A 144179-nucleotide genomic window follows, 5' to 3' on the forward strand; every position below is an offset into this window, starting at 1 on the left:
TCCCCAGTTTCCACCACTTTGTAGGTTGTGAACATTTTCTTATCTGCACAGATATGGCGGATTGCTCTAGTATCCACCCACCACTCCTTAGGATTGCCCACCAAATTTGCCTTAGAGACTACTACAGCAAGGTTGACGTCTGCCACTCCATCGGAAAGATAAAAATCCTCGGCTATGTTGGCTTGTGCTAGCTTTTAGCTTGAACTCCCTCTGTCCTTGCGAACTTGACAATCCTTAACGCTATGTCCATCTTTTCCGCACACAAAACACTTGCCTTTGAACCTCTTATTGAACCTCTTGTTGAACCCATTGTTAATCCCTTTGCTGATCTTGCTAGTGGATCCTTGTATGGGACCATTGCCATCATGCTTCCGCTTTTTGTTGACCCTTGTCCATGTTCCACAACATTTGTTTTAGCCTGCATGACATGGTTTCTTGACTTCTTGTTGGAACCAGGGTTGTCCTCCTCAATTTTGAGTCGCATTATTAGTTCATCTAATTTCATCTCTTTACGCATATGCTTTATATAATTCTTGAATTCTTTCTAGGATGGTGGCAATTTTCCAATGATTGCCGCTACTTGGAAAGATTCATTAAGAACCATCTCTTCCGCATGCATGTCATGAAGAATTAATTGGAGATCTTGAACCTGGCTAATAGCCGTCTTGGAATCTATCATTTTAAAATCCAGAAAATGGCCGACAACAAATTTTTTTGTATTATGATCTAGAGATTCTCACAGTTCTTTTGCAGTGCTTTTGACACTACACACATTGTACAGTGTATTGTCCAACCCATTGAGGATATAATTCCGACACAAAAAATCACCATGTTTCCATGCATCGATTGCGGCAACCACTTGCTAGTCAGTTTCTCCCTCATTCAGTGCCGGGGTTTTTCCATGAGTGAAGCGAGCCAAATTCAATATCGTAAGATAAAACATCATCTTTTGTTGCCATATTTTAAAATCATTTCCATTGAATTTTTCAGGCTTCTCCTCATGATTTACTGATACTGTCGGAGTCATCATTGACACAATAGGTGTGGGGGTTGGAGTAAGAACAGTCTTAGTACTGTTTGTTTCAGTATTTGTATTTTTAACGAAATAATAATGCACCAGTCACAAATTTATACAGAATATAATTTACACACAAAAAATACATAATAATATTTTGTAACAAAATTCCAATGATAAACAGTATATGACTACTATGTTATCAAAGAAATTATTAAACAGTATATTACTGTTATATAAGAAATTAAGCAATATATGACTACTATTTAATTTCCCAAAACAAAATATTCGCTTGTCTAACACACAAATAAAATAAAATAAAATAAAAAATAGAAATCTACTTTAAGATTGTTATGCTGTAGTGGTTCTGTGTATGTGTAAAAAAATGTATAAATGAAAAAAACAACAAAATAAAAATAATTAATTCAAAAAATAATTATATAAATTAAATTCTGAATCAAATGCTTACATAAATTATAAGTCAAGGCTTGTGTTGGACACAATCTCCTTAAAGTAGATTTCACACTCGTTTCGATGCTTCGAGATTTAACTGCGTCTACTTCCCAGTATGCAACGACTAACACTTGATTTGCAGCACTACAAAACCAAGTCTGGCGAATCAAAAACCTATGTTGTAACTCTTTCTTTCTTTTTATTAGAAACTAAATGATAGATAGATGCAGGAGTACAAAGACGAGTAGAAGAAGAAAGACGAAATGGTCAGGGAAAATTGAATCAAATGAATTGCTGGATGGCAAGCTATTTATAGCAGAATATGTGGCTTTTCAGAACAGGTTTCAACAGATAGAATCTTGTTCAAAACAGTAACAGGTCTGGTGTCAACAGGTAGAAACCTGTTTTGGTGGAATTCAACAAGTATAAACCTGATCAGGTGGAGGAAAAAATCTAGGCCAATTTATTTTGAATTTTGAAACCAAAATTAAAAAATAAATAAATAAAATACAAAAGTTTTTGGCCCATAAAGATAAGTATTGGGCCGAACAAGCCCAACCCAATCTCAGCCTTGCCTGCCCGATCGGGCGGATGGCAACGGCGGAGCGCGTATGTGTTTTTGTTTTGGGTCCAATGGGTCTAGCCCACTTTACCTAAAACCTTACCCTTCCACAAACTTGGGTACTCCTTGGGATCCATCCAAAGTATCCCAAGATAGAGTTTATATACCCATATAAATCCTTAGCCTTTCCAATGTGGGACAAGCACATTTCACAAATGTGTAGGAAACCCACCTAAAGCCATTTCCACGAATCCGGAAATGCTCGTTGAATTCTCATTCATCCGGAAATGGCTTTGAACAATCAAATATACGATATTATTCACTACGCGGTATTAAACATGAACCCAATTAGAAACGTTAAAAATAACGCTTGAGTCTTACCTTAATTAATGATCAAAGTTAACAAAAAATAAGGTTTTACAAAGCCATTTTCCAACATAGCAAAAGTGTGATCCCAATAAAGTGTGATCCCAATGAGCTTTATGGTTCAGAGAAATGAAAATTGGGTAAAAATTCTTCACCATATTTGTATAGTGATAAAAGAACAGATAGATATTTTTTATTGCATAAACTCCTTTAAAATAAATTTATCATGTATCAAGAACAACCAAATTTATGTTTAACCTTTTTATTGTAAAAGGTAAATTATAAATACACCCTTGAGATTTGATTAAAATACGAATCGCCTTATGTGGTTCTAGAAATTACATTCTACGCCTGAGGTTTCTAATTTCAAAACAAATCCCCATTTTTATTTAAATCATCAAGTCAATTAACAGTTTTTAATGATGTTAGAAATACGCTTCAATTATTATATAGGAGAGTAATTATAAATTTCATTTTTTTAGTTAATTCTATTAAATAAAAAATTCTAACAAGTGGGTATTTATAATTTTTCAAATTATATGGGATAATCTGTACTTTAAGTAAATTTCAGAAGGTGTATTTATAATTTACCCTATTGTGAAATATATCCATGAGATTTTTTTGCAGAGTTAAATGTAAACAATTAGAAGATCATAAAAGAAACAAATAAACAAGCATAATATTCTTTCTCGAACATGATTGATGATGACTGAAACTTAGAGAAATAATATGCATCATACCTATTTTTTTGATGTATATTATATATTTTTGTGACAAATGTTATATAATTTTCTAATAGAATTGTGATGGTTTGTGATTCAGAAATGAAAATACTTCATCTATGAACCACAAGTATCATAATTTTACCAAAAAATTACATAAAATTTATCATATAAATACATAATATATATGAAACACAATGTATATAGTGCACACCCTTCCTGAAACCTTATTCACTACATTTGCATTTCTTCTATTTCTGATCTAGAATTTTAATAGTTTTGTTTTATGGTGTCACCCATGTAAATGAACACATCCAATCGAAACAAATATAGACAAGAAGAGAGTAAGACATGGATTAAAATGTGCCCACCCAGATTTCTTTTTAATTGTCTTTGTTCTTGAAAATAAAATCTCTTTGATACGAACTAATCCAACTATTTCATAAAATTCTCATCAAAATCTTTTTAAATATTCTCATCTTATTCCAAATTTCCCTTTTCATCAAATTTGATAAAAAAAAAAAAGAAAAAATTCTTTTTCAATACTTCATCTTTTTTAATTTTTGTCAAATTCAAATTTTCAATGAAGGGTTTAATGAGTTTTAAATTTGATGAAAAAAATCATTCTCGCTTGATTTGATGAACATTTAATGAAAGGATTAGAGATGATTTTTTAATATATTTCATCAAATTTAAATTTGATAAAATAAAAGAAGGAGAATTGAAGATGCTCTTATACGAGTAATTTTGTTTCGTGTACTAGGCAAGTAAATGTTATGTGATACAATTCTCTTCTTTGATTGCTTTGATAGTTGGTTAATTACATTTATATTGGATATATATTTTTTTAATGATCGGGTGTTTGGGTCAACTTACACGCACCTCGATTAATTTCGAGATCCATGCAACGCACCCCCAAAGTGCCCGTGGACGTGGCCTTAAGGAGCGGATTGCTCCCAATGGTAGTTGAACCTAAAATCTAGAAGGAGCACACCTCTAGGCCCCAGTTGCACTCAATGGGCCAACACGATGGGCAAGGTACTTGTGATTGGTTTAGGGGCTCACTGATGAGGTGGTGCATGGAAATATAGATATTTTATATAAACACAGTAAATTTTACTCATTTTTTTTTAAGGGTGGTCAGGCCATAGAGTCTGGATCCTCCTCAGTCACTCTCTCCAGTGACTCCTATGAAGGCTGACCGCAAGGAGATGGGTGGCTTAGATTTGCTTCTTTAAAAAAAAAAAAATCCAAAACACACACTTCCACTCTCTATTACTCTCTAACACACTAACTCACTCTCTTTCCATCCCTCTCTCACTAATACACTCATAGCTCTCTCTCTCTCTCTCTCAAATAAAAAATTAAAAAAACTATTTAAATCTTTTTCATTTTATTTTAAGAATATATATATAATTTTTAATATAAAATTTTAATTTTTATAAAATTAATATCATTGAAAACATACTTTTAAAATGCGATTAATATTAAATATATTTAATAAAAATTTAAAATAAATAAAAATTAATTACTACATTTAGTTATGTATTCATATTATTATTTTTTAAATATAAAAATTATTTTAATGAAAATAAACACACAAAAATTATAGATTTTTGAAATTCTCAAAAACAATTTTCATTACAAAAAAAATCATATAAAAATGACTTTTAATTAGTTTTATTAACCAAGTGAATTTATAATTTTTTTAAAGGAAATAAAAAAAAACACACACACACACAAATCCAATCTGTGCGTAGGTGCAAACCAAATCTGTTTTTATTTTCTTTAAAAAAAAGTTATAAATTCGTTTGGTTAATAAAATTAAATTAAAAGTCATTATTTTTATATGATTTTTTTTATAATGAATATTATTTTTGAGAATTTCAAAAAATATGATTTTTGTGTGTTTATTTTCATCAAATTAATTTTTATATTTAAAAAATAATAATTTGAAAACGTAATTAAACATAGTAATTACTTTTTATTTATTTTAAATTTTTATTAAATATATTTAGTGTTAGTCACATTTTAAAGGTTTATTTTTAGCGCTATTAATTTTATAAAAATTAAAATTTTATATTAAAAATTATATATATTATTAAAATAAAATGAAAAAGATTAAAATAGTTTTTTAATTTTTTATTAGAAATGTGTGTGTGTGTGTGTGTGGAGAGAGAGAGAGAGAGAGAGAGAGAGAGAGAGAGAGAGAGAGAGAGAGAGAGAGAGAAAGAGACAGTACTGTGAATGTGTGCGTTTGTTAGTGAGAGAGACGGAGAGAGAGAGAGAGAGAGAGAGAGAGAGAGAGAGAGAGAGAGAGGGAGTGGAATTCAATGTGAGTGTGTGTTTTGGAATTTTTTGTTTAAAGAAACAAATCTGAGCCTTGTTGGTAACTTGACCCTATTTAGGTCGTCATTTGCAGAGGCCACTAGAGAGAGTGACTTGAGAGGATCTGGACTCTGGCCCATAGATCCATTCTGTAGACTTTTAAGGACATAGATGCAAGGGCCCTTTTGTTTGGGTCAATAAGGATGCACCTTTCAATTTGTTTGGATCCACACGTGTTATCTGTTGAAATCAAACCCATTTTTCTCTATCTCATCCATCCATGTATGTTATAGTACTCCTCTCTCTCTCTCTCTCTCTCTCTCTCTCTTTTTTTCTCTCTCTCTCTCAAACCTACCTAAAAAACCCTAGATTGAATCCTTCTCTCTCTCTCTTCCTCTTATTCCTCATTTTTCTCTCTCATCTTGCAGCAATAGTCTTCAGTGCTTGACACCACTAGCCAAATCCTTTGCATAGACCTCTACTACTTAATCATCTTGGTAATCCGCGATGGCGACGGGCGTACTCTCTCCAAATTCTTGGCTTTCGTAGCTGTGAATGCATCGAAATCATCATTGAGCCTTTGTTGAGACTTTTCGTCTGTATCTACCAAGGATAGATTGATGGTGCCCCAATCGGGGCCTTAGAGGACAGAAATAGGGTGAATGTGGGAGAGGATCACGGCGTCGGTACGGGATAGTTCTAGGCTACCCATTTTACGGCGTAGGGACACCAAACTAGTTTCTAGAGATGGATACTTAATCCTAACTTTGAAACTAAAGAGAGAAAGAAAAAATTGTAGAGAGAAAGGGAGAGATGAGAGTTGTGGGAGATAAAGAGAGGGCAAAGATAAAGAAGAAGAGGAAGGAGAAAGTGGATCTAGAGAGAAGTAAAAATTCAACAAATAAGGAAAATAAGCTTGGCGAATTGCAATAGATAGGAAAAAAATAAGCTTAGTGAATTTCAACAGATAGATTAAAAATATTAAAATAATTTGGACAGATATAAAAAAGTAGGGCATATACATTAAAAGAATTTCAACAGATACAATTTCAACATATAGAATTTCGAAAGATAGATTTTTTGAACAGATAGGTTATATATAAAAATTTCAACAGATAGATGTTAATGAACTTTTGACCAACAAATTTTCTTATCACTAAACAAGATTTTTCTTTGGATTTAATGCCTTATATTCTCTTTAGATTGGATTTATCACAAATTTTCTCTTTTTTAAATAGAATTTCACAGTCAATATAAATATTGTTTAATATATTTCAATATAAGAACTCGAAAAATACTAATTTTATTAAAAATCAATATATATCAAAACTATTGAAATTTTAAAAATAAAAATTTACTTTTGTCAATAAGTTATAAGTTGTACACTTCTGTCCTTAGCGTGCGAAACATCAAAATGATATCTCGTGTCCATGAAATTTTGTTGATGAGGGGCATGTGGCCGAAACACCCTATTCAAAAATCTTTCTAAGATCCTATCATAAATTGGTAGATCTAAAGTTATATTTACATTTATAAATGAAATTATCTTTTGTTAAGAAAATGATCATTCCATAAGAAAGTCTAAGAAATTAATATTCCATTATATTCCATCTCATTCTAATGAACCAAATAGAGTATTAGAACATTTAATTCGTACGCTAAGTGCTAGATTGTAATTTACAGAGATAATAAATTTGAGATATAAAATGAAGTTCAACAAAGAATTGAATACTTGAGAAATTTAAGATAAAGATTTTAAAAAAAATTATGAGAGATTTTAATGACACAATCTATCTATCCATGGAAATGTAATTTACATAGGATTATGCATTTAAGTCTTTACAGAATATAAAATAGAAAAATGATCCATCCTTACAAAAATCTCTCACAAAAGAACCCTTTCATAGACTCTAAGCTATAAGAGCTTAGCGCTACAAAGTAAGTGAATAGACTCTTATCGGTTAGAGTCTATGAAGGGGTGCTTTTGTGGAGATGTAGCACGACTCTTTAAAATAAGGGTTTGGACTGTCTCCAATTGAAATCGAACTGAATTGTCTAATTCGGTCCATTGGGCCCACTTTTAAGTTCCGTTTGATGATCTGAATCATTTACATTTTAGGGTTAGTTGAGTGTATCATCCATGCAAAAAATCAAATCGATTGGGTAACAAAAGCCACATGTTTGGATCGATTTTATATGAACCTTTTATTTTCTCACTGTTCATTTAAAAAAAAAATATGATTTGAACATGTGGTTGCCCTTATCTAATCGAATTGATTTTTTGTAAGGATGATGTAATTGACGAACTCTAAATTGTGAATGGTTTGGATTATTGAAATGGGGCCCAAATTAGGCCCAATGGACTGGACAACTCCTCTCTAGTTCGATTTGTGACTAGAGAGAAGCCAGTCCTTTGAAATAATTTCATATATAGATAAATTATTTAGTTAAAAATTATTAAATATATTTATTTAAGTTATATTTTTAATAGCACAAAATACTAAGATTATTGACACTTAGGCCTTGTTTGGGAACATGCTATTTTAGTAACTTTTTGACTTTTTGGCTAAAATATGAGGTAAAAAAAACTAGTATGTTAGGGGTGACTTTTTGACTTTTTACGAAAAGATATGCAAAAAGTAGAGAGAAAAGGGAATAGTTGACTTTTTGGTATAAGTTATAAGCTTTTTGATTTTTTTTAAGTAACTTTTTGACTTTTAGGCTAAAACAGCTACTTGCCAAACGAGGCCTTATTATCAAAGTTGCAACATATTTTATAAAATAATGATATATAGATATACAAATAAATAATTTAATTAAAATTTACAGATCAGTGGAGTTTTAGCAGATTGGGCGGTATTTTACACAGTCCTAGCAACAGTGATGGATGGTATCTGAGGGTTATAATTAAAATTAGGATTGTAATGAGTTGAATCAAATTGAATTTATACTTTAATCTCAATTGGGGATTTATTTTAAATTATTAAACTCTATTCATTTTGGACCCAACTGATTGAACCGTGACCCGTTAGTAACCATATAATATTGTTTTGGTTTTATTATTATTTGATTACCATAAAAGAGTTGTGAATATTTATGGTGTGTACCATTAAACGAAATATATTTTGTGGTGAGAAAATATTGTATTTACTTTGTCATTAAAGATGTTGAAATGTACTTTTAGTTGATATATATATATATATAGGTGTATATGTATAGATAGATATTTGTTTAAAAAAAAAGAAAAAAAGAAGAAGAAGAGAAAAACAGCACAGCAGCAGCCACGTGGGCTTTTTCCCACCTTATCCATTGCATTACCTTCTCATTTTCTTTATTATTGAGCAGTTGTGCGCTCTCCCTCATATCTCTCGGTTCTCTCCCTCTCACTCTCTCGGTTATCTCACTCTCTCTGATTTTTTTTTCTTTGGTTACTTTTATTATATAAAATCGTTGATTCATCAAAACCTGTTAGGTTTTAGACTCTAGTTCCATAGATCAAATTGTAGAGGGTTTCGAGGGCTCCGATTTAATTTGAACGAATCGCATTTTTGTCGCCGTAAATTTTTATTTTCTTGGAAGCTCTTGGATTGAGGTAGGGATTTTTCCTACACTTCTTTATGCATTTTTACTTGATTATATGAAGCTTAGAGTTGTATATAATTTAATTAGAATTTTTGGAAAATTTGTGATTTATTTGCTTAAAAGAGAAATTTTGAGAAAAATAAAGAGTTGATGCCCAAATTGCAAAAGTGTAAACTTGGAATATGGTTGTAAGGTTATGAAAGAGCTATGTTTTAAATTTGAACAAAAACGGACTTCGATTCAATCGGTTTTGAAATTTTTACCGGTTTGCAACCAAAAGAGCATTTTTAAAGAAAACAAAGGAATTATGTTTAACTTTTGGGGCTTTTGATCAAATAGGATGTCATAGTTGAATAATGCTTGGAGAATGAGTTTGGAAAGAAAATGATGTTTTCTTGGGCATTAACGGTATTATTTTGTTTAATGTATCTGTTGGAATAAAACCGACACGATTAGAAACAAACCTTGTGAGGTTACTGGACGTGATTGTGATAAGAAAACTAGTGTAGTTGTTCATATTTGATGAGATGTGGAATAGATTGTATTTATCGAAATTTTAAGAATTTAATTGTTTAAATATCTGTTTAGAAATATTTGTTTTGGGCTATCAGTGGAGGATAGCCATGATTGTTGTAGAAATGCATGAGATTTAGGTAAATTGAACCACATTCCTCATTTGTTGCATTGGACATTGCATTACATTCATTTCATTGGAAATGTATCTGTTTTTGAGAAATGTTAGGAAACATATTTGTTTGCAAAAAAATGAATACTTGGTGAATCTGGGTAGGGGGTATAGAACCGCGCGGTTAGGTGTTGAGCCTTCCAATTTACTGGTAAAAATGACAGTGGTAGTGCATTAGGGCCCACTTGCAGACACTCACTTAGAGATTCACAGAGCCTGTATTCATGTAACAGATATGATTTAAAATGGAAATAGTTTTATATTTGTTGTTGCATCTCAGCATTGCATGCTTTATAAAAAGAGAGATAAACTGTTTTATCATGAGCATACTCCTCTTTAGTCTTGTCATGGTCCATATGATGTGTAGTATATCTCTACTGGGCTGTGGCTCACCCTATAAGGGAAACCATTTCAGGTACAGGTGCTATGCCTCCGTCAAGGCACTGACTTGGGAGGACTCAGAGCTGAGGCTTCATTTTTGTTTTATGGTTATTTGTTGAATGTAAGCCCAGGGCTGTATTTGCGTTGAGTTGAAACTCCACTTTGTGTAACCAAGAATGTTCTTGGATAAATTTGTAAGCCTGTAGGGCACTTATTATCTGTTTGGCTTCCATTTCATACTTGTTGTAAGATGCATGCTTGGGATTGGAACTGAGGCATTGATATGCGAATAGCATGTATTTGGCATTTGGGATTAAATGGAAATGGATGCATGAAATAGTTAGGTAGATATATGTGTTTGTCTATCAGGTGGGTTTGTTGTATAAATAGATATACCCTGCTCAATATTTTGGGGTGTTACAAGGATTGAGCTTTAAAATTGATGAAGATAAGGTATATTTGATAATATTTAAAAAAATTATTAGTAAGATTTGAGGGGAGGGGGGGGGGGAATTTCAATTTGTGTTTGGTGTGAACTTAGTAGTAAGTAGTGTGTAATGAGATATTCTGAGTGGTATATATAAATAAAGGTTGCTCACATATAATCTGCTAGTAAATCAAATTTTCTTGACAAATTTACTTTAACATTTCGTACTTGATAATTGTCATGCATCTACTTTACTGTCATCATCTCAGGGCAAGAAAACCCAGGCCTTGAACAATTAGGTTAGGATTCAATAGGACCAAGAAAAATTGTTTTCTTTTTTTGAGTAAGTAGTTTATTTTTTGCTATCATTTTATGGATTGAGATCCTTTACCTCATGTGTTGAGTTCGTGGATAAACATTTTTTTCTTTTTCTTTTTCTTTTTAAATTAGTCCACCAAAAGGAAGATTAAACTATTTGGTTATTTTCCAATGGGTTTTTTTTATTCCTTCCAATTGTAAAAATTAATTTCATATAAGATAAATTCTTTTCATGGAAACAATTACACCTGAGATGAATATCTGACAAAAACATAATCTATGGATGGATGAAACATTTTTTTTATCAATAATGACCCGGACCCCCTTTTCTCCCCCCCACCCCCTTACCCCCTCTCAACATGATTGGCCAGTTTTTCTTTTTCCTTCTCCTCCAATCACCACCCGCCAATTGTGTGTGGGGACGGTGGAGGTGGTGATTGGAGGGGGTCTCAATCATGACCCTTTTTTTATTTATTTTTATTTATTGATTTATTAAGTGATTGATTGGCTGGTTTTTTTTTGGAACTTTAAGTTCTTATAAAACCATTTCTTCATCACATCGGTTTCATTATTTTATTGGGTTGGGACCCAAAAAGAGTGAGAACCATGCCTCCTCAGTCTTTAGGTCATTTTTTTGAAGATCTAGGTTTCACTATTTTGGATTTGCTGTTGTTTTATTTCTAGATAGGACAAATTACGATAATAGTCCCTCTACTTTGGTCTTAATAATTTCAATTGATTGAATTTTTATCATGATTTTGTCTCAATTTGATCCAATTGATTACAACTTTTAACATTTTTTTAGGAAAAATATATACATAAGTGACATGTGTTTTATTTTAGGGCAAATTACAACAGTAGTCCCTGTAGTTTACCTTTTTTCATTTTGGTCCCTGTTGTTTTAATTTGATCAATTTTGCTTCTTTATTTTTACAGATTGTGTCATAGTAGTCTATTAAATAACAACGGTTAAATTTGATGAATGAAAAATCAAATAATGTTTCAATTTGGTTCTGTAGTTTACAGGATATGTCAATTTAGTCCCTGTTGTTTTAACTTTCCTATAAACTATAGGGACCAAATTGGCACATCCTGTAAACTACAGGGACTCAATTGAAACATCATTTGATTTTCCATCTATCAAACTTAACCGCTGTTATTTATTGGACTAAATGACACAATCCGTAAAATTAAGGGGCAAAATTGATCAAATTGAAACAACAGAGACCAAAATGAAAAAAAGAGTAAACTGTAGGGACTATTTGCATAATTTACCCTTTATCGAAAATTATAAATTTACTCAACTGAGTGAGTTAACATCAACCAATTAAATATTAATTTTTTGTAAAAACATTAACAGAATTATCAATTGGATCAAATTAATACAAAATCTAAAATTAATTGTTAAAATTGAGTTAACTAAAAGTGTAGAGACCAAATGACACGAGATAAAATATAGGACCATCGGTGTAATTTGTCCTTCAAAATGTTTCTAATGCTTGGAAACAAGAGTAAATGCTTTTATATCATCTTCCTTTTTTTAATTTTTATATTTTTGGCAATAAAATAGGTTTACTTGGAACTCTGAAAATTTTGATGGCACGAGTGGATTCCGAAAAAAAATAAATTAAGGTAAGACTTGCTTGTCAATATTCTATGTGAATTTTACTTATTCAATTAGATTCAATTTTTTATTTTTTATATTTTATATTTGCGTTGTGTTTGGATAATTTGGATAGAAATTTGGATGGCAAAAGGAAAAGGGAAATGTCAAAAAATTTAACTTATATTGTATTCACATTTTTCGTTACTTTTTCTCTTACCTTTGCCAAATTCCTACTAAAATTCATGATCTAAACAAAACTAGTTTTCTTTTTAATTGTTCAATCAATAGCTTCTCTATTCTTGTGACAATGCTGCATATTTTTCATAGTAATTTGGTGAAATAATATATATATATATATATTTGAAAAATTACAAATTGTTTTGATTCATCGTGTAACTCAGGTATTGGGTTGGTTGGTATTTTGTTATTATGCTTTTTTGTGGTTAAAACTTGGTTCTTACATGTTATGGATTGAAAATTGTAGACACCCCATTTTTGACCGACCTTAAGACTCAGATGTCACTGATTGAGCGCTTGGTGATGTTGCATAATGTGCTCGTTCAGAAGTTTCAGAGTTGCGGCCGTGAGCCCTGCCTCCGGACTTCCGAACCCTCTTTTGTACTTTGCCTCGGTTTGCGAACCAGGCTCGGTTTTCTTTGTTTCTTTTCCTGAGGGGAGAGAGAGGTCAAGTAGACCATCTCTCAATGTCCGCAGGCTACATTTCGTGGCCGTAGGCCATTTTGCCCATTTCGGAGTCCGGTTTCCGGTTTTTCGGGACCGTTGGCCGTGTGCCTCGGTTCGGGACCGCCTAACCACCTCCGTTTGTTCTGATTTTTGGCATACATCTTATTTAATCCCTTTCAAGGGACACTGGGGTCTGAGAAACCCACTTCGTGGCCGAATGCCACTTTCGGTGCTTAACAGCCCATTTTCGGGACCTCGAACTGCGCGTTTTGGTCCCCGAGCATTCGTTTTGCAACGGTTTTCGTTCATTTTTGGCAGGTACCTCTGTTTTATCACCGGAGAGGTCACTGAAGGGTGGGAGGCCAGCAATTGTTGTAGCAACCAGTTATACATCCTCCGACGCCCTCCGGCGCCCGTTTTTCACACTTCCGGGCTAATGTTGAACACCTTGGGCCCATTTTCTTGAACTTTGAACCACATATTTGTGATGTACACACATGGGAGGACCCTAAAAAGAGGTGGCCGGCCATTAATGTTACTTGACCCTTTTGACCCCCTCCTTCCAGGCTAATGTTGAACCCCTTGGACCCATTTTCTTGAACTTTGAACCACATATTTGTGATGTACACACATGAGAGGACCCTAAAAGTTGGTGGCCGGCCAGTAATTCCACTTGACCCTTTTGAACCCCTCTTTCCGGGCTAATGTTGAACCCCTTGGACCCACTTTCTTGGACTTTTAACCACAGGGTTGTGTTGTACACACATAGGAGGACACCATCAATTGGTGGCCGGCCAGAAAATCTGATTGACCCTTTTGACCCCTAGCCGGCCGGCTAGGGGGTGTGGCCGGCCGGCCACCTACAGCAAAAGTACCAGGCCGGCCGAGCTCCTTGCACTGTTCCCTTTACAGCTGTGGGGCTTTATCCCCCAGAAAAGATCTTTATCCGAGGGATATTTTGTGGGGGAAAGTTGCTCTCCTTTTCCCCCACCTTTGTACCCCCTTTTTGGCCTTTATAACAAGCAAGCTATATCACATGTTGGGGTTAGAAAAATTCTTCTTCAAGCTTCCATACACAACTCCATCTTTATCCCTCTCATTTCCTTGAAAATCTCTAAGTCCCTAATCACCATTTCTTCTACACCACCAAGCTCTACCACCACCACCTCATTTCCAGAAACAAGGAAGGTTTCTCAAAGGCTAAAGGAGCTGCAAATTGATCCAAGAAGCAACAAAAGCTTTGATCTTCGAGGGTGAGTAACACTTCTCCTCTTTGATCCTTTTTCTTGATCCATTTGTAAGCCTTTTATGCTTTTTGTTTCAAGCTCCGACCCTAACTGAAAAGGGCCCTCTTTTGAGCTCATCTTCACTTTTCATTAAGGGCTCAACCCTGTTTGAGCCCTCCATGATGCACTTGCTTCATTGATCCTCTTATATGTCATAATCTTGCATGCTATTTTTGGCCCATGAGAAATCTGTTTTTGAGCATTTTGTAAACTGATATTAGGCTTATTTTGAGCCCCTATTCAACATTGAAGAAGGGCTCAACACCATTTGGGACTTCTATGTTGTACCTACCTTTATACTCCTCTTTTCTTTCCCATTCTTGCATACAATGGCAGCCTACCATGCTTTTGTTTTTGGCCATTTTACAGTTCTGAAAAAGTTCTTATTTTGGTCCATTCTTCATATTTCATTTAGGTCCTTTCATGGTTTGGGGCCTCCATATGCCACTTCATGTTATATCTCTCTTTTATTCCCCATTCTTGCATGTTTAGTTAGCCTACCATGTTTTTGTTTTTGGCCATTTTACAGTTCTGAAAAAGTGCTTATTTTGGCCCATTCTACATGTTTTATTAAGGGTCTTTGGCTGTTTGGCGAATATTTTGCATACCTCATGTTATAGCCACTTTTGAGCCTCATTTTGCATCACATTTCTATCATGTTTGTATACTGATTTGAGGTTTGCCATATACTGTAAATATTCATATTTTTGGTCCCTATTCAATGTTGTAGAAGGAAATTTTTCAGTTTGGGTTTTTCTTATATCACTTGCTTCATTACCCCTCTCTTGGCCCCTATTCTTGCATGCCATTTTTGCCATACCTATGCTTGCTGTTTGGCCATGTTTATAACTGCGAAAGTGCCTTTTTTGGGACTGTCTAGCTTCTGTCTTTGCATTGCATGTCCATGTTGTGCATGTTTGGCATAGCTATAGGCCATTTCGGGTGCCTAAATTCGCATTTCGGGACAATTCCATGCATTTCATGTTATTTCGCCTCATTTCGGGACTGTTTTCCCCCATATTTTAGTGCTGAAATTCCATTAGAATGATTGCTATCCATTCCATGTCATTACATCGCATTTTGCCATTGCCTCGGTTTGCATGCCCGTGTGCACGCATTTCGAGGCACTTCATTTTTATCCGCCGGCATCCTATGTGAGTGTGGCTGAGGCTCACTCATGTTGGTATAAGCCCATATCATGTTTTCATGTCATCACATCGCATTTTGCCATTGCCTCGGTTTGCGTGCCCGTGTGCACGCATTTCGAGGCACTTCGTTTTTATCCGACGGCATCCTATGTGAGTGTGGCTGAGGCTCACTCATGTTGGTATAAGCCCATATCACATTTTCATGTCATTCGCATTGTGTATGCCTTTGCCTCGGTTTGCGTGCCCGTGTGCACGCATTTCGAGGCACTTCATTTTTATCCGTCGGCATCTTATGTGAGTGTGGCTGAGGCTCACTCATGTTGGTATAAGCCCATATCATGTTTTCATGTCATTACATCACATTCTGCCATTGCCTCGGTTTGCGTGCCCGTGTGCACGCATTTCGAGGCATATCATTTTCATTGCATTCTGCCATTGCCTCAGTTTGCATGCCCGTGTGCACGCATTTCGAGGCATATCATTTTCATTGCATTCTGCCATTTTCTCGATTTGCGTGCCCGTGTGCACGCATTTCGAGGCATCTCATTTTCATAGCATAGTGCATACTAGGTTGTATCTTAGATCACATTCTGCCATTTTCTCGGTTTGCGTGCCCGTGTGCACGCATTTCGAGGCATCTCATTTTCATAGCATTGTGTATGTTAGGATTATATCTTAGTTGCATTTCATGCATATCATGCATATTGCATCGTGTCCGGAATAGGAGTTAGCCCGGGCACGGGAAACGAGGTACATTTCGTACTCCGAGTGACGGAATGTGTCTCAATTCCCCAGTCACCGACACTCCGGATTATCCATGATGGAGTTAGGTTTTAGCTGTAGTTTCATGTGCATTCATCCTATATTGAGTTGTGCATTTCGACTCCTCGGCCATCATGCCTCGGTATGCGTGATTGGTGGCACGAGGATCGAGGCATGCATACATTTGTGAAAATACATTGCTATGCCCCTTTCCTGCTCTCTGTTGCAGCAAAACGAAGAATCAGCAACGTTTTGGGGCTTGGCACGCATTTCAAGAACAGGTGTAAACAGAGGCTAATTGGGGCATTCCGGTGGATTTCCGAGCAAGACAACCCGGACATGTATCATCCATTAGAAGCAAGGCAGTCCCTGGCTTGCATGCCAGTTTTACAACTTTCTTAGTTAATTTGTTAATTAATTAGGAATTTGTACATTATTCGGACTGTAATATTTTGGACTGTAATATTCTTTTATTCGGGACTGTATTATTTATTTGGACCCTCTGCGCGAGGGCACAACTGTAATAAGTGTGCGTGAGTGTGATGTATGTCTTCCAACCCCACGTCTTTCTCCCTTTTATTTATCCGCTTATGATGGTTAGATTAGGGCATATTTAAATTAGCATACAGTATGACAGCATGTTTGCATTCATTCATCTGTATTGCATGCACCGGGCTCGGCGCATCATACTAACTGCATCGTACTTTCAATTCCAAATTGAATACATGTTAGTTGTAGCATTCCATACGCCATGTTTAGAATAGCCGAGCCTGCTATAGTTGCATCTTTGCATGTGTTGCATTAGGCATTTCTGTATAATTAGGATCATGCATGATTTCTAATGAATTCCTATTTTGGCTTGGAGTACTCGGTAAGCTTTATGTTTTAGCATCCTTGCATGCGTGTGAGTGACTGCCATGAATAGCATGCTTACCATGAGGCTATGTGCTTATCTGATATAACTGCCTGAATGCCTGTGGGTGAAGGTTGGGTTACTTAAATTGGAATAAATCATCAAATGTTTTGAAGCCTACTTGCGGGTAGCAAACCATTTTCAAAAACAAACATGAAATGTTTCGTTCCAATTCAGGCGACCAGTCTATATTTGTATGCTGTGCGCATCACATAGTAACCTAGGCTAATAACCGGAATAAGAACTCACAATGTTTTCAAAAATTGATATCATGGTTAGTAGAGGCCGGTCTATGACCGGGCGAGCGGGGGTGCTCACGAAGTGACCTTCCCTAATCGTACCCAAGTTCTTGAGCCGAGGCAACTTTGGTGATGATGGACACGTGGCCTTTTGGCACCGAGTCAAGGTTTCCTAAATTTCCCAAAATAAAATATTTAGGTGGCGACTCTATATCTGGCAAAGCAGTCCATGTTTGGCACTTCTTTCAAAAAATCTGTTTTCTTAAAACGATTTGCCGGATTTGGACTCTTTGGTTCAGACTTAGAACCGTGACTAACGAAAGTCGAGTCCGAGCTGTAGCGAGGTCTCCCGCGGGCTTGTCTACAAAAATCTTTACCAAAAAGTATCTACATAGTAATTACAAATTACAATCTGTCGTGCCTGGATTTTTTGACCAGCTTTTTTTTTTTTGGAAAGGAGTCTTGAAAATATGTAGCTAAGTGTGTCAAATTGAAATGGAATTGATACCATGGGATTCGGCTGTGTTAGGTCCACCTAAATATGAGGAAGTGCAATGTTTCAAAAGAAGGAAAGGAACTTTCAATCTTCACCTAACCAAACAAAATCAAACCAAACCAAATTGAGCCTTTTGTTCCAATTTGGTGGGGTCTATTATAGAATGTGTTTTTCCTTGTTTCCCTCTACAAAGAGCTATATGCTCAATTATTTGATTGTTCACTCGAAAGAGTTTATATTTTCATCTAAATGAAACTAATTTCATGATGTCATATTCTTTGGTGTTTTTTAGATTTCACCGAGTGTGTTTATACTGTAAGGGCTTGTCTGATTGAGTAGATTATAGCATAGAATTGAGATTGTTAATTTATGAGACTCACATTTCATTGTTTGGTTGAAATTTTTGTTATACAGATTAGATTTCGATGCACATTCTATCAAAAAAAAATTGGTGAATTTTTTAAGAGTGGTACTATTAGCACCCCATGAATTATTTTGGATCACTCATTTCTTTGGGCCCCTACTTACAAATTTTGAAACCGTCAAAATTTCTTCCCCTCCCCAAATAATACCAAAATTATCCTTGTGAAAATATTTTACCCATTGAATGCAAACCCCCCCACACCCCAAAAAAACCCTCTTCCAAAAAAACCCAACAAAATCCATCAAGAAAAAGAAGAGCCAATGTGATTACTGTCTCTGCTACCTCATTCACCACTGTCACAGTTGGTATGTTCTCTCTCTCTCTCTCTCTATATATATATATATATACACACATAATTTCTTAGTTTTCTCGTAATAATTTCTTTTCTTGCAGGAAAATTAATTATAATAATTGGTTTGGTTGGTTTTGTGGGTAGATAATATAAAATTGTGAGTTCAGCAGAGAACTACACAACAATATTATCAAAGTTACGCAATGAAGGAATAACTTTTCAACCTCATAATGGATTTGGGCTACTTTCGATAACTTCTGCAAGTGTTAAAATTTTTGGCAATTCAATGTATTAAAAAAATTCCATGTTCAAGCCTGTATTCTCGAACTTGAAAAAATGAGAACTTCTGCAAGCGTTAACAATTTTAACCGTTCGATGTATTGAGAAATTTTCATGCTCGAACCTGCATTCCAAAACATTACTTATTTGTTTGGGAATGCCTTCCCGAACAAATAAACAATGTTTGGGCCTGTGGCCCTGAATTTTGGTTATATGTTCGGGAGTTTAGTCTCGAAAAAATGATGAATAGATTTTATTATTTTTGCCCATTTTTTTTCAAGAAACTTACCATTACAAGGCCAATCTCCTATGAGTTAAAAACAATATCAAAGCTATGAACCTCCTCTAAGATTTTATTGTTGTGCTCCTCTCGTCTTATAGAGTTGTGGTTACCAGAAAAACTTTCACTTATTGTCATTGCCGAAGAAGTGTAGGTACTCAAATGGTTGCCACTATTACCACCAAAATATTGCCGCAAAAAAGGTTTTCAAGGTTTTGAGGGTGGATAGGTTTTGAGGGTGGGACTTACGGAAGATGGATGGGTGGTGATGGAGGTGAGTGCTCTCATGAAGCTTAATTCATGATGTAGTGGGTGTGTAAGTTTAATTGTAAGATGGGGTGTCCCAAATTAATGATGTCCTTTATAGTAATTTTATTTGAGGTTATTATTGTAATAAAAGAAAGTTAAAAATTGGGGGTCCAAAGTAATTTATGGGGTGCTAATAGTAGCACTCTTTTTTAATCCTACAACTAATAATGCAAAGGGTAAATTACACTTCCCCCCCCCCCCCCCCCCCCGCGAAAGTTTCACCCATTTCCCACTTTGGCCCTTTAAGTTTAATTTTTCTCACTTTGGCCCTTTAAGTTTAATTTTTCCCACTTTGGCTCTTCATGTTTGCAATCCATCTCACGTTGGCCCTTCATATTTACAATCCTTTCCACTTTATTCCTAAACGTTCCATCCAAAAAACTAACAGAATCTACTACATTACTAACACATCAACTCCATGTGTGATATAAAAAAATTCACTAAAGATGCAAAAAATAAAAAACAAAAAACAAAAAAATTGGAATTTTTTTTAATCTTTAGTGAACCTTTTTTTTTTTCAAATTTATTCATAAACATTATTATATTATAGATGTATCTAGATTAGATGCAGCTAAAAAAAAAAATGCAGCTAAAAAAAAATTAACTAAAAAAAAGAAAAAAGTTTACTAAAGACAAATAAATAAATAAAAATATACTAACTCAAATACTTGTATTGTGAATTCTGAAATGAAAAATTTACTATCGTTTTTTTCGTCTTTAGTGAATTTTTTTCTTTTTTTTTTTAGTTAAATTTGTTGTTATTTTTTAGCTGCATCTAATCTAGATGCATCTATAATGTAATAATGTTTATGAATAAATTTGAAAAAAAAAGTTCACCAAAGACTAAAAAAATTCCAATTTTTTTTGTTTTTTATTTTTTATTTTTTGCATCTTTAGTGAATTTTTTACATCACATATGGAGCTGATGCGTTAGTGATGTGACAAATTTTGTTACTTTTTTGGATAGAAGTTAGTCTAGGAGTAAAGTGGGAAGGATTGCAAACATGAAGGGCTAAAGTGAGAAAAATCAAACTTAAAGGGCCAAAGTTGGAAGGATTGCAAACATGAAGGATCAAAGTGGGAAGGATTGTAAACATAAAAAGCCAAAGTGGAAAAAATCAAACTGAAAAGGCCAAAGTGAGAAATGGGTGAAACTTTAGGAGGGCAAAGTACAATTTATCCTAGTGCAAAACAAACATATAATTGAGAGATTATATATTTCCACATTCATTGCAGTTATGAGAGTAGAAAGAGAAGAGAAAAAAGAACTCTTGTATTCAATCTATATTAATGAATAGGTACATACTCCTTTATATAGGAGAGAAGATAAGTATATACAGAGAATATACTATAACGGATAGATACAAATAATATCCTAATATATCTTAATATACTAGATATACTATATTAACACCCCCTTTTAAGCTCAAGGTGGTAATGCAGATATCAAGTTGAGCTTGGAAAGTAAATTAGAAAATCATCCTGGAGGATGAGCCTTGGTGAAGATGTCAGCTATCTGACCGGCAGAGGCAACAAAGATAAGACGAACAGTGCCATTAGTAACGTGTTGCCAGATGAAGTGACAATCAATCTCAATATGCTTGGTGCGATCATGGAAGACATCATTATGTGCAATCTGAATAGCACTCTGATTGTCACAATAGAAGGTAGTGGTAGCAGGATGGGGAATTCCCATATCAGTAAGAAGCCAATGAAGGCACACAAGCTCTTGAGTAGTATTTGCAAGAACACGATACTCAGCTTCAGTACTAGAACGAGCAACAAGAGTTTACTTCTTGCTACGCCAAGCAATGAGAGAATCACCTAAGAAGAAGCAGAACCCTATAGTAGAGCGGTGGTTAGTAGGATCCCTGACCTGATCTGCATCAAAAAATGCATGTAACTTTAGAGAAAAGTGTGCTGAGTAGTGAAGACCATGGAACATAGTGCCTTTTAGATAGCGCAAAATGCGAACTAGAGCATCATAGTACGGAGAGCAAGAAGCACCCATGAACTCATTGACAATGTGAATAGCATAGGCAATGTCTGGACGAGTAGCTGTGAGATAGATAAGACTGCCAACTAGTTGACAATATAAAGTAGCATCAGATAATAAGTGACCATCAAGAGGTGTGAGATGAGTTTGAGGATCAACTAGAGTAGTAGTAGTCTGGCAATCGGTAAGACCAGCACAAGCCAAGAGATTAGAGATATACTTGGCTTTTGTTAGAAAGTAACCAGAAGGATCATGAGAAATTTCCAAGCCGAGAAAATAGCTAAGCAAACCTAAATCTTTCATCTCAAACTGGTGACTGAGGAACTGTTTGAGACTACAAATACCCACTGTGTCATTGCCAGTGATGATCATATCATCCACATAAAGAAGAAGAAGAATAATGCCATGCTTTGTCTGACGTATAAACAAGGCAGAATCATAGGCACTGGAGGAGAAGCCAAAGTCAAGAATGGTAGAACTGAACTTGGTAAACCAGGCACAAAGAGCTTGTTTCAAACCATATTAAGCACGGTGAAATTTGCAAACTTTGATGGATGGAACAGAGAAACTAGGCAGAGGCTGCATATAAACTTCCTCAGTGAGATCACCATTGAGAAAGGCGTTTTTGACATCCATCTGTTAAAGACTTCAGTGGCGAGCAACAACAACTGCTAATAAGCTGCGAACTGAAGTAAGACGAGCAACAAGAACAAATGTTTCCTCATAGTCAATCCCATACTCTTGAGTGAATCCCTGGGCAACAAGACGAGCTTTGTAACATTCAATGGAACCCTCATAATGAGTTTTGATCTTATAAACCCATTTACAACTAATAGCAACCTTGCCAGGAGGAAAATCAACCACGTCCCAGATATGAGTTTTATCCAAAGCCTGCAATTCATTAGTTATAGCTTGCTGCCAAAGAGGGTTAGAACAAGCCTCACGATAAGAAGTAGGTTTACGAGCAGAAAAAGCAGTGGAACCAACAATATAATCACGAGAAGAACAGAAGGTTATTTTACCCGAGTCGAATGACGATCTGTTAGAGGAGATGGTGGTGGGGATGGAGAAACCTCCACATGAGGTAATAGAGGAGGCATAGGACCATCGTCAGATACAGAAACCTCATGATTGACGGTAGGCATAGGCAGTTGTGGCGTTGGACCGGAATCTGCATCGAATTCGGGTGATAGCAAGTTTATAGAAAGATCAGTAAAAAATAGGGAATGAGTGGACTGTGGTAGATGAAACTTAGACAAAGTAGAGAACATTTTGTGTTCCCAGAAAACCACATGACGAGAAATACAAAGACACTTGGAGACTGGATCCCAACAACGACACCCTTTATGTTCTATACCATACCTTAGAAAACAACAAAGACGAGAATGAGGTTCTAGTTTAGTGTGTTCATGAGGTTGAAGGAGAACAAAACAAGCAGAGCCAAAAACTTTACAAGTGGTGTATGTAGAAAGAGAACCATACAGACGTTCATAAGGAGAGAGATTGCCTATGAGAGGAGTAGGCACACGATTTATGGTCTATACAACAGTGAGAACAACTTCTTCCCAAAACTTTTCAGGACATGAAGAGGAGATGAGAAGGGCCCAAGTAGTGTCTAGAATATGACGATGCTTTCTTTTAGCGCGACCATTTTGTTGGGACGTGCCTGCACAAGAATGATGAGATTGGGTACCATGTGCCCAAAGAAAGGAAAGAAAATCAAAATCCAAGTATTCCATAGCGTTATTAGAATGAAAGATTTTAATAGTTTGAGAAAACTGAGTATGGACCATGGCAAAGAAATCATAATAAATTTGTTTAAGTTCAGACCGATTTTTGAGAAGAAATATCCAAGTATAACGAGAAAAATCATCAACAAAAATCACAAAATATCTAGACCCCTCAATGGTCAGGGTGGGGGGGTGTGACAACCCTGTTCTGTATTATACTGTTAATTCATTAATTATATGAGTGTTAATGTGTTTGATATGAAATTTGATGTTAATGTTGTGTTCATGTGATTTTTGAATGCCTATCTGTTGATTGTAGACATATCTGTTACAATTTTTGCTATAATTCGAAATTGAGGGTTGTAAAGGCGTTAGAAATCAAAATTGACTAATTTGTTGTGATTAGCATAATTTTTAGAGCCTATGGTGAAATCTAATTAAAAATTGTTTCGGATCAAATTAATTAGATTAAATTGAATTAAATTAAGCAAGGTTGATTAGTCTTAATCATGCTTAATTAGCTTAAGCTAATCACCAACTATATATATGTTAAGTTAGTGCCAGGCTCATAATATTGAGCTCATCTTCACCATTTTGCTAAGATTAAGCTATATAGAGCGAGAAATCTTCATCTTAGTGAGATAGAAGCTCAATCTTGAGATATTGGCTTGGAGGATTGAAGATTTTGGAAGCTAGGCTCAAGAAATTGCTAAACCTAGCCTCATTGAAGATAGTAGGTAAGAGTTTGAACCTCAATTTGTGAGTTAAGTCATAAATTGTGGATTTAAGAAGATAACAAGATTAAATGTGTGAATTGAACAAAGATTGTAAGAATTGAGATCAAATTGTACATGCATGAAAGTATTTTCTTTGATTCTTCAAGTTTTGAGCATGAACTTTGATAATCATGTTGAATTGGGAGTTGTCACTTACATGCATTCATATTTTCTAAGTCTTAAATGAACTCATGAATTAGAAGAGTTTCATACTCTTGAACATGATCCTTGTCATCCATGTTGAATTTAGAAGATGAATATGTAGAATTTTATCATTTTGGGTTTGAAATCTATGATTCATGATGAAATTGGAAGTTATATTGCACATGTAAGATTGTTTCATAAGTCTTGGAAGCTTAATTTTATGTTTGGAAAGTCATGAAAAGAGTTTTGACTTTATCCTGACATGAATGAAGATTTGAGTTCAATTTTGGTAAATTCATGAGGTTTTGAGCAAATGATTTATGGATGATCTTGTATTTGAGTTTTCCAAAATGTTTTTATGATTATCAAAGTGTTTTCATGAGTTTGGAATGGCCATGTGTAGACACCTCATTTTTGACCGTCCTCAAGACTTGGACGTCACCGTGGGAACACTCGGTGATCATCCGTGCTTGTGTTCGTCTCGAGTTCCCGGAGGTCTCGGCTGCGCGCCTCGCCTTAGGATCTCTCGACTCGACTTTTCGGTGTCTGGTTTTGCACCAAACACTTGTGTTTTTGCCTTGAAAGACAGGGAATAGCTTGTTGGCCATTCCCACACCCCACTGGTGGTCCCCTCACATCACTGGCCGGTCGGCACTATATTTTGCCGACCGGCACTTTGTTTTGGCCGGTGACCTTTTTTTGCTGGCCGGTGTGACCCTTTTGCACCCTTCAGACCTGGTGCATGCCAGCTGTGCCAGATGGAATGCACCAACACTCCTCCCCGTGCATGAAGTGGCTGTTTTGAGCCTTTGCACCCCTTTTCCTTTTAGAAGGTTGAACCCTTTGGCCAAGCTTCTTGGGAAGCTTGGCCAGCCGTCCTAGCTTCCTCAAGAAGCCTTGACTCCTTTGCCCCCTTTGCCCCTTTCACTTAGCTTCTTTGAGAAGCTTAAACCATTTCCCTTTGCCTATATAAGGACCCCTCTTCTCCCTTTGTCAAGGGTTGGTGGTTTTGAAAGAAAAACCAGAGCTTATACACCCCCTCTCTCTATATTTTACTCTCTCTCCTCCCTTATGTGTGTTTTGTGGCCTAAAAGTGCATTTTTACCTTAGTTTTGCACTAAGACACACACTATTACACCTTGCTTTGACCTTGAAGGGCTTTGAGGGTTTGTTTTTGAGTTTTTGGACTGATTTTGGTCAGAAAAGAGTGGCTGGACCAACTGTTCTTGAAGTATTCTTCAAGGGTGAGTTTCTTGCTTTATTTTCCCCAATCTTGCATTGGCTTTTGACCTATCTTGCATATTGATTTGAGCTTTGTGTATAACTAAAAAAAGTCTTATATTCTCATGCTTAAGAATTTTCATTAAGGGTGTTTTGGCATTGGGGGTCGAAATCCCCCTCTTAGGTCTCTTTTGGCCCCTTTTGGTGTCTTTTTCTTTAAGCCTTATTTGCTTTGTTGTATTAGCCTTCTCACCACTGAAATCCAGTGGATTTTCAGTGGTGAAGAAGATGGTTTGAAGTCTTGTATAGGGAAGGGACACCCCTCTCCCTTTGTGTCTCATTTGTGCATGTTTTGGGCTCATAAGGGTAGCATATATGCTTGGTTGTTTTTGGCTCCATATCAGATGTTTTTGGTGCTATTTAGGTCACATGTTATCTCTATTTTTGGTCAGATTGGTGGCCCTTTGCATGCTTAACATACTTGCTTTGTATTCCCTTGTTTGTGCCTAGAAATGCATCATGACTTTTGACTACCATGCTCTCATATTTTGGCTTCACTTTGTGAAGTTCTTGACCATATTTTGTCATGCATGAGGTCTGTTGGCCACTGATTTGGACTTGCTTAGCATGCTTGATATAGTTGCTTTGCATTTTGGATCATGAGCCTTGAGTGTATGGATCATTAACATGCCTAGCTTGGCCTATTATCATCATTTGGCATTAGTTGAGATCATATTCCAGTCCATATAATGTGGTCTTACATTGTCCTTTGTGTCTCTTTCAATGCCTTGAAGTGTTGTATCTTCATGCCTTGACATGTGCATTGTGTATGCCTATGTGTTTGGGTCATTTTAGGGCTGCCATACCAGCGGGTTTTGGAGCTATTTTGCATGCTAAAATTCTGTTTTTGGGTTGTATAGTTCATGCTATGCTTGTTTGGGTTAGTGGTAGTGGAGTGCCCTGTCGTTATGCCTTAGCCTTGGGCCCCTTTTGACTTGCATGCTTGTAGTGCATTTTGTCCATCACTTGAGACACTTTTGGCCACTGTTTTGGGGGGCATTTAAGGCCTCCCATTTCAATCTAAGTCCCTTCTCGGACATGGTTGTATGCGTGACTTGTTGCCTCTAATCGCATGCTTGCATTGTACCATATTAGCATTGCATGATGAGTTGCATTATAGCATTGCATGTTAGGAAGATTGCATGCTTGCCATGATATGTTGCATTACATTTGGCATGCTTTGCATTTTAGTGATATGTTGCATTTTCGAGCCATGTTTGCATAACATGCATTGCATTGCTTGGTTTGGGGTGTTAAACCAAGTGTGAGGGGGGAGAAGTGTTCAGACTACAAGTGATGTAACGTGTCTCAACTCTCGGTCACCGAGGCCCTTGACTTTGGCATGATAGGGTTTTGGTATTCATTTATATGTTGCATGCATTTTCATTGAATTGCAACCTTGGCTTCTTAGGCCATCACGCATCAAAATGCATGATTGATGGCCCGAGGGTCGAGGGTCATGTTCCCTTGAGTCCCTTGCATGATAGGGAGTGTGCCCGCGCATACATTTGCTTGAAATTCCATGCCATACACTGTCTGTCCTTGTTGCTGTCAAAAACCAGTTTCTGCAGGGAGTTTTTGCCGACCGGCATTGTAGAGTGCCGACCGGCCATGGATTGGTGGCCGATAATATGAAACCCCAGCCGATGGATAAGTTCCATGGCCGGTGGGTATTTCCTTCAGCCGATGGTGTCCTACAGGGTTCAGGGAACCTGCCCCAGGATTTTGGCAGTTTTCAGAGAAACAGGGCAGTGTAAATAGAGGCAGCAGTGGTATGGTACGGGCTTCCGGGGTAAGATAAATCCGAGCACGCATCATTCACGCATCCCGAGGCGGGGGCTGCGGCCATCTTCTCTTTGCGTTTAATTTGTTAATTACATTAGAAGTTTTGTAATAATTAATTTAGTATTATTTATTCGGACTGTAATATTTATTTGGACCCTCCGAGTGAGGGCAATTGTGTAATAAGTGTGGGTGCGTGTGTGCATGTCTTCCAACCCCCACTTCTTTCTCCTTTTTATTTACCCGCTTATGATGGTAGACTAGGACATATTTAAATTAGCATACCTTATGCTATGCATGCGTGCATCCACACATTTGTCTTACATGCATCGGGCTCGGCGCATCACTCTAACTGCATTTGTATTTTAATTTCAAATTGAATACGTGTTAGTTGTAGCATTTCACATGTCATTGTAGATTAGCCGAGCCTATTTTAGTTGCATTTTGCGTGTGTTGCATTAGCCATCTTAACATGAACTAGGATCATGCATATGATTACTAACTAGTTTCTGTTTTGGCTTGGAGTACTTTGTAAGTTCTTTTGCTTTAGCATCCTTGCATGCGTGTGAGTGTTTCCATGATAGCATGATTACCATGAGGCTAGCTGCTTATGTGATATAACTGCTTGAATGCCTGTGGATGGAGGTGGAATCACCTAAATTGGAATAATGCATTAAAACTGTGAGTTTTAAGACCACTAGATAGCGGCAAAATCATTTTTTTCTAAAGCCCACTTGAGGGTGGCAAAATCTGCATTTTAGCCTACTTGTGAGTAGCAAACCATTTCCGAAACAAACATGAAATGTTTTGTTTCAATTTAGGCGATTTGGTCTATACTTGTCTGCCGTGCGCATAACATAGTAAATTTAGGCTAATAACCGGAATAAGAATGCATAACGTTTTCAAAATTGGATATCATGGTCAGTAGAGGCCGATCTTCGGATCGGGCGAGAGGGGGTGCTCATAGCTGACCTTCCCCAATTGTACCCAAGTTCCCGAGCCGAGGCAACTTTGGTGATGACGGACACGTGGCCTTTGGCACCGAGTCAGGGTTTCCTAAATTCTCCCAAAATAAAATATTTAGGTGGCGACTCCGTATCTGGCAAAGCAGTCCATGTTTGGCACTTCTTTCAAAATCTGTTTTCTCAAAACGATTTGCCAAATTTGGACTCTTTGGTTCAGATTAAGAACCGTGACACAAATCGAGTCCGAACTGTAGCGGGGTCCCTCGCGGACGTGTTACTGTTTCTGGCGACTTTGCTGGGGATTTTAAGAGAGCTTGACTCGAACTCGTGATATCCTGTTTTGATTTCATTTATGTGTTTCTTTGCATTACATGTGCATTGGTGCGCCTAGGACACCGTGTTTGCCATCTGCCATTCCTGAACGGTTTGCCGGAGGCTTGTCTTGTCAAGACATGACCATAAGGCTGACCGGTTGTGGGCTCTGACAGTAGGGGAACACAAACCCCGGTTTTACCAGGGCACCTTTTTTGACCATTCGACCTAGTGCATATCGAAATCCATAGTGACCATCCCAAGCTAGGGCAGGTTGCTTACCCAGTCATAGGTTGTTTGAAACCGCTGTGTGCATAGTGAAACCCTAGCTCCTGACAAAATAGGACAGGGAAACCCTACCCCAACATAGGGGTGTTTTGGCTCTCACTTATCTGCTATGTGCTTTAGAGTGTATCTCTACAGGAACGTACATATCAGTTTGCAAGATTAAGTATTAGGCCCGAGGGCACCACTATCAGTGTTGTTGAGAAATCAGTTATCTGCGGGTATCAAGTTCAGTTTTGGGAACGGTGATTTGAGAACAATGATCAGTATCGAGGAACAGTGTGTTCGACTTACCAACTGTGTGTTATAAATACCCAATTGTGCGTTGTGTGTGTTTATTTTACGCCGTTATGCTGTCCGATTGTCTGGCTATTTATTGCTTTATTTATCTTTTTGCTAGGTAGTTTAGCACAATTGCTTCCAACCCGGTAGATATTCCCCAAGCACTCTGGACTAGAGGTCGTCGACTCCATCGATCCGAGGATCTGGTAGGCGGACAACCAGTGTACCATTCTTTACCCCCAGTTACTAAACGGAAGGCAGTTAGGCCAAGGGCATCAGTTCAGTAGTCAGTTCAGAGGGCCTTATCTACCCCACCAGAGTACAGTAGGGATCAGGGTTCTGTTTCACCCACAGAGAGGGAACATATACCGATAATTCAGTCAGAACAGAATAGTATGGCTAGTTTAGAGGAGATGGTGCGCTAACTCCAAGAAAGCATGAAAGTGATGTAGCAGGATGCTGACCGACAGGCAGAGTTCGCCAAACAGCAAGCCACGATTATGAATGAACAAGCACAGTTAATCGTGAGGTTATAACAGCAAACCGGAGAATCTGCTTCACAGCAAGTCCCTCCCCCACTAAGGGTTTCGATACCCGAAGAAACACCGAATGTCCGGAATGTCCAAGAGGATACAGACCTTCCAGCGGGGCCAACTCCGCCCCCGATTCCACCACAACTATCCAAGGCGCCCACGCCTGTCAATATACCAGACTCTCCTTTTGAGTTCGAAGTGGACCCCACAGCCTTAAAATTAAGCAAGTTGGAAAAGATGTTTAAGAAGTCCCAGGGAGTCAAGACCATCCCTGACATCGAAGATGGATACACCGACATAGCTGTGACGCTGCCAGACAGATTCAAAATGCCGCACATTGATCGATTTGATGGGTCCGAGGACCCCATGGTGCACCTGAGGTTGTTTTCAGATATCCTAAGTCCAATGGGCCTCACTAGACTGCAGAAGCTGTCTTTATTTGGCCAGACCCTGTCCGGTGTAGCAGCCATATGGTATGCCAAATTGGAGGATGACGTCAAGAGAAGCTGGGACAAAATGGCTGAGGCCTTCATCTTGCAGTACTCATACAATACACAAATCGAGATTATGACCCGGGATCTCGAGACAACGAGGCAAGAACCCAAAGAGAGCTTCTTAGAATTCGTGACCAGATGGCAGGCTAAGGCTTCGATGATGACCTTAAGGTCCACGGACAAAGATCAGATTCGAATGATTGTGCGCAATCTTCAGCCCAAGTTAATGCAGAAGATGATCGTACTCCCCTTTCCTGCCTTTTCCGATTTACATGAAATGGGGGTACAGATTGAGGATGCACTGAAGCAAGGCTTAATTGATAATGACCGGGAGCAACCCCGCAAAACTCTCAATCGTAACACTAATGCAGGCCCGAGTGGCGCTACAACTACCAGGACCTCTGAAGTGAGTATGGTCACCACCAACCCTCCCCCAAGAACTATGGCGGCCGCACCATTCTCCGGTGCATCCGGAAGCAACCCACAAACAGCTAAATACCCACCCAAAAACACCAGAACCTTCGCTCCGTTTTATATGCCCCTGTCCAAAGCTTTGGGGGTTTTAATCAGAAAAGGGCATCTGAAGCCCCTAGAGCCGTGGCCCTTACTAGAAAGACTCCCCGCTACCCACAACCTAGCCAAATATTGTGCATTTCACCAACAACACGGTCATGACACCGATCTGTGCTTCCGATTACGTCATGAGATTCAAGATCTCATCGATAACGGGGTGATTTTGCCTCCCGAGAAACCCAACGTTACTACAAACCCTCTCCCCACACATAACCAAGCTCCACCACCCAAAAGAGTCAACTTCATCCAAACTGGGGTCATGCCTTACGATCCTAGCATCTATATCACTCCTTCCCACCTACCTAAGCCGGAAGTGTTCCTTCCCGATTGCACCGATTTGTGCATGATGGACGTCTCCATAACCCAACCCAAGCCAGCGGTGATGACTGTCGAGGACAGGAGAGAGAAGATTCCAAAGGAGAAGGGGGTTGTTGAGCTAGAGTCTGCGGAATCTGGGAGTGGTGTTGAGAAAGCTTATAGTCCAGGTGACTACATTTTGTCAATAGGCCAAGATAGGCCAGATATGGAACTACCAACAGAGGGGGAGCTATGTGTGATCCAAGGGGATAGTCTGGGACAGGGAACGGATGATTTAACGGTTGTGGAAGAGGACCTTGCCAAGCTCCAGTTTTACAGTAACCAAGATCCAGGAGACTCAGCCGTCAACTGGTTCAATTATAAGGAATCAACAGAGGCTACGGGTTGGTTGGACGATCAACCAGATGTGGTAGAAGAGTTTTAGCCACAACAAGGCCCGGCAGGGGCAAGAATGTCAGTGACAGCCGGAAGGGTTGAAGAACAGAGTGCATCGCCGGAGAGCGCCGGTGTCAAGAATTTCGCTCGGGATTGGAGCATTTCGAGTACGGGGATTATTGAACAGTCGGAACAGGAAAGATTCGAAGATTCTGAGAGAATCAGGAAGGCAAAAGCCCATGTGGGGATTGAGACTGCTGTGAGTACAGAAATGGAGAATGCCGCGAGCATAGGGATAGAAGGTACTGCGAGTATGAGAACAGTCATGCCAGAGCCTGACAGGTGCCTGTCAGCTGCAGATGGAATGTGGTGGGAGGACAATGATCTATGTCTTGCCCACACAGATGAAGATTGGGGGAGTAACCAACCAGATGATACCTGGTATATCGGCGAAGTCGATCACATGACTAGGAGTGGACGGTATTTCAAGCCTCCACACCTAGATCAACCAGAGGCGTCTGGAAAAGATAGGGAGGCAGAGAAGCAAAAAGAAAAGCAACTCGAGGATGAGGCCGTATTGAGACAATTGAAAAAGATACAAGCAGACATCTCCATCTGGGGGCTGCTTATGGCTTCTCGAGTACATAGACAGGCTGTCCTTTCAGCCATGGACAAGGCCAAACTCTCGATAGAGACTACGTCGGAGCAGTTGGTTGGATTGGTTTTTCCGGGAGGAGCTACCCCGATGCTGACATTTTCCGAAAAGGAATTACCACCCGAGGGAGCAAACCATAACAAGCCACTCTACATCTCTATGGAGTGTAGGAATAAATGGATACCGGTGGTCCTTGTTGACACAGGGTCCGCCATCAACGTCTGCCCGGCAAGGACAGCCTATGCGATCGGTTTGAAAATCGCGGACTTTGTGCCAACAGCCCAGGTGATTCGGGCGTATGACAACACAAGCCGAAAAGTCATGGGAACAGCGAAGATCTAGACCAAGGTTGGGCCAGGGCAGCTTGAAATTGACTTTCACATCCTAGAGGTTCCCGCCACTTTCAATCTACTCTTGGGGTGGCTGTGGCTGCATCAAGTCAAGGTAGTCTCTTTTACCTTGCATCAAATGGTGAAATACCCCTATGGAAAGGGAGTAGCCATTGTTTTTGGGAATTCATCGATCCATCCACCGCCGAAAGTATCTACGTCAGTTTTGGAAATTGAGCACGGCATGGAGGACGTGTTTATGTCAGGTTTCACCCTTGCTGAGGCTCGGGTTGTACAGGACATCATGGCCGCTAACGAGGGGGTATATGTCAGTGCCCAAGTGGTATACCTCATGAACAAGGTTCAACATATCCCTGGGATGAGATTGGGAAAGAGCGGCCGGAAGGGCGTCGCAGCGTTGGCCGAAGTGCCACATAACCCACATACCTTTGGCTTGGGTTATCTGCCCACTAAAGAGGATTGGGTGAGGAAAGGAAAGGAAATGGTCGGAAGAGCCAGAGTGAAACAGATGGGGAAGCCTTTTGACTTAATGCACCGGCCCATTCAGGGTACCCTAAACGGACGCTTCGTCCGGGAGGGGGAGGACTTTCCGTTCTGTGGTTTCCCAGAGCCGTGGCTGAACGCGGGGAGGAAGCGCGTGCTAGGGTTTGAGATTTTCTTTGACCTGCAGTTACCTAGGGATAACATTGCCGAAGAGCAGACAGACCCATTAGCTGAGGCTGAGCAGAGTAAGGAAGTGCAGTCTGAGGACGTTGAAAATGAAATGGGGGTAGCGCTGGCATGTCTACTTTCAGATCCTCCGATCAAACAGAAGTGCTTGGGGGATAACTTCTCGGTATGCATGATCGGGAATGAAATGGCTGCGGGCCTACCATCAACTATTTTGGATGCATCCATCGCACCCTCTCTCGTTTGGCAATACGAAGAGGGATTTTTTATCAAGCAGCACCGAGTCAGGTAGTGAGCCGGAATCTGATTCCACCGAGTCTTGTGAGTCGGAATCAGGTTCCAGCTCAACTGAGTCTGAGTCTGGTATTCCTGGGGGTGATAACCCGGATGCCACAGTCCTGTCCAGGTCATCTTTTTCTTTCTCCTTTGAGTCTGTTGTAACAGGAGAATCAGACGGTTTGGAAGTATTTAATGAGAATAATGTGGATGTGGTTTCCGAGTACTTTTCTGTGCCTTTGATATATTGCTTAAATCAGGACTTTCAAAATTTTGACAAAAACGACGAGGAAGAAATTCCTCCGGTTTTGCAACGATTAATTGATCAAGAGCAGGAAAGATTTGTTAAACCTTTAGTTGATGAAATCACTACTGTGAACATTGGTACTGAGAAGGACCCGCGGCTGGTCCAGATCGGGTCCACGTTGTCTTCGGAGGAACGCGAGCGCTTAGTCGCTTTATTAAAAGATTTCAAAGACGTTTTCGCGTGGTCCTACGAAGACATGCCTGGAATCGATCCTGAGATTGTACAACACCGGATCCCTCTTGACCCCGAGGCCCGACTGATCAAATAGAAACTCAGGAGGATCTGCCCGGACTGGGCTCTCAAGATTAAGGAAGAGGTCACCAAGCAAATCGACGTAGGCTTCCTATTAGTATCCGAATACCCGACTTGGTTGGCCAACATTGTTCCAGTGCCGAAGAAGGATGGCAAGATTCGAGTATGCGTGGATTTCAGGGATTTGAACAGAGCTAGTCCGAAGGACGACTTTCCCTTGCCACATATTGATGAGTTGGTGGATTTTACAGCGGGGCATGCTTTGCTCTCGTTTATGGATGGTTTCTCAGGCTACAATCAGATAGTGATGGCACCCGAAGATCGGGAGAAGACTGCTTTCACCACCCTGTGGGAGACTTACTGCTACAGAGTGATGCCGTTTGGGTTGAAGGATGCTGGAGCTACGTATCAACGGGCTGCGACCACAATATTGCATGATATGATCCATAAAGAGGTTGAGGTGTACGTGGACGACATGATTGTCAAATCCAAGGAAAGAGAGGGCCACTACACCGCCTTGCAAAAGTTCTTTCAAAGGATCAGAGAATTTCGGTTGCGGCTAAATCCTCCGAAATATACATTTGGTGTTACAGCGGGAAAAATGCTGGGGTTTCTAATTACACAAAGGGCATCGAAGTCGACCCTTCCAAAATCAAGGCCATCTTAGAAATGCCACCACCGAGGATTGAAAAGGAGGTGCGAGGCTTTCTGGGTAAAGTGCAATTCATAAGACGGTTTATCTCAAAATTAACCTTGACTTGTGAACCACTTTTTGGTCTCCTGAAGAAAGGAAGGAAATTCCAATGGGATGGCCGATGCCAAGCTGCTTTTGAACAGATCAAAGAATATTTACAGAACCCGCCCGTGTTGTCGTCGCCAGAGCAAGGGAGACCATTGATGTTGTATCTTTCAGTGACTGAGACCACGATGGGTTGCATGCTTGCACAAGAATCAGAGGACAAAGTGGAGAGAGCCATCTACTATCTGAGCAAGAAAATGCTAGAGTATGAGACTCGCTACACACCGTTGGAGAAGGCTTGCTTAGCCTTAGTATGGGCTACCAGGAAGCTGCGGCACTACCTGTTAGCCCACTCCGTAATGTTGGTTTCACGACTCGATCCCATCAAATATCTTTTCGAGAGACCGGCACTTACGGGTAGGCTAGCTCATTGGTTGCTGTTGCTTTCCGAATTCAATCTAAAATACTTGACGTGCAAGTCAGTCAAGGGAAGAGCAGTGGCAGAGTTCTTAGCCAATCATCCAGTGGAAGGAGGTGAAGCAGTTGAATACCTATTTCCAGATGAAGCCATTTTGCACATCGACAATGAGTATTGGACGATGTACTTTGACGGAGCGTCAAACCAATACGGGTACGGAATAGGAGTGTTGCTAATAGCACCCGATAATTCTCGTATCCCTCTAGCCTTCAAACTCCGGTTCAAAGTCTCGAACAACGAAGCAGAATATGAGGCATGTATTGCCGATTTAGAAGCAGCCCTGGAACTAGGGGCAAGACGGTTAGACGTCATCGGGGATTCGAACCTTGTTGTGTCTCAGGCAAAAGGAGACTGGAAAGTCAAAGAAGAAAAAATGATAATTTACCACCAGACCTTGGACTTGTTAATTCCTCGGTTTGAGAAGCTAACTTTCACTCATCTAGTAAGAGAGAACAATAGGTTCGCAGATTCGCTAGCAACTCTATCTTCCATGATAGACATCCCGTCTGGAGTCCGGTTATCATTGATCAGAAGTTTGTGCCGGCGTATGAATCAATCTCCGCCATAGACGAAGTTCAGGATGAAAACCCCTGGTATTACGACATTTGGAACTTCTTGGAGAAAGAGACGTATCCACCAGGGGCAAATGCCAAGGATAAGAGGGCGATCAGAAGAATGGCCGTTCAGTTCATCATCTGTGGGGGTAAGCTGTATAAGAGAGGTCATCTGGGAATGCACAAGCTGTGTGTCAAAGCCGAAGAATCGAAGCGCCTGATGGAGGCCATCCATGGAGGAGAGTGCGGTGCACACATGAACGGAGTAATGCTAGCACGGAAGATCCTCAGACAGGGTTACTACTGGTCCACCATGGAGGAGGATTGTATCAGTTTTGTTCGGCGATGCCACAAATGTCAGATCCATGCAAACCGCATGAACATCCCGCCGTCGAAGCTGTACAACATGACTTCACCATGGCCATTTTCAGTTTGGGGAATTGATGTGATCGGGGCTGTCACTCCGAAGGGATCGAATGGACATGAGTTCATCCTAGTCGCGATAGATTATTTCACAAAGTGGGTCGAGGCCCAATCATACGCGGTGTTGAAGGTGTCGCATGTCGCAAAGTTCATCAGAAACAACATCATCTGTCGTTATGGGGTCCCGAACGAGATAATTTCAGACAACGGTTCCCATTTCAAGAAGGAAGTGATTGGCCTATTGGAAAAATACAACGTGGCTTTTCATAAGTCATCTACATACCGGCCGCAAACCAACGGAGCGGTCGAGGCTGCCAACAAGAATATCAAACACATACTGCAGAAGATGGTGGAAACCTACCGGGACTAGCCAGATAAGTTGCCGTTTTCTCTGTGGGGCTACCGGACCTCAATTAGAACTTCTACCGGAGCGACTCTGTATTCTTTAGTTTATGGGATGGAGGTCGTTCTACCTATTGAGATTGAGGTTCCGTCATTGCGGGTATTGGCTGAGGGCCAAACAGCCGAAGCAGATTGGCAGCAGAGCAGATTTGAGGAACTCATGCTCTTTGATGAGAGAAGACTGAAAGCATTGTACCATGTTCAAGGTTATCAGCGCAGAATTGCTCGGGCTTTCAATAAGAAGGTTAAGTCCAGGAATATGAAAGAAGGAGATTTGGTGCTCAAGGACAACCGAGTTCCCATCCACGACCCTAGGGGCAAGTTTAGACCCAATTGGACCGGTCCCTACATCGTCAAGTCTATCTGGTCAGGTGGAGTTGTGGTTCTGATGGATCTAGATGGCCTAGAGTTTTCTCAACCGATCAACATGGACAAGTTGAAGAAATATTACCCCTGAGAGGCTCGCTAGGCCGAAAACCCAAAAGGGCGACCTAGGCAAAATTTAGAGCATATAAAAAATTGGAAAATATAAAAACTGAGCTCGCAAGGTTGAAAACCCACAAAGGGTGGCCTTGGAAAAAGTTAGAGCGCAAAAGGAGAGTGAAAATACCCGAGTGAACTCCAGGCCTGAACTACGTAAGGCTTGATTCCCATCTTTGGGATACGTAGGAAACTTCATCCTGGAGTTCAGCCGTAACCTTTTCCCGATCAACTCTGTCCTTTTGATCATCTCGGTCATGTTTGTTTATCAGCATTCAAGAACTTTGATTAAGGTCCCCAGTACAGTGCTTTACAGACTAGAGGCAACTTTCCATTGCTATGCAGTGCCGCGACACTATTCAGACTAGGGGCAACTTTCCAGTTGCAGAGATCCGGGGTTGTACATCTCAGAGACAGATCTCAGGTGTGTCCAGTTCTGATCCATATCGAAAATGATTCTGAAAAGTTTTAATAAAAGTTGACTTTGTTCAAATTAATCTTTTTATAACTAAGACCATTTTTGGACCAAAGCGAAAAATTTTCAGTGCCACAACCTTCAATTTCATTGATTTCAAAACAGATTTCTCCTGCTCTTGCATACAATTGAAGTTACTTTTTATTACATTCATAAAGAAAACTTGAAAGTACTAATAAAGCAATAAATCCGGGGCATAGTCAAGTCAGGTGCTCTTGCGCCCCCTCCCAGAGCTGGTCGAAGCCTCTGATGCCAAGATGGGCCCGACTTGTGCCTCCCCATTAAGCCAATCCAAGCACTCATAAGATAAAGTGCAATTGAAAGTGGGAGCGGGTGCCAGGAGTTCTCTCGTCCTCCACGCGGTGGCCTGCCGAGCAAGCTGTGCGCCTCAGGCTGGAAAGGCAGCAGGATACTCTATCCCCTCTGGCGGGCAGGTCTGATCATGGCCAAATTGGTGTCGAATCCGGAATGGGAAGTAGAATACACAGTGAGTGAGACCAATCAATTGAATCCCAGTTTGTCGGGACATGTTGTAACTCATTGCCGGAAGGCTGAGCCAAGGGCACTGCCAAGCAATACGGTCTGCGGACAAACGGCACATCCAAGCGAACCACCATCCCTCATCAAGGGCATTGACTAGACGGTGCTGGAAGAAGTAGCCGCGAGCTGAATATGCTGGGCAAGAGTCCACAACCTGCAGTTTGTTCATTAACCATACCTGGGAAGGGATGAAAAATGAGAGAATAAAGAATAGAGAGGTGTACGATGAAAGAAAAGTGAGAATAGGGTTTTTGTGAGAAAAACCGAGCTTGAGGGCCGAGTGATGTGAGCGATACATATGTGAGATTGGGTGGGAAACATTACCTGTAGTAGTAGTGGACTCCCTGCTAATCTGGTCGTCTCACGATGATAAAAGGCGTCTAAGCCCATCAACGTCTCAGCCAGAGTCATAGCAATACAGCTCTTGCCCTCCTTCAAGCCTTGGGCAACCTCGGTCAGCCGGACACTAGACCCTTCGGAGCCTGAGACAAATAGAAAATGAGATAGCATGCACAAACAGAGGGCGTGTCGCCGGAAGCCTTGCCAATGATGGTTGTTGCGATCACCGGCATCAGAAAACCGATCGATCAAACTCGGAATATCCAGCATCCCGTCACAAATCAGAGACCAAGCGTCACGTATAATGAGTCCACACATTTTCCCTAAGGATTGGGCATGGCCAAAATTAAGTTGGGGCAGGAGCTCCTCGTCGCGCTCGGACTCCATTAAGGCTCGAAAATCTTCGAAGGTAGGACATATCTCTTGACCAGCGAAGCTAAAGACATGCGTCATTGGATTCCAAAACCTCGCCGCGGCATGGAGAAACGGAAGGTGCAACGGGGTACGACCCAGAGTGAATAGTGCATTTATGTCGAAACCCCGGAAATTTAACTTTTCTGAGCCATCCAAGCTAGCAATCCAAGCTGTGAGGTTTTGAGCAAGAAACTCTTCCATTAGAGCAAATCAGGGTGGAATTGAGAAAAACTACGAAGCTGAGGTCTTTTGTAGGAGATGAGGTTGGGTGGAGGACAGGTGTCAACATTCTGGTGATTCCTTCATTCATGGCCGGCCGGCCAAATATTGTGCCGACCGGCCATCACTTTTTGCCGACCGAACAAATTTCTGGCCGATTGCCATTTCTTGTGGCCGATGGCCTCTACCCCTGGCCGATGGTCTTCCTCCTTATTCCCTGAGCTATTTATGCTAGGGATTGGGGAACTACACCACCTCCAATCCCCTCCCCCGGTGATCGATTCTTGCGGAGTCACACCTGTCTGCTTATCGAGTTATTGTACATTTGCTTATCGAGTTGTATTTCACTCTCTTTAAGTCTTTGATTTGTTTATCGAGTTGTACTCACACTTGATTGGTTATATCATGCCTTTGTTTTGCTTATCGAGTTGTAAGTCGGTTCACTACCTGATTATTACGATGCAAGTACTCAATGTTCAAAACAAGTTCAATTTCGTTCACATTGTGGTGTGATACCTTGCGATGCGATGCATAAAAAATTTACAAATGCAACATCTTTTGAACAAAATGGTCGTTTCATTCCCATCACGTGTTTTGCAAAATATGTAATTTTGAGAAAGAATAAAACCTGCCCGAGGCAGTGCAATGTGCTTAAACTACCAGTAAAAAGGAAAGTAAAGCATAGAATGGCAGGGTAGCAAAGTGTCAGAATTGATACCAGTAAAACTCCCCTTGCGGTAAACGCACCTTCCGCACCTTTGTTCGGGTCAACTACATGGTTTGGCACCTTCATCACTCGAGACAATGCAGGAAAGCACACTTTTGAAACGTGAACCTTCGAGTTGACCTCAGGCCACAACTTCTACAAGCGATGCTCGGTACGTACGAAGAACGTCCCTTCCCGTATCCTTTTCATGTCTTGTGGATTCCACAAATCGTTTCAATTATGCTGTGTTACAGTACTTTACATTCCAGCATCGTGAATAACATGTTTTTACTTACATGTGTACATTCAACTCTTCTCATACACACTACTTGCGTAGACCGCATGTTTTGCTTGCGTAGACCACATGTTTGTAATCAATTTCATTGCTTGCGTAGACCGCATGTTTGTAATCAATTTCATTACTTACGTAGATCGCATGTTTTGCTTGCGTAGACTGCATGTTCATAATTAATTACGCTACTTGCGTAGACCGCATGTTTGTAATCAATTTCATTACTTGCGTAGACCGCATGTTTTGCTTGCGTATACCGCATGTTTGTAATCAATTTCATTACTTGCGTAGACCGCATGTTTTGCTTGCGTAGACCGCATGTTTATAATTAATTACGCCACTTGCGTAGACCGCATGTTTGTAATCAATTTCATTGCTTGCGTAGACCGCATGTTTTGCTTGCGTAGACCGCATGTTTGTAATCAATGTCATTACTTGCGTAGACCGCATGTTTTACTTGCGTAGACCGCATGTTCTGCTTGCGTGGACCGCATTCTTATGTTCAAATTCATTACTTGCGTAGACCGCATGTTCTACTTGCGTAGACCGCACGTTTTAAACCAATTTCATTGCTTGCGTAGACCGCATGCTTATGATCAATTTCGTTGCCTGCGTAGACCGCGTGCTCCACTTACATGTCTGTGCCTTCACAGCATTGTTATGCTTCCCACTTGCTTTGCGTTGTCACGCATTTTCAAGTACATTAATATGTATGTTGTTAATCACATTGTACCTGTTAAGTTTGTTTTCTCTGCAGGCACGATATTGTATGTACGGTTCATTTAAGGCTGGTGCAACCCGACGAACCGGACAGGTATGGTATACTCCGAGTGAGACATATCGAGAATCGTATAATTCTCTTACATCCTTTCTGCAGTATAGTGTAGTTCGGTGTATGCTAGCTCAAAACTGTAGCATGTGGGCTTCGTTACAGCTTTCTTTGCATGATCATAAGTTATGTTCGGCTTTGTGCATTGTCTTGCATTTTGCCCCTGCCTCTGGGCACATATCCTGTTTGTCTTGCATGTCTGTCTAAGTCTTCGGCCTTGTCAAAAATGGGTCGTCTCTGGGCTTTGGCATTCACTCCCGTTATTGTTATGACTTTTGAGTTCTGTCAAAGAGGGGCAACTGTAGACACCCCATTTTTGACCGTCCTCAAGACTTGGACGTCACCGTGGGAACACTCGGTGATCATCCGTGCTTGTGTTCGTCTCGAGTTCCTGGAGGTCTCGGCTGCGCGCCTCGCCTCAGGATCTCTCGACTCGACTTTTCGGTGTCTGGTTTTGCACCAAACACTTGTGTTTTTGCCTTGAAAGGCAGGGAATGGCTTGTTGGCCATTCCCACACCCCACCGGCGGTCCCCTCACATCACCGGCCGTTTATTGGTTCCATCGGCAGTGGTTTCTTAAAACCAATGGCCAGTCGGCACTATATTTTGCCGACCGGCACTTTGTTTTGGCCGGTGACCTTTTTTTGCTGGCCGGTGTGACCCTTTTGCACCCTTCAGACTTGGTGCATGCCAGTTGTGCCAGATGGAATGCACCAGCACTCCTCCCCGTGCATGAAGTGGCTGTTTTGAGCCTTTGCACCCCTTTTCCTTCTAGAAGGTTGAACCCTTTGGCCAAGCTTCCTCAAGAAGCTTGGCCAGCTGTCCTAGCTTCCTCAAGAAGCCTTGACTCCTTTGCCCCCTTTGCCCCTTTCACTTAGCTTCTTTGAGAAGCTTAAACCATTTCCCTTTGCCTATATAAGGACCCCTCTTCTCCCTTTGTCAAGGGTTGACGGTTTTGAAAGAAAAACCAGAGCTTATACATATATATATCTGATATATACACCCTCTCTCTCTATATTTTACTCTCTCTCCTCCCTTGTGTGTGTTTTGTGGCCTAAAGGTGCATTTTTACCTTAGTTTTGCACTAAGACACACACTATTACACCTTGCTTCGATCTTGAAGGGCTTTGAGGGTTTGTTTTTGAGTTTTTGGACTGATTTTGGTCAGAAAAGAGTGGCTGGACCAACTGTTCTTGAAGTGTTCTTCAAGGGTGAGTTTCTTGTTTTATTTTCCCCAATCTTGCATTGGCTTTTGACCTATCTTGCATATTGATTTGAGCTTTGTGTATAACTAAAAAAAGTCTTATATTTTCATGCTTAAGAATTTTGATTAAGGGTGTTTTGGCATTGGGGGTCGAAATCCCCCTCTTAGGTCTCTTTTGGCCCCTTTTGGTGCCTTTTTCTTTAAGCCTTATTTGCTTTGTTGTATTAGCCTTTTCACCACTGAAATCCAGTGGATTTTCAGTGGTGAAGAAGATGGTTTGAAGTCATGTATAGGGGAGGGACACCCCTCTCCCTTTGTGTCTCATTTGTGCATGTTTTGGGCTCATAAGGGTAGCATATATGCTTGGTTGTTTTTGGCTCCATATCAGATGTTTTTGGTGCTATTTAGGTCACATGTTATCTCTGTTTTTGGTCGGATTGGTGGCCCTTTGCATGCTTAACATACTTGCTTTGTATTCCCTTGTTTGTGCCTAGAAATGCATCATGACTTTTGACTACCATGCTCTCATATTTTGGCTTCACTTTGTGAAGTTCTTGACCATATTTTGTCATGCATGAGGTCTGTTGGCCCCTAATTTGGTCTTTCTTAGCATGCTTGATATAGTTGCTTTGCATTTTGGATCATGAGCCTTGAGTGTATGGATCATTAACATGCCTAGCTTGGCCTATTATCATCATTTGGCATTAGTTGAGATCATATTCCAGTCCATATAATGTGGTCTTACATTGTCCTTTGTGTCTCTTTCAATGCCTTGAAGTGTTGTATCTTCTTGCCTTGACATGTGCATTGTGTATGCCTATGTGTTTGGGTCATTTTAGGGATGCCATACCAGCGGGTTTTGGAGCTATTTTGCATGCTAAAATTCTGTTTTTGGGTTGTATAGTTCATGCCATGCTTGTTTGGGTTAGTGGTAGTGGAGTGCCCTGTCGTTATGCCTTAGCCTTGGGCCCCTTTTGACTTGCATGCTTGTAGTGCATTTTGTCCATCACTTGAGACACTTTTGGCCACTGTTTTGGGGGGCATTTAAGGCCTCCCATTTCAGTCTAAGTCCCTTCTCGGACATGGTTGTATGCGTGACTTGTTGCCTCTAATCGCATGCTTGCATTGTACCATATTAGCATTGCATGATGAGTTGCATTGTAGCATTGCATGTTAGGAAGATTGCATGGTTGCCATGATATGTTGCATTACATTTGGCATGCTTTGCATTTTAGTGATATGTTGCATTTTCGAGCCATGTTTGCATAACATGCATTGCATTGCTTGGTTTGGGGTGTCAAACCAAGTGTGAGGGGGGAGAAGTGTTCATACTACAAGTGATGTAACGCGTCTCAACTCTCGGTCACCGAGGCCCTTGACTTTGGCATGATAGGGTTTTGGTATTCATTTATATGTTGCATGCATTTTCATTGAATTGCAACCTTGGCTTCTTAGGCCATCACGCATCAAAATGCATGATTGATGGCCCGAGGGTCGAGGGTCATGCTCCCTTGAGTCCCTTGCATGATAGGGAGTGTGCCCGCGCATACATTTGCTTGAAATTCAATGCCATACACTGTCTGTCCTTGTTGCTGTCAAAAACCAGTTTCTGCAGGGAGTTTTTGCCGACCGGCACTATAGAGTGCCGACCGGCCATGGATTGGTGGCCGATAATATGAAACCCCAGCCGATGGATAAGTTCCATGGCCGGTGGGTATTCCCTTCAGCCGATGGTGTCCTACAGGGTTCAGGGAACCTGTCCCAGGATTTTGGCAGTTTTCAGAGAAACAGGGCAGTGTAAATAGAGGAAGCAGTGGTATGGTACGGGCTTCCGGGGCAAGATAAATCCGAGCATGCATCATTCACGCATCCCGAGGTGGGGCTGCGGCCATCTTCTCTTTGTATTTAACTTGTTAATTAGATTAGAAATTTTGTAATAATTAATTTAGTATTATTTATTCGGACTGTAATATTTATTTGGACCCTCCGAGTGAGGGCAATTGTGTAATAAGCGTGGGTGCGTGTGTGCATGTCTTCCAACCCCCACTTCTTTCTCCCTTTTATTTACCCGCTTATGATGGTAGACTAGGACATATTTAAATTAGCATACCTTATGCTATGCATGCGTGCATCCACACATTTGTCTTACATGCATCGGGCTCGGCGCATCACTCTAACTGCATTTGTATTTTAATTTCAAATTGAATACGTGTTAGTTGTAGCATTTCACATGTCATTGTAGATTAGCCGAGCCTATCTTAGTTGCTTTTGGCGTGTGTTGCATTAGCCATCTTAACATGAACTAGGATCATGCATATGATTACTAACTAGTTTCTGTTTTGGCTTGGAGTACTTTGTAAGTTCTTTTGCTTTAGCATCCTTGCATGCGTGTGAGTGTTTCCATGATAGCATGATTACCATGAGGCTAGCTACTTATGTGATGTAACTGCTTGAATGCCTGTGGATGGAGGTGGAATCACCTAAATTGGAATAATGCATTAAAACTGTGAGTTTTAAGCCCACTAGATAGCGGCAAAATCATTTTTTTCTAAAGCCCACTTGAGGGTGGCAAAATCTGCATTTTAGCCTACTTGTGAGTAACAAACCATTTTCGAAACAAACATGAAATGTTTTGTTCCAATTTAGGCGATTTGGTCTATACTTGTCTGCCGTGCGCATAACATAGTAAATTTAGACTAATAACCGGAATAAGAACGCATAACATTTTCAAAATTGGATATCATGGTCAGTAGAGGCCGATCTTCGGATCGGGCGAGAGGGGGTGCTCATAGCTAACCTTCCCCAATCGTATCCAAGTTCCCGAGCCGAGGCAACTTTGGTGATGACGGACACGTGGCCTTTGGCACCGAGTCAGGGTTTCCTAAATTCCCCCAAAATAAAATATTTAGGTGGCGACTCTATATCTGGCAAAGCAGTCCATGTTTGGCACTTCTTTCAAAAATCTATTTTCTCAAAACGATTTGCCAGATTTGGACTCTTTGGTTCAGATTAAGAACCGTGACACAAATCGAGTCCGAACTGTAGCGGGGTCCCTCGCGGACGTGTTACACCATGCAAGCTTTTACATGTTACAATGCATTTTTAGAACTCAAATTTGCTGCCTTGAAACCCAGAATTCGATTGTCCACTCGAGTGAGGAAAGTGTCGCTCGAGCGTGAAAATTTAGCTCCCATAAGTTTTGCAGAGATTTGCACAGTGGCTTAAGCTGCAAACTTTACGCTCGAGCGAACCCTGTTTTGCAAGACTCCTCGCTCGAGCATCAAAAATCTCGCTCGAGCGTAAAATTCATGCAACTAAGTATTTTTACAGAGTTTACAGGCCGCTCGAGCGACCAAAGTTGCGCTCGAGTGGAGAGCCCTATTTCAGAAATTTTGAAAAGTTGTTTTATGTTTCGTTTTCCATTCTCTTTGATTTCTAAACTCTTAGGCATGCATTGAACATTGTAAATGAACAAAAGAGTTAGAAAGGAGCCTAAGAGAATTAAACAAGTTAAGAAGCGGATTAAATAGCATTGTGATCCGATTTGTGTATGTTTATGAATTGTGTAGGAGCATCCACGAGGACGAATCAACGCTCTGAACACTGTGAGTAATAACTTAGTAAAGCTATGTTCGATATGAAATACTTTCTGAACATTATGATATGATATGAACTATTTTTGAATGATACAAAAGGCTATTTTTTGATTACATGAATGACGATCCAATTCTATGAAATGTTTTTGTGGTATCCTTAGCGGTGGCCCTCACCCAGGGGAAATAATACTGTGGCTTACGGTCATGAGGCCCTGTGATCTGGTGGAGGCTGCAGTCAGAGTAGTGACTGTTTTTCTCATTTGATCCCTTTGAGTTTTAGTAGTTTTTGGCTCAGAGTGAAATTGATTGATAGCTGCTAAGTATTTTGGAAGTTCTGAAAGGAAGTTTTGGAAAGCTTGCACTTGGTCTGGGTCAAAGAGTTGAGGAACTAGAGGTGCAAAGGCCTCCAGGCAGTTACTCAGAACTGTGGTGTGAGAAAGAGCCATATCATCTAAGGGCTGGTCAAGTAAGTTGAAGAGCTGATCCTCCAATTTTTGTTCTTCACCAGTCAGTTGTTTTGCTTTTTCTTTGACAGAAAGATTGGCAACAATTTCTTGTACATCAAAAATGCCAAGAAACCAGTCTTTAATTGTGGAAGAAGGGACAACTGCAAGCTATGACAGTCAGAGAATGAAGTTAACAATTGAAAGTAACATATAATATAATATAAAACAGAAAGTAATTGCAGGTGAGGTTACTTCTGTCAAAGGTATGGTGGCAGCTTCAATGTAGGGAAGGATGAAGATGGTCGAAACCTCCCTTAAAGAACTTTGGGTTGGTGTGGTCTGCAGTCCCATTTCAGCAGTCAGTGATATCTAGGAAGATATAGTGGTCTTGCAAGACAATATAAAGAAAAATTATTAGGCCACATAGAAAATATGAAAAGATAAGGTGTATATTTGTGATAAAAATATTACCTGTATCGGTAATGTTTGAGCAGTGGAAGTATTGGTGACCAGAACATCAGGGTTTGGCTCTCTGATAGGACCGTGAATGTGAAAAGGTTGAGCCCCCATCCCTTGACTGATAGGAATTTCAATATGGACTGGTAAGGGGGCATCTACTGGCGAAGGTGGTTGAAATGAAGGTACTTGGATAGAGGTAGTGGGGAAGTGAACTGGTTGTGTAAGCACCTCACGAGAAGTTCTCATGTCACTTGAAGTTGATTCATTGTCCAATACCTCAGTGTCAGCTTTGTCAGCCTCATTCCCTTGGTTGAAGAATGAAACATGACTGTCTTAATGAATGTTATCATTTTGGTCAGAGACAGGGTCATGGATGGGGGAACTTCTGTCGATAGGAGCTATATGGCTGTCAAGGTTGTCAGGTAAGTCAATAAGAGTCTCTCTAACATGGCTCAAGTCAGCTGAAGTTTTTCTGGTATGGCCAAGGGTTTCTGATTCTTCTGAGGTGAAAGAGGCCACACCAGGGAAATTAATGACTTAAGTTGTTCCATGGTGCACCCTTCTGAGAGGGAAGACCATTAAGTCTCCTAGAGCTATTCCTTGAGAAATATCATACAAAATTTGGGCTAGTTCAGGGGCCAATTCTCTTAGGCGTGCTCTCTCTTGACCAATTTGTTCTTCATCATAAGGATGTTGGTGTTTTGGGTTTGGTTGAGGAGAGGGCAGTTTAGTTTGGTTTACAAATATATAAGGGGGATTGATCTGAGTTTCAGGCAGCTCTTTATTCTCAGGAAAAGAAGGGGGTAGATTGGTCTGGGTTTCATGCAATTCCTTATGAAAAGTAGGAGATGCAGCTAGAGAGAGAAGTTTTCTCCTCTTGTATGTCTGAAAGAGAGGAAGAAAAGTAAAATAAAATGTCAGTATATTAAACATTATGTATAATGGTTTAGCAAAATTTGAGTGAATCTGTACCATTATAGGAAGAGAGGAAGAATTGCTAGAAGAAGAAGAGGTTGGTGCAACATGAGCTGCAGTTTGAGGAAGAACTGGTTGTTCTTGTTTTCTTTTTGATCTCCTCTCAAAAGCTGCACCACCCTCCAATTGTGGCTGAGAGGACAGGATTTCTTGAATTTCTTCTTGTCTATTCTTAGTCCTCCTTTTAATCTCAACACCTTGGTTGTAAGAGATGAATCCTTCACAGCTAGTGGTGTTTAAAGGATTGCCTTTGTGCTTCTTTGGTGGGTTCATTGGAGCTTTACCTTTGTTTTTAGGGGGTGGAATGGCCTGGGCAGGTATGTCTATAACCAAAGGAGTGGTCTTGACAGGGGATTTGGCTGCATGAAGGAAACATGGCAAGTTAGTACCAATACACACCCAATGAAGGAAATTTTAATAACAGGTATAGGTAAAAAAGAGCACAAGTGTTTACCAATGCTTATTTCCATCCCTTTTTTGTTGTTAGGATGTACATTCCAGAGGCAGACTTGAACTTCTTTGTGAAAAATTAATGCACTCATGAGGAGCAAGCATTATTTGAATCTTGTAGTAAGGTAAGGTGTGGTGTTGCAGTAATAGAAGCTAGACTGATCAAATAAGTTTTGATTCTTAGCTAAGAGAGCCTCCACATCTGAATGGTCTTTAAATTAAAATCTAACCCCAACTTGTTCATGAATTGTGGGATGGAAATAGGGACAAGGAACAACTTGATATAGACCCATTTGCCTAGCCCATTGGCAAGGGTTATAGCTCTCAAAGCTGCAGTTTGAGAGTCTGTTGGTGGAGATAGACCCTCCCACTAGAATATATCTGGGAGTAAGAATTTGAGCCCAAAAGGTTTTTTGTTTTTGTCTCTAGTCATCATCCAGAGTATGGGGTTCAACATTAATATATGTGAGTCTGGATGAAGTAAAATAAAGATGTTGGAAAGGGATGAAAAGCTGAGGATCCCTGTCGATACGTAGCTTATAGAGAATGGTGAACACCTTGGTGAAAGAATTTGAGGTAGTTGGTCTGAATGAGAGAAAGAATTTAGCATATCTTTCACATACTGAGAGGTGTGGAGTTTGGGTGGTGGGCCTGATTTCAGGAAAATAGGCATAAAGCCAGGCTTGGAAAAGCCAGAAGGGGCCACCACAGTTATGATCAATTTCCTTATCAACTAAGAAGAATAGACCTTTATATAGGGTGCCTAAAAGAAAAAGAGCAAAGGCTAGTTCTATGCCTTCTTGGATATATGTGGCAAGGGCTAAGTATTTCTTGGTGGTGATTTTAAAGCCAGGAACACACAAGAAATATTGAGAAAGTCACAAGAGGTAAAAGGCTGTTCTCTCTTCGTCTGAGAGTTCAAGGCCAAACTTTTGATACTTAGTATGGAACTTTCCATAACTAAGGTCAGTCTCAAGTTTGATAGGTGTCTTTGGGGTTAAAAGTGCACTGATATGTTGGCCAGAAGTAGGAAGGCCAATTAAATGAACAACATCAAGAATGGTAGGAGAAATCATAGCACACCTTAAGATAAAAGAGTTGCAAGAGATAGACCAAAAGAAGGTAGTAGCACTGATGTCCCATTTATCCATGTCTAGGGCAAAGGTTGATAGTCTAATGGCATCATAAATACCTAAAGCCCTCCAGAGATCAATAACGTATACCATCATTCACTGGACCCAAAGTCTCCAGTCAGGGTTAGGTTTTTGCCATGAGCCCAGGGGGTTAGAGCTTGAGTCCTAATGATGCCAAGACTGCTTCTCCTTATTGAAGAGCATCATTTCGGTGTCTGCGATAGGATAATAATGAGTAAGTTCATCAGGAATGGTTGCAGTAAAAGTAAGGCCGAATTTCCCTTGTGCAGAACTATTGCATCGTGGAATAATGTAGTTGTTGAGGATGTGTTGACGGAGTAGCTACTGGAACTCAGTTGGGAAGCGTTGCACAGGTAGCGTTTCTGCTTGTTTCTTTCATTTGGTTTGAACTTGTTTGGGCTCTATTGGAGTGTATGAGCAAAAGGGTTTCGAAGCAGAAGGTTTGAAGAGACAAATAACAGAGTAAGACAAAGGGATTAAGAGTAGTGAAGTGATGATTTGAATTTTAGCGTTCAAATAACTTATGGTGGACCCTTCTAATTGGGTTTGGGCTTATTATTGATAATTGGGCTTAATAGTTAGGCCTATTTAATTCGTGTTGGGTCAATTTTAGCATTTGGGTTTCATTATAAGTTTTTGGGCTTTGATATGTGGGTTTGTCTTTATAAATCTGAATCAACTACCCAAATATATAAGTGTCCAAACTTTATTTTGTCCTTTCTAATATTCATTCAAAACAAAAATATCTTTTTGTCTTGAATGAGGGGGGCATTGTTGACACTAAAATTTATATTCTCTGTCGATTAAGCATAACAAATGTAGAGAGTTAATCCAGTGGATGCTAGAGATAAAGACCATGAGTTCATAATGGAATATAAGTCCCAAAATGCAAAGCAGCGAGATAGTCAAAGGAGTAGATGTGGCAGGTGTAGTTTTTCTTGTCGATTCATCTGAGAGTGCAGTAAGATGTGGCCAAATGTGGCCCAGGTGCCAAGTGGCTTGTTTGCAAGAGAAAAAGAATGCTATAGCAGAGAAGCAGTTATCAGTGGTTATGGAGATCATGGGCAGTTATGCAGGAAGTGGAGGTAACTGGCTCCATAATAGGACATGTGGCAGCATAGAAGAAATGGCAGGGCCAGCAGTATAAAGGCTGGAAATTCAAAGTAAAGAGGGATCTTCAACCAAATTCACAACCAATGTGAAATTAGGAGTAACTTAAATTAATTACCGGTAGCTTTTTGTTTAGGTGTAGTTTGTTTATATTTCAGCCTTTGTGGCCAAGTTCTTCCTCTGTCAATTGTTATGCACAGAACTTGTAATTTAATTCTTGTAATTAAGTGGCAAGCTTACTTGTTCTTCAATCAATTTTCAATTTATTTCCATTTTTTTCTTCGCATTATAACCTCCAAAGAAGTCCTTGAATCTGTCAAGGCATAGAACACCAACCATAGTCACTTGATTTGTTGTTGTTTGTGAAATTATGGTTTCTCTGTCAAATCACCTCTGTCGATTTGACCCAAACCAGATTTTTGCTAACAACTAGGTAGTAAATTTATTAGTTGTTTGCATATCAAGACCACTCCAAACCAAAGTCCTTAATCTTTTCTACTTTAGTTAGGAACATACTAGTGTGACCAAGAAATTATATCTTATTATCTTCTTTCCATGTTGTGTTTTGTTGTTTGGGGTTCTTTATTTGTTGAGGTTGTATTATTTGCTTGAGGTGTATATTTCCATGCTTATAATATATATATATATATATATATTTCATTTGGTAATATAAATCAAGAGTAAGGTTATTAATGACAAATCTTGAAAAAAGGCTATTTTGAGCCCAAAAAATGGTAATGTTAGAATATATGTAATTTATATATCGAGTGTCTTTTGTTGTTATTGGTGAGGGTGTTATTGTCATTATGTTATTTTATTACTCTAACATAACTATGGGCTAAGGTGGAGGGTATGAGGCACAACCCTAATACATATTCCTATAATTTTTGTTTACTCTCCATCTTCTCTCTTCTTCTTCTCTCTAACCCTAACCCTAGTCTCACATATTCTATAATTCAACTAGTAAGATGATCAAACCCATCCTATCTTTTGTACGATCTCACTTTTCATTTTTTCATTTGCTTCTCCCCAAATTCTCGAGCCTCAATCCTCATGAAGATCTAAGAGATTTGAGTACAAGGGAAACAAGTGAAACAAGGAAGGAGGCTTTTGTTTGGGTAGCAAGGCACTGACATTTGAAGTTTGGAATAACTGAGCCCTAGATCTAGAAGAAGATAATAGGGATTCGAGTTGTTCCTTCTTACAAACATGTAATTTCTTTTATTCCAACATAAAAACACATGCACTTATTCTTTTTGATTGTGATTATTCCTATCATTAATTTTTTTTCCTTTTGCTAATTTTCTCGTTCAATGACTTCCTTAAATTTTGTTACTTTCAGAAGGTAAAATTTTTGATTGGTTTGTAGTAAGTTTTATATTGTTTATTTTCTTTCCTCTTTGTTGCAATTTGATGCAATTAATAATTGTCAAATTACAGCTCTGGAAAATAAATTGATGATCTTGAGTTGGGCAACTTCGCAAAGGTTCAAAATTATTTTTGTTATCTTTCTTATATTTCCAACAAAAACATCTCACACTTGATTGATGAAGATTATTTTAAATTGAAATAGTAGAAAGGTGAAGTACCACCTTACCAATCTAAAATGAAAATTAAGTTTTCCACCACTAACAAGAAAGGAGCAAGATTCAAGATCTCTACTAGGGCGCGAGTGCCTCTAAAATTTATCCAAACAAATGAAAGATTGAAGAAGAAAAAAAAATAATAAAAGAAGACCACACTTTTATTATTTTGGTTAGTTGGTTTGAGTGAGATTTTTTTTTTTTTTTGCATGTGTTTCTCTTCTTTTTGTGTTTCATTTTGTGCCAAAGGCCTTTTCATGTCCAAACCTATAGCTTTTTATTCCATAGATATGTGAACATTGTTGTTGTTTGTCTTATTTTTGAACATCTGTCCAATTCTTACATGTTCTCTACATTATTGTGTAGGACCACTTCTTCCTCTCAAACAAAGGAATAGAAGAATAACATTTCATTTCTTCTTGAGGACATCTTTTTTCAGATTCTTATTTGTCTTCCTACTGAGTTTTTGCATTATTGTGTGCAAGGCTTGGGCTAAAATTATAGCTGACCCTTCTTTTATTAAGGCACACCTCATTCAGTCAAAGGGTGGCTTGTTCTTCCAAAAGTTTTGTAGGCCATTACATTCCAGCTTCCATGAGTTTAACGAGGGAGAATGCAGAATGACATACCCATATTGTCCTGAACAAATAATGATCTCTAGTGGTGACGGTTTATCATTGTTTTTCGGCCTATATGTTAATAGATTTCTTTTTGTTGGGAATTATGTGACAATGTAGTATAAGCACTTACCTCTTCTTGTTGTGAATGTTGAGCGTTTGTTCTCTTCTCATATTGCTTTCATTTCTCGCATTGAGCAGTACATGGTGTATGCCATTGTAAAATCTTCAGTGGAGAACATAGATGTTTGCATTGTATGTGGGTAATAGCATGTCATAGAGAAAAGTGCAACTAAAAGGAAACGATCTTTGTTATAGGGAAAGAATTTCAGTGTCGGTTGGAGGGGCTATTTATTACCCTCAAATGAGCAACCATATTTTTGCTATTTATGACGAAACTTCTCACTTCATTGAAGTTCCAAATGAATTTGTTAGGAGCTTTTATAGGTCTCTTGAGCTAAGGAATAGTTTTTCTTGCGTTGCAAAAAGTTAAGCAGAGATTCATATGCATACTGAAAGACTTTCATCACAGTGAATGGGCTAAACTTTACAAGATTAGAGAAGAAATAGATGGAGAAAATTTTTTATGTCAGACTTTCGTTGCTGTTGGTTGGCTAGATGATGGCCAAATCTTGGTCTTTATTTCTAAGGAGACTGGTCTTCATAGTGGAAAGTTGGTTGCAACTTACAATATGAAAATAGGAGAGATAAGACCCTTCGATGATTTCAACTTAGATTTAATACTAAAACACACCAACAACGTTGTTTCTTGGTAAATATGTGCTCAAAACTATTTTGTATTTTTTTTTTTTTTGATTAGTGGCTATGAAATCATTATTGCTTGCACTTGAAAATCTTATGAGTCGAGAATTCAACAGGACTTTTTGCCTAATAGCAACACATAGGCGGAGCTATGGCCTCAATTTTAATTGTTTTGATAATCAAGAACATATCGTAGCCAAGGGCCTTTGGCCCAACCAATGCAAATTTGGGACACATGCAATGAACCCTTAGCCTTACATAACTCACTAGTCTTGCAATAATGATTGGTGTTAGCACTCAATTTTGATTTTTTAAAAAATAAAATGTAGAAATTTATCCAAAATGTTTCAAGTTTCACAAATTGAACGCAATGGAGTTAGAGAAAAAAGAGATAGTTGTTATTCTTATTCTCACTTTATCATAAATACAATCTAAAATGTCTTTAATGTTTAAAATTGTGTATGACACAATACTCATTGCATATTAGAATATAAATTTTGGAGTGTATTTATAAAAAAAGTGTGGTGAAAAATAATTGTAAATTATTGTCATTGATTCTATGAGTGAAGTATAGATCTTTGCTTATTTTTGTTGAACCAAGAGAGTGAAAACTTGTTTTGAAAACAAAAGAAAATACTTCCCTTTTTTTTTTTTTGAAAATTTTTGGATTGATTTTACATTTAAGAAAATGAAAACAATATGTTAAACTAGTTTTCATTTTAAGTTTCCCAAAAACCGAGAACAAAAACAGAAAACAAAAATGAAAACACTGACAAACGACTCGTTCCCAACTCTTGTTTTCATACATAATTTGAAAAGTTTGAACTATTTTTGTCAATGTGATTAAAAATATATAGGGTAAATTATGAAAATGGTCTCTGTAGTTTACACAATGTGTCAATTTAGTCTCTATTATTTTAATTTGCTTGATTTTGCCTCTTAATTTAACGGATTGTGTTATATTGGTCCAACAAATAACGACCATTAAGTTTGGTGAATGAAAAGTCGTCACGTGCTCAAACGATCTGTCAATTTAGTTCTTATAGTTTACACGATGTATCAATTTGGTCTATTTTAATTTGCTCGATTTTGACAGGGTCCAAATTGACACATCAAGGAAATTACAAGAACCAAATTGATACATCATTTGAGTTTCTAACGGCTGTTATTATTGGAACAATATGACACAATCCGTTAAATTAAGAGGCAAAATTGAGCAAATTAAAACAAGAAGAACCAAATTGACACGTTGTATAAACTATAGGGACCATTTGCATAATTTACCCAAATATATAAAATTACAATGTATGTAGATGTACGGTTGTGAAATATTTGTCACCTTCTGGTCTGTTACACACACAAACAAATATGTAGTTAACAAATGTATAGTTGGCTTGGCCCGTAGTTTGGCACAAATTCCCCTCTCAATAGAGACGACACAATTATTGTTGTTAAGATGTTAACATTGTTTCCGCTTTTCTCACACACACAAACAAATATATGGACATGATTTAGTAGGAACACATGGTATTTCTTCTTTTATTTGGATCCTTAAATTTGTATATGCTCTATTTGTGTAGGCAGAGCATTTGGAAAGGAATGACAAAAAAGGAGGGTGTAGTCTAAACCAAACCAAACCAAGCTTTAAATCCCATCAAATGGGGTTGGCTGTATGAATCATTTTTCTCCACTCGATTCTATCCAAGGCTATTTCGTTAGTCATATTAAGAAGATTCATATCTCTGTTTACTATAATAGTCCACGCCAATCTAGGTCTACCCCTTCCCTTAACATTACCATATACTGTCACTGTATCGCATCTCTTCACTACTGTTTCTATTGGTCTTCATTATATATGACCAAACGATCTCAATCTATTCTCTCTTAACTTATCTTCTATCGACACTGCTCCTACCCATTATCGAATGTACTCATTCCTAACTCTGTCTTTTCTAGTCTTGCCACACATCCACCTTAGCATACTTATCTCAGCAACACTTATCTTCTCTACATGTTGCTTCTTGGTTGCTCAACATTCTGTCCCATACAACATCACTGGTCTAATAGTCGTTCTATAGAACTTCCTTTTTAGTCTAATGGGTACTCATTTATTGTATAGTACTCCAGACACACTTCTCCAGTTAAGCCACCTTGCCTTAATTCTGTGGACCACATTTGCTTCAATCTCCCCAGTTGTTGTGATAATCGATCCTAAATAATGAAAATGTTCACTCTTAGGTAGCTCTTGGTTCTCAATCTTCATTTCTCCTATGCTCCCATTGTGACTGTTACTAAAATTACACTCCATATACTCTATCTTAGTTCTACTTATCCTAAATCATTTAGATTCAAGTATTTTTCTCCAAATCTCCAACTTAGTATTAACTCCTTCTCTAGTCACATCCACTAACACGATATCATCTGCAAAAAGAAAACACCATGGCACATCATCATGAATATCGCGCATCAACTTATCCATAACTAAAGAAAAAATGGTAAGGACTTAAGGTTGATCCTTAGTGTAGTCTCATCAACAAAAAAAGGTTAGTAGAAGCTGAGCAAAGCATCATTTGGAGATTTATACCAGCTTGGGGGTTAACTTGCGTTCAACCATTATCAGCATCCAAGCTATTTGTATAATTTTCTTGCAATGTGTTTTTTTTTTTTTTTTAACAGTTTGTTTTCAGTAAGGCTTGGAAGTTGATTAGGCAAAAATAGCAAGGACTTGAACGAAGTTTGAGCAGGGTATTGGCCCTAACTATTAAAGACTTAAAAGTGGTTGGTAACTTTGGTTTGTCTTTTCTTTTATGTGTGGCGGTTTACTTTTGTTTATGTTGTGTGTTACTTTGTGTGTTACTTAGTTCATAAAATAATTCACTAGATTTGTGAAGTTACCTTTTATGGGTTGTGCTTGGTTTTCTTATGACTGTTTTGAGATCTATTTGGTATGCTCAACTTTCTCTAGTTTAACATTTTCAAATTAACAGTTTTGACTGTCATGGAGATACAACATCTTGTTCTATCTTTTCTTGTCTGGATTGCTTTCATAATAATGGTTTGCAATTGTATGAGACTTACCATCAATGTTTTGTTTGTTCCTAGGGTTTGTAAGGTGTCGGTATAACTTCAGTGAGGAATAGAAGGCATTTGTGCTCGTGGAGAGGTTGTTTTGGAGTTAAGAGTCACAAAAACAGCCTCTCTAGAAATTGGGATAAGACTAAGAATGTTGCATTTTGCCTTTCCTAGACCTAGTTTTAGTGGAAGTTTGGGTTGCGCAGTTTAATACAATGTCTATTTGGCAAAGAATAATTGTGGAACTTGAGAAGAAATTCATGGGGTCATGCAAGGCTTAATCTTACAGCAATGAGAATGTAGGCAGGTGGGCGTACTATGAATATGAACCAAGACTCCAAAATTTCAGTTCTTTGTCTTCTTGGCTGTAAGCACATTGAATACAATTGTCTTTAGTTGGATCTCTTAACGCGACCGTATTGTTGGGTCACAATGGGCTCATCACTAGACTTATCTCAATGATCGAATTATTTATCTTGTAGAACCCTCTAGCAAATCATTGATGTAAAAAACCAGATTGATTAATCATAGCTTCATGGTCAAATTATGTATATCTTTAAAATTATGAGTAGTCTATTTTTAAAATCATACTTGCTGCCTATTTTTTGAAGAGAAATGTGAGATGATCATGTGTTATAGTTGCTCAATTTGATTTTTTGCACGAATGATTTAGTTAGAGAGTCTTATAAAATGAACGATTTAAATTATCTATATGGATCTCGTAGTGGGCCATTATTGTCATAGGAGCTGGGACCTTGAACCTAAATGACCCACAATAATTAATCAAAAAAACTCCTTAAGAAATATAGACAAAAAAAGAGAGAGGAGTTTGTTGCAAAAGCACATCAGAGTTGAGGATTCTCTATTTCTAATTTCTTATTTCTTATTTCCTTACAGTTAGTGAATTAAGTAAGAATTTTACGATATAAAAATCTTACAAAAACATCTTACAAAAAGATCTCATCCTTTCATTTTTGAAATTGAAATGGGCAAAAAAATGAATGTGAAATTTAACAGAAATTGATTATATCAATACAAGAGCAGAGAACATTGTTGTTGTCAAATGTGAACTAGTGATTTTTCTGTTCATAAAGGAAAGCTCTCTTTCAGCCAAATGGTCAAAAATGTTAATTGGTGTGGTAATATGCTGATGTGAGAGTGAATACCCACAATTTCTTGTCCATTCAAAGATTTGACATTTTCAAAATATGTTTGTAACTCGCTAGAGACTCAGAAAACAAAAATACGAGGTGTACAAATGAGATATTTAGAGACACCTCAAAGTTCAACTTCACGAAGTTCATGTGTGCTTTTTTTTATTAGAAAAAACACTAACATTGTAATTAATTTGACCAAATTGAGACAAAATTATAAATTTCGGTTTACAATCGAGTGAATTGAAATTATATGGATCAAAATGACACAAAGCCAAAGTATAGCAATTACCGGTATAATTTTCCATTTTTATTAGTATTTTCATTTTTAAGTTATAAAATTAACCCACTCTACCACTAATCTAATTTATCACGTCCTTGATATGATACGAAACATAACAGAGAATTACAAACCTGTCCCATGACCATTCTTAAATATATCATGATATTTGTCTTTGTAGAATCAAGCCTGATGGTAGGCTCAGCACTTATCCATCAAACACAAACAACGAGAAGATCATAAATAATAATAAATGAACAAACATAACATTCTTTCTCGAACAAGATTAATAAAGATGAAACTTATTGACTGCATTTGCGCTTCTTCTATATTAGATCTAGAATTTTAACACTTTTGTTTTATGGTGTCACCCTTTTACCCCATCCACAACTTTGCTTCCTTGGCTCTTGTTGTATGATTGGGTATTTGGGTTTTTTTTTTTTTTTTTTTTTTTTTTTTTTTTTTTTTTTTGTTGTTGTTGTTGTTGTTGAAGATTTAGGCTTGTGTTGTGGGTTCTATTTAACTAGATGTACTGAAAAATTAAATTTTTTCTTAAAAGAGTTCAGAAATGACCAAAAAAATTCAAAAACAGTTCACTTATTTTTGGCTTTTTGTTTTTGTTTTTGTTTTCATTTTTTTAATTTTAACTTTTAAAATTCGGCTACACAAGATAAGTCAGAAAAAAAAATAGACACAATTTTTTTAAAAAATCATTAAATATATATATTTTTAAATGTGACTTTTTAAAGATTTTTTCAAACACCTACTCATTACATGCATGCATTTAATTGCACACACAACCCACGTAAAAAAAAAAGAAAAAAAAAAAAGAGGTAAATTACACTTTGCACCAAATCTCACTTTAGCCCTACACATGAAATTATAACTGTTAATCCCATGCACTTCTGGTCAAATCTTTTGTAACTCCCTCCCAAAAAAATAAAACAAAAATAACATTCCTTCATAAATGAAATACATCAACCAACATCCGCTAAATAATGATAGCAAATTTCCAACCTTTATATCATTAATCAACAAAGTTTATACAAAAGTTCCACATGCGAATTATACATTCAGTGATATAGAAATGCATGAATCTATAGCATGTGAAACATCAAATCCCCAAAAAAAAGAAGAATGCCCTCATGGGCTTATAATTTCCAAGGTTTAAGCCCAGTTACACAAAAGTGGCCTTTCGGACCCATACATGAATAGCCCTTGGCTAGCAAAATAAATCACAACAAACAGAGTTATTTACTCTTCACAAAACATATCCACGCCCTCAACTTGGCGGGATCACCACGTCTTTTCCTGCACCAAAATCCCATAGGGGTGAGCTTAAAGCCCAGTAGAGAAATCTTAACAAAGTATATACATTTATGCATGATTTCCAAATTTTAACGCAAATGCCATACAATGCCAATTGAAAGAGAATTTCATTTACATGCCTTTTTGAAAAGAATCTCATGTTCAACCATATCTTGAAATCTCAACAAATTCCAAAATTTACAATTTTATTCAATAGAGGTGGTAAATGCGACTTGGGTAATCCCAGGTTAGTGTTTGCAAATAGGCTCAACTAGCACTACCAAAAACCCCACTTTACCGGTTGCTAATTAGAAGGGAAGTGGTACCTTCTCCGCGCGTGTTTTTGATCTTTCATCCTGGACACTCAGGCCAACTTATCAATTTCATCTACACCACCTATCTGGACTTACCAACGTATTTACCCTATAAACATATCCATAGTTCTCATTTTAAATATTCTTTTCTCAATATAAACGTTCCCAAGTTCAATTCAAAATGTATAATATTCACATAATGAGTATGTGATGCAACAATGATCAATGTCTCGAAACATATCTCCATTTTCAAATATCTCAACAATAATTCTACAATAATCACATTTTCCATCTTTCCTTCTTCAATGTTATTTATCACAAAATAGATACATGTTCAATTTAAATTCATGAACGAGTGGCAACATTTCCCCACTTTGTACAATTCTCAACGACTTGGTCATTTCAAGACTACGTACCATGTTTTGAATATCAACTTCCAAAATCACAACTTTCATAATTCAAGAAGCTCAACAATTTTGTCATCTCATAACTACACATGTCCATGCATCTAACAAAAATTTTAAAACAATTTTCCAATTCTCATATACCAAGAAAACTGTCATCTTAGCAAACAATAATATGAAATTTTCACTCATTCATTCCTTTGACATAAGAAAGTTCAATAGGTTCTCCATATTTTCCAAAAGCCCTAAATTTCTAAGGTTCCTCATCAATAACAAATATTAAACAATTTCCATTTTAAACCATATCTGTTACATGAATACAGGCTTTGTGAATCTCTAGGTGAGTGTCTGCAAGTAGGCCCTAATGCACTGCCACTGTCATTTTTACCAGTAAACTAGAAGGCTCGACACCTAACCGCGCGGTTCTACACCTCCTACCCAGATTCACCAAGTATTCATTTTTTCACAAACAAATACATTTCCAAACAATTCTCAAAAACAGATACATTTCCAATGAAATGAATGTGATGCAATGTCCAAGGCAACAAATGAGGAAATGTGGTTCAATTTACCTAAGTCTCATGCATTTCTACAACAATCATGGCTATTCTCCAAAAATTCTGATAAATACAATCTATTCTACATCTCATCAAATATGAACAACTACACTAGTTTTCATATCACAATCACGTCTGGTAACCTCTCAAGATCCATTTCTAACCTTGTCGGTTTTATTTCAACAGATACATTAAGCAAAATAATACCGTTAATCCCCAAGAAAACATCATTTTCTTTCCAAACTCATTCTCCAAGCATTATTCAACTATGACATCCTATTTTGATCAAAAGCCCCAAATGGTAAACATAATTCATTTATTTTCTTTAAAAACGCACTTTTGGTCGCGAACCGGTAAAAATTTCAAAATCGATCGAGTCGAAGTCCGTTTTTGTCCAAATTTAAAACATAGCTCTTTCATAACCTTACAAACATATTCCAAGTTTACACTTTTGCAATTTGGGCATCAACTTTTTATTTTTCTCAAAATTTTCCTTTTAAGCAAATAAATCACAAATTTTTCAAAAATTCTAATTAAATTATATACAATTCTAAGCTCCATATAATCAAGTAAAAGTACATAAAGAAGTGTAGAAAAAATCCCTACCTCAAGCCAAGAAGCTTTCAAATTTTTCGACAACAGAAATTAAATTTTTGTGGAGGCAAACGACACCTTTTCCGCCCTCTACGTTTTGATCTAAAGCACTAGGAGTCAAAAATGACTTACATTAGATCAAATCCAAGAAAAACCAACTTGGAACCTTTTTTCTCTTGTTTTCTCAAGGCAAGAACTCCAAGAATTCCCAAAAGTTGAACAAAAGATCTTTTTGGTTACTATTTATAGATATTTCTTTTCTTTTCTTTTCTTTTAACTAAACAAATATCTAACCATATATATATGCACCTCTCTCTCTCTCTATATATATATATATCAATTAAAAATACATTTCAACATATTTAATGACAAAAGTAAACATAATATTTTCTCACCACAAAATATATTTTGTTTAATGGTACACACCATAAATATTCACAACTCTTTTATGGTAGTCAAATAATAATAATAAAACTACAACACTATTACATGGTTACTAACGGGTCACAATTCAATCAATTGGATCCAAAATGAATGGAGTTTAATAATTTAAAATAAATCCCCAATTGATTTATCTCAAATCATGGTCCGAACACCCAAAACTCAATTTTAAATTCTGCTATAAATTAAACTGAATACCAATCAGTCCATGAAATTTCATAAAATAAATATTCATCATTAAATTCTGAAATTTTTATCAAACGTGCTAGACTCATATGGAAACAACATATAAAAATTTCAGAATTTTCTGAGATCAGGAACTATTTTTAAAAAATACAAAACGAAACTGTTTTCGCAAAGAATTTACACGGCAATCAAACTCAAAAATTTGTTCAATTAAATTATGCGCTGACTATTTAAAAAAAAAAATTAGGTCATTACAGCCTACCCTCCTTAAAGAAATTTCGTCCTCGAAATTAAACTCAAGTAATGTAATACATTCTACAGTCACCCACAAACTCACTCAGGTACTTACTAATGCATCAATAAAATTTCTTTGATTATTACATGGGCTTCAACAAGTCACACCGGTAACAAACCAAATCATGACATTTGCACAACAATTGATTATAAAACCCTTACTAGTATAAACCATTAAGTGATTCTTCTATCCACATCAATAACCTACAGCAACAAAATAGGATCTAATCCCTTAAGCATTACTCGAAAATTCTCAGCCACAACTTTAATTGCCCAACCAAGCAATTTCTGTATTATTTTTACCTATCCACTCTATTTTTTTCACTCGACGAACCGACTAACAGTTTACACAAACTTGTCTACATCCACCCACACAATTTCACTCCAACATAGAATTTATCCAAATGCTCACACAATGCACTTCGAGTCCACATAGAATTCATCAAGACTAGATATACATTCTAACAATACTAAGGTATTTCCAACACGATTCTCATTCTTTAAAACTCAAGCCATGACACTAACTCCAAAGCTACAACACGATTCTACATCACACTAATATTACGATAACCCACGAGATCAAACCCAAATTGAACAACTCTTACTATACCAACTCACTTATCGACAAGTATTATTACCGCTATTGAGGCCAATTAACGAAATATTCTATCTCTCACCCTAGAAGTATCCTGAACCAATTACAATGAGACACCCATAAATATTGACACTGAAACGACTCTAAAATTCCCAAATCGTTAATAAATTGATTAACCTCAAATTACAATAAAATCTCTCCAAAGGAAATTCAATGTATATCCCTTGCCAAAAGAAATAATTCTACACTTCTGATTCAGAATTCTAATTAAAATAATCTTTTTAGTACTTCAATCCAATCACTACAAAATCTCCTCCACACCTGAAAAATAAACAATTTAACTTGAGAAGTAATCCATCACAGCTTACTAAGGTACAAAGAAAATAAAATTGAATCCTCATAACTGCTCATGTCACAAATAACAACACCAACTACCATATTAAACCCATCACGAAAAGTCTACACAACTCAAGACAAAAGGTTACACCAACAAATACTAGTTTTAGTTACTTTGAAATCTTCTATGAAGTCTCTAGCCAACTCAATTCCACCCAAATTCTAAAAGATACTACCACAAGTTATAAAGCCACTCATTCACTCTAAGAAATTTTCTATGTCAACAATAGTCATCCCATAACAATTTCCAAGACTAACAAATTAACGAAAGTACTTCATACCAATTTATTCCCTGACGAGGGTCTACCGAATAACTTCTTCTAGGGTAATATCACCACAAAACACGATGAAAGAAAATTAAAATAACGAATCATCCTCTATTAGGAAAAACTAAATACATTTTAATTAAGGAAACACTTACCACTTAAGGTCAAATACACCAAAATTAAAACCAATAATAATATTAGATCAACATACCAATAGCACAAATTCTCTCCACACTTATAGCAAAATGAATGATCAATATAAGGGGTTCACAACTCTTACACCGATGATACAAAACAATCTTATAGCTAAAGGATAAGGGACACAAAATAACCTCCATTTCAATTGCATGAAAATCACCGTCACTACACACGCCAAACTTAACCCAAAATGTTCACGTATATTTCTCATATTCACAATTTCTAATCCACAAGTAAGAGTAACTATAAAAATTAACATCAATCACTCGAGATGGATCAAGCACTAATTTTCATGAAAATACTCAAATCATAGTCACATCAACCATCTCAAGGCACCTAATCATAATCTCCATAGAATCACAACATCCTCAAATGATCATTTAAAAAATTCCTTTAAAGACATTGGTTTGCTAACACAACTCCCGAGATATCAATTACATCATATCGCTAAACACTTATTGCACTTGGGTACAATCAACAACTAACTCTGAGACAATAGACTCTACCAATCTCGAAGGCACTCGAAACTTGTCTATATGTTCTAAAATATCGACTCACGAGTCAATGTTGTTACTATTAATAATCCCATCAAATGGTGTAACCCAAATCAAATTTAATCTCATTCTAATCTATCTCAAAATTATTCATCTCATTTGCTCTCTTAGGATTTGCAGCAAAATTATGAACAAAGCAAACTCTCTAAGAACACATTTCTTACTACACGCTATAATTTCTATCATGCTAAGACCACGTTTATTCCCAACACATACAAAATAATTGGCCTAGGGCCCATTACTAACCTCACAAGTAGTCCATCAAGCAAGTGAAACAATCCAACTATAACTAACTTCGTCTATCCCAAGAAAATTTAGAACTAGTTTTACGTGTTCTAATGTCAACAATCCTAAGCATATTATTTTAGATTACTTTAATCATCATTAAAGTCACAACCAAACCATACTATTACAATAAGGTTAATCCCTAACTCATTCTACTTCTAAGATTTTTCATCTAGTCCACTTCCACAAACTTGATATAAAATTGAAAAATAATTAACTCCTCATAACAACAAACTAGTTGCTACACAACACAAACTCTACTATTTTAAGGTCACGTTCACACCCACAATCATATTGTAGACACCCCATTTTTGACCGTCCACAAGACTTGGACGTCACCGTTTGAACACTCGGTGATCATCCATGCTCGTGTTTGTTTTGAGTTCCCGGAGGTCTCGGCCACGCGCCTTGCTTCAGGATCTCTCTACTCGACTGTTCTGCGGTTGGTTTTGCACCAAACACTTGTTCTTTTGTTTTCGAGGCAGGGAGTGGCTTGTTAGCCCCCCCTGAGACCCACCGGCCGTGGTTTGAGGCCACCGGCCGTGTCTTCTTGATACCGGCCATTGGTGAAATAGTCCATTGGCCGGTCGGCACTATGAGTGGTCGACCGGCACTTTATTTGGCCGGTGGCCCCATTTTCTAGCCGGTATCACTTTTTCCGCTTTTTCAGGCATAACACATGCCAGCTGTGCCAGCTGGAGTGCACAAACCTGGCCGTCCATGCACGAGTGTGGTTGTTTTGCCCCTTTTGCACCCTTTTGGTCTAGCTTCTTGGGGAAGCTTGGACCTTTGTCTTAGCTTCCTCAAGAAGCTTGGACACCTATCCCAGCTTCCTAAGGAAGCCTTGGCCCCTTTGCTTAGCTTCCCTTTGCTTAGCTTCCCTTAGAAGCCTTGACCCTTTAGGATAGCTTCTCTTGGAAGCTTAGCCTTTTGCTTGGTCTATATAAGGGCCCCTCCTCTCTCCTTTGTTTTGGTTGAGAAAATCCAGACCTAATACATACCTATATCTGATATATCATCCTCTCTCTCTCTATATCTCGCCCTCTCTCTTCATTTTGTGTGTGTTTTATAGCCTAAAAGTGTGTTTAGTTCATAGTATTGCACTAAAACACACACTATTACACCATACTTCGACTTTGGAAGGCATTAAGGGTTTGTTCTTGAGGTTTTGGACTGATTTTGATCAGAAGAAGAGGGTTGCATTTGCTGTTCTTCAAGGATTCTCCAAGGGTAACACTTTTACTTTATATTCCCCAATCTTGCACTAGTCTTTTGCCTATCTTGCTTATTGTTTTAGACTTTGTGTATAACTGAAAAAAGTCTTATATTTGCATGCTTAAGATACTTCATTAAGGTTGTTTTGGTGTTGGGGGTCGATCTCCCCCTCTAAGGCCTTGTTTGGCCCTTTTGGTGCCCTCTTTGCTAAGCTTTGGTTATTATTGTGTGTTGATCTTCTCACCACTGAAATCCAGTGGATTTTCAGTAGTGGGGAAAAGGTTTTGAAGTCTTGCATAGGGGAGGGACACCCCTCTTCCTTTTTCTCTCTTTTGTTTGCATTTTTGGCTCATAAGGGTAGCATGCATGATTAGTTGTTTTGGCTCCATTTCAGAGGTTTTTTAGTGTCATTAGGTCATAATATGCCTCTATTTTTAGTTAGATTAATGGCCCCTCTCATGCTTAATACACTTGCTTTGTATTCTCCCATTTTGCCTAGAAATGCATCTTGCCATTAGACCATCATGTTTGCACATTTTTGCCTAACTTTGTAAAGCTTTTAGTCATATTTTTCCATGCTTGAGGTCTTTTAGGTGTTGATTTGGTCATGCATTTCATACTTTGTATAACCCCTTTGCATTCTAGCATGTTGGCATCGGGTGTGTGAGTCATTAGCATGCACTATCTTGGCTATTTTAGTGATTTGGAATCACTTATTACGTCATTTCAGTCCACGTTTTATGCTTGCATGTTTGCATTTTGTTATCCTTTCAATGCTTTGGCGAGACATGATCCTATGCTCCATGTATGGCCTTTTGTGCATGCCTCTTGTTTTGTGTCTCTTAGCTGCCATATCAGGGGGTTTTGGGACTTATTTTGGTGCATTAAAACTCTATTTTTGGTTGTATAGCTCATACCATGCTTGCTTGGGGTAGGTGTTGAGTAATGCTCCCATTTGTGGCCTTGAATGCCTTTCATTTTGCACCTATTCCTTAGCATGATTTGGCATCATCATTTACATGTTTTTTTTTTAGAAGTTAACATGAGTGTTTAATGTCCATACTTACCACCTTTGAGTGTTCTTGAGAGTAGCCTTCCATGCTTGGGTTTTTGGCTCATTGGTGTGCATGTTTGCATGAGCACTTGTCCACCATTTTTGGCACTTTTGGCCACTGTTTATGGCAAGGCTGAGGTCTGTCCTTTATGGTTTAAGTCCACCATTACATGTTTGTCATATGTTTGTTGCATATTTGGTTCATTATGTGTTGCCACATGCTAGCCCCATTGCATATTTGTCCATGTTTACTACATTGCATGTTGCATGCTTTAGTACATTACACATTGGCATGTTTAGTTTGCATTGCATTTGGCATGCCTTGCTTACTTAGCTTCACATTGCATATTTGACCCATGTTGCATATGTGAGGTACATTGCATACTTGAATTGCATTGCTTGGTTTGGGGTGTCAAACCAAGCACGAAGATGGAGCAGTGTTCGTACTCAAGGTGACGTAACACGTCTCAATCCTCGGTCGCCGATGTCCTTGATCTCAAAATGATAGGGTATTGGCACTCATTTGCTTGTTGCATGCATTCACATCAAGTTGCAAACTTGGCCTCTTAGGCCATCATGCATCGAAATGCACAATTGATGGCCCGAGGGTTGAGGGCCATGCTCCCTGGAGTGCAATGAACTCCAGGGAGTGTGTCCATGCATACATTTGCTTGAAAATTCCATGCCATACACTGCTTGCCCTCGGCTGTTGTCAACTGCAGGTTTCAGTAGGAAGATTTGGCCGGCCGGCAATTTTGAGCGCCGACCGGCAAAGAATGTTTGGCCGAGAGCACAATGTTTAGCCGATAACTTCATTTCCCTGGCCGGTGGCCTTTTGCTCTGGCCGGTGGCACTCCACTGCACTCAGAATGAAGTTCAAAGCAGTTCGGGAGACTTTCATAAATTTCAGAGGGGTGAGGCAGTGTAAACAGAGGCAACAGTGCTATGGCAGCGAGTTTCCGGGCGAGACAAGTCAGGCATGCATCATTCACACATCCCGAGGCGGGGCTGTGGTCACCTTCTTTCTGCATTTAATTTGTTAATTAATTAGAAATTCTGTAATAATTAATTTAGTATTATTTATTCGGACTGTAATATTTATTCGGACACTCCGAGTGAGGGCAATTGTGTAATAAGTGTGCGTGAGTGTGTGCATGTCTTCCAACCCCATATCTTTCTTCCTTTTTATTTACTAGCTTTCAATGGTTAGTCTAGAGCATGTTTCAATTAGCATACAGTATGATAGCATGTTTGCATCCATTCATTCGTTTTGCATGCACCGGGCTCGGTGCATCATTCTAACTGCATTTGTATTCCAATTCCAAATTGAATATGTGTTAGTTGTAGCATTTCACATGTCATTGTAGATTAGTCGAGCCCATCTTAGTTGCATTTTGCATGTGTTGTATTAGCCATCTTAACATGAACTAGGATCATGCATATGATTACTAACTAGTTTCTGTTTTGGCTCGGAGTACTCGGTAAGTTCTCATGCTTTAGCATCCTTGCATGTGTGAGTGTTGCCATGACAGCATACTTACCATGAGGCTAGCTGCTTATGTGATATAACTGCTTGAGTGCCTGTGGATGGAGGTTGAATTACCTAAATTGGAATAATGCACTAAAACTGTGAGTTTTAAGCCCACTGGATAGTGGCAAAACCATCTTTTCTAAAGCCCACTTGAGGGTGACAAAATCTGCATTTTAGCCTACTTGCGAGTAGCAAACCATTTTCAGAACAAACATGAAATGTTTTGTTCCAATTTAGGCGATTTGATCTATACTTGTTTGCTGTGCATATAACATAGTAACTCTAGGCTAATAACCGGAATAAGAACGCATGTGTTTTCAAAAACGAGATATCATGGTTAGTAGAGGCCGATCTTTGATCGGGCGAGAGGGGGTGCTCATGGCTGACCTTCCCCAATCGTACCCAAGTTCCCGAGCCGAGGCAACTTTGGTGATGACGGACATGTGGCCTTTGGTACCGAGTCAAGGTTTCCTAAATTTTCCAAAATAAAATATTTAGGTGGCGACTCTGTATCTGGCAAAGCAGTCCATGTTTGGCACTTCTTTTCTAAAAATCTGTTTTTCTCAAAACGATTTGCCGGATTTGGACTCTTTGGTTCAGATTAAGAACCGTGACAATTCGAGAGTCCGAACTGTAGTGAGCCCAATATGAAAAGAACGGGACCCACCCTCCCGGGGCGTTCGAGGACGTCTACAGTTTCTGGCGACTCTGTTAGGGATTTAGAGAGCTTGACTCGAACTCGTGATATCCTGTTTTGATTTCACTTATGTGTTTCTTTGCATTGCATGTGCATTGGTGCGCCTAGGACACCGTGTTTGCCATCTGCTATTCCTGAGTGGTTTGCCAGAGGCTTGCCTTGTCAAGGCACGGCCATAAGGCTGACCGGTTACGGGCTCTGCCACGATGGGAACACAAACCCCGATTTTACCGGGGCACCTTTTTGACCATTCGACCTAGTGCATGTTCGGAATCCATAGTGACCATTCCAAACTAGGACAGGTTGCTTACCCGATTATAGGTTGTTTGAAACCGTTGCGTGCGTAGTGAAACCCTAGCTCCTGACAAAATAGGACAGGGAAACCCTACCCCAACATAGGGTTATTTTGGCTCTCATTTACTTGCTATGTGCTTTTAGAGTGTATCTCTATAGGGAATACGTGTATCAGTTTGCAAGTTTGGGCATCAGGCCTGCGAGTTCCAGTTTAGTGTTTAAGAATCAGTTATTTGCGGGTATCAGGTCCAGTTTTGGGAACAGTGATTTGGGGACAATAATCAGTATTGAGCAGCAGTGTATTCAGTTTATCAACCGTGTGTTGTAGTACCCAACTGTGTGTTGTGTGTATTTGTTTTACGCTGTTATGCTGCCTATTTGTCTGGTTATTTATTTCCTTATTGCTTTATTTATCTTTTTGCTAGGTAGTTTAGCACGATTGCTTCTGACCCAGTAGATATCCCCCGAGCACTTTGGACTAGAGGTCGCCGACTCCATTGATCTGAGGATCTGGTTAACGGACAACTAGTGTTTTATTCTCTACCCCCGGTTATCAGACGAAAGCCGAGAAGACGCAGTGTGTCTGAGCAGAGATCACCTGAGCAGTGGTCGACCCTACCAGTGGACAATCAGGTTGAGGTCTCAATTTTCGCTACAGAGAGGGAATATATATCAGTAATTCAATCAAAACAAAGCAGTATGACAAGCTTAGAGGAGATGGTACGCCAGCTCCAGGAGAGCATGAAAGTTATTCAGCAAGATGCTGTCCGACAGGCGGAGTTCGCCAAGCAGCAGGCCACGGTTATGACTGAACAAGCAGAGTTAATCGTAAGGCTACAGCAGCAAGTCGGGGCATCTGCTTCGCATCAAGCCCCTCCCCCACCAAGGGTTTCGATACCTGAGGAGACACCAAATGTTCAAAATGTCCAAAAGGATACAGACATTCCAACGGGGCCGGCTCTGCCCCCGATCCCACCGCAACTATCCAAGGCGCCCACGCCTATCAATGCATCCGACTCTCCCTTCGAGTTCGAAATGGACCCCACAGCACTGAAGCTGAGTAAGCTGGAAAAAATGTTTAAGAAATCCCAAGGAGTCAAGTCCATCCCCGACATTGAGGACGGATATACGGACGCAGCTATGACGCTGCCAGATCGGTTCAAAATGCCACAAATTGACCGATTTGATGGGACCAGTGACCCCATGGTGCACCTGAGGTTGTTTTCAAATATCGTAAGGCCGATGGGCCTCACCAGACTACAGAAGCTGTCTCTGTTTGGCCGGACCCTGTCGCGTGTGGCGGCCATCTGGTACGCCAAAGTAGAAGATGACGTCAAGAGAAACTGGGATGAGATGGCCGAGGCCTTCATTGCACAATATTCGTATAACACGCAAATTGAGATTACGACTCGTGATCTCGAGACGACAAGGCAGGAGCCTAAGGAGAGTTTTTCAGAGTTCGTGACCAGATGGAGGGCCAAGGCCTCGATGATGACCCTAAGGCCCATGGACAAGGATCAGATTAGGATGATTGTGCGCAATCTCCAGCCTAAGTTGATGCAGAAGATGATCGTGCTCCCTTTCTCTACCTTTTCAGATCTGCATGAGATGAGAGTACAGATTGAAGATGCCTTGAAGCAGGGCTTAATTGATAATGACCGGGAGCAACCTAGAAGAACTTTCAATCGCAACAACAATGCTGGCCCGAGTGGTGTTAGAACTGCAAGAACCTTAGAAGTGAGTGTGGTCACCACCATTCCCCCTCCCCTCCAAGGACCATGGCAGCTACGCCATTCTCCGGCGCGTCCGGAAGCAATATACAAACAGCCAAATACCAACCCAAAAGCCAAAGAGCCTTCGCCCCACTATACATGTCCTTGTCCAAGGCTTTAGGGGTTTTAATCAGAAAGGGGCACCTGAAACCCCTAGAGCCACGACCATTACCGGAAAAACTTCCCTCTACCCACAACCCAACCAAATACTGCGCATTTCATCAACAGCACGGTCATGACACCGACCAATGCTACCGATTACGTCATGAGATTCAAGATCTCATCGATAACGGGGTTATCCTACCTCCAGAAAAACCCAACGCCACAACCAACCCTCTCCCTCCGCACAACCAAGCTCCACCCCCCAAACATATCAACTTTATCTAGACTGGGGTCGTGTCTTACGATCCTAGCATTTACATCACTTCTTCCCACTTTCCTAAGTCGGAGGTGTTCCTTCCTGACTGCACTGACTTGTGCATGTTGGACATCTCCAGAACCCAACCCGAACCAATGGTGGTGACTGTCGAAGACAGAGCAGAGGAGATTACAGAGGAGGATGGAATTGCTGAGTCAAGGTTTGAGCAGTCTGGGAGTCTCGCTGAGGAAGCCTACAATCCGAGTGATTACATTATGTCAGCAGGCCAGGCTAGGCCAAGTGTAGAATTGCCAGAGAGGGCAGAGCTGTGTGTGATCTGGGGGGATAGATCTGAGAAAGGGACAGATGATTTGGCAGCTGTGGGAGAGGACTTTGCCAACCTCCAGTTTTTCAATGACCAAGATCCAGGGGACCCGACAGTCAACTGGTTTGATTATGAAGAATCGGTAGAGGCTACTGGGTGGCTGGATGATCAACCGGATGTTGTGGAAGAATTCCAACCAGAACAGGGCCCGGCAGGGGCGAGAATATCAGTTGTGGCCGGAAGGGCCGGAAGTCAAAATGAATCACCGAAGAGCGCCGATGTCAAGAATTTTGCTCAAGATTGGAACATTTTGAATACAGGAATTGATGAACAGCCAGCTGTACTGACACAGTTGGAACAGGAAAGGTTTGAGGATTCTGAGAGAATTAGGAAAAGTAAGGCCCACGTAGGGACTGAAACTGCTGTGTGCACAGAGACAGAGAATGCTGCGAGCATATGGATGGAGGGTACTGTGAGTACGAGAACGGTCATACCGGAGCCGGACAGGTGTCTGTCGGCTGCCGATGGAATGTGGTGGAAGGACGATAACCTATGTCTTGCCCACATGGATGAGGATTGGGAGAGTAATCAGCCAGATGATACCTGGTATATCGGTGAGGTCGATCATATAACGAGAAGCGGGCAGTATTTCAAGCCCCCGCACCTAGACTAGCCGGAGGCATCTGGGAAGGATAGGGAAGCGGAGAAGCAGAAAGAAAAGCAACTTGAAGATGAGGCCGTCTTGAGACAGTTGAAAAAGATACAAGCAGACATCTCCATCTGGGGACTGCTTATGGCTTCTCGAGTACATAGACAGGCCGTCCTATCGGCAATGGACAAGGCCAAGCTCTCAATAGAAACCACGCCAGAGCAGCTGGTAGGATTAGTTTTTCCAGGAGGAGCTACCCCGATGTTAACTTTCTCCGACAAGGAATTGCCACCTGAGGGTGCAAATCACAACAAGCCACTCTACATCTCTGTGGAGTGTGGAAACAAATGGATACCCGTGGTGCTTGTCGACACAGGGTCCACCATCAATGTGTGTCCAGCAAGGACCGCCTATGCAATCGGTTTGAAGACCGCGGACTTTGTGCCAACAGCCCAGGTGATTCAGGCATACGACAACACAAGTAGAGAAGTCATGGGGATAGCGAAAATTCAGACCAAGGTTGGGTCGGGGCAGCATGAAATTGACTTTCACATCCTAGAGGTTCCCGCCACTTTCAATCTACTCTTGGGGCGGCCGTAGCTGCATCAAGTGAAGGCAGTTTCTTCTACCTTGCATCAAATGGTGAAATACTCCCATGGAAAGGGAGTAGCCATTGTTTTTGGGAATTCATCGATCCATCCACCGCCAGAGATGTCTACACCAGTCCTAGAAATTGAGCACGGTCTGGAAGATGTGTTCTTATCTGGTTTTACTCTGGCTGAGGCTTGGGTTGTGCAGAACATTTTGGCTATTAATGAGGCGGTGTATGTCAGTGCTCAATCAGTATACCTCATGAACAAGCTTCAACCCATCCCCGGGATGGGATTGGGAAAGAGCGGCCGGAAGGGCGTCGCAGCATTGGCCGAGGTGCCACACAACCCACATACCTTTGGCTTGGGTTTTCTGCCCACCAAAGAGGATTGGATACGGAAAGGTAAGGAGATGGCTGGGAGAGCCAGAGCGAAGAAGGCAGGGAAGCCTTTTGACTTAATGCACCGGCCCATTCAGGGTACCCTAAATGGACGCTTTGTTCGGGAGGGGGAGGACTTTCCGTTTTGTGGCTTCCTAGAGCCGTGGCTGAATACAGAGAGGAAGTGCGTGCCGGGGTTTGAAATCTTCTTTGATCTGCAGTTATCCGGGGATGACGTTGCCAAAGAACAGACGGACCCATTGGCTGAGGCTGAGCAGGGTAAGAAAGTGCAGTCTGAGGACGCAAAAAGTGAAATGGGGGTAGCACTGGCATGTCTACTTTCAGATCCTCCGATCGAGTAAAAGTGCTTGGGGGATAACTTCTCGGTATGCGTGATCGGGAATGGAATGGCTGCGGGCCTACTAGTAACTATTTTGGATGCATCTATCGCACCTTCTCTCATTTGGCAGTATGAAGAGGGATTTTTGCCAAGCAGCGCCGGGTCAGGTAGTGAGCCGGAATCTGATTCCACCGAGTCTTGTGAGTCGGAATCAGGTTCCAGCTCAATTGAGTCTGAGTCCGGTATTCCTGGGGGTGATAACCCGGATGCCACAGTCCTATCCAGGTCGTCTTTTTCTTTCTCTTTTGAGTCTGTTGTAACAGAAGAATCAGACGGTTCGGAAGCACTTAATGAGAATGATGTGGATGTGGTTTCTGAGTACTTTTCTGTGCCTTTGGTTTATTGCTTGAATCAGGACTTTTAAAATTTTGACAAAAACGACGAAGAAGAAATTCCTCCGGTTTTGCAACGATTAATTGATCAAGAGCATGAAAGATTTGTTAAGCCTTTAATTGATGAAATCACTACTGTGAATGTTGGTACTGAGAAGGACCCGCGGCTGGTCCAGATCGGGTCCACGTTGTCTTCGGAGGAACGCGAGCGCTTAGTCACCTTATTAAAAGATTTCAAAGATGTTTTCGCGTGGTCCTACGAAGACATGCCTGGAATCGATCCTGAGATTGTACAGCACCGGATCCCTCTTGACCCCGAGGCCCGACCCATCAAGCAGAAACTCAGAAGAATCTGCCTTGACTGGGCCATCAAGATTAAGAAAGAGGTTACCAAACAAATCGACGCAGGGTTCTTGCTGGTATCCGAATACCCGACTTGGTTGGCTAACATTGTTCCGGTGCCAAAGAAGGATGGCAGGATCAGAGTATGTGTGGATTTCAGGGACTTGAATAGAGCTAGTCCGAAGGATGACTTTCCCTTGCCGTATATTGATGAGTTAGTGGATTTCACAGCGGGGCGTGCTTTGCTCTCATTTATGGATAGCTTCTCAGGCTATAATCAGATAGTAATGGCACCTGAAGATCTGGAAAAGACTGCATTCACCACCCCGCAGGGGACATACTGCTACAGAGTAATGCCGTTTGGGTTGAAGAATGCTGGAGCTACATATCAACGGGCTGCGACCACGATATTACATGACATGATCCACAAAGAGGTTGAGGTGTACGTGGACGACATGATTGTCAAGTCCAAAGAAAGAGAGGGCCACTACACCGCCTTGCAAAAGTTCTTCCAAAGGATCAGAGAATTTCAGTTGTGGCTGAATCCTCAAAAGTGTACGTTTGGTGTTACAGCGGGAAAAATGATGGGGTTTCTGATTACACAAAGGGGCATTGAAGTCGACCCTTCCAAAATCAAGGCCATCTTAGAAATGCCACCACCAAGGACTGAAAAGGAGGTGCGAGGCTTTCTAGGTAAAGTGCAATTCATAAGACGGTTTATCTCAAAATTAACCTTGACTTGTGAACCACTTTTTGGTCTCCTGAAGAAAGGAACAAAGTTCCAGTGGGATGGCCGATGCCATGCTGCTTTTGAACAGATCAAAGAATACTTACAGAACCCGCCCGTGTTGTCACCACCAGAGCCGGGGAGACCATTGATATTGTACCTTTCAGTGACTAAGACTACAATGGGCTGCATGCTCGTGCAAGAATCAGAAAACAAGGTGGAGAGAGCCATCTATTACCTAAGCAAGAAGTTGCTAGAGTATGAGACCCGTTACACACCGTTGGAAAAGGCTTGCTTAGCCTTGGTATGGGCTACCAAGAAGCTGCGACACTACCTGTTAGCTCACTCCGTAATGTTGGTTTCACGACTGGATCCCATCAAATACCTTTTCGAGAAATCGGCACTCACAGGTAGGCTAGCTCGTTGGTTGCTGTTGCTTTTCAAATTCAATCTGAAGTATGTGACGCGCAAGTCAGTCAAGGGAAGAGCAGTAGCAGAATTCTTAGCCAATCATCCAGTGGAAGGAGGTGAAGCAGTTGAGTACTTATTCCCAGATGAGACCATTTTACATATCGAAGATGAAACTTGGGTGATGTATTTTGACAGAGCGTCAAACCAGTACGGATATGGGATAGGGGTGTTGCTAATAGCACCCGACAATTCTCGTATCCCTTTAGCCTTCAAACTCTGATTCACAGTCTCAAACAACGAAGCAGAATATGAGGCGTGCATTGTCGGTTTAGAAGAAGCCCTGGAACTAGGGGAAAAACGGTTGGACGTCATCGGGGACTCGAACCTTGTTGTGTCTCAAGCAAAAGGAGATTGGAAAGTCAAAGAGGAAAAGATGATAATGTATCACCAAACCTTGGACTTGTTAATTCCTCGATTTGAGAAGCTAAACTTCGCTCATCTATTAAGAGAGAACAACAGGTTCGCAGATTCACTAGCAACTCTATCTTCCATGATAGACATCCCGCTTGGAGTCTGGATGCGCCCGATCATCATTGACCAGAAGTTTGCGCCAGCATACGAATCAATTGCTGCCATAGACGAGGTTTAGGACGAGAACCCCTAGTATTACGACATTTGGAATTTCTTGGAGAAGGAAGCATATCCGCCAGGGGTAAATGCCAAGGATAAAAGGGCAATCAGAAGAATGGCCGTTTAGTTCATCATTTGCGGAGGTAAATTGTATAAAAGAGGTCATCTGGGAATGCATAAGCTGTGCGTTGAAGCTGATGAATCAAAACGCCTGATGGAGGCCATCCATGGAGGGGAATGTGGAGCACATGTGAACAAGGTAATGCTAACGTGGAAAATCCTCAGACAGGGTTACTACTGGTCCACTATGGAGGAGGATTGTATAAGCTTTGTTTGGCGATGCCACAAATGTCAGATCCATGCAAACCGTATGAACATCCCGCCGTCGAAGCTGTACAATATGACTTCGCCATGGCCATTTTCAGTTTGGGAAATTGACGTGATCGGGGCTGTTACTCCAAAAGGGTCGAATGGGCATGAGTTCATCCTGGTCGCGATAGATTATTTCACGAAGTGGGTTGAGGCCCAGTCTTATGCGGTGTTGAAGGCGTCGCACGTTGCAAAGTTCATCAGGAACAACATCATCTGTTGCTACAGGGTCCCGAACGGGATCATTTCAGATAATGGTTCCCACTTCAAAAAGGAAGTGATTGACTTGTTGGAAAAATACAACGTGGCTTTTCATAAGTCATCCACGTACCGGCCACAAACCAATGGAGCGGTCAAGGCCGCCAACAAGAATATTAAACACATATTGCAGAAGATGGTGGAAACCTACCGGGATTGGCAAGACAAACTGCCGTTTTCTCTGTGGGGGTATCGGACTTCATTTAAAACTTCTACTGGGGCGACCCCGTACTCATTAGTTTATGGGATAGAGGTCGTTCTACCTATTGAAATTGAGGTTCCGTCTTTAAGAGTGCTGGCTGAGTGCCAGATAGCCGAAGCAGATTGGCAACAGAGCAGATTTGAAGAACTCATGCTTTTTGACGAGCGTAGGCTGAAAGCACTGTACCATGTCCAAGGTTATCAGTGCAGAATCGCCAGGGCTTTTAACAAGAAAGTTAAGTCCAGGAATCTAAAAGAAGGAGATTTGGTGCTCAAAGACAACCGAGCTCCCATTCACGACCCTAGGGGCAAGTTCAGACCCAATTAAACTGGTCCCTACATCATCAAGTTTATCTGGTCAGGTGGAGCTATGGTTCTGATGGATCTAGATGACCTAGAGTTCTCCCAACCGATCAACATGGACAAGTTGAAGAAATATTACCCCTGAGAGGCTCGCTAGGCCGAAAACCCGAAAGGTCGACCTAAGCAAAAGTTAGAGCATTGAAAAAATTGGAAAATATAAAAACTGAGCTCGCAAGGTTGAAAACCCGCAAAGGACGGCCTTGGCAAAAGTTAGAGCGTAAAAGGAGAGTGAAAATACTCGAGTGAACCTCAGCCTGAACTACGTAAGGCTTGATTCCCATCTTTGGGATACGTAGGCAACTTCATCCTAAAGTTCAGCCATAAAATTTTCCCCAATCAACTTTGTCCATTTGATCTTCTCGGCCATCTTTGTTTATTCAGCATTCAAGAGTTCGATTATGATCTCCGGTGCAGTGCCCTTCAGACTAGGGGCAACTTTCCATTGCTGTGCAGTACTGCGGTGCTATTCAGACTAGGGGCAACTTTCCAGTTGCAGGGATCCGGGGTTGTGCATCTCAGTGACAGATTTCAAGCGTGTCCAGTTCTGATCCATATCGAAAATGGTTTTTGAAAATTTTTAATAAAAGTTGACTTTGTTCAAATTAATCTTTTTACAACTTAGACCATTTTTGGACCAAAGCGAAAAATTTCCAATACCCATAACCTTCAATTTCATTGATTTCAATACAGAGTTCTCCTGCTCTTGCATACAAGTTGAAGTTGCTTTTTATTACATTCATAAGGAAAACTTGAAAGTACTAATAAAGCAATAAATCCAAGGCATAGATAAGTCAGGTGTCCCTGCGCCCCCTCCCAGAGTTGATCGAAGCCTCTGATGCCAAGCTGGGCCCAATCTGTGCCTCTTCATTAAGCCAATCTATGCACTCATCAGACAAAGTACAACTAAAAGTGGGAGCGGGGGCTAGGAGTACCCTAGCCCCCTATGCTGTAACATGCCGAGCAAGCTATGCACCTCGAACCGGGAATGCAGCAGGATACTCTATCCCCTCTGGCGGGCAAGTCTGGTCATGGCCAAACTGACGCTGGAACCGAAACGGGAAGTAGAACACACAGTGGGTTAAGCCAATCAACTAAATCCCAGTCTGCCGGGACATGCTGTAGCCCATTGCCGGTAGGTTAAGCCAAGGGCACCGCCAAGCAATGCGATTTGCAGACAAACTACACATCTAATCGAACCACCAGTCTTCATCAAGGGCATCGACCAGACGACGTCGGAAGAAGTAGCCGTGAACTGAGTAGGCCGGGCAAGAGTCCACAACCTGCAACTTATCCATCAACCACACCTGGGAAGGGATGAAAAATGAGAGAATAAAGAATAGAGAGATGTACGATGTGAGAAAAGTACGAAAAGGGTTTTGTGAGAAAAATCGAGCTTGAGGGCCGAGTGGTGTGAGCAATGCATATGTGAGATCGGGTGGGAAACATTACCTGCAGTAGTAGTGGACTCCCCACAAATCTGGTTGTCTCTCGGCGATAAAAGGCATCCAAGCCCATCAACGTCTCAGCCATAGTCATGACAATGCAGCCCTTGCCCTCCTTCAAGCCTTGGGCAACCTCAATCAACCGGATGCTAGACCCTCCGGAGCCCGAGACAAACAAGAAATGAGATAACATGAACAAACAGAGGGCATGTCGCCGAAAGCCTTGCCAGTGATGGTCACTGCGATCGTCGGCATCAGAAAACTGACAAATCAAACTCGAAACATCCAACATTCCGTCACAAATCAAAGATCGAGCGTCGTGCATAATAAGTCCACACATTCATCCTAAGGCTTGGGCGTGGCCAAAGCGAAGCTGAGGTAAGATTTCCTCATCACGCTCGGATTCCATCAAAGCTTGGAAGTCTTCGAAGGTAGGACATACCTCTTGCCCGCCAAAGCTAAAGACATGTGTTACCGGATTCGAAAACCCTGCCGCGGCGTGGAGAAACGGAAAGTGCAGCGGAGTGCGACTCAGCATGAATAGTGCATTCATACCGAAACCCCGGAAGTTCAGCTTTTCTGAGCCGTCCAAATTGGCAATCCAAGCTGCGAGATTTTGGGCAAGAAAGTCTTCAATTTGGAGCAAATCAGTATGGAATTGAGAAAAACTACGAAGCTGATGCCTTTTGTAGGGGATAAGGTTGAGTGGAGGACAGATGTCAGCATTCTGCTGGTCTCTACCATTTATGGTCGACCGGCCAAGTATAGTGCCGACCGACCACAACTTTTGGCCGATTGATCAAATATGCTGGCCGATGGCCATTTCTTGAGGCCGATGGATTTCCCCTGTGGCCGATGATATTCCTTCTTGCTCCCTAAGCTGTTTACATGTTGAACATGCTGAGAATTTGGAGAATGCCACTGCTTTCAATGCCCTCCGATGATGATTTTTACAGCGTCACGCCTATTTGCTTATCGAGTTGTTGTAAATTTGCTTATCGAGTTGTATTTCACATTCCTTAAGTCTTTGTGTTGCTTACCAAGTTGTACTCACGCTCGGTTAACATATCGAGTTTCTTTGATTTCCTTATTGAGTTGTAAGTCGGTTCACTACCTGATTATTACGATGCAAGTGCTTAATTTTCAAACAAAGTTCAATTTCGTTCACATTGTTATGTGACACCATGCGATGCGATGCATAGAAAACACAAATGTAACACCTTTTCGAACAAAATAGCTGTTTCATTTCCCTCATGTGTTTTGCGAAAATACACACTTCTGAAAAAGTAAAACCTGCCTGAGGCAGTGTAATGTGCTTAAACTACCAGTAAAAATGAAAATAAAGCAAAAGAAGAGAGAGGTAGCAAAGTATCGGAACTGATACCTGTAACCTCCCCTTGCAATCAATGCACCTCCCGCGCCCCTGCTCGGGTCAACTATGTGTTTTGGCATCTTCATTACTCAAGACAGTGCAAGGAACTGCACTTTCGGAACATTAGTAGGCCTTTGAGTTGACCTCAAGCCGTGTCTTCTACGAGCGATGCTCGGTGCGTGCGAGGAACGTCCTTTCCTGTATCCTTTTCGTATCTTGTGAATTCCACAAATCGCTTCAATTATACTGTGTCGCAGTGCTTTGCATTTCAATTTCATGAATAACATGTTTATTACCATGCTTCAAGTTGAATCTACCCCTTCAAGTTTCTTTCTTTACACATTGCATGCGTTGTCACGTTATGCTTTACTTACATGTGTTCAAGTTTCTTTCTTTACACATTGCTTGCGTTGTCGTGTTATGCTTTACTTACATGTGTTCAAGTTTCTTTCTTTACACATTGCATGTGTTGTCACGTTATGCTTTACTTACATGTGTTCAAGTTTCTTTCTATACACATTGCATGCGTTGTCGCGTTATGCTTTACTTACATGTGTTCAAGTTTCTTTCTATACACATTGCCTGCGTTGTCACGTATCGCTTTACTCACATGTGTTCAAGTTCCCCATCACACACATTGTACACATTGTCACGTGTTCTTTACTTACATGTGTTTGTGCCTTCATAGCATTGTTATGCTTGCCCCAAATTGCATTGTTATGCGTCCTACTCGACTTGCGTTGTCACGCACTTTCAATTGCATTGATTGCATACTGCTAACAAATATTGTACCTGTTAAGTTTTCTTTCTCTTTCAGGCACGATATTGTATGTACGGTTCATTCGAAGGTGGTGCAACCAGACGAACCGCATAGGTAGTGTATTCTCCGCGTGAAACGTAGCGAGAATTACATGATTCTCTTACATCCTTTCTGCATTGTAGTGTATTTGGATTTGTGTTGATTGCTTAAAATTGTTGCATGTTATGCTTCGTTACAGCTTCTTTGCATGATCATAAGTTATGTTCAGCTTCTTGCATTGTCAGTTGCATTTTGCCCCCGCCTTCGGGCGCATACCTTATCTGTAGCTTGTATGTTTGTCTAAGTCTTCGGCCTTGTCAAAAATGGGTCGTCTCTGGGCTTTGACACTCACTCCCGTCATTCTTATGACTTTCGAGTTCTGTCAAAGAGGGGCAACTGTAGACACCCCATTTTTAACCGTCCACAAGACTTGGACGTCACCGTTTGAACACTCGGTGATCATCCATGCTCGTGTTTGTTTTGAGTTCCCGGAGGTCTCGGCCACGCTCCTTGCTTCAGGATCTCTCTACTCGACTGTTCTGCGGTTGGTTTTGCACCAAACACTTGTTCTTTTGTTTCCGAGGCAGGGAGTGGCTTGTTAGCCCCCCCTGAGACCCACCGGCTATGGTTTGAGGCCACCGGCCGTGTCTTCTTGATACCAACCATTGGTCAAATAGTCCATTGGCCGGTCGGCACTATGAGTGGTCGACCGGCACTTTATTTGGCCGGTGGCCTCATTTTCTGGCCAGTATCACTTTTTTCCCTTTTTCAGGCATAACACATGCCAGCTGTGCCAGCTAGAGTGCACAAACCTGGCCGTCCATGCACGAGTGTGGCTGTTTTGCCTTTTTTGCACCCTTTTGGTCTAGCTTCTTGGGGAAGCTTGGACCATTGTCTTAGCTTCCTCAAGAAGCCTGGACACCTGTCCCAGCTTCCTTAGGAAGCCTTGGCCCCTTTGCTTAGCTTCCCTTAGAAGCCTTGACCCTTTAAGATAGCTTCTCTTGAAAGCTTAGCCTTTTGCTTGGTCTATATAAGGGCCCCTCCTCTCTCCTTTGTTTTGGTTGAGAAAATCCAGACCTAATACATACATATATCTGATATATCATCCTCTCTCTCTATATCTCCCCCTCTCTCTTCATTTTGTGTGTGTTTTATAGCCTAAAAGTGTGTTTAGTTCATAGTATTGCACTAAAACACACACTATTACACCATACTTCGACTTTGGGAGGCATTGAGGGTTTGTTCTTGAGGTTTTGGACTGATTTCGATCAGAAGAAGAGGGCTGCATTTACTGTTCTTCAAGGATTCTCCAAGGGTAACACTTTTACTTTATATTCCCCAATCTTGCACTAGTCTTTTGCCTATCTTGCTTATTGTTTTAGACTTTGTGTATAACTGAAAAAAGTCTTATATTTTCATGCTTAAGATACTTCATTAAGGTTGTTTTGGTGTTGGGGGTCGATCTCCCCCTCTAAGGCCTTGTTTGGCCCTTTTGGTGCCCTCTTTGCTAAGCTTTGGTTATTATTGTGTGTTGACCTTCTCACCACCGAAATCTAGTGGATTTTCAGTAGTGGAGAAGAGGTTTTGAAGTCTTGCATAGGGGAGGGACACCCCTCTCCCTTTGCCTCTCTTTTGTTTGCATTTTTGGCTCATAAGGGTAGCATGCATGATTGGTTGTCTTTGGCTCCATTTCAGAGGTTTTTAGTGTCATTAGGTCATAATATGCCTCTATTTTTAGTTAGATTAATGGCCCCTCTCATGCTTAATACACTTGCTTTGTATTCCCCTATTTTTCCTAGAAATGCATCTTGCCATTAGACCATCATGCTTGCACATTTTTGCCTAACTTTGTGAAGCTTTTAGTCATATTTTGCCATGCTTGAGGTCTGTTGGGTGTTGATTTGGTCATGCATTTCATGCTTTGTATAACCCCTTTGCATTCTAACATGTTGGCATCGGGTGTGTGAGTCATTAGCATGCACTATCTTGGCTATTTTAGTGATTTGGAATCACTTATTACGTCATTTCAGTCCACGTTTTATGCTTGCATGTTTGCATTTTGTTATCCTTTCAATGCTTCGGAGAGACATGATCCTATGCTCCATGTATGGCCTTTTGTGCATGCCTTTTGTTTTGTGTCTCTTAGCTGCCATATTAGGGGGTTTTGGGACTTATTTTGGTGCATTAAAACTCTGTTTTTGGTTGTATAGCTCATACCATGCTTGCTTGGGGTAGGTGTTGAGTAATGCTCCCATTTGTGGCCTTGAATGCCTTTCATTTTGCACCTATTCCTTAGCATGATTTGGCATTATCATTCACATGTTTTTTTTTTAGAAGTTAACATGAGTGTTTAATGTCCATACTTACCACCTTTGAGTGTTCTTGAGAGTAGCCTTCCATGCTTGGGTTTTTGGCTCATTGGTGTGCATGTTTGCATGAGCATTTGTCCACCATTTTTGGCACTTTTGGCCACTGTTTATGGCAAGGCTGAGGTCTGTCCTTTATGGTTTAAGTCCACCATTACATGTTTGTCATATGTTTGTTGCATATTTGGTTCATTATGTGTTGCCACATGCTAGTCCCATTGCATATTTGTCCATGTTTACTACATTGCATGTTGCATGCTTTAGTACATTACACATTGGCATGTTTAGTTTGCATTGCATTTGGCATGCCTTGCTTACTTAGCTTCACATTGCATATTTGACCCATTTTGCATATGTGAGGTACATTGCATACTTGCATTACATTGCTTGGTTTGGGGTGTCAAACCAAGCATGAAGATTGAGGAGTGTTCGTACTCAAGGTGACGTAACACGTCTCAATCCTCGGTCGCCGATGTCCTTGATCTCAAAATGATAGGGTATTGGCACTCATTTGCTTGTTGCATGCATTCACATCAAGTTGCAAACTTGGCCTCTTAGGCCATCATGCATCGAAATACACAATTGATGGCTCGAGGGTCGAGGGCCATGCTCCCTGGAGTTCATTGCATGATAGGGAGTGTGTCCATGCATACATTTGCTTGAAAATTCCATGCCATACACTGCTTGCCCTCGGCTGCTGTCAACTACAGGTTTCAGTAGGAAGATTTGGCCGACCGGCAGTTTTGAGTGCCGACCGGCAAAGAATGTTTGGCCGAGAGCATAATGTTTAGCCGATAACCTCATTTCCCTGGCCGGTGGCCTTTTGCTCTAGCCGGTGGCACTCCACTGCACTCAGAATGAAGTTCAAAGCAGGTCGGGAGACTTTCATAAATTTCAGAGGGGTGAGGCAGTGTAAACAGGGGCAACAGTGCTATGGCAGCGAGTTTCCAGGCGAGAGAAGTCAGGCATGCATCATTCACACATCCCGAGGCGGGACTGTGGTCACCTTCTCTCTGCATTTAATTTGTTAATTAATTAGAAATTCTGTAATAATTAATTTAGTATTATTTATCGGGCTGTAATATTTATTCGGACCCTCCAAGTGAGGGCAATTGTGTAATAAGTGTGCGTGAGTGTGTGCATGTCTTCCAACCCCACGTCCTTCTTCCTTTTTATTTACTAGCTTTCAATGGTTAGTCTAGAGCATGTTTCAATTAGCATACAGTATGATAGCATGTTTGCATCCATTCATTCGTTTTGCATGCACCGGGCTCGGCGCATCATTCTAACTGCATTTGTATTCCAATTCCAAATTGAATATGTGTTAGTTGTAGCATTTCACATGTCATTGTAGATTAGCCGAGCCCATCTTAGTTGCATTTTTCATGTGTTGCATTAGCCATCTTAACATGAACTAGGATCATGCATATGATTACTAACTAGTTTCTGTTTTGGCTCAAAGTACTCGGTAAGTTCTCATGCTTTAGCATCCTTGCATGTGTGAGTGTTGCCATGACAGCATACTTACCATGAGGCTAGCTGCTTATGTGATATAACTGCTTGAGTGCTTGCGGATGGAGGTTAAATTACCTAAATTGGAATAATGCACTAAAACTGTGAGTTTTAAGCCCACTGGATAGTGGCAAAACCATCTTTTCTAAAGCCCACTTGAGGGTGTCAAAATCTGCATTTTAGCCTACTCGCGAGTAGCAAACTATTTTCAGAACAAACATGAAATGTTTTGTTCCAATTTAGGCGATTTGGTCTATACTTGTTTGTTGTGCGTATAACATAGTAATTCTAGGCTAATAACCGGAATAAGAACGCATGTGTTTACAAAAACGAGATATCATGGTTAGTAGAGGCCGATCTTTGATCGGGCGAGAGGGGGTGCTCATAGCTGACCTTCCCCAATCGTACCCAAGTTCCCAAGCCGAGGTAACTTTGGTGATGACGGACACGTGGCCTTTGGCACCGAGTCAGGGTTTCCTAAATTTCCCAAAATAAAATATTTAGGTGGCGACTCTGTATCTGGCAAAGCAGTCCATGTTTGGCACTTCTTTTCTAAAAATCTGTTTTTCTCAAAACGATTTGCCGGATTTGGACTCTTTGGTTCAGATTAAGAACCGTGACAATTCGAGAGTCCGAACTGTAGTGAGCCCAATATGAACAGAACGGGACCCACCCTCCTGGGGCGTTCGGGGACTTCTACACATATAAATCGATTAACTTACACTTCAATACTAATTTCACAACATCTTGACCAATCATCCCGACCATATTACTCTAGCTTCCACCTTTTTCCTAAGGAAAAGGTATCCTCCTACACAAGAACTTCTCGGGCACCCCAAGTGCCTCTATTACAGCCTCTCCCGCTTTATGACATCTTATATAAGAGACAAAATTTAGCTCAGAAGTAAGTACTCCACACTAGTTCTAACACGCTGCATACAGATTAAACATAAACCTACACCTGTATCTACATCACATAAGGCAAACCATATAAGTACATAGTCACATAATGCACATACGAGTTACCCCTTCAAGATATTGACTCATTCCACAAACATTCAAAGACTTCCAAATAGAAATAGCATTGATCAGGTGCTTCTCTAAAAGGACCTCAAAGAATTTCGTGGACGCAAATCACATCTCAGAAGTTTAACCCTATACCCACATAGTCACATAAACATGTTATCACATAGCACACAAGATATTCAACATTTGTCACTAGCGAAATGAACCTACTGTGGTAAAAACCACATCCCACGAGCCCCAAGTATTCAAACCCGGTAGCTCTGATACCAAGTTGTAACACCCCGAAAATTGGGCAGGGTATATCTATTTATGCTACAAAAACCACCTGATAGACAAACACATATATATAGCTAACTATTCCATACATCCATTTCCATTAAATCCCAAATGCCAAATACATGTTATTCACATCTCAATGCCCCAGTTCCAATCCCAAGCTTACATTTTACAACAAGTATGAAATGGAAGCCAAACAAATAATAAATGTCCCACAGGCTTACAAATTTATCCAAGAACATTCTTGGTTACATAAAATGGAGTTTCAACTCAACGCAAATATAGCCCTGGGCTTACATTCAACAAATAACAATAAAACAAAAATGAAGCCTCAGCTCCAAGTCCTCCCAAGTCAATGCCTTGGCGGAGGCATAGCACTTGTACCTGAAATGGTTTCCGTTATAGGATGAGCCACAGCCCAGTAGAGATATACTACACAACATATAGACCATGACAAGACTAAAGAAGAGTATGCTCATGTCATGCTCATGATAAAACAATTTATCTCTCTTTTTATAAAGCATGCAATGCTGAGATGCAACAATAAATATAAAACAATTTCCATTTTAAACCATATCTGTTACATGAATACAGGATCTGTGAATCTCTAGGTGAGTGTCTGCAAGTAGGCCCTAATGCACTACCACTATCATTTTTACCAGTAAACTAGAAGGCTCGACACCTACCTGCGCGGTTCGACACCTCCTACTCAGATTTACCAAGCATCCATCTTTTCGCAAACAAATACATTTCCAAACATTTCTCAAAAAAAAGATACATTTCCAATGAAATGAATGTAATGCAATGTCCAGTGCAACAAATGAAGAAATATGGTTCGATTTACCCAAGTCTCATGCATTTCTACAACAATCATGGTTGTCCTCCACTGATAGCCCAAACACCTAAACAGATATTTAAACAATTAAATTTCAAAAATTTCGATAAATACAATCTATTTCATATCTCATCAAATATGACTCCACACCTGCTTATTAGGCAGTATGTAACCTTCCAAAGCTCATCCTTCCTGCACGTGTAGCTTCATCGCCCGCACGTCCGGCCCTGGCCCAGCAGCCCATAATTTTTCTAGTTCGCTTCCAGGCACTTCGGACTCGGCCGTGCACCCTTCGAACAAGTGACGCTCAACCCGGAGTTAGACAAGAATCGGAGTTTGAAAGAAAACTCTCGAACACCACAAACTCAAGGAGGACAAAAATGAAACAACACGCCATGAAACCGGTCATCACATCTTTGGTCCCTACACATGAAATCGTGACAGTCAACCCCCTGTACTTTTACTCAAATCCCACTTTGGTCCCTATGCAAGTGTCAATGTCCCTTTCTGTTACTTTATTTTTAAATTTTTAACGAAATTCAGTTATGTGACAAAAATATGAGTACAAAATAAAATGAATAGAGAAAAATCATCTATGTTTCCCACCAATACACTTTGTCCTACGTAATAAGCACATGAGACTTATATAATACAATATATATATATATATATATATGTTCATATGGTAAAAACATGGACAAAAAGGTAAGAAAGCAAAGCTTTTGAAACAAAATAAATGCGACAAAGAAATCAAAAAGAAAAAAGATGAATAGACAGAAAACTATGTTATTGTGAAAAACAGAGTTTCGTGATTCCAATTTATGCAAAACCTTAGTTCATTTTCTTAATTGTTCACAATTTACGTTTTGTTTCAGTCTAATACAATGATATTTTGATATAAATTTTGGGATAAAGTGTTTATTGGTGGAAAATGTAGATGATTCTTCTTTTTTACTCTCAGGTCGTAGTCACATGACTAGATTCTGTTAAAGATTTAAATAATTAAGTAACAGAAATAAGACACTGACACTGTTTCCAAAAGTACAAAGGATTGATTGTCATAATTTTATGTGCAGAGATTAAAGTGAGATTTGACTAGAAGTGCAGGGGATTGACTATCATAATTTCATGTATAGAGATTAAAGTGATATTTAATACAAAATACAGAGGTGCAACGTGTAATTTATCCCAAAAAAATGCACACATCGAATCAAAACGAATATAGACAAGAAAAGAGTAATATATGAATTAAAACAAATCAACGCCCACGTCAAATTTATTTTTAATTGTCACTATTCCTGAAAACAAAGCCTGCTTCCTTTTTCCTGGTTCATGGCACGTCAAATTCAAGCAACTGATCTCATTATTGTTGGAGAGATATATATATATATATATATAATAAAACAGTTTTATTTTGTTTTTTTAAATTTTGTTTTTGTTTTTGCTTTTATTTTTATTTTTTTGTTTTTTTTCATGTTTGTGAAATGTCTCAGTTTTCGTTTGGAAAGAATTTTTTTAGCTTGACTTTTTGGTTATTTTAGTCTGACTAAAAAGTTTCGTTTGAGAATAATTTTTGGCTTTTTTTTTTATAGTTTTGTAAAAAAAAAAGTGAAATAATTCTGGTTTGGATGTGACATTTTTATTTTATTAACTTTTTAATCTATTTTGTCTTTTAGTAAATTAAATTAGTCCTAACTTACTTTCCAAACGAAACCTTACTCTAACAATTGGTTACAACAGTCAGATCAATCTATCTATGAAATTAATGGTTGGATTCTCTTAACTAAAAATATTTTCCCACACAAAAAAGTTTCAGCACTTTCCTATCGCATTCCTCTCTTTCCCTTTCTTACGCATTCTTTTCCTCTATTTTCTCTTTTTAACCATTTGCAATTCACTTCCCATCTCTCTTCCCTTCTTTCCTTATTTTCTACACAAAAACTAAGATTTTATGTTTATGTAAATTTGAATGAATTGACTATAATAATTAATTACACTATCCTAATGGGTTTTTTTCGCATGTATTATTGGATGCAGCATAAAAATACACATTATATATGTTGTGGGGACATAAATTTTAAATGATAACACGTGGCCGAGGTGTAACCGAAGTGACAGTCGAGGTGCCACGTGTCTTGGTCAAGAGTCCTAGAATGGGAGAGGACTTTAGTTTGGGTAAAGATAAGACTCTTAGAGAGTTTATCCTAATCCTACTAGGAGTCCAAAATTAGCAGTAATCCTGAGTCCATTGGAGCTAGGCTTCTATTGGGACTAGGATTATATTGGCTATAAAAGAGAGGCATCCCCATGGGTCTAAGGTACGCAATTTATATTCTGAATAGTGAGTTAAGCACTTTTGCTATCTTTGAGAGATAACTGACTTGATCATCGGAGTGCCCCCGGGTGGACGAACCACCATTGGAATCTCTTCTTTCTGTTGCAGGTCATTCGGGTTTAATCTATTCAGCCAATGTTCTCCAGCTGAGTGCTTGATTGATAGTGTGGTCGAAAATTGACACACACAATTTGGCACCGTCTGTGGAAAATAAAGAAGAATAAATGGCCAACGACGAACAAAAAGAGAAGGTTGGGAACAACACTCCTACTGGGAGTGGGAAACCTGAAGACCTTGACGTCAAAAAAGACAACTACAACAAAGAAGCTCACGATAAGAATCACGAAGGAAAAGACATCGGCTAGGAGGGTGACGTACCAAAGAAAACGGACCGGAGCAGGTATTACAACGAGGACGATCTCCAGGTATGGAAAGAAAGATGCCTACGGAGTGACGATGAGGTAAAGGCCATGGCGAACAAATTGGCGGACCTACAAACAGTGGTCAATTTCATGATGCAGAATAACGTCATGTAGCTGTCATTTCCACTGCAGGATACGCCGATTACAGCGGCAAAGAAGGATGCCTGAAAATAGGGATAGAAAATAGTCCCTACAGTCCCCCAGCACAGTAGGACCGAAAAACACTCTCATCGGCCTTCAAGGGAGGTTGGGCGAGGAGAGTCAAGAAGGGAAGAATCGAGAAGGACGCATCGCACCAAGAAAGCCGACCCCAAAGAACACCAGCATGTTCAAGGACAGGAGTTGTGCTTCGACACAACTAATGGAGAAAGATCCAAGAGGACTCATAATGACACAGGCAGTAGTACACTGAAAAGGCTGAAATCTAGAGATAGTCGAGCTCCTGGACGGACAAAGGAAGATCTGAGGGATTACCTCCAAAGGAAGCGGAAAGATACCGAGGTTAATTCTCCAGTTAAGCCGAGAACACCGTTCTCGGTAGAGTTAGACAAATTTGAGGCCCCGAAAAGATTCAGTATGCCGAGGTTCCACGACGATGGTAAGTCAGACCCCAACTTTCATGTCGGTTTATACCTGAACTCGATGGCACTGTACACTAGGAACGAGTCATTGCTTTGTAAGGTGTTCCCCTCATTTTTCGTGGAAATTGCATCAGATTGGTTTCACAAATTGCCGAAAGGAATTGTGAAAACCTGGGAAGGCCTGACCGAGATGTTCGTAGCCAGGTTCGTGACAAACAAACTGCAGCCATTAAGTGTAGACGCCCTGATGGCTCTGAGAATCACTGAGGATGAAGGCCTTAGGGCCTACACTAAAAGGTATTATGAGGTGTTCAACCGAATACCTGAGTGCAATCAAGAGGTAGCGGTCGTGTCTTTCAAGAACGGCCTAAAAGATAATTGTCCACTACGAAAATCATTGGCAAAGACATTGCCAAAAAGCATGGAGGAGCTCATGGCCAGAGTTGAGAAATATGCCAGAGCCGAGGAAGACACACTAGGGATTAAGGAGACAAAGCAAGAGAAAGGAAACGGCTCACCGAAGCGAGGCCGAGGTAACAACGGATCCAACAAGCAAGAGATAGGACTCAGGGCTGCACAGACAGTCACAACTGTATTTCGAATCCCAATTCACAAAGTCCTGGATAAAATCCGAACCCAGCCCTATTTCAGAGCACCAGCAAGGGTACCAGGAGAATTTATGGGAAGAAGCCTTGGTAAGCATTGTGCTTACCATAATGAAGATGGGCATCTGACTCAAGGTTGCAGAGCCCTGAAGGCACACCTGGAAGACCTGGTAAGGCAAGGCCATTTAAGGGACCTTGTAGATGAGGCCAGGACAAGGGAAGAGTAGGCAAGACTGCCTCAGGCACCAGCAGCTCCACCTCCCCCAGCACAGCAACCGCAGGCAGGCGGACCTCAGGTAATTAATGTAATTCACTCGAAGGTCAACAAAAATGAAATACAAGGGGAGACCCAGAAGGTAAAGCACTTGCAGCATGTGTACCAGGTCCGGCAGAAAAGACCTCAGGCCAAGGGGTGCCAAGGACCAGTAGTGTCCTTTACTGAAGCAGACCTTGAGATGGTGCAGCATTCACACAATGATGCCTTGGCAGTATCCCTCCAGATTAGGGAATGTCAAGTGAAGCCCATTTTAATTGACTAGGGCAGCTCTTGTGACATCATGTATGTCAGGTGTTACAAGGAGCTTGGCCTTCACCCAGACGATATGGAGCAGTCCAATAGCCCAATTGTTGGGTTCAATGGAACACCGACGTGGCCACTGGGAGCAGCAAGCTTGGAGGTGCAGGCTGGCACCAAAAAGATAAAGACATAGTTCATCATAATCGACACACCCTCCCCTTACAATGCTATCTTGGGAAGGCCATGGCTGCATGCAATGGGGGCTGTTCCCTCAACATTGCATCAGCTATTGCGGTTCCCAACAGAGCATGGGATAGAGGAGGTCAGAGGGGATCAGCTGCAGGCAAAGAACTACTCCATGGCAGCAATGAAATCAACCTGCAGCATACGAGAACCAGAGACAACAGAGATCGAAGACGAGGACGTGGAGGTCGTAGAGGACGTCGGCAAAGAGCCAGCCGAGAAGAGTGAAGAAGCCCTGAAGAAAATCCTTATCCAACAAGGAGATGAAGAACGCTTCTTCCTTCTCGGCTCAGGTTTAGCCGAGGAAGAGGAAAAGGAGCTGGAGGCGTTCTTGAGAGCAAACATTGAGGTGTTTGTCTCGACGCCTTACAAGATGCCTGGCATTGACCCTGAGGTCACTAGCCATAAACTGAACGTCGACAGGTCGGCCAAACCTGTAATCCAACGAGCAAGAAGACCGACGTTGATGCATGTTGAGGCAGTGAAAGAGGAAGTAGACAGACTTCTGGAGGCCAGAGCCATTCGAGAGGTAAATTACCTGACGTGGCTATCGAATACAGTGGTGGTGAAGAAAAAGAATAGTAAATGGAGGGTCTGCGTGGACTTTACCAGCCTAAACAAGGCCTGCCCCAAAGAAAGTTTCCCATTACCCAAGATTGACCAATTGGTGGATGCCACTTCAGGGCATGGAAGGATGAGCGTCCTGGATGCCTATAGGGGGTACCATCAGATAGCTATGTACCCCCCAGATGAGGAGAAGACTACGTTTATCACCCCAAAAGGGCTGTATTGCTACAGAGTGATGCCATTTGGGCTGAAAAATGCAGGAGCAACTTACCAGAGATTGGTAACCAAGATGTTCAGACACCTAATTGGCCGAACAATGGAGGTATACATCAATGACATGGTCGTGAAGACCAAAGAACCTAAGGATCATTTGGAAGACCTAAGGGCAGTCTTTGACATCCTAAAAACATATCGGCTCCGACTCAATGTATCAAAATGTGCATTTGGAGTTGGATTTGGTAAGTTCTTGGGATATTTGGTGACCAAAAAGGGCATTGAGGCCAGCCCAAATCAGATCAAGGCCATCCTAGAGCTAAAAAGCCCGACGTTGGCAAAACAGATACATATGCTGACTGGAAGGGCTGCAGCCCTGAATAGGTTCATAAGCAGAAGCTCAAACAAGTGCAAACCTTTCTTCAGCCTAGTGAAAAAAGCCACAGACTTTTTATGGACCGAAGAATGTGAAGTCGCCTTGACCGACTTGAAGAGGTATTTTACCACAGCTCCAGTTCTCTCAAATCCAGAACCTGGAGAAGAGCTGTTCCTGTACTTGGCAGTTTCAGAACATGCGGTAAGTGCAGTGGTAATCCGAGAAGAAAAAGGGGAACAAAGGGCTGTTTACTATGTAAGCAAAACCCTGGCTGATGCAGAAACCAGGTATTTAGCCTTAGAGAAGTTAGCGCTAGCTTTAGTAATGGCTTCAAAGAAGCTGAACCATTACTTTCAAGCCCACAAAATTATGGTGCTTTTGAAGTCCCTGTTGCAGCAGGGAGATCTGACAGACATAATAACTAGATGGGCTGTGGCCTTGGGCCAGTATGACCTGGAATTCAGACCCAGAACGACAATCAAAGGCCAAGTTTTGGCCGACTTCGTGGCTGAGTTCACACCAGGAGCCATCGTACATCGTGCTCCATTGAGCCGAGGTGAACGATGTCCAAGCGAGCAAAGAGGAGCCCAGCCGAGGGCAACAGAACAAAGGAAGGAAGAAAAACTCAGGCCCTGCAGCATTTACATCGGCGACTCCTTTCAACTGTTTGTTGATGGGAGTTCAAACCAACAAGTAGCAGGGGCAGGAGTAGTATTGGTATCTCCAGATGGACAGATACTAGAACAATCCATTTGTTTGGGGTTCAAGGCCTCAAACAATGAAGTAGAGTATGAAGCACTGATTGCAAGACTGAAATTGGCAGTAGCAGTAGAAGCAGATGAGGTGATAGTCTTCTGTGACTCCTAACTTCTAGTCAACCAGACAACGGAGTTCGCAGCCTGAGACTAAAGGATATCGGCCTACGTAAAGGAGGTCAGTAGGTTGGTGGCCTTGTTTCAGAATTGCCAACTACAGCAGGTGTAGACACGCCCGGGTTAGGCTTTGCTACTACAGTTCAGACTCAAATGTCACGGTTCTGAATCTAATCTCGCAAAGTGCAATGCAAGACTAATAAATCACCAAAGAGTCCAAATCCGGCAAATCGTTTTGGAAAACTGATTTTTTGTAAAGAAGTGCCAAACATGGACTGCTTTTCCAGATACAGAGTCGCCACCTAAATATTTTATTTTTGAAAAATTTAGGAAACCCTGACTCGTTGCCTAAGGCCACGTGTCCGTCATCACCAAAGTTGCCTCGGCTCGGGAACTTGGGTACGAGAGGGGAAGGTCATGCAATGAGCAACCCCGCTCGCCCGATCAAAGATCGGCCTGTACGAAGCATGATATCTTGTTTTTGAAAACACATGTGCTCTTATTCCGGTTAATTAGCTAATCTTACTACGTGATGCGCACAGTATACAAGTATAGACTAGATCGCCTAATTTGGAACAAAACATTGCATATCCATTTGTTTTGAAAATGGTTTGAAGTTTGCTACTCGTAAGTAGGCTAAATCGAGGATTTCAATGAATTGTTCCAATTCAAGCAATCCAACCTTCACCCACAGGCATTCAAGCAGTTATATCAACTAGGCAGTTAGCCTCATGGCAAGCATGCTATACATGGCAATCAATAACACACATGCAATATGCTAAAGTGTAAACACTCACAGTGTACTCTGAGCCAAAACAAAGAACTAGATAGCAATCATGCATGATCCTAGTTCGTTTCAAGATGGCTAATGCAACACATGCGAAAATGCATCTAAAGTAGGCTCGGCTATTCTAGAATGTCATGTGAAATGCAACTTGATAATCATGTATTCAACTTGGTATTGAAATACGATGTAGTTTGTATGATGCGCCGAGCCCGGAGCATGCAAGATAGATGAATGGATGCACGCATGCAAGCATAAGGTATGCTAAACAAAATATGCCCTAAAACTAACCATCGTAAGCGGTAAGTAAAAAAGAGAAAGACGTAGGGTTGGAAGACATGCACACACGCACGCACACTTATTACAAAATTCGCCCACTCGACGGAGGGTCCGAATGAATAATACAAATTAACTAACTAACTAACTAACAAGCTAATTAATTACACAACAAATTGAATAACTAGTTACAACTAATTATTACAAAACTTTAACTAATTAACAAATTAACTAATTAAATAAAAATTCATGCTAATGAATAAGAAAAGCAATAAACAATGCTGCCTCAGCTTTGCTTGAAGTTAGAAGAGGATGCATACTCGGTTTTCGTCCCGAAAAGCTCTCTGGTTACTCTCTTGAGGCTCTGTCTCTAGGGTGTCCTTGAGAACTTGCTGCTGGATCTTACCAAAACCATGCTGGGAAGTGCACCAGTGGCCTGCCGACCATGAGGAGCTTCTGCCGACCACCCTGCCGGCCAAGAGTACATACTGCCGACTAAAGATGAGGGGGGTGCCGGCCAAGGATAAGAGGCTGCCGACCACTGGTGTGATGTGACACCAAGCTGTAACAGAGCACAAAATAGAGGAAATGGAGGGTCTCCCAAGGATATGTATGCACTATGCCACCCCATATCACCTCGAAACATCAAGGGAGAGGCATAATCGGATCCAAGACCATCAATCACGCATTTCGATGCATGATGGCCGAAGATCCAACTTGTGCAAATCAATGTAAAATGAATGCACAAATAAACATATAAATGCCTAGAACTCTATCATGCATCGTCAAGAGCGTCGGCGACCGAGAATTGTGGCATGTTTCATCACTTCAAGTATAAAACGTCCCTCGTTTCTCGTGCTCGGATTAATACTTAATCCAAACAACAATGCAACACAAGCATGGCAAACATGCAATATGACTTAAGCATGCGAACATGCAATGCAATATGAATAACCTAACAAGGCTAATGGCATGGATCATACACAATGCAAATGGACAACGCAGCATACACAATGCGATGTAACCTAAGCATGCAAACACATGGCATACACAATGCTATGAACTACATGGAAACAATCATGGCATACTCAATGCTATGAGCTACATGGCTTGCTCAATGCTTAATGTAAGATAGCATTCTCAATGCAAGGTGACATGGCATACACAATGCTAAATGAGATGAGCATGCAAGCAACATGCAAGTGGACATGCTAAATGAACTTAAACCAAAAGGGGTAGACCTCAGTCATGCCCAAATCAGTGGCCATAAGTATTGAAAAGATGGTATGAAAAGCATGAAAAGGCAAGGCAAACATGCATGCCAATTGGCTCAAGGATCAAAGCATAAAGATGCGACTCTTAAGCACACTTAAAGAGTTACAAGCATGGATATATGACAGCACCCAAAAGTTCTGAAAACATGCATGAAATGGTGCCAAACCACTCTAGCAAGACAAATAAAGCATGCGAGAAAGCTCAAAGCTCGAAAATAGCAAAGGGACTTAAGCCATGGCTATACAAAGCAAGCCCCAAAGGGGGCAAGGGCATCAAAACAGTCCCAAGGTAGGTCAAGGTGAGTCTAAAAACATGCTTGAACCTAGCCATAACAAGCTAGAACAAAAGGCCGAAAACATCTAGCATGCAAGGCTACAAAAGGGGTGTTACAATACACCTATTAAAACCAAACATGGCATGACTTGGACAACATAAAACAGAGTTATATCATGTCAAAATAAGCCCAAAAATCTACTGAGATGGCATCCCAAAGATCTAAGCATAGAGGCATGCACAATGATCCATTCATAAGGCATAAAACACCAACTCTTCAAGGGATTGAAAGCATGACAAATGCAAATGTATGACCATAAAATATGCACTGATATAACACTTCAAATGATTCTAAAGCATGAAAACATCACAAGTTAAGCATGCAAGCTCCCTTAAAACTCAAGGCCAATCAAAGCATTTACTCTGTAGCTATACTAAACATGAGTGATATGCCCATGGTAGCCCAAAATAGTCCTAGGATAGCCCAAAATAAGAATAAAATCATGCTGGAGCATAACCAAAATATGCTAGAATGATGAGCCAAAACAGCATGCATAAAAAGGCTAGTAAGCAAGATTTGTTCTACAAGTGCATGAGCCACTCAAGAGACAACCAAAAAAGCTTTATACAGAGTAATGGCATGTCAAATGATGATAAAAAAACCCACTGAAATGGAGTCAATACATGCTAGCAAGACATTCTACTTTGATGAGCCACAAATGGGATTACACTACACATACAAGATGCATGCACAAGGTGACCAAACCAGCCATGGACAAAGTTAATGTAGGTCCTAAAAGTCACAAAAAGGTACCTGAACTAAGCCTCGAAAGTATAGGGATACATGCTACTTTGATAGGCCAATAACTCAAGCAAACAAAACAAAAAGACAAGGTCACCCCCTCTGATTTGAGGCCTCAAAACCACATGCCTACCACTAAAAATCCACTAGATTTCAGTGGCTAAAAGGGCAAACAAAGACTAACTCAAAGGCCTTAAAGCATGGCACAAAACAAATCCAAACAAGGCATACAAGAGGGTAGAACACTCTTAACACCAAAAAGACCTTAAACAATCATCAAAAGCACTTAAATATAGAACTTTTTTTAGTTGAAATCAAGGCCTAAAACAATATTCAAGAATGGCCAAAATGAGATATAAATAAATGCTAAAAAGGGGAATATACTCACCCTTGAAGATCAACTTCGAAACCAGCAACCTCTGAGGCCAAAAACCAAGTTTTAGAGCTCAAGTAACACTCCCAAGAACCTCAGCTCAAAGATAGTGGTGTATCACTATGTGTTATAGTGCAAAAGTGCAAGAAAAATGGACTTTAGAGCACAAACAAACACAATATAGAGAGAGAGAATGGGAAATATAGAGAGAGAGATACAACTTCTCTAAAATTTTTCTGAACCTCTGATAGAGAGAAAGGGCCTCTCCTTATATAGAAGAGGGAAAAGCAAAGCTTGTTAAACAAGCTTGGTAAGAGCTTCATCCCTCCATACACGTGTATGGAGGGGAGATGAGTGAAAACCATCTGGCTCAAAAGATCTGGCGTGAAACCTGCTGAGACAAGTGTTCTGCCGGCCATCAGAGGTGGTCGGCAGTGCTTCATTGATGGCCAGCAGGCATCATCAGTAACAGGCAGGGGAAAAAGCAAGGCCGGCAGGGCCAAAAAGGGGCCAACAGTGAACTATGAGGATCAAGGTATAAGGGCCAACACATGGTCCAAGAATGGGGCAGAAAGGATATAAGGTTGGAAAGCTCAAACCTATGACATTCTGCCGTGAAAGTCGAGTACTCGACGAGCAATCGAACTTGTGGCTGGATGTACCTGCAAGCACAACCAAGTCTTGAGGATGGTAAAAAATGGGTTGTCTACAGCAGGTTAGCCGAGATGATAACAGTCACGTTGATGCCCTGGCCAACCTGGCTAGTGCAATACAACCTGGAAAGGCAAGGACGATAATGGTTGACTACTTGTCAGGCCTGAGCATCGAACCACTGACCACAGAGCGGGAAGCAATGTGTGTGGACATGGGACTAAGCTGGATGGATGCAATAATAGCATTCCTGAAAGAAGGAAAACTGCCAGATGATCACAAGGAGGCACACAAGATTAGATTGAAGTCGGCAAGATTCAGCTTGACAGCAGAGGGACATCTCTACAGAAGATCCTTCACTGGACCCTTTTTGAGGTGTGTACATCCTTCACAAGTTGAAAGAGTATGTGGAAGTCACGCTAGGGGCAGATCACTTGCTCATTGGGCCATTACCCAAGGGTATTGGTGGCCCTTCATGCAGAAAGATGCAGAAGCCTATGTCAAGAAGTGTGAAAAGTGCCAAAGGTTTGCACCTCTGATACACCAACTAGCAGCAGACCTAAACTTAGTATCCAGTCCTTGGCCGTTTGCCCAATGGGGCATGGCTCTTGTTGGAAAACTGCCCCAAACAACTGGGCAAAGAAAGTACCTGCTGGTAGCAACAGATTACTTCACCAAGTGGATAGAAGATGAACCCCTTGCCAAGATTCGAGATGTGGATGTGAAGAGCTTCATATGGAAGAACATCATCACCAGGTTTGGGATCCCAAGAGCAATAGTTGCAAACAATGGAACACAATTTAACAGTAAGCTAATCAAGAGCTTCTGTGCACAATTCAAAATCAAGAATTATTTTTCGACCCCAAGTTTTCCTCAAAGCAATGGACAAGCAGAAGCGTCCAACAAAGTTATTTTGGATAGGATTAAGAAGAGGCCACAAGCAGCAAAGGAAAAATGGGTGGATGAGTTGCCCAGTGTACTCTGGGCATATCAGACTACGTCGAGAAGATCAACGGGGGAATCCCTTTTTGCCATGGCTTATGGCACAAAAGCAGTAATTCCACTAGAAGTCGGCATCCTAGGGATCAGAACTCAGGGAGTAGAGAATGGGATTAATGATGTATTATTAGCCCAAGATCTGGATCTGCTAGAAGAAAGAAGGGAGAGAGCTGCAATTCAGCTGGCGGTATACTAGCAGTAGCTTGCCAGGGCTTATAATAAGAAGGTCAACCCAAGGGAGTTTCAAGTCAGTGACCTCGTCTTGAGAAAGGTCGTTGGCAACAAGAAGGATCCTAGAGAGGGCAAGCTTGGCCCGAATTGGGAGGACCCTATAAAATCATCTCGGTATTGGGCAATGGGGCATATCGGCTTGAAGATAATGAAGGTAAAGAGTTGCCAAGGCCTTGGAATACTTGCAATCTGAAATTTTTCTATCATTAAACTTTCTTGTTCTTTGTTATTAGCCGAAGTAATAAATAAAGTTTTAGCTTGATTTTTTACACTTGTGACTGATAAGTTACTTGACGATGTTTCTGGAATACATGCATAATGAGAACCCAAGTGGAACTTAAGTTCACATTAGGGGGCAGAGAGTTAGAAAATAGTTCCTGGAAAGGTAGAATTACAAGCTAAAATTAGTTTAACGCTTGTTGAAACTTAAGTTTACAAATTGAAGTTAAACCGAGGTTATGTTTAACACTTGTTGAAATTTCTGAAAAATTTACAAGTTGAAGTTAAACTGAGGTTATGTTTAACGCTTGTTGAAATTTTATGTTTACAAGTTGAAGTTAAACTGAGGTGATGTTTAACGCTTGTTGAAACTTAAGTTTACAAGTTGAAGTTAAACCGAGGTTATGCTTAACACTTGTTGAAATTTGTGAAAAATTTACAAGTTGAAGTTAAACCGAGGTCATGTTTAACACTTGTTGAAATTTGTGGAAAATTTACAAGTTGAAGTTGAACTGAGGTTATATTTAACACTTGTTGAAATTTGTGAAAAATTTACAAGTTGAAGTTAAACTGAGGTTATGACTAAAAGAAAATTGGTCTAAACACTTGTTGAAATTTTTTAGAAAAATTTACAAGTTAAGACCAAGGTTGTACTAAAAGAAGTACTTATGTACTTGCCGAGGTAAACCATTGGTTTGTATAACCAAGGTATATCACCCCGAGGAAATTGTACAGATAAGGTGTATGCTTGAAAGCATGCAAAATTATTCTAAGTACAGAATCATACAAAGAGTCATACAAAGGAAATTGTACTTGCATTCAGAAGAATCAGTTCAAAAAGAAGAGGGCACTTCGGCCTACCAAAAGAGTAGTTGTTCAGAAATTACAAAAGTGGCACTTCGGCCAGATCCAAGATTACATTAATTCAAAAAGTAAGACAAAGTACTAAGTACAAAGAAAAAAGCCAAGACTATTGGGCATCAGCAGTAGGATGGGGCTCCGAAGACATTTGAGAATTATTCTCAGCGTCCTTCTCAGTAGCGAGCTCAACATCGATCTCTTTGAGAGTCTGGTCGATACTCTTGTCGGCAATGGGCACGTCCGATGTTGTCTTCTCAGGAGTGTCATTTTTGGAGACCTCACCCTCCTCGTCTTGAGTCAAGTCTAGGACTTGCTCATTTGGAGTAGGGGACTCGGCCCTAGCAGCTTCCTTCGATTTCCTCACCAAAGTTTCCTCCTCAGTCTCAGAATCGTCTTCGGATTGGCTTGGAGTATGGGGGAATGACAGGGCGAGGACGTCGGCATTCTTGAGGGGGGAGTCCTCGACGACGTCAAGCTTTTTTAAAGCAGCCATCCAACCAAGAGTGAAACCCTTGTTGCATGCCTACTTCACCTAACTCTTGTAGTCCGCCGTGACATTGGCCACCCCCTCACTGTATGCTTTTTCATTTGCGGCCTTGATCTCTGCAACTTTGTGGCCAAGGCATCTTGTAGTTCCTTTTGGGCCTCGGCCATCTTGGTCTCGGCCTCTTTCTTTTTAGCCGTGAGGACCTTGGCAATAGCCTCGGCAACGTCAGCTTTTTCCTCGGCCTCGTCTTTGGCTTTAATGGTTGTCTCAGCCTGGTCGGCCAAAGCCTTCATTTTTGCCTCGGCCTTTTTGAGGGTCTTCTACAATCCAGCAACCTCCCTTATTTTGTCGGCCAACTCCTTCCTCATTTCAAAAGCTTGCATAGAGAAGGATTGGGTGTGCTGGATCGCCTAAAAGAAAATCAACAGTACAAAAGTTAGTAAAATTCTCTGAGTATGAAAGAATGAAGAAAGAAAAATACCAAGTGTGAAAGACTTACTTGAACAGAATGCTGGAGCATCAGAGCGAAGTTTTCATACTTGCTCATCTCGGTGTTTCGGTTAAGATCGTTTGGAAGCAGCAAAGCTGTGGAGAGGGCGACGCCGACTTCGAGGTCAGTCGCACTGTCGCCAGCTCTGACCGACTTGTCTTCGATGGTGATCGGGGGGGCCCAGGGGGCATCTGATTTCATTGGCCCCGATGTTGTGGCCGATTCAGACCTCGGCCTTTTTGAACGAGTGGATTAAGATGGTTCAGCCTCGGTGGACCTCTTCTCGGCGGCGGAAGGGGTCTTTTCACTGTTAGCTAGTTTTGAAATTGGCAGGGTGTCCTCAGTATCAATCTGAGTCACTGTTGCCTTTGGCTGAGCCTTCTTCAGTCTTTTTTGTTTCGGCTTTAGGTGAGGCTGAGATGATGCTGGTTGAGCGTCAATGGTGGTAGGGATGTCGGCCAAAAGATCCTCAGCAGCTGCTTTTTCGCGACCCATCTCAGCGGTGATTGTAGTTCAGCGTCTTCGTCAGTGTTGAGATGGAGGGATCAGATATGGAGCCGAAGTTGATGGTAGCTCAGCTGGTTCAGAGGTAGATCCCTGATCTGGCCGAGATGATGAAGTTATCGGAGGTGTAGTGGCGGACGAAGGAGACTTGCTCTTTTTCTTCTTCGGAATGTCGGGAAGAACCGACTTATAAGTCGGGATGAAGTTGAGCAGAAGGGGGGCTCTTCGCTTGTGAACTGGCAGGTCTAACAGCTTTTTCAAGCCTTTGCTTGGGAAAAAAGACTTGCGGAAATCCTTTGCCGGCTGGGGAAGAGCTACAAGGAAAACAAACGTTAGAACGTATAAAGAACAAAGTATTGAAGACTTTGAAAACAAGTATTAACACTGGGCTCTTACCATTACCCTCTACGAAAACTGTTCGGCTAAGAGGGTAGAGGCGGAGGTCCTCGTCTAGAGCGAACTCCTAGTTCCCCGAGACAATGATGTAATCGTCCCCAGCTCCCTTGTTGGAGTCTGGGAGGTCGGTAACAATTTTGTACGTTGTGGACCTCGGTTTAAGGTAGTAAATGTAGCCTTTCTCTAACTTGAGGCCACACATGGTGTAGCAGTATTGGATGTCAGCTAAAATTACCCTAGCACTCTCTTGTTTGGCTAAGGCTATTATACCGTTGATAACTCAGTAAGAGTTGATGGCGAGCTGCATTGGGTTCAACTTATAGTAATGAAGGATTTCTCGGAAGAGGATGTCGAGTGGGAGCCTAAGTCCACACTCTATGAAAGCTACAACAGGAAAGGGCATGGAGTCATCCATGGGCATAATAGAGTCATCCTCTCCTGCCAACCTGAGATGAACGTCGGCAAGAATGGAAAACTCCTGCCTGAAATATTCCAACTTGGTCGGGGTGTCTACCCTATGCTTCCACATACCCATGACGTCGGCTTGATTGAAGGTGTTGGATTTCAAAAAGAAGTGTTTTGAAAGGGTTTGGGGGACCTCGGCTAAAACCTAAAATTGTACTATGATAAGAGTTTGTATGGATCTATAGGGAGTTTGTGTCAGTTCTTCCTAAGGTTCGTAAGTTCTATAGACAAATCCCAAACCTAAGTCTAGTCAAGAAAAGATCGAAGGCAAGAATCTGGAAAAAAAACACGACAAACAGAAACAGGAACGTGATTTAGAATCAAGAACAGTGATGAAACATCAAGAACACAGTGATAAAGCCTGTGCATGTGTGTAAGGCCAAGAACAGTGGCAGAAATCACCGAACACGTGAGTAGTGTGTGTATGTTCAAGAATGGATTAGGCGAAAACAGTCATAAAACAAACATGCTCAATACGTGGAAAAAATCAAGACACAAAATTAAACGATCAAAGACATGAGCAAGTATGCAAAGGCAGCAAGAACAACAGTAGAGTTCTTTGAAGCAAAAACAAGAAATTTAAAGTAAGAGGAATAGTGGCTTACCAGAGGAATGAAGCCGGTGTTGAGTATGCCGGAGTCAGGTCACGGTTACAATTTGAAGAAGACAGCGAAAGCTTCACTAGAGAGGAAGAATAAAAGTGGTTGCAGAGCTTGAAGGTTTGGAACAATGGCGGATTTGGGAGAGAGCAGTTAGAGAGAGAAAGAGTTGGGAGCTTGAGAACAAGGATGCAAAAAGTGAAGAGACGGAGAGAGAAAAGGGATTTTTGATCGAAACGTAGAGAATGGTGGCAAAATACCATCAATGTGCCTAGGACGACGTGCCTGTCAAACGACGCACGCATGAGTGATGCGACTTGATGGCGCGTGTCAGGAATGGCTCAGTAGGGGAAAGACGCGTGGCAAAAACGGTTGGAATATTGTGCGTGACAGCTCACACGCGTGATAGAACTCTTGAAGTTCTTGGTTTAAAGAAGCAAAGACTTCGGCTGGGAGGATGATCTCGGCTGAGAAACTTGAACAACCCTGGTTAATGGTTCTAAGGCATTGATGGAAACAGACTATAGGTCTTGGTCATACTGAGCCGACGAGTTCTTACTTCGGCAATGAATAAAGAAGCGAGCTTAGCCGACATGCTAGAAGGAAGTACTGATATAGGTTCCATCACCTCAGGATGCCGAGGTAATAGAACCTAGGAGGCAGTTGTGGGGACATAAATTTTGAATGATAACACGTGGCCGAGGTGTAACCGAAGTGACAGTCGAGGTGCCACGTGTCCAGGTCAAGAGTCCTAGAATGGGAGAGGATTTCAGTTTGGGTAAAGATAAGACTCCTAGAGAGTTTATCCTAATCCTACTCGGAGTCCAAGATTAGCAGTAATCCTGAGTCCATTGGAGCTAGGCTTCTATTGGGACTAGGATTGTATTGGCTATAAAAGAGAGACACCCCCATGGGTCTAAGGTACGCAATTTATATTCTGAATAGTGGGTTAAACACTTTTGCTATCTTTGAGAGATAACTGACTTGATCGTCCGAGTGCCTCCGGGTGGACGAACTACCGCCGGAATCTCTTCTTTCTGTTGCAGGTCATCCGGGCTTAATCTATTCTGTCAGTGTTCTCCAACTGAGTGCTTGATTGGCAGTGTGGTCGAAAATTGACACACACACACACACACACACACACATATATATATATATATATATATTTAAAAAAATTCTTTTCACGTGTGCCATGTGATTTTTTTTTTAAATTAATAAAATGTCATAAATATTTTGACACTTAAAAAATTCTTAAATTTTTAGACGCCAAATGTAATTTTTTGTTTTTGTTTTTAAAAATTAAAATAAAAATAAAATTTTTTAAAATTTGAAATTATCTAAGATTAAAGTTACATTTGAATTTTTTTTAAAAAAAATTTAAATTTCAAATTATATTTGGGTTAAGCATAGGTTAGATACGGTGTCCTCTTTTTTGATTGCCTTTGATAGTTGGTCAATTACATTTATATATGGATGTTTGAGAAACATCATTATTAGGTTTTTGTAATTGGTAATCCCGTTTGAGAAAACTATTTTAAGTTGTAATTTTATTCGATCTTTTATTTTAGTAAGGTTATGAGTATTTAGATGTGAAATCAACCCGAATTGTGTCTATGCAAGTATCAATATCCCTCTTTTGTTACTTTATTTTTAAATTTTTAACAAAATTTAGTCATGTGAAAAAGATATGACTATGAAATAAGGGTAAAAAAGAAAAATCATCCATATTTCCCATCAATACACTTTGTCTTGCATGATAAGCATATAAGATTATATAATACAATATATATATATATATATATATATATATATTCATATAGTAAAAATTTGGACAAAAAGGCAAGAAAGTAGAGTGTGTGGGTAATTTTCCGACCACACTGCCCGCTTAGTAACCAGCTGGAGAGCACTGGCAGAATAGATGGCACCTGACTGACCTGCAACAGAAATATAAGAATCCTGCGGTGGTTTCGACCACCCGGGGGCACTCCGACGATCAAGTCAATATATCTCTCAAAGATAAATCAAGTACTAAACTCACAAGCTTGAGTATCAAAAGCATACCTTAGACCCATGGGGGTGCCTCTCTTTTATAGCCAGTACAATCCTAGTCCCAAAAGGAGCCTAGCCCTAATGGACTTAGGATTACTGCTAATCTGGGACTCCCAGTGGGATTAGGATAAACTCTCTAAGAGTCTTATCTTTACCCAAACTGAAGTCTTCTCCCAATCTAGGACTCTTGTCCATATCCAAGTTGAGTTCCCTCTTCATTCTAGGACTCTTGTCCCTTATCCGCTTATCTCGGATTCCGATATCTTCGGAGGCAACCTCGGCCTAGCCAAGATGACCTCGACACAACGACCAAGACACGTGGCACCTCAGCTGACACGTCGGCGTCACCTTGCCACATGTTGGTACTCAGAAAATATATCCCCACAACTGCCCCCTAGGTTCTATTACCTCGGCATTCTGAGGTGATGGAACCTACACTGTTCGTTCATCTATGCCCCTCTGTCCGAGATCGAACTCGCCGACCTCAAAGTTCCTTGGACCTTACTGTCCACTTGTGTCAAGTATCAAGCTTCATGCTTTCCAAGCTGCTTGAAATCGCACCTCCTAACCGAGGTTCTGGTTCCATTAATTCGTAAACTCCAAGAGCTTTGCAACTGCTCCACTCACACTCTCTGGTGAGCTCCCGATTTCCAGTCATCTATTTGACTCCGGCGATTTTCATATCGGCATTCATTTCACTTTGTAGGTTCATAAACTCTTACTTTTTTATTAAGCTCAATCTTTCATAACTCTTCTGATTTACTTTGAATCTGTTTATTTGCCATCTATTCTTCTTTCTTTCCCACAGACGGCGCCAAATTGTGTGGGTAATTTTCCGACCACACTGCCCGCTTAGTAACCAGCTGGAGAGCACTGGCAGAATAGATGGCACCTGACTGACCTGCAACAGAAATATAAGAATCCCGCGGTGGTTTCGACCACCCGGGGGCACTCCGACGATCAAGTCAGTATATCTCTCAAAGATAAATCAAGTACTAAACTCACAAGCTTGAGTATCAAAAGCATACCTTAGACCCATGGGGGTGCCTCTCTTTTATAGCCAGTACAATCCTAGTCCCAAAAGGAGCCTAGCCCTAATGGACTTAGGATTACTGCTAATCTGGGACTCCTAGTGGGATTAGGATAAACTCTCTAAGAGTCTTATCTTTACCCAAACTGAAGTCTTCTCCCAATCTAGGACTCTTGTCCATATCCAAGTTGAGAACGACGTCATCCCAGAAGGCGACACGTCAAAAAGAGCAAACCAAGGAAAATACTACAATGAAAATAACCTCCAGGTATGGAGGGACAGGTGCCTACGGAGGGATGAGGAAGTAAAAGAACTAGCAAACAAGTTGGCGGACCTCCAGTCAGTCGTCAACTTCATGATGCAGAATAATGTTATGCAGCCACCATACCCGCTGCAAGATACGCCGATGCCAGCGAACAACACTCAGAAGGAGGTAAGAAAAACAATCCCCGAGGTCCCTCAGCATACCAGAAGCGGAAGGCATTCACACCGGCCTTCCAGGGAAGTCGGACGGGAAAAGCCGAGGCAAGAAGAGTCCCGACGGACACACCACATGAAGAATCCAGACCCCAAAGAACATCGACATGTTCAGGGGCAAGTACTCCATTTTGACACATCCCACGAAGAAAGATCCAAACGACCCCACCACGAGGCCGAAAGCAGTGTACCAAAAAGACTAAAATCCAAAGACAGCCGAGCTCCAGGGAGGAGCAAAGAAGACTTAAAGGACTACCTCAAGAGGAGGCAACAGAATGCAGAAGCCGAGGTAAACTCCCCAGTGAAACCGAAGACAGCCTTCTCGGCGGAACTGGACAAATTCGAACCGCCCAAAAGATTCAGTATGCCGAGGTTTCAAATCTATGATGGTAAATCAGATCCAAACTTTCATGTTGGGTTGTACCTAAATTCAATGGCGTTATATAGCGGAAACGAACCGTTGCTCTGCAAAGTATTCCCCTCATCCTTTGGGGAAATTGCATCTGATTGGTTCCACAAGTTACCAAAAGGAAGTATAAAGACATGGGAAGGCTTGGCCGAGATGTTTGTGGCCAGATTCGTGACCAACAAGCTGCAACCCCTGAGGGTTGATGCTTTGATGGCTCTACGAATCACCAAGGAAGAAGGCCTCAGGGCCTATGCGAAGAGGTACTACGAGGTGTTCAACCGAATACCTGAATGCAACCAGGAAGTAGCAGTCGTGTCTTTCAAGAACGGCCTGAAAGATGACTGCCCTCTACGGAAGTCTTTGGCAAAAACATTGCCAAAAAGCATGGAAGAACTCATGGCAAGAATTGAGAAATATGCCAGGGCCGAAGAAGATACATCGGGAAACAAAGAGGTGAAACAAGAAAAGGGAAACGGCTCGCCAAAGCGAGGCCGAATCAACAATGGGCCTACCAAACAAGAAATAGAATTAAGAAATAAACAGGCGGTAACCACAGTATTCCGGATCCCAATCCATAAAATCTTGGATCGGATTCGAAATCAACCTTATTTCAGGGCTCCGGCAAGAGCACCAGGGGAATTCATGGGAAGGAACGTTGGTAGACGTTGTGCCTACCACAATGAAGAAGGGCATCCAACTCAAGGTTGCAGAGCCTTAAAAGCACACTTGGAGGACCTAGTAAGACAAGGCCTTCTGAGGGACCTGGTCGATGAGGCCAGAACAAGGGAAGAGCAGGCAAGGCTGACCCAAGCACCAGCAGCACCCCCTCCCCCAGCACAGCTACCACAAGCAGGAGAACCAAGGGTGGTCAATGTAATCCACTCAAGGGTCAATGAAAACGAAATCAGAGGAGAAACCCAGAGGGTAAGACATAAACTTTCTGTTGCAGGTCAGTCAGGTGCCATCTATTCTGCCAGTGCTCTCCAGCTGGTTACTAAGCGGGCAGTGTGGTCGGAAAATTACCCACACAATTTGGCACCGTCTGTGGGAAAGAAAGAAGAATAGATGGCCAATGACGAACAGAATGACTAGATTAGAGACTACGCTCCTGCTGGGAGTGGAAGACCTATTGATCTCGACGTTGAAGGGGACAATAGCAACACAGATACTCGTGACCAGAGTCACGGAGTGAAAGAAGCCGGCCAGGAAGGTGACGCACCAAAGACAACAGATCGAAGCAACGAAGACGACCTCCAGGTATGAAAGGATAGATACCTGCGGAGGAACGAAGACCCTTCTAGAAGGGATGCAAAGACAGGGGGCATGAGTGCTCCCAAGAAGATAACATTCAAGTATAGAAGAGCTCAACCTGAGTGAGCAAATCCCGGATCCCAGATCCCAGAAGACATGATCTCGGCCTAGATTAGTAGGTCCGAGAAAAGAAGAGCTCAACCTGAGTGAGTAGATCCAAGATTCCAGAAGATAAGATCTCAGGACCTGAGTCCGAGAAGAGAAGAGCACAATGAGCAGATCTCAAATCCCAGAAGATAAAAAGGAAACACACAAGATCAGACTAAAGTTGGCCAGAATTGAGAAGTATGCTAGGGCCGAGGAAGACATGCCCGGAACAAAGGCATCGGAACAAGAAAAGAGAAACGGCTCGCCGATGCGAGGCCGAAAATCAAACTCAGGTTGGAGCCAAGTAAGATCAATAGAGAAACCAAGGCCGACAACCTCGGATTGAATTCAACCTCGGCGATAAGGTCGAAGCTACATGATGAGAACCCAAGTGGATTTTAAGTTCACATTGGGGGCAAAGAGAAGAAGAATGCGGTTACCACTTGTTGAAATTTGTAGCAATTTACAAGTTGGTTAAACCAATATGATGCTTAGCCGAAGTTAAGCCGATATGATACTTAACTGAAGTTAAGCCGAGATAATGCTTAACCGAAGTTAAGCCGAAGATGATGTTTAACCGAAGTTAAACCGAGATAATGCTTAACCGAAGTTAAGCCGAGACGATGCTTAACCGAAGTTAAGCCGAGATGATGCTTAATTGAAATTAAGCCGAGATGATTCCTTGTCTCCACTTGTTGAAATTTGTAGCAATTTACAAGTTGGAGTCAAGCTGATTCCTTGTCTCCACTTGTTGAAATTTGTAGCAATTTACAAGTTGGAGTCAAGCTGATTCCTTGTCTTCACTTGTTGAAATTTGTAGCAATTTACAAGTTGGAGTCAAGCTGATTCCTTAATTCACTTGTTGAAATTTGTAGCAATTTATAAGTTGGAGGTAAGCCGAGATGATTCCTTGTCTCCACTTGTTGAAATTTGTAGCAATTTACAAGTTGGAGTCAAGCTGATTCCTTGTCTCCACTTGTTGAAATTTGTAGCAATTTACAAGTTGGAGTCAAGCTGATTCCTTGTCTCCACTTGTTGAAATTTGTAGCAATTTACAAGTTGGAGTCAAGCTGATTCCTTGTCTTCACTTGTTAAAATTTGTAGCAATTTACAAGTTGGAGTCAAGCTGATTCCTTAATTCACTTGTTGAAATTTGTAGCAATTTACAAGTTGGAGTTAAGCTGATTCCTTATCTTCACTTGTTGAAATTTGTAGCAATTTACAAGTTGGAGTTAAGCCGAGATTACTGTTTCTCTTCACTTGTTGAAATTTGTAGCAATTTACAAGTCGAAGTGAAGCCGAGGTTATAGTCTGCACACTTGTAGCAATCTACAGGTTGGTTAAACCAGAGAAGATGCTTAACACTTGTTGAAATTTGTAGCAATTTACAAGATAATGTTAAGCCGACATGTGATCATCTGTTGAAATTTGCAGCAATTTACAGGTTGAGGTAAAAGCTAAGTATATTGTTTAAACACTTGTTGAAATTCGTAGCAATTTACAAATAGATTATTGTTTAACACTTGTTATGTTAATCCTTGTTGAAATTTGTAGCAATTTACAAGTAGGCTAGACCGAGATCACCGTTTAAACACTTGTTGAAACTTGAGAAAAAGTTTGCAAAGTTAACATTAAGTAGTATATGTTTCACACTTGTTAGAATTTATGAAAAGTTTGCAGGTCAGTATCTTGCCGAAGTAAAAGTTTTGTAGCTATTATACCCGAGGTATGTAACCCCGAGAAGATTGCACAAAGGAGGCAAAGTATGAAAGGCATGCACAATATTCTAAGTATAGAATCTTGCAAGAGCAGTTAGAAGAAGATCAAAATAGAATTCGTCGTGATTGACACACCTTCACCTTATAACATCATCTTGGGAAGGCGATGGTTGCATGCAATGGGGGCAGTTCCCTCAACGTTGCATCAACTATTGCGGTTCTCCACAGAACATGGGATTGAAAGAGTCAGAGGGGATCAACTGCAGGCGAAGAATTGCTCCATGGCAGCAATGAAAACTACCTGCAACATTCGGGAACCAGGGAAGGCAGAGATTGAAGACGAGGACATGGAGGTCCTAGATGATGTCGGCAAGGAGCCAGTCAAAAAGAGTGAAGAGACACTGAAGAAAATCCTCGTCCAGGAGGGCAACGAAGAGCGCTTCATTCAGAGAAGGAAAGTTGAATTAGACATTGAAGAACAAGGAGGCACATCGGCCATATGCAGAGCTTACATTATCTAAAAAACAAAAAGGTACAAGAGTACAAGCGACAAAAAAAAGGAAAAACTTCAAAAACTGAGATGATGCTTAACCGAAGATAAGCCGAGATGATGTTTAACCGAAGTTAAACTGAGGTGATGTTTAACTGAAGTTAAACTGAGATGATACTTAACCGAAGTTAAACCGAAATGATGTTTAAGGGACAAGAGTGCACAAAGTTAAATGTCGGCAAAAGATTCGCCAGAGTCAAACGACGTTTTGATTAGAACCACTAAGTGCACGCCAGAAGTGGTGACCAGAATTGTGAAAGGAATAAATGCTTCAAGAGACAGCGATTATAATTTGCAAAGGCCAAAGAGAAAAAGGGTCTAAAGGGGGTGAATTAAATACCAGAAGTTGTAATACATCGGCGAAAGAAGAACACATCAGGTCTACAGCACGAGGCCCACTTCCCTAATGTGATCCTAAGTACAACTTGCGTTCACATTAGGGGGCAGGGAGAAGGTGTAGGGGGGAAGGAATGATAATTAAGGAGCAAGGAATGTTAACACTTGTTGAACTTTTTTGAGCAAATTACAAGATGAGTTAACCGAAGATTATGAAGTCTACCACTTGTTGAAATTTGTAGCAATTTACAAGTTTGGTATAGCCGAGATAACACTGAAAGACGTTTTCCGAGATATGATCAACCGAGATGACCAACTAGCTTGTTAAGAGCTGAGAAGGTTGGCAAGTACAAAAATAAAGACCTTAAAGAACTAGGGACTGAAAGCAAGAACGTCGGACTAATCTGCTTCAACGGACGACAATGGCTCAGCCTCGGCAGTCAGTTGGAGGAGCTTCTCTGTCATTACCTCGGCATCAATTTCAAGAAGGAAGCAAAACTACTCGGCATCAGCGGTAGGTTGTGTCTCACCCCCAGAAGACAGTTGGAAAGAACTTCTCAACAGCCTTTTCAGTCACAAGCTCAGCATCAACCTCTTGAAGAGTTTGATCAAAAGCTCTTCTTGGCGATTGGCACCTCGGAGTTTTAAAAGCAAGGATTGAAAACAAGAATCTGAAAAAAGACACAGAAAACAGAAACAAGAATGTAATCAAGAATGATGATGAAGCTATCAAGAAAGCAAGACAAAAAAACTGTACAAGTGAGTCAAGCCAAGAACAGTGGTAGAAATCAACAGATGTGTGTGAACAGTGTGTATTCAAGAAAGATGATTTGGAAATAATGGGTAAAACAAGCAATGGTAATTAACAATGAAGCAGAGCTTCTTGGAAAGCAACAAGAAATAAAAACAGGAGGAACGGTGACTTACCAGAAAGAGGGAGGCCGGGATGAGAATTGCCGAAGTCTGACGACATTGACAGAATGATGTAAAGCTTCACTGGATGAGAGAAACAAAGACAGTTGCAGAAGCTTGAAAGCTTGGAACAAGCGACAGATTTAAGCAAAAGAGCTAGAAAGAGAAAAAGCCAGAAGATTAAATGAAAAAAGAGAAAAATAGTCAAGAAGATGACAAAGTTCAAAGAATAAAGCCAAGTACACAGGCACTAAGTAAGTATGTGAAGAACAAGAAAGCAATAAACCAAACATGATGCTAGCAACAGAAAGCGGATATGACAAAGAACAATTCCAGGCATTTTAGCAATAAGAAATCAAAAACTTGAAAACAGACGAGAACAGAAGACAACAGAGAGCAAATAAACAGATTCAAAGTAAACAGATTCAGAAGAGTTATAAAAGATTGAACTTAATAGCAAGTAAAGAGTTTATGAACCTACAAAGTAAAATGAACGCCGATATGAAAATCGCTGGAGTCAAATAGATGACTGGAAATCACCAGAGAGTGTGAGTAGAACAGTTGCGAAGCTCTTGGAGTTTACGAATTAATGGAACCAGAACCTCGGTTAGGAGGTACGATTTCAAGCAGTTTGGAAAACATGAAACTTGATTCTTGACACCAGTGGACAGTAAAGTCCAAGGAACTTTGAAGACGGCAAGTTTGATCTCGGACAGAAGGGCACAGATGAACGAACAGTGTAGGTTCCATCACCTCAGAATGCCGAGTTAATAGAACCTAGGGGGCAGTTGTGGGGATATATTTTCTGAGTACCAACACGTGGCAAGGTGATGCCGACGTGTCAGCCGAGGTGCCACGTGTCTTGGTCATTGTGCCGAGGTCATCTCGGCTAGGCCGAGGTCATCTCGGCTAGGCCGAGGTTGCCTCCGAAGATATCGGAATCCGAGATAAGCGGATAAGGGACAAGAGTCCTAGAATGAAGAGGGAACTCAACTTGGATAAGGACAAGAGTCCTAGATTGGGAGAAGACTTCAGTTTGGGTAAAGATAAGACTCTTAGAGAGTTTATCCTAAATTCACTGGGAGTTCCAGATTAGCAGTAATCCTAAGTCCATTAGGGCCAGGCTCCTATTGGGACTAGGATTGTATTGGCTATAAAAGAGAGGCACCCCCATGGGTCTAAGGTATGCTTTTAATACTCAAGCTTGTGAGTTTAGTAGTTGATTTATCTTTGAGAGATATATTGACTTGATCGTCGGAGTGCCCCCGGGTGGTCGAAACCACCGCGGGATTCTTATATTTCTGTTGCAGGTCCGTCAGGTGCCATCTATTCTGCCAGTGCTCTCCAGCTGGTTACTAAGCGGGCAGTGTGGTATCCTAAGTCCATTAGGGCCAGGCTCCTATTGGGACTAGGATTGTATTGGCTATAAAAGAGAGGCACCCCCATGGGTCTAAGGTATGCTTTTAATACTCAAGCTTGTGAGTTTAGTAGTTGATTTATCTTTGAGAGATATACTGACTTGATCGTCGGAGTGCCCCCGGGTGGTCGAAACCACCGCGGGATTCTTATATTTCTGTTGCAGGTCCGTCAGGTGCCATCTATTCTGCCAGTGCTCTCCAGCTGGTTACTAAGCGGGCAGTGTGGTCGGAAAATCACCCACACATAGAGATTTTAAAATAAAATAAATGTGACAAAGAAATCAAAGAAAAAGAAAGATGAATGGACAGAAAACTATGTTACTGTTAAAAACAGAGTTTCGTGATTCTAATTTATGCAAAACCTTAGTTCATCTTTTTAATTGTTCACAATTTGCGTTTTGTTGTAGCCTAATACAGTGATATTTTGATGTAAATTTTAGGATAAAGTGTTTATTGGTAGAAAGTGTAGATGGTTTTTCTTTCTTACTCTTATGTCGTAGTCACATGATTAGATTCTGTTAAAGATTTAAACAACTAAGTAACAGAAATGAGATATTGACACTGTATCAAAGTGAGTTTTTACTAAAAGTACAAGGGATTAACTGTCACAATTTCATGTGTAAGGACAAAAGTTAGATTTGACCAGAAGTGCAGGGATTGACCGTCATAATTTCATGTGTAGGAGTAAAAGTAAAATTTGATACAAAATACAAGAGTGCAAATTATAATTTATTCCAAAAAAAATAAAAATAAAAATGGCACACATCGAATCAAAACGAATATAGATAAGAAAAGGGTAATATATGAATTAAAACATATCAATGCCCACATCAAATTTATTTTTAATTGTCTCTGTTCTTGAAAACAAAAGTTTTTTCCTTTTTCGTGGTTCATGGCACGTCAAATTCAAGCAACTAATCTCATTATTGTTGGATATATTGGCAGCAAGTTTAAAAAGTCAATTTTTTAGCTTTTTAATTTTTTTTTATACAAAAAAATCAACAAAAAATTTAAAAAGTTAAAAAATTAATTTTTTATCAACTTCTCAAAACAATTTTTTTAGTCTGACTTTTAAGCTATTTTAGCTAAGTTTCGTTCGGGAATAATTTTTTGGCTTTTTTATAGTTTTGTAAGAAAAAAAATAAAAAGATTATGATTTGAATATGATATTTTTATCGTAATTTTTTAATTTATTTTATCTTTTAATGGACTAAATTAGTCCTAACTTACTTGCTAAACCTTCCTCTAACAATTGGTTACAACAGTTCAAATCAATCAATCTATGAGATTAATGGTTGGATTCTCTTAACCAAAAATATTTTTCCACCCAAAAAAGTTTCAGCACTTTCCTAGCACATTCCTCTCTTGCCTTTCCTTTTCGTATTCTTTTCTCTATTTTCTCTCTTTAACCATTTGCAATTCACTTCCCATCTCTCTCCCTTCTTTCCTTATTTTCTGCACAAAAACTAAGATTTTATGTTTATGTAAATTTGAATGAGTTGGCTATAATAATTTATTACACTATACTGATGAGTTTTTTTCGCAAGTATTATTGGACGCGACATAAAAATATATATCACACATATATTTTTTTAAAATTTCTTCACATGTGCGATGCTAATTTTTTTTTAAAATTAATAATATGTCATCAATATTTAGACGCTTAAAAAATTCTTAAATTTTTAGATGCCAAATGTAAATTATTTTTTTTTGTTTTTAAAAATTAAGGTAAGTATAAAAAATTTTAAAATAAAATTTTTAAAATTTGAGACTAGGCATGATCTAAAAAAGTCAAAAAGTCACTATCCTATTTCAAAAAGTCACATTATCTTATTTAAGTCACATCACCTTTCCAACACATCACTTCAAATCCAACCCAAATTTCATAAAAAGTAAAAAAGTGCACTTATTTAGATCATCCCAAATTACCCCTAAAGTTACATTTGATTTTTTTTTTAAGATTTTTAAATTTCAAATTATATTTGGGTTAAGTATGATAGGTAAGAGATGGTGCCCTTCTCTTTTATGATTGCCTTTGACAGTTGGTCAATTACATTTATATTGGATGTTTAGGAAATATCACGGAGGAAATATCATTTTACCTCCTAAATTTTTATGCATTTTTTAATTTGACCCTTAGACTTCGATTAATATTAATTTGACATTCAAACTTTCAAAATTTTGATCAATTTGGCCACTGCCATCACATTCCGTCTACAATTAGACGGAATGTGCTGACGTGGCACCAAAGTTCATTTGAAATTTCATTTTACCCTTTAAACTATACCTTAAAAATCAATTTACTTCCCAAATTACAAATCAATTTACCCCATACCCCAAAAAAATTATACTTTAAAAATCAATTTATCCCCCACGTCAGCACATCCCCGTCCAATTATTAATGGAATGTGACAGCAGAAGCTAAATTGATCAAAATTTTGAAGGTTTGAGTGTAAAATTGATATTAATTGAAGTCTAGAGGTCACATTGAAAAATACGTGAAAGTTTGGGGGTAAAATGATATTTTTTCAAACATCATGATAAGTAAGAGGTAAGATATTTGTGATTGGTTAAGCGGCTACAATGATGAGACCGTGCATAGAAATATATATATATATATATATACTAGTTTGAAAAGGCACATGTAAGGCACGAGCTATTATTACAGTATATTTAAATTTTATATTTTGATATTTTTTTAAAAATTAGAATATTTTCTATAAAATTGAATAGAATAAATCATTAGATATGTGATAAAATTATGTGGTATGATATATATATATATATATATATATATCAGCAATGCTACGTACCTCAAATTTGATCTTGCCTCGAATGACTCAAATTTTGTTTTGTTGGTCGTCTGGTGAAAAGGCTGACAACCGCGATTGACAAGGTGACAATCGCGATAGACAAGTGCTTCACCCGATCGTTCAGGTGGTCGTCCGGTCGGTCGACCTGTGAACTCAAATTCGAGCTATTCGAGGCAACTCAATATGAGGCACCAAGGATTTCCCTACATATATTGATTTGTTATACATCTAATGATTTATTCCTTCCAAATTTGTAAAATAAAAAATTATGGTGTGTAACTTTTCTCAACAGATAAATATAAAATAAATACTAAGATAATTCTTCTATCTAAAAAAAATAATTAAAACAATTTACTAAACTAATAAAAAAGCAGAAGAAAATACATATATATATATACACACACACACAAATGACTAATTTTATTAATGTATAACTCGTACTCGCATAATAAATGACCAATTTTATTAATAAGTAAATCATTAAGTAAATTAACAATTTTAATTACATGAAAAATATTTTTTAGTTAAACATTTTGTTAATAAATAAATCATTAAGTCAATTAATAGTTTTTAATGACATGAGAAATATTTTTTAATAAACAATTTTCATAATTTATTATTGCATAGGAGAATGATTTTTTCCCCTTAAGTATTGTGTTTAATTAAAATTTATAACAAACAATAGTTATAATTTCTAGTGTTATAGGATTGATTCATATTTTAAACAAATCTTATGGGTGTATTTGTAATTACTAAAAGATTTAGGGTGTACTATATAAGTACACTTTTTATCTTTTTAAGTCACATCACCTCTCTATTTTTTTACACATCTTTTCGTAAAAAATTAAAAAGTATACTTGTTTAAATTATCCTAAACAAATATAATAATTGATTAAGAATTTTTGCGTAATTATGAAAAATCTACACTCAACATATAGTCCACCATTAGTAAATTATTCAAAATGAAAAAGTAAAATAAAAAAATGAATATTAAGCAATTAAGTGGTTCTTATATATATAAATATATATTATAACGTAATACAATTTTACGTTGTTAATACAATTCAATTTTACACTTTTAATAAAAAAATTCTTTAATATTTTTTGAAAAATGAGTGGGAGCACTAATTAGTGCCACCACTAATGATGTGGCAGTGGGTCCCACCCACTGCCACAATGTTGTTGTGTCACACCCCAAAACCGCCCCTAAAAGTTTTGGTCATGACTACATCAGAAACGGACATATAATCGATATATGTAACGTATGGGGCCTGAACGGAAGCACTTGATGACAAAAATCTATTCCATTGAGCTGCCACTATTATGCCAGGATCACACATCACACTAGGTAAATAATATACAGAAAACTTACACACATATACTTCGACTCAGCCCCACAATTGGGCATATAACAAAAATATTAATGAAAGACAACCAAAGCATAATCCAAAAAAACTAACAACACTTTACAAAATGTACGGGCTTCAGCTAAGTGCCTGGACACACCGAGGTTGACAAGAGAGAGACGAGCCTTAAGGGTTAGGATTGGTCTCTTGGTTGATTACCTATAGAAATAGATAAAATATAGGATGAGTGAAACTCAGTGAATAATAGTACATAAATAATGTAATGTTTAACTTGAGTAATAAAGCATATAACTGCAGAGGCATATGATTAACTACATTTTGTAATTACTTCCAGAACAGCCATGGGTCCAGTTTTCATAACAAAATGGCTTAAAGCCCCACTAATGTACAAAACGGCCATAGGCCTAACAGATACAGAACGGCCTAACGGCCCAGAAATAACAGAACGGCCTAGCGGCCCAGAAATAACAAAACGGCCTAACGGCCCAGAAATAATAGAACAGCCTAACGGCCCAGAAATAACATGTGTATGGACTCAAGAGGTGGCTCGTACGGATTCTAGAGGTGGCTCCCACCAAAGTGCAGCACTTACCAAAGTGCAGCACTTAGTTCCGTACAGCACTTTGCTCCATACCAGAAATCATCAGAACAAATTAACTTCAGCATCATACAGAAATTACATACATTCTTCCCATTATTCACATGAATTACCATCAGTAATATAGGTCTAACAGAACGTTACTGATAATTGTTAGCAACAGGTAACACATTCCAGAGATACGGAGATACCATAGGTTTCATAAATAATGTACATACATTCCATTTATTCGTTGTGAATCAATATAGCTAGCTTGCAGATAATAGAGTATCCATAACATTTAGTAACGGAAGATGCATGTATCATGACAGTATGGTCAATAGAGACAGAATAATTCATATCAGAACGTGGGTCATCTACTGTGGTAGACCTTTGTGTTCATATTATAGGTCCTGAATAACCTTAGATTCATGTATAATACAACCGAATAATCTTTGATTCATACAAGTACCATCATTTCTGGATGAACATAAGTTCCATTTATTTCTTAAGAATGACGTAGTTTGCTTATCGATAACAAAGCGTTAATGTTCGTTAGTGACAGAGCAAAAAGGTTCCAAAGTCATACCGATGTATGGAAATCTTTCAGCATTTATACAAGTTCACACTGATTCTCAACCGATATGAATGTTAATGTAATCATTTACACAGAACAGAGCGTTAGTAAACATAGTCATTAACGGTAAGTAAAATGTACATTTGCTGTACTATTACTCACAGTGCGTGGATGGAGCGATAATCCCTCCCGGTAGGTGCCCTACATAAGCATGCCATCCAAGAATTAGTTCGTTTCATCTTTAAACTATTTCTTGACTCGTTTTATTTCGAATAAGTTTACAAACATCAAAAAGCATCAAATACTAATTTCAAACACATCAGAGGGTCAAGCACGTAAAACGGAGCATACGAGGTTTCCCGACATGGGCCGCACGTGCGGACATGTACCGCACGTGCGGTCCCTCCTCACCGCATGAGCGGCCATAGGCAGAATGCAAAATCTCATTTTTTTTTCTTGTCCGCACATGCGGCCATGACCTCCGCACGTGCGGCCGAGCCCCTGTTTTGGCAATCCGAAACTCACACAAAACCCAACTTAGAGAATACATAGCAAGGCTCAAAATAGATCAATTTAACACAAGTTTAAAGCTCAAAATCACATGAAAAATCAATCATAAATCAACTTAGATTCTTAATCACTTTGAATTTATGATTCACAATCCAATTCCATGGAGTTTCCAACTTCCTTCCATAATATATACATACACTTAGCCATTTGTTTACATAGATGATCTCAAATGACTATTTAAAGAAATAAAATGTAAATTCTCACTAAATGGGTCAAAATAATTCCAAATCCATCAAACATAAGAGACATCACTCCAATTAATCACTTAATACATGCTTGACCCATATTATAAACCCTAACTTACATAACATGGAGGAATTCTTTTTCAAATCAAAGAGAGGGATCAATTAGAATAGATTAAACATACCTTGAGTTGAATTCTCTATAAACCCTCTTAATTTCCTTCCTAATTCCTTCCTTGTGGGACTCTCTTCTCACTCTCAAATTTCTTCTCCTCTCACTCTCTCCAGGATAATTTCTAAGTCAAATGGTAAAGAGGACATAGATAGATATAATAGGTGAATAAGACAAAAATCAATCGTTTAATCATTCCAAATTGAAATTTCACAAAAAATCATATTATGACTTAAAAATTATGCCGATTCCAAATGTAAAATCAATTTCAGATAATTAAGTTTCTAAGGCTTCCAATTTCTGATTCAAACATTATAATTGTGACAGATTTTTCTCTTATTAAACAGATATGCATCCATAACCATAGGATTCACTGAATTAAATTCAATTTCACATAAAATTTCACCGTAAGCATTTAAATCCTCAGAATAAGGGATTGAAAATATTCCAGAAACAGATAAGAGGGTCGGGTTATTACATGTTGTGTCTGTTTTTTTTTTTTTTGAAAAAAATAATAAGTGGATGCCACATCATTAGTAGTTGCTTTAGAGTACCACTTTTAGTGGTCTCTAGCATTGCCCATATTTTTGCTAGTGATAGTAACCGTCATAGTGAATATGGTGTTTTGACACTAAAACCATACAGTAAAAATTTGATTTGATTTCTCTCATATTTACATCTCAACATGAGATAACTTAAGAGGTTTGTGAAATCCATCACGAGTCTCATTTTAATGATCTGAACAGTTAACTTGTCGAGTTCTCAATGTATATTATCCATGAAAAAAACTAATTTGATCAGATAATCATAATATTTTTATTTTATCACAATTGTCCATGAAAAATAGACAACAAATACATTTTTGAAAATGTATACAATTCATTTTTTCGAGAGAAACGTGATAATATGAAAATGTTATAATTATTGAATCAACATAAATTTTTTACAGATGATATACATTGAGGCCTGACAAAAATGAACAGTTCGGATTATCGAAACGAGACTCGTGATGATCCTTATGGGCCCCTTAAGTTCTCTTATGTTGAAATGTGAATGTAAGAGAAATCTAATCCTAAAATTTTTACTCTTTTTTCTTTTTTTTAATAGAGTTTCATTGTTGAAACGAATCTTATTTAATAGATCTTAATGTAAAGATTCTAAAATTATTTAATTTTATAAAAAAACCAACACATGCATAAAAAATTATGAAATTTTAAAACAAGGCAAATTACACCAATAATTTTTATATTTTGTTGATTGTGGCATTTTGGTACCTACAATTGCAATTGACTCAATTTAGAAACTTAATTTTAAATTTCATGTCAATTTAGTCTGATTGATAACACTGTTAGGATTTTTAATGAAAAATTATCACTGAATTGGTTGAGATTAAGTCATTAAATTGATTAAGTTTATAATTTTATAACTAAAAACATGACGCATGAAGCGTGACGCTTTTATGTGCATTTATCATAAAAAAAAATGTTAACAATTGGAATGAATTAGACCAATTTGAAATAAAGTAAAAATTCACGGGCCAAAATGTGGTCAATTGAAATTATAGGAACTAAAATAATATAAGGATCAAAATACAAGAACTGGTGGTATAATTTGCCCTTTAAAATTTAAAAAAAAATAAAAGAATATTATTGTGAATGAGTTATAAGTTGTGTGCTTCTATCCTTAGTGTGCCAAACATCAAAATAATGTCTTATGTCTATGAAATTTTGTTGACGAAGGGCATTTGGCCAAAATCTCCTTTTCAAAAATCATTCTAAGATCCTATCATAAAAGGGTAAATCTAAAGTTGTATTCACATAATTTGTTCAACTTTCTATTCATGAATTTGAGTTGCCAACCCACAAGGCCATATTTATTTGGCGGATTAGGTTAGATGAGTATGTTAATGAGAGGATGGTTAGTAAAGAAATTGTTAATGTGAGGATTAAATAAAAGTGTGTTTGTTTTGATGAGAGTGTAAGAGATGGTTACTGATGGGATTGTTAAATTACTTTTATATAAGATAAATAAAAAATTATTTCTATATTAAAAAAACTAAAACAAATATTAAAAAAAACATGTGCAATTGATAAAAAAAAATACAATTAAAAAAATAAATTTTTTAATATAAAATAGACTTAATCTATTTACTAATTTTCTAATCCTACTTAAAATCCAGCCAAGCTAATCACCCTCCTAAAGGGGATTACTAAGCCCCTCACACTGTTAATCCCCCCTCCCAAATCATCACCAAATAAGGTGTGGGTGGGACCCACACCCCCCTAATCTAATCCAGTCTCCAACCCCGCACAAATGTAGAAAGTGCAAAGCAGAAAACATAGGTGTTGAACAGATGTAAAGCAGTAACTATAAAGCAGAAAATGTAAAGTGCTAAAAGGGAATTGAGATGCATACCTCCCAGGCTCACCAGTAGCCTCTGATCAAGTCCCCTCTCAGATGGGAGGTCGAGCTCATGTAGCTATATAAGGTGGCGAAGCCAGCTCTGCCAGTCATAAAAATGAACCCGAGGAAGGGTTGCTAGGGCACTCAGCAAATGCAGGCCTACGGTGTTCCACATATTCGAAAAACAAGGTGGTACTAAAGACGAACATCAGAAAGCCCCTAGCATACTGCTCTATCTCCTCTATCGTTTCGGGCTCAGTCCTTCTGAACCGCTCAGCAAACCAGGTGTATCTGACCATGTCTGTCCGATATATGGGTGGATGCGCTCCCAGCAGCTCGAACCAGGCCGCCTCTCATTTCTCCATGTTTATATCGAAAGGGATCAGATCACCCCCTATGTCTAAGCCGGTGATCATGGCAAAGTCATAGGGAGTCAACGTCATCTCCTCTGTAGTAGAAAAGTGGAAGGAGTTTGTGGTGTTCCACCATCTCTTCATGAGCACTCCGAAGAGAGGACAACTCTTGATGACTTGTGTCAAGCTAGAGTAGAAAAGGCCAAAGCCAACCTCATCTATGATGTCACAAACTCCAGCGGGGAGCTTGTCGTACCAGTCTCGAGCGATCGTAGCACCATACCCTCTAAAGGCATAAGACTCGCCCTGTGGCAGAGAATAGATGCAACAGATAAAGGACAGATGCAACAGATAAAGCAGTGATGATAGTATATTCGAATAAAAGGCAGTGCAAGAAATGCAAGTAAAAAAAGGCAGAAATGCATAAAAATAGAGTTCATACCTCAACGGCAATGGTTGACAGGTGAGAAGCCGGCTCCTTCAGCAGGAGGTCCTCCAATGCGCCGTGAGCAAACTCAGTGAAGCTTCTGATGCCTTCGGCAGGCAATATATGTGTCTGGGGATGGTATCTCTCTGGATCGAAAGGCCGTACCCTCAGCGGTAGTAGCTCTGGCTTGGCCTCAGGCTCGAACTCTACCTCAAGGTTGGCCTCAAGGTCGGCTGCAGGCTCCACTACCTCAAGAATAGGTGGAAATACTGGGGGAGTCTCTAGAGGAGCCCCATCATATGGTACATCATCCCCCATCTGGAAAATGGGTGCGAAGTAGGCGAAAAAAAATGCCAAAAAGAGGGTAAACTTGGAAAAAGTCAACCCTAGGAGAGAGAAAATGAAAGAAAAATTCAAAGCCCGAGAAAAGGCACAAAACCCAAGAGAGACTCGAGAAGTGGTGAAACTCCAAGAAAAAGCACCAAAATCAAATTTCAATCGGTTCAAAAAGAAGGAAATAAAGAGGGTTTAACAAATCAACTTCGCGTGGGGCGTTGGAAAACACATAAAAAGTGCAAATCTAGAGAGAATGAGCATCTAGAGAGAGAGGGATAAGAATTTCTGCCCTAGAGAAGTGAGGAAATGAAGTGTTGAGTTGTATACTTAAAGACCCGAGCCAAAAAGTCGACCCCGAGCTGCCATCATTGGCCAGTAGGTGGCCGGCAAAGCTCACTGGTGACCGGCAAGGCTCACCCGTGGACGGCACATGGCCAGCGGCCTCCTCTTGTGGCCGGTAGGTGGCCAGTGGCCTCCCTTGGGGTCCTGATGCTGTTTTGTGTCCTTGGTTTCCAAGAAGTATAGGGGTGGTTCTCTGTTGGGTTCAGATTGTCTCTACGGAAGCTCAAAATTGTGTTTTCGGTGCACAATGTTCGTTACTTGTCAAACATGAACGAGGTGTATCCTTTAAACATATTGTAATTCTTCCGAGAGGTAAATTAGAAGTTGCCATTGGATTTGTTTTTGTCAAATTAAGTTTTGTTTCTTGTATAGAATGTACATTTTGCGTAAAATAGGCATTTCACGTATATGTTGCATGCATGTCTTGCATCCATTATGAATCACGCATAGAAAATGCTTCCACTCTTGTTTTATGCAGAGAATATGCTTTTTGTTTCTCGCCTGGAACATACCTTCAATTAACATTGTATCTCGGTTGTTTGTATTGCATAGAACATGCATTCTTACCATATCGCACTTGTTAAGTTTCTTTCTTATATAGGCAAACGATATTGTATGCATAGTTCATTCAAAGGAGTTCCAGATAAAGTCATTTGCCTCTCGGTAGGAGAAACTCATTCATTTTGTGCATCTATTGCACTTGTTTATTTTGTGCATCTATCACACTCATTCATTTTGTGTATCTATCGTACTTATTCATTTTGTGCATTTATTGTACTCATTCACTTTGTGCATCTATCACACTTGTTCACTTCGTGCATCTATCGCACTTGTTCACGTCGTGTATCTATCACACACCCCTCTTTTACCTCGGGACGTGCGAAGCATGCGTTCGAGTTGGTGTTTCTTAGGACGCGTGAAGCGCGGCCTCGGGCAGGTTTTACCTCGGGACGTGCGAAGCATGCACCCAAGTAGTTGTTTCTCAGGACACGTGAAACATAGCCCCAGGCGGGTTTTACCTTGGGACGTGCAAAGCTTGTGCCCGAGTGGTTGTTTCTCAGGATGCATGAAACACGGCCCTGGGCGGGTTTTACCTCGGGACGTGTGAAGCACGCGCCCGAGTGGTTGTTTCTTAGGATGCGTGAAACGCGGCCCCGAGCGGATTTTACCTCGGGACGTGCGAAGCATGTGCCCAAGTAGTTGTTTCTCAGGACGCATGAAACGCGGCCCTAAGCGGATTTTACCTCGGGATGTGCAAAGCACGCGCCCAAGTGGTTATATATTGGGATGCGTGAAACACGGGCCTAAGCAGTTTTTGTGGTTGTATCTTGGGACGTGTGAAACGCGGGCCCGAGCGATTTTTGTGGTTGTATCTTGGGATTTGTGAAATGCAGGCCCAAGTAATTTTTGTTCTTGTATCTTGGGATGCGTGAAACATGGGCCCAAGCGATTTTTGTTCTTGTAGCTTGGGATGCATGAAACACAGGCCCAAGCAGTTTTTGTGGTTGTATCTTGGGAAGTGTGAAACGCGGGTACAAGCAATTTTTGTTCTTGTTTCTAGAGACGTGTGAAACACGAGGCCGAGTGGTTTTCTCAAGATGCGTGAAACGCAACCCTGAGCGATGTTTTCTTTCCTCGTCTCGTGTCTTGGCGTGGTTAGAGTGTGTTTTGGATCATTTTTTAAGCTTGAAGTTGCTCATTCATATGTCACTATTATATTCTTGCTTATTATACTTGTTATTGGCTTATTGCATCATTTCTCATGATCATAAGATTTCAAAATAGTCGACTTCGTTTAGCTTGTAAGTCCAGCTTTCAAAGTTGCATTATGCATATCATTTGCATCTTGCCCCAGAACTACATTGGTTTGATTCCTTGCAAAGGGATACGTAGGCAACCTACGGGCGCAATCATTTATTTATGTCTTGATTGTTTGTCCAAGTCTTACGGCCTTGTCAAAATGGGTTGTCTCTAGGCTTTAACATTCACTCACATCATTTCATAACTCTGAATTCTGTCAAAGAGGGGTAACTGTAGACACCCTATTTTTTACAGCCCTTATAGCTCGGACGTCCTCGCATGCACACCCGATGATGAATGTATTCGAAGTCCTCAGCGGAATACCACAACTTTGAGCCTTTCAAACCCTACACCCTTTTTGTCTCATTTTTGGACCATGCCTTGGTCTTTCCAGCCTGCAACCTCTGGTGGCCTGCCGGCCATCTCTAGAGGCTGCTGACCATCATTTTTGGGCTGCTGGCCACTGATGTGGCTTGCCGGCCACCAGTGTGTTTTGTAGATATTTTATGCTAACTGTGCCAGCTGTTTGCACAGATGCATACATCTATCCCCATGTGTAGGGTTGGATCTCCTTGAGGGAATTTCATGTTTTCTATATATAGGGACCCCCTCACTCTTGTAGCAAGGTTAGAAAATTTTGAACTCAAAATTTTTCTCTCTCTCTACAAATTCTCTATACTTTTGCCTACAATTCCTTAACCGTTGCCTATACACCATTAACTAAATCTCATCATCTTTGAACTGAGGTACTTTTGAGCTTGGTTTGAGCTCTAGAGGGTGTTGTTTGCTTGGTTTTGTTGCTTGGAGTTGCTCTTCTCTACAAAGGTATAAAACTTTGCTTGTAACTTTGTTTTATTTGCTTCTATTCCTACTGTTTTTCCATTGTTTTGGGCTCTCAAAACTTTGTGCTTTTTGGGCTAAAACTGGGGTTTAAGGCCATTAAAGGTTGAGGGGTTGATAGCCCTTCTTTTTACCTTATTTTGGAGGCTTTTGCCCTTGTGTTTCCCACCCTTTTACTATATTTTTCCAAGCTTTTAAACGCTGATTTTCAGAGCTTTTTCAGTGGCCAAAATTATGTTTTGAAGTCCAAATTTAGAGGGGTTAACCTCCCCTCCTTGTGTCTTGCTACTCACCTAGGTTATGCCATGTTTTAGCATGTTAATCTAGACTTTTTTAGCTTAATTCCAGCATGTTCTAGGACTTGTTTTAGACTGTTTTGCCTCTGTTTTTGGGCTGGTTGTTGCATTTGAGCTTTGTTTTGCCTGCTTTAAGTGCAAGTGTCCTCACAAGCTTGGTGTTTTAGGCCTTTAGACACCACTTGTTTGAGTTGATTACGTTGTTTTAATGTTTTTCTCACTTAATTTAAGCAAGCATAATCTCTGCAACCTCTCTCATTTCTTTACTCTTTGTTTTCTTTGAGGGTTGTTTCAATCTTGGGATTGTTTAAGCTTGAGATTGAGGTCTATACTTAATGGTTTAATCCTCTTTTGAGGGTTCATTATCAATGGCATGACACCTCTCTCTGGCCTTAAACTACCCCTTGTTTGATACTTCCTTCCCTTTTAGAGGACTCAACTCACTAATGGACTTAATTGGTTAAAGAATGGTCGGTAAGTTAAAATGAGTAACTAAAACTTAGAATTAAAAGTGAGAAAGATAATATTTGGTTGTGTTCAATCAGACGTTAATTGAACACACGGAAGTTTGAACCATTTCATACTTGCTAGTGATGAAATGATTCAAAGTCTCCAAGGTCAACTTCTTCCCTTGATCATTCATGAAAAGGAGGAGGCTTGTGTCTTGTTTTGCATTTATTGAACTTCCACACTTGGTTTCACAAGCCATCATGTAATGAAATTGCATCCATTGATGGTTTGTGAACCAAAGCTTGCTACTCCTTTGATTTTTCCATGAAAATGAGGGGTAACCCTCGAAATACCCCGTGTATGCTCTGTTTGTCCTTTGTTGTAGCAAGATGAACCTGTGCATCAGTGGCCTCGGCAGGCCACTTTCCCTGGTCGGCAGACCACCATCCATGGCCGGCAACCTTCAATCATGGCCGGCTGATAGTTGGTAACCTTTATCAGTGGCCGACTAGTCACTAACGCAAAATTCAGCAGAGTGTTGGCAAGGCAGAATAGAGTGAGCAGCAATATTGGTGTTCAACTGTGCAAACAAAGGCATTCGGAAGCAAAACGGTTCTTTCGAGTGGAAACCAAGCATGCGCATGTCCATCCCTCATTTCCCGAAGCGGAGTAGCTAGTTGCTTAGTTTAATTACACTTATGTTGTAATTATTTAATTAGTTAACTAGAATGGTTAATTAATTCAAGCGTTGTAATAATTAGTTGAGTAATTTAGCTAGTTATTCTTTTTTTGTAATAATTAGCTTAATTAGCTTAGCTTTAATTAGTTAGTTAATTAGTTAATTTATTCGGACTCTCCTTCGTGAGAGCACAATGTAATAATGTGTATGTCTTCCAATCCCATGTCTTTCTCTCTTTTATTTACTAGCTTACGATGGTTAGATTAGGGACATCATGTTTTATTTAGCATACTTCATGTTTGCATTCACTTGTATTGCATGCACCGAGACTCGGTTCATCATTCTAACTGCATTGTTAGTTTAAATACATTCTTTGAATACGTGCTTAGACTGCATGCTATCAAAATTGCCTCATATGCCATATTAGTAGCCGAGCTTATTAATTACATTCTTTGTATGCGTTGCGTTAGTCATATCGTATAGTTAGGAATCATGCATTTTTCTAACTCTTTTGTTTTATCTTAGCTTGGAGTACTAGGTGCATTTTTAGTGCTTTAGCATAATTGCATGAGTGTGATTGTTGTCATGTCTAGCATGTTTTCCATGAGGCTAAGTGTTTACTTGTTGAACTGTTTGAGTGCTTGTGGATGAAGGCTTGTTGCTTGAATTGGAATGATTCAATAAATGTACGTTTACGCCCACTTTGCTAAGTGAAAAATTCAAACTCTTTTCAAAAAATAAACACGAAATTGAATTGTTCCAATTTGAGCAAACTAGTCTATACCTTGTGTGCGCACATCATATAGTAAATGCTAGCCTAATAAACCGGAACAAGAGCATATAATGTTGATAAAAATCATATCATGATTGGTAGAGGCCAATCTTTGATCAAGCGAGCGAGGGTGCTCAATTTATGACCTTCCCCTCTCGTGCTCAAGTTCCCGAATCGAGGCAATCTTGGTGATGACAAACATGTGGCCTTTGGCACGAGTCATGGGTTTCCTAAATTTTTCCAAAATAAAATATTTAGATGGCAACTTGTATCTAGCAAAGTAGTCCAATTTTGACATTTTTGATTCAAAATCAATTTTCCAAACGATTTGTCGGATTTGGACTCTTTGGTGTTTACCAATTTCATATTGCACTTGTAAGATTAGATTCAGAATCCCTGGAGTTTGAATTGTAGAGCTTCTTTCAAGTTTCCGAAAGGGGGTGCAAAAAAGCCGAGCTACAGTGACGCATCTATGCTAGGTCCTAAATTAGTCCGGGAAATGACAGAAAAGATTACACTTATTTGTAAGAGATTGATTTCAGCTCAGAGCCATCAGAAGAGCTATGCCGGCCATTGGAGGAGGACTTTGTCTTTTGAGGTGGGGGATCATGTATTTCTTAAAATATCATCGATGTGGGATTTGATGAGATTCGAAAAGAACTGAAAGTTGTCTCCTAGATTTATTGGGCCTTTTAAGATTCTTGAGTGAATTGAGGAGGTAGCTTATTGTTTGGCCTTGCCGTCCCAACTTTTCAAAGTTCATGACGTGTTTCATATCTGTATGCTCTAGAAGTATGAACCTGATACTTTACACATGTTGGATTGGACCAAGTTAAAGGTAGATGAGGATGCCTCATATAAAGAGAGACCAGTTCGGGTGTTAGGTACTCGGGATCAAGTCTTGGGGAGCAAGACTATTCCATGGTTAAGGTGTTGTGGCGACACCATGGGGTTAAGGAGACGACTTGGAAGCGTGAGGCAGAAGTCCATGAAAAGTATTCAGACCTATTTGTTGATATTTAAGTTTTGTTTTGAAAATTTTATCATGTTGTAATATATAAACATTGTAAGTGTTTTGGAGATTTGAATTGTGATATTTTGTGCTGGAAGACTCTGTTTCATCTTTGTTGCTAGTATGGTTTATCAAGGGGATTAAACTCTAATGATTTTGGGTGTGATTTAAATTTCGGGGGAAAAAATTCTTAAGGGAAAGATTATAGCGGTTATGGTTTAGACCTAACCCATTTCATGCTCTTAGATACGGGATTCATACCTTTAATTATTGTTTATGCCCTTTATCATCTTGTTGATAGTTGAGTTGAGTTGTTGGTTATGTTTGAAACAGGTTGGGAATTAGCTTTTCAATAGAGGTGCTGTCTATTTCACTTCCGGTTCACTCGAGCGATGCTTTGGTTGCTCAAGCAGTCTTTAAGATCTCTCAGTATTTTTGCAGACTTATACAACATCTGGGAATTGATGATCTTTGCTCGAGCTGTATTTTCTTCTCTCAAGCGGTCTTTTGCGGGTCTAAACTTCTGAGAGAGGGTTATTGTGCACTCGAGTAGTGTTTTTGGTAAAAAGGGATTTTTGTCACTTTTTCACGTCCTCTCTCTCTCTAAAACACCTCTAACCCTAATTTCTTCACTTTCTCTCTCAAGTTCTTACCTTAAAACCTCAAATACTTCCTCACCCATTGATTTCTCTTCTATAGCTCCTTGGAGAAAAAGGTAGAGCTTGTCGAAAGTTTCGTTTTAATCGGGGAGAATCTCGTTTTCGGCCTTATCAAACTTCTACCCTTACTCTCTTCCTCTTCTATCCTTAAGGTAGGGATTTCTTCAACTTTTGGTATGATTCTTAGTGTAGTTATTTGCTCTTTGAAAAGGTTTACTGATTTGAGGATTTTTGGTTAAATCTAGGGTTTGATTTTGAAATGTAAAAGAGGGGTTTTTCAAATAAATTCTCTAGAAGGGTTGTGGAAGTGTGTATATTGTTGGGTTGTGTTGGAATATTGGAAATTCTTTCATTAAATGCGATTTTGAAAATAAAAGAGGTTTTGTTTGAAAATCATTGATGTTTGATTTATGAAAGAAAATAAAAAGATGTTGGGTTTTGAAAAGATACGAAGAATGTATCTATTGATAATGAGAGTGGAGTTGGATATATATAATATCTCTCTATTTTGAAATTTTAATATTTTATCTGTTGTTGAAAAATTATCTGTTGAGTATAAATATCTATTTTGGACCATCGGTGGAGAATAGTTTTGATTGTTGTAGAAATTACATGATGATTAGGTTAATTGAAACTAATTACTCATATATCTTGCATTGAGCATTGTTTCATACTTAAACATTGAAAACGTGTTGTTTTGAGAAAAAAATGTATATACCTTGGTGAATCTGGTTAGTGGGTGTGGGTGTGGTTGTGGTTATGGTTTATTATATTGGCCTGTGTATCCTTGGTGAAAGCCGCACGGTTAGGTACCGATCCTTCTGGATAGTACTGATAAAATGGCTTTGGTAGTGCTTGTATAGCCTACTAGTAGACACATACTTAGAGATTCCTAGTATTTTGTGTCCACTGTCCTATTTTCTAATATAAAAGTATATTTTTCATGAATTGATACATAATATTGGCATTGCATTATTTTTAGACAGAAAAGTATAATGTTTGGCAAATGACATACATATGCATTCACTTTATAACTTCATTAAGTTTTATACATAGTGTTAAAGTATCTCTACTAGGCTTTAAATCACCCTACATGAAAAATAACTTTCAAGTGTTGATGATATACCTCCACCAATGAAATAGCTTGGGAGAACTTGCAGCCGAGAGCTTCTTTTTGTTTTCTTTTGTGTAATTATTTTTGTACAAGCCTTGGGCTTTCTATGTATTGAGTTTGACTCATTTTTATTGTACCCAAGCATTAACTTCGAAAGATGCAGCCATTAGGGCATAAACTTATTTGCACATCCTTTGGTTTCAATTCACTTACAAATGGCATATGCTATAAATTCAGGACCTAGAATTTATTAATGTATACGTGCATATGTCATCTTTTGTACGACTAAGAAATATTAATGAAATGTTAAATATTTCGCAAGTTATACTTTCTAAAGAATGTCATGCTATAAATTATTGTTATTATTTTGGGGCGTTGCATTTTCCTTTCTTGATTTGTATGTGTTATATTAATTGCTCGTTTAATACAAGAACAATATATCTCTCTCTAATTGCACAATAAAACATCTGGGTTTGTAGAATTTTTTTGTTGAGTTCTTCCAAGCCAACCGCACCAAAACCAAAGGACCCAGTTGTTACAGAAGAGAGAAAATCCTCTTCCACTATCAATCAAATCAAGCATGAACCCTAGGCCAAGAATATGAACCCTAGGCTTCATTTGTGGCCTATAACACCACTTTGTGAATTAGGATGCTAGGCTAGATAAGTTGAAGAAGAAGAAGAAGAAGAAGATGATGAAGAAAGATTTTATCTTGGAGGATAATTTGAATTGATTTGTTTATTATTTGGGTGTACCACGAATTATGATTTTATCTTGAAGGGTAATTTGTGAAAAATATAAGATATATTAAAAGTAAATTATAACTCTAAATAATTTAATAAAAAATGTTGAAAAATTAGACCTACTATAACTTTTTAGGTGTAAATAGAATCACCCGCAGGAACTCTCCTTTAGGGATCCAATGGTAACAAGGATGCAAATAACTGGGGTGCCTCTATTTACACACCACCTATTATCTCAAGACACACCAATCCTTAATTCACACCTTTAATAATTTAATAAATAATAAATTTGTTCAATACACACACAATGTTCCATTTTTACCCTTAATCACACACTCCACCATCGCCACCACCTGCAACCCAGCTCTGTCGCCGGCGCCAATGTTAGCCCCTTCCCTTTGCCCTCTCTTCTTCAAGCCACCATTGCGATATGATTCCCCCTGTTATCTAATGCAATCCACGCAGCACCAGCTCTTGATGAATTCGGCAACCAAGCTCCATCAATTATGAACCTGTCAAAGCAAGGATTGGACACCACTTTGCACTATTATTAAAAATAAAAGTTGACCAATCTGAAACATGGACTGTATTCAAATCAATCTATCCATTAACCACCTTTGAAGCAAGTTTGTTGCATTCCCAATTCATTTGATTAATACTAGATAAAATATGATATAGATCCACCACCACTTTCTCAAACACTGCTTTGTCCCTGTATATCCAAATTCCCCAAAGAACTTTAATTGATTCAGCAATAGCCTCATCATCTAGAGCAGTTTGGAACCAATTCTCAATCCATTCTCCTACTGAAATCTGCTGATCCAAATTGAAGTTAATACCTAATCAGGAGCCCCGCCAAATGTGTTTGGAGAAAGAACAGTGAAAACAAAGATATTCTATGGGTTCCGATCACAGTCCTCTTGTTATGGATACAAGTCCAATATTCCAGAGAAAAACGGGGTTTAGAAGGAGATGCGAAAGTCACTGGCGGTGGCGGCGGCGGAAGAAGGAGCTGCTAGCTAGGGCTTCGGAGGAGAGAGAAAAGAGAGATAGAGAAGAAGAGGATATTTTGGTAATTCTCTTTATGGACAGAATAGTAATTAAAAAAATGGTGTGGGATGAGTGAATTACTGGTGTGTAAATAGAGGCACCCAAATAACTGGGCTGGGTCCTATTTTCATGGGGTCTCTAAATTTGAACTCAAATGAAAAGTCTCTTTAATTCAGTTAAAAGGATAATTTATATACAAATTTTGTATATTGGTCTCAATTTTTACCCCAAACAAATAGTACTTCACATTTTATTCTTACTCACTAAATGATGACGTAAATAATAATATTATAATAAATTTTTTTTTTTATCATTTCATTTGTCAATATATATATATATATATATAAAGCACCGATGTGAGAGGTCTAGTTTTAAAATTATTGGGCCAATATTTGTTCAAGCTTAAATTTTTTTAGGCCGAAAAGACAACCTTGTTTGGTTTATTTCTTTTTTTTGAAAATTAAATATTTTGTTTTTCATATTTTTTTGTTTTCATTAATTTTTTTATATATATTTTAAGGATTTTTTTTTTATAATTTTTAGATACACCTAATACAAATATAATTAAAAAGTATAATATTGTAATTTTTTTTTTAAAAAATTCACTAAATACTAAAAATATAATATATATATATATATATAAATTCAGTACATTTTCATATTCTTGTGTATTTAATGATTTTTTTTTTTAAAATACTTTCATAAATATCTAACTTAAGTGCATCTAAAAAGTAAAAAAAAATTCTTAAAATGTTTTAAAAAAATCACTAAAAATAAAATAAAAAAAAAAACTCAATTTTCAAAAGATCAATCAAAATAATGTTACCGATCTATATGCCTATCTATTCAAATATAACCAATCTATTCAAATGTCACATATATATACACATGTCATCTATCTGTTTAAATGTCACCGATTTATATACGTATCCACTATCACTTATCTATCTACTTGATCGCTGCCAGTCACTGACGACCTTTCCAACTAATTTTTCGATGACTCTTCAATGCATGCCCTTATTCTTGGTTTGGGGTACACTATATAAGTACACTTTTTTTTTTATCTTTTTATCTTTTTATCTTTTTCGGGTCACATCACCTCTCTACTTTTCTATACATCTTTTCATAAAAAATTAAAAATTACACTTATTTAGATCAACAGTCCCATAAGTGTAGACTTATCTCTAATTAACTCAATATATATGATAAAACTGGCTCCATCCCAATGACAAGTTTTGCTTGGATTTTCCTATTGAATTGAATGCTAATAGAGAGATCCATCCTATGAAATTGTTAGGGTTTAGGCAAGTCTATACGTCAAGTTCTCAAGTTTTATGGATATAATAATTTTCAAATTTTATTTAATTGTGCTTATATAAATAATTTTTTTTTAGGAAGCTTAGTTCATAAGTCCATTCTATAGATTTTTTTATTTTTATTTTTAGAAGGGATCCATTCTATAGATTTGTAAGGTGAAAATGGTAGAAGAGGCTCTGCGAATTCATAGATTTAGAGAAATTTCATCATCTGAAGACTTGGCTTCACATATTGAGTCCAGAAATTTTCCTGCTGTAAATTCATCGTACCATTCTCTTCATTCCCTTTTCTCTTGATCCTCATAGTGATTACTTTAATCTATTTTGTACTTTTCTTTTTTGGAAAGGTATTCAATGGCTGCATAAAGAATTGGAATGCTTTCTCTACTTGAAATCCTTCTAATGGTGGTCTCAACTACTTGCACAGCTATGTGTGTGCATATATACATTTGTATGTATGCCTATAACATCTGATGTTAGTGTAAAATTAATTTTGTTTTCCTAATATTTTAGTTGAAGTTCATCTGTTGAGTTTTGTTGATGAATTTATGCACGAATACATGTGTATAATGGTTCAGTAAAGGCTTTTGCAGTGGAGTCATTTAAGATTGCAGGGCACAATGTTGGACTAAATAAGATGATATGCAGTTGTGTCTTTATTTGATATGCAGTTTTGTCTTTAATTTTGACAGATAGATTCAAGCTCAATGATAATTCAACTTTCCTCTTTCCTTGAATCACTATTGTTGTATGGAACAAATAAAATAAAAAACTAGATTCAGTTTGTATTTGTTTAATTTTGACAGATAGGAAAAATAGGCTTGCTGAATTTCAACAAATAGGAAAAAAATAGGCTTGATGAATTTCAACAAATAGATACAATTTCAATAGATAGGTCGAAAAATTGAACAGATAAAAAAAGATTTGGATAGATAGGTTAAAATAAAAATTTCGACAGATAAGTCTTTTGACCAACAAATGTCCTTTTGACTAACAAATTTTCAACAAATGTCCTTATGGTCCTAAAAGTTTCACCCTTGTTCTTAATAACTTATAAGAGTGGGAATATGGATTTATCACCAATTTTTTCTTCTTTTTTTTTCAAGGAGAAAAAAAAATGTATTGAACATTTGGGCAGAGAGAGGAAAAATTATTAAACTAAATTATTGATTATTATGTTTTCAAAAAAATAAAATTTAAAAACATATATTGATTTAACAACTAAATTTGCTTGGGTGGGTGGGGATAGAAAAAACTAATTAATGTACGACCCAAAATTTTACATTTTCTTATAAGAGACAAGAGACACACAAAAAAATAAAAATAAATAGTATGCATCTCATTTTTTTTTTAAAAAAATACTGTATTATCTGTGTATATTATGGGAATATGCTAGCTAAAAATTAATCAAAAATTAGATTGTGTTGTTGCGAGGACATCAAATATGACAATATTCTTTTTTGGATAATTATTTAGTGGTCTCGGAGCATTAAGTGACATGATGTGCTCCATATGTAGAAGAAAAATTTACGGGTAGGATATGATAACTTCCCTTATTATGTAATTAAAAATAAAGAATGATTTTACTTAATATATGTCATGATTTCTTATTAATGTGTTTACACTTCAAAATTATCTATTAATTTTTGGAGAAATTACAAATTAGGGCTAGCTTGAAAAAGTAATTACCAATTCATGAAAAAATTTATAATGTTAATTATTAATACTGAATAGTAATTAATTTTTGCAAATATCATTGTATGATATTTCCCCTTAATTTTTTCTTTTGAAAACACTATTATGAGCCACTGAACTTATAGGTAATTATTCAGTAATTTCGGAGTATAGACACATGGTATTCTATAATATTGTGATTGGTGAAGAAGGTGTGTAGGTGAGGTATTATGTTGGATGATTGGAGAGCATGAGGGGACATAATGATGATTGGTTAAGGAGTACAGGCACGTGAAACTCCAGAAATATTGAATAATTTCCCTGAACGTACCTAATAAAATGAGTTCGAAAAGTCTTAAAAATATTTTGATATAATGATATAGGATAAATTACAAATACACTCCTTTAAATTTGTTTACAATATGAATTGCCTTTGTAGTTTACAAAATTACAAATATTCTCTTTTCAGAATTTTTTATTTAACATAATTAATTGAAAAAATAAAATTCTTAACTGCTCTCATATACAATAGTAAAGTAACCTGAATTATTAATTGAAATAAATTTATGATATCATTAGAAATTGTTAATTGACTTGATAATTTATTAATAAAAATGGTTATTTGTTATAAAATTAAAAACTTCAAGGGGTAAGATTTAATTTCTAAAACTACAAGGGCAAATCATATTTTAAGTAAACCTTGGGGGTGTATTTGAATTTATCCAATGATATATTTTGTATTATGACGTTTGACCTGGTAGGAGTCGTTGGAGTCTCTCTAGTGATTTTTGACGCCCCTTTGGCAATTTCCCTGTAATTTTTTGGTAAAATGCAAAAAAACTTTTAAAATGTAGATCTGAATTTTTTATGTTTTGAAAGAGAGGTTTGAGAGTTTTCCATCGATATCTAGCATAGATTTTTAGATTTTCAATATCTACGTCCGATTGATGTACAAGAGAATAGTAGTGACAGGGATAACAATGATGGTAGGGTTAGACTTTATTTAGTTGCAAATCTTATTTTTCCAAACCATATCTATAAGAAAATTGGTGATTTTCCCATACTGCAGCTAACTTTTTTTTATTTTTTAATTTTTTATTTATGGATTTGTTAGTTTGTTGTTTGAGTAGGATTTTTTGTTTTGCCTTTTGGGACTTTATTGTTTTTATTTTCCTTATTTTGTATGATATTAACTTTTATTTTAATATAACTGCTTTATAATTTTTCTAAAAAAAATGATATGTTGTTGTTGTATGTGGTTATACCAAAATTTTTAAAGTGATTTTTCTTAAAATAATTCTAGAGTGATTGTATGATTGAAACTTAATTTTACAAAAATTAACGGCATACTATTATTAAGTTGATGGTACAATAATTCTTAATCATACAAAAAAAATTACTCTAAAAATCCAGACTCGAGGTTGAGGAGATTTAAACAGCAAAAAGACTGGAAGACACAAGTGAAACTAATAAGATAAAAGGTAAATTATACTCACATCTCTTGATATTAGGAGAAATACAATTAGCCACACACTTAAAGTATTACATCGATCTCTCTCAAGATTTTAATTCACATAATATATATGTTTTTTTGATTAGTATTTCGTTAGTCATATAGATGAAAAGATGATGTTGTCGTCTATTATCTGCTAAAATACATATCTTTGTTTATTTCAATGTCTACCTATCATTTGCATTAATTTTAATTATTTTAATTTTACTAAAAGAGAAATTAGTATAATTATATTAAATTTATAAGACTAAACTGTATTTTTTTTTTAAAGGTGAGTGTAATTCACGTAAAAAAAAAAAATAAGGCCAAATGGATGAAATGGGCTTTGACTTGGATATTGCGAGAGAAGACCCAATTATGAGTTTTATAAAGTAATGGGCTGGTCGAGCTTCAATTCGGGTGCCCACACGAGCTTGAGAGCTAGTTGATGCTACAATGAACCTTATTTAGTGCATTTTTTTTTTTTTAAATTTAATTTTACTAAAATCGTATGAGAGTTTTGGTACAACTCATGTGCAAGAATGTAAAAATTCAGTCAATCATGAATTGTCACGTATTTCAAAAGGTATATAAAATATAGTATAATTATTAAGAAATTAAATCTTATCACGTGTTTAATTGGTCTCAAATCAATATTACATGGTGGTCAAATTAAATATTAATATGTGTTAAAATGATGTAATAAGTCTTTGACGAAGCAAATTAAGTCATAGTGATGCAACAAATAAGTTTTTGACTAATAAATTGAATCACTTGTCACATTGAGAAGGTTAAGCCAATAAAATTATAACATATTATTAAAGTGATATTTTGATATTTATCTCTAAATAAATAAAAAATAATTATTAAAAAAGTTAAAGTCCTTGAAGACTCTCTTCTATCCATTCTTATAAATCAAGTTGTAGAGAGAGAAATTCTATATCAAAGGAAGAAAACTCAAGTGGATTCAATCCTCTAAAGTCCATCAATCTCCATAAAGTATAAAGTTTGAAGATTTAAATCAAAGTTCATCATCAAACTCGGCAAATCTGTAGCCGTCTTCAATTAAATTGGAGAGGATTTTACGAATCAAATTTGGAAAAAAAATTGTCAAGCCCTCAAGTCAAAGGCCAACAAATTCGTCATCTTTTTTGCATTACTTGGAAGAGATTTCACCGGGAAATTCAGAAATAAGCTATCAAGCCCTCGTATCAATTTATTGAAGGGAAGAATCAAATGATTTTCTTTGATTAGAAATTTTATCAAAGATTGTACTCATTTTATTTTAATTCAATAAATTTATATTTGTTACTCTGTTTTTCCATTTTTATTTTGTTGACAAAAAATTTATATATACATTATGTTTATAACTTATTAAATAAAAATAATTTAAATAAGTTAATTATTTGAAAATTGAGAAACAATTGTTTTTAATTTTTAATTTTTGATTATTAACATTCAACTGCAGAAAAACTATATACATAAAAAATAAAAAAAAATAAAAAAAGGACCCAATTAAGATTGTAGGATGGTAATTTGTCTCGTAGTTCCAGCCTTAACCCCTATCTCCCGTCTTGTTTTTTTTTTTTTTTTTTTTTTTTTTTTTTTTTTTTTTTTTTTTTTTTTCACCCCGTTAAGAAAATAGGGAGGGAATATGAATTTTTATTCTCCAATCTTGCTTTTCCCGTCTTCATTCTGATTATATAAATTTAAAAACTTTTGTATATCTATTAACTAGCCTAAATGCACGAGTTAAAATAATATATTTTTTATTAAAAATTTGATAATTATATTTAATTTTTTTATATTTTATTTCTCGTAAATAAAATTTTATATACCAGTTTAAAGATTTTTTTTCAAATGTTCTTTTACTATAACATATATTATCGATAGATTAAAATTGTTGTATTAACAATTAATAATTAAAATTATGCTTTGCTATAAAAAAAATGACATAGTTCTAATATTTTCCTATTTTAGAATAAAAATATATGAATTTTAAAATTATTATATTGGTTTTTGAATGGGAAATAATTAAAGAAATTTTAAAAACTTAATGAGTAAGAAAGAATCATCGTAACATGCAAAAAGTTAAAATCACGATTAAACCAGCAAATTATTCAAACCAAAAATGGTTTAGCTTAATCAGTTAAATCAAAAGACCAACCAGCTTACATAAAAATTAATTAATTAAAACTTTTAAATTTTATTTTATTAAAATTTAAACTGTCACTAAATATGAAAAACAATCTATTAATTTAAATTTAAAATTAACATAATCTATCCCATAATTTATAAGTTTTAACTATAAATTTAAAATTATCACAATTATCTTATAATTTTTGTATTAAGGAGCAGTAAGAGTAACATTGAGATTATTAATATATCTATATATTTTACAAAAGAATACTTTTAAGGAGAGATATTATGAGAGTTTCAAAATCTCATACAAAATTATTTTTAAAATCAAAACCTCTATGTGATATTGTAAAATAAAAGCTAAATGGAAGATAGTCAATCTAAATTTTCTTAATTGTTTAAAATTAAGAAAATAAAAAAAAAATAGTATGAGATATTGATCATAAGGTTTCTCACTAGAAATCTCATTTTGCTTATATAAATGGGAGCGTAAGATTCATTTTATATAAGTGAAACAATTCACTTTTTTCTTCTTTTCTTGATATGGGATTGTAAAATAAAAATTAAATGGTTTTTAATTGTATAAAATTAAGAAAATTTAATAATTTATATAAATAGGAGCGTAAGATTTGATTTATGTAAGTGAAACAATTCACTTCCTTTTTTTTTCTTTTTCTGATGTGAAATTGTAAAATAAAAATTAAATAGAAGCTAGCAAATGGGGATTTTCTTGATTGTTTAAAATTAAAAAGAAAAAAAAATTTTGGTACGAGATATTGATCATAGGTTTTCTCACTAAAATTCTCATTTTACTGATATAAATGAAAGTATAAGATTCATTTTATGTCAGTGAAACAATTCATTTTTTCTTTCTTTTCCCGATATGAGATTATAAAATAAAAGATAAATAAAAGCTAGCCATTAAGAATTTTTTTAATTGTTTAAAATTAAAAAAATTCAATAATTTTAGAATGATGGTTTGGAACTCCTAGAAGGCTTCTCCCTAAAAATATCATTTTCCTTATATAAGATATCGATATATATTTTAATTTGTTAAATATAATAAGAGAAAATACCAAATGTAACATTTCAATCAATATAACACACAAAAACTTCTAAATATATTTTTTTCAAACGTAATATTTCAATGTAACATACTAAAATCTCCTTAGTCTTTTCTCAAATGTAACACTCCACTCAACGCAATACACTAAAACCATTACTTTTTTCAAACGTAACAATGTAATATTCCGAAAAAACTCATTAGTGTATTTTTTCAAACGCAACACTCTAATCAATATAACACACAAAAATTCATTAATATACTTTTTTCAAACGTAACACTCTAATGTAATACCATAAATTCACACTAATAGAAATGTAGATTTCAACGCTCGACAACCAATACTTCAGCTACCAATTTCCCCAAAAAGAATTTTTTACACCTCACATTTCCATTTTCATCCCAAAAATGAATCAGAAAATTAAAAAATGAATCATAAAGGGCATTCACTTAAACTCAAATGACACCAAATCAAATAAATACAATTTTTCAAAATAAAAAGAACTAATTAGTTCATAAGAAAACTCTTAGAACTAAATTGATCAATATTCCCCCATGTAAAATTTGGAAAATGTTTGAGGACCACAATTTTTGTGGCTACAATGGCTCAAAACTGCCAAAACGACGTCGTCGTTTTGGCAATTTTGAGTCGTTTTGGCAGTTTTGAGCCATTGTAGCCACAAAAATTGTGACCCTCGAGCATTGTTGATAAAATTTATGGATAAATTTTCCTTTCATATATCTCATTTTTTACCTGTCCATCTCTCATCATTAATCTTTTAAACTCACATTACTTATCATTCTTTGTCTCTTATATGTTAAATCCTATCTCTCATTAGTATTAATCCCCTTTCTAAGAGTGACAAATCATTCCAACACTTCTTGCTCTTGCCTTGTCCCACTCCTGCCACCTTTTCAATTTTTGTCGTCATTCCCATTCCTAATGAAGAGTTGGAAAAAAAGGTTTTGCTATGGACATGAAAAATAAATACAAAATGAGATACAAAACACTAACAAACTTTCTATTATGTGTTTTATTTTTAGTTTTAATAGCATTAATGAAAAGAAAAAACCTCTGCCTCTTGAACTAGATTTATCTAATTAGCTAGTAGTTGTAATTGTTAGCAAGAAACATGTGGATCTCGAAGAAAAAAGAAAAGGGTGACATAAAATAAGTTCTTACTTAGCTTATGCTTCCAAGAACTTGCAAAGCAATTTTTTTAGGGGTTATGGGGGAACTTGAGTTGTCATTGGATACCGAAGAGGACCAAGAATGTTCAATAATTAAAGTTAATGACTAATGTTAAAGTGGCAAAGATGAGACACTAGGCCATCCAATAGTCTAAAAACGGTAGTTAAATTCATTTGTTGTAGGTTTGATTATTAATAGTAGTCTTTTTTTAACACTTTATATCCCACCATCATTCCAAAACCAAGTTGGTTGGTGGGCTTGGAATTTTGAATGAGAAGTTGACTGCATGTGCTTGAAAATGGAAGTTGTGTCCACCCCACACTATATTCTAAACTAAAGGGTTTAAATTCAAAAGTTTTGTTAGAGTGTTCGAACAAAACCATAGATTAATTTTTTCTTATTTTATACAAAAATAATGTTTTATTTATATTACATTTTAAATGTCATCTTATATCACATAATTACAATTATTAATATAATGAGTCTCACACTAAAGTACCATTAAGATTCAATGGATATTATTGTGACACATAAAGTGATATTTAAAATGTAGTATATATGAATAGATGACAAGTATAGCATTATATTTGAGACTTCCGAAATTTATCCGATTGTTAATTTTAAGGTCTCGGAATTAGTTGAGATGCATGTAAACTAATTCAGATATTCAATTATCAAAAAAATAAATAAATAAATAAAATAAAATTATTAATCTGATCAGTATAATGCAGTCACAAGTCATATGGGACACTAATCCCTATCATTCTATGAAGCCATTCTCAGCTTGAAGATTAAGTAAATTAAAATTTGAGAAACGGTAACATGGCAATTACTGAAATACAACTTACATATACCTTAATGCATAACGGGTTCATAGGTTACACAATGTGGATTTTGATTCTATCCATGTAATTGAATAAAAGTTTTTATTTCATTTCAAGAGGTTGCGACATATTACTGAAATTTAAAATCAACAACTTATAAGAGACTCGGGTAGTAGCCCAAGTAATTTTGAGATGATATTTAGGTGTTGAGTGTGAGGTTCAGATTTTATGAAGAGATATTAGCATGTGTTGTAATTAAACTATTATCTTGCTAACCCCATCTCATGTCAAAAAAACTAATCGTGGGGACATAATTTTTGAATAACAACACGTGGCCGAGGTGTCACCGAAGTGTCAGCTGAGATACCACGTATCCTGGTCATGACGTCGAGATCATCTCGACTAGGCCGAGGTTATCTCCGAAGATACTGGAGTTCGGGACAAGCGGATAAGGGACAAGAGTCCTAGAATGAGAGAAGACTTCAGTTTGGATAAAGATAAGACTCTTAGAGAGTTTATCCTAATCCTACTGGGAGTCCAAGATTAGCAGTAATCCTAAGTTTATTAGAGTTAGGCTTCTATTGGAACTAGGATTGTGTTGGCTATAAAAGAAAGGCACATCCGTGGGTCTAAGGTACGTTTTTTATATTCTGAATAGTGAGTTAAACACTTTGGCTATCTTTGAGAGATAACTAACTTGATCGTCGGAGTACCCCCGGGTGGACGAACCACCGCCGGAATCTCTTCTTTTCTGTTGCAGGTCATTAGGTGTCATCTATTTTGTCAGTGCTCTCCAGTTGAATAACTAATTTGGCAGTGTGGTCAGAAATCTACACCCACAATTTGGCGCCGTCTGTGGGAAAGAAAGGAGAATAGATGCCCAGCGACGGACAGAAAGAGAAGGTTAGGAACAACACTCCTACGGGGAGTGGGAAACCTGTAGACCATGACATCGAAGAAGACAATTACAACAAAAAGACTCACGATAAGAATCACAAAGGAAAGGACGTCGGCCAGGGGGGCGACGTACCAAAGAAAATGGACCGAAGCGGGTATTACAACGAGGACGACCTCCAGGTATGGAAAGAAAGATGCCTGCGAAATGACAATGAGGTAAAGGCCATGGCAAACAAATTGGCGGACCTACAAACAGTGGTCAATTTCATGATGCAGAATAACGTTATGCAGCCACCATACCCACTGCAAGATACGCCGATTCCAGTGGCAAAGAAAGATGCCCAAAAAGAGGGGCAAAAAACAGTCCCAACAGTCTCCCAGCACACCAGGGCCGAGAAAGACTCTCACCAGCCTTCAAGGGAGGTCGGGCGAGGAGAGTCAAGAAGGGAAGAATAAGGAGGACACATCGCACCAAGGAAGTCGACCCCAAACAACATCGGCATATACAAGGGCAGAAGTTGTGCTTCGACGCAACTAATGGAGAAAGAACCAAGAGGACTCACAATGACACAGGCAGTAGTGCACCGAAAAGGCTGAAATCTAGAGATAGCCGAGCTCCTAAGCAGTCCAAAGAGGACTTGAGGGATTACCTCAAAAGGAAGTAACAAAATGCCGAGGTAACTTCCCCGATTAAGCCGAGAACACCATTCTCGGTAGAGTTGGACAAATTTGAGGCCTCGAAAAGATTCAGTA

The sequence above is a fragment of the Camellia sinensis genome, chromosome 1 (assembly GCF_055761805.1).
Source record: "Camellia sinensis isolate YWXY chromosome 1, ASM5576180v1, whole genome shotgun sequence".
NCBI classification, from domain to species: Eukaryota; Viridiplantae; Streptophyta; class Magnoliopsida; order Ericales; family Theaceae; genus Camellia; species Camellia sinensis.